Here is a 144179-nt window from a genome sequence, read left to right on the forward strand (position 1 = left end):
GAACAAGGTTTCTTACAAATAAGTACCCAACCCACTAATGAGAAAGGCAGGATACTCGATTGGGTAGCAGACCTGCACTGCACCATTACCCTAAAGGACTCCTCACCACTCGTGTGGACGGATCATTACCTTCTTTCCCTGGATATCAATGCCAACAACTCAGAGCCTAAGAAGCCCCCTATTGCACCACCTTGTCTGACTAGGAAAACCCAACATCACAACTGAGGCTATATTACCTTTGGTAGTCCCCATACTCAATGCACTACCTGCCACAACTGACCTGAAACTGTTGGTTAACACCTCCAATGACTCCATGACCAAAGCCATAGACACCATTGCCCCACTAAAACTGTGCGAAGGCAAACCCACAGCACATCTGAACTCCTAGTTCACCCCAGAACTTAAAATATTACGTGCAGAAAAGAGAAAACTTGAGACACTCTGGAAAATGGCCCCTCTATAGAAAATAAAGTTAACCTAACCAACATCACTGCTACATATAAAAGTGAGATCATTCACACCAAAAAAGAAACTTTCAAAATCAGAATAAATCAGGCAGGATCCAGCACTAGAGTATTATTTTACATCTTAAAGGAATTAGAAAACCCTAATCCACCTGTAGATATCTACACCAAGGACAAACCGTGGTGCACCAGCATTCAAAATGGTCTCTCCAACAAAATTACAGGGCTCCAAGCCAAAAATAGCTGACAAACAGCACCAACTTACCTCCAGCAATTTCGCCAGTCCAATCATGCCATCATCCGCACACCTTAACTCGGGTTTCAAATTCAACAATGTATCCATACCTGAGGTACAAAAAATCATAGCATCACTGAAACCATCTAACTGTAAAGGTGACAGTTGCCCATCTCAGATCATAAAAGATGCAGCCACAGATCTATCTCCTTTTATTACCAAACACTAGATCCGTCTATACCCACTAATTATAGATTGATCACCACTGTCTCTTTCTTACTGAAAATAAATCTTAGACAGAGTTGCATACCTGCAAATTCAAGACTATCTAGAGAAAAACTAACTATTATGAATCTGTCAATCTGGCTTTAGACCCCAACATGGAACGGACACTGCCCTTGTTGACCTTAAAAGTCAGATCGATGAACGAAAAGAGAAAGGTAGAGTTGCCATCCTAATTCTCTTAGACTTATCGGCAGCCTTTGATCTGGTTGACCATAAAATCCTATGTGACCACCTGTCATCGGCAGCACACTTCAACTCTGCTGTCACGTGGATCCAATCCTTCCTCACAAATAGAACCATGCATGTTTTCTCACCCACAGCCGCGGCCGACCCGATCCCCATCACCTGCGGTGTCCCACAAGGCTCCTTTGTATCGCCCACTTTGTACAATATCTTTGCAAAGCCCTTATTCGACAAACTGGACCGTCTGGGTGTCACCTACACCAACTATGCAGATGACACCCAGATACTCCTAACTATATCAGGTACGTACGACTCGATGTTTGCCGGATTAACAAAGTTTACACCATCATTCAGGCATGGATGGCCAAACATGGCCTCTGCCTGAATGATAAGACTGAGCTGCTCCTAGTCGGCTCACCCAACAACCTGCTGAAACTTAGTCCCAACTACAGTAGCATCCTCATTGATGGGAACAACATACCTATCGCCAAAAATGTAAAAAACACTTGGCTTCTACCTCGATGCCAATACCCACTTAACCAAACAAGTAAATATGACTGCCTCAGCCACTGCCTACACAGGCAAGCTGATCAGGGTGTGCAGACCCCTACGTCTTCCAATAGCTGCCTTATATTAGCCAGAGCACTTATACAGTCCAAACTGGACTACTGCAATGGTCTATACTTAGGCGCCAACCAATCCATAATTAGCAAACTGCAAGTTCTGCAAAATAATGCACTCAGAGCTGCATTAAACATACCTAGAAGAGAGCACATTTCTGCAATCAGAAAATTGTACAAATGGCTCTCCATACAAGGAAAAATTTACTTAAAAACCATCTGCCTTACCTACAAAGCTTTGAACCACCAAGCCCCACCATATCTCACGGATAAATGTACTCTAAAATCGTCAGCCAGAATTACTAGATCTACTAACACATCTTGCCTTGTGGTGCCCAGCTATAGCCTAAAAAGAGCTGGCGGATCTAGCTTCCCGGTCTTAGCCTCATAATTATGGAACACACTTCCACAGGACATCAAAACTATTCCTACCTTTCAAAAATTCAGAAGTCACTTCATCACATGGTTACTGAATAAAAACTAACACTGCTTATCTTATACCTGCACCCTGTACTCCCATTCCCTTGCCTGTATATATCATTATCCATGCCTTCCTCTTCTATTTGAATGTATTATTTGTATTCTGTCTGTATAAACTGTATAAACTGCATAAACTGTATAAACTGCATCTTGTAACCATTACCTTCACCTCAAAAGCGCCCAGATACCCCTGGGTCAGGCGCGTTATATAAATAAAATAAACAAACAAACTATAAGGCCTGAAGCCCTGTTTGCCCCTGTTCGCACCTATCTACATGCACCCGCTAAGACTTGTTCTGCCTCACCGATTGAGAACCACCCTTCAACTTCTTCAGCCGAACGCTTCACGAACGCCGCCAATTGAGCTGGGCTGCTACATATGTGAGTACTACTACCAGCTGCTCCATTGCTCTGCCTCTACTGCCTGCGTGATCCATGAGCTGACAAACTTTACCTAACATTAGCATACATCATTTCCCCTTTGAACGTGCCTATCGCGCTGTAGTGCACAGACTTGAATACCTATTTCTGAATGCATCCATGGGACCATCCTACCACGCTCTGCTGTTTTACGCCTACGGGACTAGCTTACTGCACCCTATTAAATGTGCCTTATTGAACTAGCCTACTGCACCCTATTGAATGTGCCTTATTGAACTAGCCTACTGCATCCTACTGAATGTGCCTTATTGAACTAGCCTACTGCACCCTATTGAATGTGCTTTATTGAACTAGCCTACTGCACCCTATTGAATGTGCCTTATTGAACTAGCCTACTGCACCCTATTGAATGTGCCTTATTGAACTAGCCTACTGCACCCTATTGAATGTGCCTTAGTGAACTAGTCTACTGCACCATATTGAATGCGTCTTATTGAACTAGCCTACTGCATCCTACTGAATGTGCCTTATTGAACTAGCCTACTGCACCCTATTGAATGTGCCTTATTGAACTAGCCTACTGCATCCTACTGAATGTGCCTTATTGAACTAGCCTACTGCACCATATTGAATGTGCCGTATTGAACTAGCCTACTGCACCCTATTAAATGTGCCTTATTGAACTAGCCTACTGCACCTTACTGGATTTGTTTTATGGGACTAGCCTACCTCACATTGTTGATGATGCTTTATGGGACTAGCCTACTGAAGGTGCTTGGATCCTATTGCACTCCTTAGCAACTGTGCCTGCCACTCTGTGTCCCTCAGCTCACACACAACCTTGATATTCAAGGGAACTGCGTCCAGCACTCACACCCCGCGTACATGGCAATCTTCTGCAGACCAACACTAACCCTAGCCACTATACTACTCTTAGTCAACTCTGACTCACTACTCTACCACATACCCAAAAGTATCCGACCCTCATCATCACTTCTATCCCGTACACTCACCATGACCTTGACCCAGGAAGACCCTATTCAGGCTTCTTTGCTTAACCAGCCACTCAGCCCTCTAGAATGGATCCGACGATTCGCTGCACCACCCACGCCATGGAACCAATGCCCTGTAAAGTACAGAAACCTAAGACTTGGCTCCCACCACTCAGAACACCCAACAAAAAACACCCCTACTATACCGATCCTAACTATCCACGTACCACCCCAAAGCATAACTCGGACTTGCCACCTATTGAAGAACCCCCTCTGATCAGAGGTGCCCTCATCAATGCACGGTCCCTAGTCGCCCACACGCTCGAAATTGCAGACCTTATATCCGCTAACAACCTCCACTTCCTGGCTATCACACAAACCTGGCTGTATCAAGCAGCAGGCCCAGCACTATATCTTGCAATCCCAGAGGGATATTCAATATTAAGGAAAGACAGGGACTCCGGTAAAGGAGGCGGAGTGGCCTTTATAGCCAAAACATCCCTAGACCTTAGAGCAACCCCAGCACCCAGTTTCTGGTCCGCAGAACTCCTCTCAGTTAAGTTCCAACTCACTGCAACACAAACTATCCTTATGCACCTCATTTATAGTCCTCCAGGCCACATAGCCTCATTTGAGGAAGAAATAGCTGACCTCCTCACGAACAATACTAAAACAGGATCTGAAATCATCCTACTTTGGGACTTAAACCTAGGCCTCAGTGATCCCAACAAAACTAATGTACTCTCTCTAGAAATTACCATCTCACAATTAGGGTTCAAGCACAGGGTTACGGCCCCAACACATAACAAAGCCAGAACTTTGGACTGGCTGGCATATCACAACTGCACCACCTCCATCCTTAAGATCGAACCAATTGCCTGGTCAGACCACCATGTCATTTCCTTCTCCATCCAAGGGAAGGTGCAGCCGAACACTGCACGTGCAAGCCTCCTGCAAACCCTCTCCATGAATAACTGCAACATCACGTTACACAGCCTTTGCCCTCTCATCCACAACATCTTGACCCCCGCAAACTACACAAACCTAGAGGTGGATCAACTTCCTGACCTCTATAACAAAACCTCTCGAGTCAGCAGTTGATACCATCGCCCCCATCAAACTTACCAAAGCCAAGCCAGCAGCCCACTTGAACAAATGGTTCACCCCGGAGCTTAAAATCCTCCGGAACTCCAAACGGGTGGCAGAATCCGCCTGGAGAAAAACACCTAACCTGGCCAACAAATCACTATTCATGACTGCAGCCACCACTTACAAATCAGCCATCCTCTAAGTCAAAAAAGAGACCCCTGACAATAGAATCAACAATGCTAAATCAAGAACAAAAGAGCTTGTCATTATCCTCAGGGAACTTGAGTCTCCCTCCACGCCTACCGAAACCTGCGTTAAAGACGCATATTGGTGTGAGAAAATCCAAAAAGCTTTGGCAGACAAAATCTCCATGCTACAATTTAGAATCTTCTTAATTATCAGATGCGTGGGCGGACCCACGCAGGCGCTTCCCCACCCTAAAGGATGATGTGCACTAGACCCACCAATCAGTACTTAGCTCACATAAACTCACAACTCCTCCCACCTCCCAGTCTGCCTCACAAAATCCAACATCAGACTGTTCCTTCTCCTGCCTCTCACCCAGTCGCCTCCCAGCAACGCCTTCCCACTCAGCTCAGCCACACCCAGCGCAGACAACCGAACCCTCATCAATTCTCTCTCCTCAACATGTCTCTCACACCTAGAATCAAACAAAAAAGTCCAGCCTAACTAAAAAAGTTAATTCTACACCACTAACCACTCCTAAAATTCCAACCTGCCCCCCTGCCCCCATTTTCTTTCACCCCTGTTTCAACAAAAGAACTGGAAAGCATCATCAAAGGCCTCAAACCTTCCAGATGTCGAGGGGACTCCTGCCCAGCCTCTATCAATCAGGAAGGCGCCAATGATCTTGCCCAGTTCATAACGCCCCTAATCAACTCGTCCTTCAAAACAAGCTCAGTCCCCAGAAACCTCAAGGAAGCTTGGGTCATGTCCCGCCTAAAAAAACCTAACCTTGACCCTAACAACCCCACTAATCATAGGCCAATCACCATGGTCCCTTACATCCTAAAGATCCTAGAAAGAGTGGCCTACTTGCAGATCCAGAAAAATCTGGAAGAGAACAACCTTTTGGGCTTTAGGCAATCTGGCTTTAGGCCAAGGCACGGAATCGAAACAGCCCTTCTGGAGCTAAAAATTCAGATGGACGAGGTGAAGGATAAGGGTAACCTAGCCATCCTCTTGCTGCTCGACCTCTCAGCAGCCTTCAACCTCGTTGACCACCAGATCCTGACAGAACATCTGGTGACCTCAGCTGCCTTCTCCATTCAGGTGACTGCCTGGGTCCAATCCTTCCTTGCCAACCGAACCACCCGGGTCTTCTCTCCGGGGGCTGCAACTCTCCATCCCCACTCTCTGCGGCGTCCCCCAAGGTTTGTGCGTTTCACCAACCTTCTACAATATCTTCACTGTTCTACCAACCAGACAACCTGGGTATCACTTACACAAACTATGCTGACAACACCCAGGTTCTCATCTCCCTCTCCGGCTGCTATGAAGAGGTCTCCACCCGGACTAACAACCTCTACCTGGAGATCCAAGCCTGGATGGCAGAACAGGGCCTATGCCTCAACAACGAGAAAACTGAGCTCCATCTCGTCGGATCCCAACCACGGCTTAACAAACTGGACCCCTGTTACGCTTCTATCAACATAGATGGTAACCTAATTACAGTAGACAAAGAAATCAAAACCTTAGGAGTCTACCTTGACTCCACACTCTCACTCAGAAAACAAGTAAACGCCACAGCCTCCTCCACAGCCTACACAAGCTCATCAATGCCTGCAAAGCCTTCCTCTCGCCATCTAGCTGCATTACCCTAGCCAAAGCGCTAATTCTCTCAAAAATCGACTACTGCAATACTCTCTTTCTTAGCACCTCAGAGCACAACCTGAACAAATTACAGGTGCTTCAGAATAATGCCCTCAGAGCGGCCCTGAGCATCCCACGACACTCTCACATCTCTAGCTTTAGACAAGATGCCCACTGGCTCCCAGTACGTGACCGAATCACATTCAGATCTCTTGCCATCGTCCACAAGTGCCTTTCTAAAGACGTCCCCAAATACCTAGCAGATAAATTCAGCAAACACGTTTCAGCCAGACCAACGAGAACGCTGTACTCCCATTGCCTATCCATCCCCAAAGTCGCCCTAAAAAAAGCAGACGGCTCCAGTTTCCCGGTCCTAGCAGCCAAACTATGGAACGCTATAACTGTGAAACTTAGAGAAGAACCCTCCTTTTGGACCTTCAGAGCCTTAACCAAGTCCTGGCTGGCCAACAAGTACTCTTCCATTGCCTGACTCACCCACTGCCTCATCACTGTATCATCTTATGTTTTCTCCTTCTGACCACCATGTAACCTGGTCACATGCACTTACTGTCATTATCTTGTATGTATATGTATAATTTGTTGTAAACTGCTCTAAGTCAATGGCGCCCAGTTACCTCAGGGTTAGGTGCGCGGTACAACTAAACTAAACTAAACCCTGCATGTTTGCATGGGACATGTACGAATATTTTGTATTCGTGCATTTCCCATGCAAACATTTCTGTCGTGGCAAAATCAGCCATGGAAAAAACACGTAGATCCGAAATGGGCTTACAATCCCTACAATCCTATTCTGCATGGAAAAGGATTTCACTATTCAGATCAATCATAAACCCACAGAAAAATTATCTTCTTGTCGACATCAGTGTTTTGTTGGATAATAATACCAACACATGTCTATGTGAACTGAAGCAGGAAGCCGTAGTCCAACTGCTGAAATGTTGCTCATCTGAAAAGGGACTGGTTGACAACCCACTGAAGGTAAAGAAACTCATCGGCCTGAATGATTGGATAGAAACAAGGGCTTCATTTGTTAACGGGTAATTCATGGAATAAATGTGTGCCGAAAACGGGCGTTTACGCGCGCAAGAGCCTGTTTACGTATTCATGGAACACATTGCGCGTGGCTTACCTGAGACCTGTGTTGAATCCGAGCGGGTTCAACACGTCACTGCGACACCACGAACGCCTTGCGCGATACGGCCAGAGAAGGCACACACGATCCAGCGCGCACACACCTAAAAAGGGGGCAGAAAACATGGAATGGGGAACACGCGAAAATGTGGGCGTTATGGGGCAAGTACCTGCAGTAAAATCCTTGCAACACGCGCTAACAACACGTATTCATGGAATCGACAGGGCTCAACGGCGCGCAGCAAAAGAAGCGCAAACCCGGAAACACGTACGCCACGTGAAAGTAGGCGTAAGCACCCCATGCACCAAAGCCAATACATAAAAGTGCGTGCAAACAAAAAACGTGCGTGTACAGATACGATGAATGTAACATTCCTCGCAGCAGTGATCGTGGGACACCGCAGGAGGATAGCTAGGCCCAGCATTTTTTTACCCAGGGCCAGCCTTTTTGGGATGCCTGATGACCAGGTCTATGGCAGGTATAGGTTTCCACCTCATATCATCCTAGCCTGGTGACTGAGTGGGAGGATGACCTCACAATCACCCACCCTGTGCTCCCAAGCACTGAGCCCCTTGGAAAAGTTGCTCAATGTACTGCATTCTTTGGCCACTGGGTCATTTCAGCGGACAACTGCCATAGTTGGGGGCGTCTCACAGCCCACGCAGTCACGCTGCCTACATCAGGTGTTGGCAATCATGACTGCACGCCCCTCAGTCCGCAGGCACATATAAATGCCCAGAACACCCACAGAAAGGCAGGCCGTGCTCCAGGACCTTTATGGGGTGGCACACTTCCCCAAAGTGCTTGGTGCCATTGATTGCACCCATGTGGCCCTACATCCATCTAGTGCCACTGAGCACATCTATCGCAATCACAAGCACTGGCATTCCATCAACGTGCATGTTGTATGCAATGCCAAGAAATCATCACCTCTGTATATGCAAACTATCCAGGGTCCACCCATGATAGTTTCATATTCAGAATGTCACCCCTAAACCGGGGCATGGCAACACATGGCTCATTGGTGAGTACAAATGCCTGTGCACATGCATGCATGTCACACGCAGGCAAATAGACAAAGCCAACTAATGACAACCATTCTCACCTCCCCAGGGGACAGTGCCTACCCTCTAAGCACCTACATGATGACGCCAATACAGAACCCCACCACACCACCCCAGGTAAGATACAACGCAGCCCATATTGCAACCAGGGCCATAGTGGAGCACACATTTGGAGTGCTCAAGTCATGCTTCCGCTCCCTTGACCACTCCGTTGGCCGGCTACTATATGCACCACCAGTAGTGTGCAGGATCATTGTGGCAGCATGTGTCCTGCACAATGTTGCAACACAGCGGAGCGTACCGGTGGACATGGTGGTGCCCCCACGTGCACGCCCGCTGAGCATGGGTGGGGCAAGGGCATGTGGTGAGGCTGCCCGTACCCAGCTTGTGGCATAATTATTCACCTAAAATCTCACCCCTGCGGAGTGCACAAAGGCCTGGCACATTCCAGGTGACAATCGATGATAACAAAGGGACAATCAACTGTCTCAACCTTACCATCCTGAGAATGTGTCCTTGGAAGTCCTATGTTGTGTGCATCCCTAGCTACTTAAACCAACTGTTACGCTCACCTTGTCTCCGCGGGGGCGTCGGGTGCTGCTGGATGGGCGGGTGTCTGCTTATCTGTTATGGGGTGGATCAGCTGTGGTATCTGCTGGCCATCCTGGGGGTCAGCTCCTACAATGAGGGAATAACGATAATTGAGGGTTGTGTAACGCTCACCTGATTCCCGTAGAGGCGCCGGTCTTGACTGGGCGTATACCGTATCTTCAAAGGTGATGTGTAACACACGGCTGGCTCTTTGGGCTGGACCTCTGTGCACTGTATGTCTGACTCGAAGGGTAAGATGTCTGCAGATAGAAAATATGGGATTAATGAACTGGGTTATTGAATGTCTCTCTCTTCTTCCCTTTCTCTTCTCCTGTAGAACCCCAAAGGTCAACGCTCTCACCTTAGGTAAGTGAACGCCGTGCTCTCCATCTGCCTCGGGGCAGGGTGCTGTAACCAGTTTCTTCACTGGATAAGGGGAGCAGGCCTCTTGACTTCAGAGGACTGCTGTCCGTCGTTTACTGCACGAACGGTAAGTTTCGAGTAATTCTAATGTCTTTAAAGTCTTTAGTAATGATGTCTCTTGTTTTGCATGGTTCCGGCGATGACGGATGACGGGCTGAAGTGAGTTGAAGATGGAGCCCGTGTGATGAATTAGAAGCGCCTGGAAGCACGTAAGTAAGCGCTTGTTGCCTGCTTCACGATGCGCTCTAACTGTCTTTTTATTTTGCAGGTACAAGTTCGGAGAGGCTGCAGGGTGCCGGAATACCCACTGGGTTAGATGTGGAAAGGAGTAATGGCACGTGAGTATTAAAGTTCCCCAATGTCTTTAAACGCACCTTGTTTTGTCTTTCAGATGCGGGATGCAGCGCCGAAGGCCTCCGGAGCGTGCGAAGAGTTGGTAAGCTTTTGTCTTTCAGATGCCGGAATGCAGTGCGAAGACCTCCGGAGCGCACGAAGAGTAGGTAAGCCTTTGTCTTTCAGATGCCGGAATGCAGCGCGAGGCGTTGATGACAGCCGATGGACCAGGTAAGTGAAGCGCTGTCACTGAAGACCGTAATGCTAACCTGTTCTTTCTTGTCTTTATAGGTGTTGCTGAAGACTGGATTCAGGATGGTAAGCCTTTTTCCTTAGGCCCAGGATCAGAAGACACGATGAGCGTTCTGCTGCAGAGGATGCAGAATAACGCAAAGCAAGATTCATCCATCGGGTGTGGTTTAAATAGCCTCCTGTAGTGCTTAGGTGTCTCCTTCCACAGCCACGCCTAGGTAAGAAAAGAGTTCCTGCTTTCCAGAAGAGTTCCAGTGTTCTGAACCTAGGGAGTGGCTCCTGCCCCACCCAACAGGAAAAGTAGTTCCAAACAGAAGAGGATCAGAGGCTCAACTGGCAGGCAAGTAAGCAGCATGGTCTGCTGCAGGTAAGTCCACCCAAGCATTATGAGCCCGGCGCTTCCAGCGCTGGGGCTGGGCATATTTATGAGCCTGGTGCCACTGGCGCCAGGACTGGGTCCAAAAGGTCCCAATTGGGACTGGTTGGCCCTCGGAACCTGGGTTATGGATCTGCTTCCAAGGGAGTTGGGAAAACCCTGACCTTTTGGAAGCAGAGATCATGACAGGTTGTCAGCGTCGCCTTTAGCAACCCCACCACTCTCTTATGCCATGTGGAATCTGGTTCCCTCCCCCGGCGACTCTCCTCATCTGATGGCTGTTGTGGGCAAGCTCTCCGTCCTGCTTTCCTCTCAGCCGGGGCGCAGTTTCAGTGTGAACCAAGTTGCTTAACTGGTCCATGTGGTCACCTAGTCCGAGCCCAGTCCTGCTGCGGCAACAAGTCTCTTGCTCCTGCTTGCCTTGTTCGAGTGAGTTGTCTTTCCTTTATCTTTATTCTTGCCTTTCTCCCTCTTGCCTGTCCTCTGTCGGTCTCTCTCTTTATTAATGTACTTTTCTGAGTTGTCCTTTATTCTTGCCTTTCTCCTTCTTGGCTATTGTGCTTTTCCATGTCTGTTAATGTCTTTTTGTGAATCTGTTCAGTGTTCACACGCTATGGGTTCTATCCCTTCCTTCTGCGTGTGGCATAACTTTATTTTCCCTGTTTTGCAGGTGTCGGAGTTGTCTGCAGATCAACCTGCACTGAGCCGGCTCTGTCGCATGTGGACCACACAGTTGGTTCAATGTTCTTTCCCTGTACTCAATGGGTGATAAAGGCGGAGCCCCGGACTTGTCTCTTGTGTAGTGATCCCACTCAAGATGCAGTATGCCACTAACCCCATGCAAAACAGCACATCCAAATACTGGTATGTCACCTAAACCCTCCCAAAACCCATGTTACCCGGCCAACACACCACACCATGCAATGTAAACATTCCTAAGTAAATACACAACACATGACACAACTGTCACAAAAGTGGACTTTGACAACTGGAAATATGTCCGAAACAATTCCCTCTGAAACATCAAAATTAAACCGTACACAGGAACATCCATTAACCAGCATTACATATCATAAACTCAGGACACAACAGTGAAAATGTCAGACAGTGACCAATCACAATAGCACAAGTGCCTCAATGTGACAACGCCACCACATGGACCCCTTCCATCTTGGGTCTGGGCAAGCTAAAGGGGGCAGGGTAACGCATACAGCGTGAAGGGTATCAATGATGGAGACAGACAAGGTAATACATGAAGATGTAACATTAAAAAATACACATTTACCAATATCCAAAGTAAAATGCATGCTAAACATGCACTGGTCAAACAATCATGGGTGTATACACAGGTTGGACTTCAGACTGGCCACAGAACTGATGGAAGCCCAATGCCTCTGTGTAAATTTCTGTCACACGCTGCCCTCCTTTCAAGCCCATGGAAAGGGGAAGCAGGAGTGGCTTATGTGTCTGGACCCCAAGTCACAAACACAAACACGACACAAGCCTGTATGGGCCCAGCCGGAACACACAGTGGATGCCTACGGGTGCCACACAAAGCAACACACTGTTACATGAATGCACAATAGACAAAACAATAATACATTTTAAAAAATTGCCATGGTGGACCCTGGGGGGATTACGGGGGGTTTGGGGGGAGGGGGACCGCCCAGGAGGGAGAAGGTGCAGGGTGCACCTCAAACCCACATGCGTGGATGTTGAGAATAAAATTAAAAAAAACCTCCATGGGTTCATGGCCTGCACGGCTAGCTTATAGTGGGAGAGCTCTTGCCGCTGTCGGCACCCTCTGGTGTAACATTAGAAGGTGAGCGTGGCAAAGGAGGCTGACTACGCATAGCCCTGGTATGCTCCTCAATTGCAGCAAGCATGCAGGTCTGAAAGGTCTGATTCTGCATGATTACGGTATGGAGGTCCCCATGCAGCACCTCACGTGTTGCATGGAGTTCCGCCTACAAGGCCTCAGTTGACGCACGGATCTCCTCCCGGGTGGCATGGAGTTCAGCAGAGATGTGTGTCAGCTGCTCCATCTGCTGTTCTGGCCGTCTACTGCGGCCCATCTCAAGTGCAGCCAGAGTAGTTCTGAGGGAGGAGTTGTCTTCCCACAGGGCATCCCAGTGGGCCTCTGCAGCCATGGCTGTGCGCAGAGCCCCCAGTTCAGCCTGTCGGTCCCTGTTGGTGGCTAACATGTCCAGCCTGTGCGAGCGGTATGTGGACCGCACTGCCTGCTGCTGGAGCTCCATCTGCCTTTCAGGGGGGAGAATTGAATTGGCCACCCTTTCCACGCCGTGAACCATCATCTCACATGATGCCCCCTGTTGCTGTGCAATGGCATACATGGAATTCTCACGTTTACAATTAAAAGACTGAGGGGAATTGTTTACCGGCCATGAGATTCATCCCCCCTAAACAACCAGCGGAGGCTACTTGACTTAGGAAACTCGTGGCCTCTATACTGAAACTTAGAGGACAAACGAAGAACACCGCTGGGATCAAACCCACTTAGACATTAACAAATAATGATAGTCTATTTCCACTTTTAGCTTCTGTATTACAAAAAATGTTTTCTTTATTAAGACCATATATATTAAAGACGTATTAAATCATTATCAATAAAAAGACATACAAGCAGGCTACTAATTGCCTGCAATTATCAATTCAGTAAAACATACAAAGTGCAAAAAGTGCTTTCTTACACACCACATGCCATTCATTCACTACCTGACTTATACTCCAATCACCATTCTTTGGGACAGATACACCTGTCGCATATAACAATACAAAGTGCCCTCAACAATCCGAGGTACTCTCTCACCACCCTAAGTGTCCTAGTTAAGCGAATCCTTGCTACTCAGGGTTCTTTTTAATTTAATAATCTACTCAACAAAGTTGCCTAAATCAATGACAACAGCTTTGCCCAACATGTTTCGTTCTACAATATACAATTACAGTAGTCTTAGAACTTCTTCAGGGGAGAAAACCCATTCGACATGTATAATTTCTTTCTCTTTCATTTGTCATGGTGATAATGTTCTTCTGTGGTCCTATAAGGAACAGCATAAAAAACAGCCAAGATTACTGCTGTTGCCAAAACTATCACTACTAAACTACAGAGCTGCAAGTCTCTTATGGTAGGCTTACCGTGGAAGCTATAATGAAAAATGCTGTCCACGGCATAGTAGGCGCGTCTTCCTGGTAAAACAGCCCTCTGTGAATGTAACCGTCACACGCAGTCGAAAACCCCACTGTCACAATTCTACAAAAAACAAGTAGATTAACGACGGTGGTACACCTCAGTGCACCACGTACGTCTAGTACAAACCTAACCCTAACTGGTTGTAGTATACTAGGCTCGTGACACGGTTTATGGTCATAATACCGAATTTACAAATCTCGAAAAAATAAATCTCGAAAAAAAAAGGCCGAAAAAAAAGGTCGAATTTTTTTTAATGACGTTTTTTATTCGAAATGGGGGGGTTCCCCCCAACCCCCCTTTTTATTTTTTTAACATTTTTTTTACCATTTTTTTTTTAATCCCGGACCCCAAAATAAATATATAATTTAAAAAAAAATGCGACTTTTTTTTCCGGTCTTTTTTTTTCGACCTTATTGTTATTCGAGATTATTTTTTCGAGATTTTGACTGACCACCTCGTGACACATAATCATGGCTCAACCAAGTGTAATATCATATCCCTATCTCAGTAAAGGCATACAGTACCTTGCCGCCCCTTGATTTTATAAGAAACAGACAAGCTACCTACGAGGGAAATTCTCGGACCAGCGGTTACACTGGCTACCTAGACTTTGTTAAAACATAGTTATTTCGAGGCAAGTAACCCGCACGGGGTGCTAGGGCAGGACACGCCTATTAGATTAAAAGGCTGCCTACACCACATGGCGGCTATTCGTGCATTCAGCAACCGAGCTTACCCAAAAAGACAACGTACTCGTGTGAAATACAGCAACCGCTCCTTAGCGTTCTGTTGGACTAAGCGTCTCCGTTGGTATGGCACTGTCCTTCGGTTCCTTGGCGTCTGCAATCAATGAGGCATCCTTCCAAGTGGCGGCCCGAACTGCTGCCTTTCAAATGCTACGGGATACAATGGACAGCCGTTTAGCAGCCCAATCGAGCTAGATGTCGCGACGGTAGCACACCTATTTTGAGTAAAAAACACCCACCATGTGTAATAGAAGAGAGACGGTTCAAACAATCCCCCTGTCCCCATTAGCTAAGACCGGTAAGAAAACGTGCGTGTGCCATAAACTAATGCGTCTCGTCCGACTTACTTTCCAGAGGCTCCGTTTCAGGTTACTCCATATCCGGCGTCCTGTCCGTAGCGTAGCCGTCACCTGATTTACGACCTATGTCACGGGCTGCTCTTAAATAGTTTGCCGGAATATCACAGCTGTTGCAATTTATCTACAACGAGAAAGCGGCCCGCCTTTCTTTTTCAACAAGCCTCCAGTGCCCAAGCTGCTCGAGGTAAGAGACCACATGTCTACGTGTATTTTAACGCTTGGCCGCAAATTAATGGCGCGCCTCTAAACAACTGTCGAGTCCTGATGCATTGCCTGTTGAAAACATGTAATGAAGCCAAAATATACTTCCTATTACCGCTCGTAATGGTAGGTATGTTCACAAAACCTAGTCGGGTCTAGTATACTCAAAAAAAGGCAGTCTGGATCAGAACAAGAGCGGTGGAGGTGGTGCCAGAGTATGCATTTTTTATTTTTATTCAGTAACCCCCTTAGCCTCACATGGCCTTTCAACCAATATTATTCCAGACCACTGCTTCGTTCAAACTGGTTACGGCTGTATGGCATAAAAAATTAAGCCATTGTTCTTTCAATTGTAACCTCTTAGTTGTTTCAAAACCATTTTGGCTCTGGATATGGAGTAACACGGACCATTTCAGGTCATTACATCCATGGTCCATCATTAAAAAATGACTGACGATTGGGGCTGTAGTGACCCTATTCTTAATGCAGCTCCTATGTTCCAAATCCGGACTTTGATCTGGCGTGTAGTCATCCCTATATAGATTTTCCCACAAGGGCACCATATAGCATAGATCACATTTTTGGCGTTACATTTGGTGAACGTTGTTTGAGACCAAGGTTTTGTGACACCTAGATTGTGTAGTACGGTTTGTCAACGGGCAGTTAACACACTGACCTCACAGAGCATGTCCTACCATTTTAGGTAGCCCCCAGGATTCCGTAACACTCCTTAGTATAGCAGTACTCTCGTGATATCATTTTTAGTAAGGAGGACCTTAAGATTGGGACCCCTTTTGAAAGCACACAACGGTGCGTCCAGGGGACAGTCACCACCCTTCAAAACAGACCAATTCTTCTTAATGATCTGATTCGTTTGCGGGGTAAAGGTGCTAACGAATACTATGCCTTCCTTTTCCTTAGCTCTGTCGTTATATTCTAGCAGCCCTTCCCGGTTGTTATTCTTTGATCTTTTCAGTGGCCGACGCACTATCTTAGCCGGGTATTTTCTTGCGACTAATTTCGAACTCAGGGTGTCTGCTTCTGACAGAAATATCTCCTTCATGGAGCTGTTGCGTTTGAGACGCAGGAACTGGCCAAAGGGGAGATTCTCCCTTGTATGGCGTGGATGGCAACTGTTGAACTCTAAAAGAGAGTTACGATCTGTCGGTTTGTGGTATGGTCTGACTTGAAGAATATTCAAACTAACGTCTACCCAAATGGTAATATCCAAGTCATTGATCTCTAAATTACTAGATTTAGACATGAATTTCAGTTAAGGATTTTGACAGTTAACCCATAACATGAATTCGTTGAACTGTTCAGCAGAACCATCCCACACAATCAAAATGTCCTCTATATAACGGCGCCACAATCCCAGTTTAGAAAAGTAGGGATTAGTGGAGCTGTAGATGACTTGACGTTCGAACCTCTCGACAAACAAGTTGGCTGCTGACGGGGCAACTGAAGACCCCATCGCTGTACCGTGGGATTGATGATAAAGTTGTCCGTTGAATCTACAGTATTCCCGGGAGGCACCCGGCCACCGCGTTGCCGGACACAACACAACACATGTGGGGCCCAAGGATACCTGGCCCTTGCTGCGCTGGCGCTGCCTGTGGCTGCAGGACTGCATTCTTCCCTTGCTGATCTTCCCCCAGGAACATGAGCAAGTAGTGTGGAGCGTGAGCTTGCATCCTTAACCACCACAGACGGACATACCAACACTGACTGGCCCCTTGAGGGTTCTGCCCCCACTGCAGGTGTGTCAGACAGAACAGCATCCACAGCAGAATCACTCACCTGCGACAGCAATGAGGGTTCAATTTCCGATTCCACACCAGAGGCATAGGGTTCCTCAGAGGTGTACTCAGACACCCCTGGCCAGGATGGTCTATAGCACCAATGGATGTTCATGGGCTACCACCCCACGGCCTCCACTGGTGCCTGGTTGGGGCTCTGAATACTCCACCCACTCCACCATCTCCTCCTCCTTCACTGCTTCCAGTGCCTCATCACCTGCACAAAATCAAAAGAAGACATGAGCACACATGTTATCAGCAGAGGCCACACACATCGGTTTTACACTGTTGACAGCCAACACATGAAGTAGCCATGTCACACAGGTCACAAACTCAGGGATGCACGCAGTGCCAATGTAATGGAACGGGACCCTGAAAGCAGACATGGATGTGTGTCAAATGTCAAGCCAGCACATGTACTGCATGGTGCATAGCACCTGCATCACACACAAGCTTGTGACTGGCATAGACGTTACACAAACATGACAGATGCCAACACACATGGCACGTAGCATAGCCATGGCAGAACTGTCAACCAGCCCCAGATGGAAGTTATATACTACTGTCCATGAGCCATGTACAATGCATGTCATTAGACAGTACATGGAAATCACTACGATAAAACACACGTGTCACAGGCTGCAACGACGGTAGGGTGTTGAAATACAGTGAAGGAAGGCACATGGATTCATCAATGGCAGGTCACTTTGACATCACGCAAGTGAATAGGCATGTGGAAGGGGAGAACAGGGCTCAGACGTGTGTGGGCGCAGTGCAGTACACGTGTACGGCCTCAACTATCATGGAGAACACAGGAAGTAATGGGAATGTCGTGGACTGATGGCAGTGTAATGTCAAGTGCAGTCATTCTGTGTAAAGTGCTGGTAGTGGGTTGTAGGGATACAGTAAACCCCACCCCCAAGGGCGGGGGATGGCTTGGAGGCAGTGCATGGCTCAAAATGGTTGCTCAGAGTACCGTGTTGTAGCAGACAGTGTGGGAAGGTGTCAATTGCATTCCTTCAGTCATCTGGGACTACAGCAGTGGAGAGGAGGACAGTAAGCAAAACCCATGAGGAAGCATCAGAAGTGCCCCCAGACCCGGAGAACCGGAGAACCAAAAACAGCTGTTGCATAGAGGCAGGGAGGCTGTAGCAGAGGGAGGCTTGTGCTCGACACAGACGAGAACCCCAAACTAATGGCCATGAGGAGCAACTGACCCTGAGTGAGCAGGAAAGGGATGATGAAATACCATCAGAAGGAAGCAAATACTGGAGATTGAGTTGAATGAATTGTTTGCCCAGGACCCATTTTTACTTGCTGGGAATACACAGCGTCCAGGAATGCACACTCATAGCCACTGCGAGCCTGTACCATCTGCACAGTCCGAGTGAGATACCCTGCAGCAAGGCCAAAGGATGTTCCACACAGTCCAGGTCTGGCAGAGTTGCAGAGGGAAGAGTGTATATTCACAGAAAATCGGGTACTCGCCATTGCAGTCGTCCGCCATCGGAATCACCAGTCCCATGGAGACAGTGAGCTGCTGGGGGATGGAGAGGTAAGGAAGAATGCCTCTGAGGAGGAACAGTTCACAGGGTGACCACACAGAGACGTCAGTCATGCGACGATGGAAGGTGAGTGTTGAGTGGAAGATCATCACAGGCTATCCGCGACCATAGGATGGAGCAAGAATAAAGCCAAGAGAGGCTGCACCGAGATTGTGATGGAAGGAGGGAGCAGGTGTGGTAATGAGGATTGCCTCTGTGTTCAGGACATGGCTTGTATGAAGCCTGCATGACAACAAGCATGTGTCAGTCCAACATCACATGGGTCACACATGGCAGTCATGTCAATGTTGCCTGAACTGGCAGACAATCATAACACATAACCCAACCAACATGCACATGGCCTGGACACACACGCATCACTACTCACCGGACATTGTCTCATAATTTGGCAGCCCTCCCATGCCTTGGACCTGCTCCACTGCGATTAAATCACCAGCAATCTCTTCACGTGGAGCGAGTCTGCTGTGAGCCTCTCATATCCCAAGGCGCTAATATCCTCTGCGATGCACTGCCAGTGGGCCCTATGCTGAGCAGGCATATGTTTGCTCCCTGCCGTCATCAGCATGACACGGCCATATTCAAACACGTAGTCCACAAGCGTGTCCAGTTCCTCATTACATAAACTCTGCTTTCGTGACGTGTTTGAGGGCTGAGCCGTGTCTGGGGTCCCACCCTGTTCTGCTGGAGCATGCTTCTTCCTCTTGGGAGGTGGTGCGGACCCTGACTGGCTTGTGCCACTCTGGTCAGTAGGGGCTGAAGCGCAGGTGGACTGTCCAGTGGAAGCAGGCAATGACATGAGGACCGAAGGTCGGACTGCAGGTATTGGCAGCTGGGTGATGTTGCCAGGACCCTGCACCGCACATGCCTCGGTGCCAAGGGCCGGGACCAACACAGTCCTGGCTGGGCGACTCAGAGCTGGGGTGGTGTCAGCTGCAGCTGCCCCTGCAGCTTCCCCACCCTGGCTGCTCGGGGCAGCAGAGGACACTGCTGCCCCAGATCCACGTGACCTGGTGACAGAAAGTTTCACCACACGTGCCTTGGCCTTCCCGACGTGAAAATCGGGCGGTGAGTCTTTCTGTGCCTGTTCCGTGACCAATCCAGTCTGGGCTGGCTGACCCTCGGTGGCGATAGCCGCAACTGCCCCTGCAGTTTCCACACCCTGCCTGCTCGTGACAGCAGATGGCACTGCTTGTCGGGTCTGACGGGTGCTGGGGATGACAGCAGCAGCTGCATCTCCCTGACCCGCTTGGGGGGGCATAGCTCTCCCTGCATGTGCCTGGACACCCTGCCCTCATGGACCACCGTGGCCAGGTCGCCCACCTTGTCCACCTTGGCCACGTCCCTCACCGTGGCCACCTCTGGGAGGTCGCCCAGCTTTGCCTCCCTTACCACTTGTTGCCCTCCCAGTCATGGCACTGATGTACTAGCACAATGGGAGGTGCAGACAACAATTGTCCTGGGCAATTGGGGTGAAGGGGGCAGGGTACGTGATGGAAAACATATCCCTGTGCTCCTGCAAGGCTGTATGTGACCCCTGGAGAAAAATAACAGGTCACGCAACGCTGAGGCACCACAAAAACAAAAGTGCACATGACCCCTCGGTAGCTCACATGCAACGAAACAATGTCCCGCAGTACGCTGTGGCACCCAGGAACACAAAAAGTGCATACGCTGGGAACACGTAGGCTACTATGACCTCAAAAATGGGGTACGCGACACACAGGGGCAACCACAGTGGGAAAAATGTGTGCGCGACTCACCGTCTGCCTGAAAAAATGAAGAAAAACATCCCCACGCCAAAACCAGAAGTATGCACCACCAGAGTAGTGATCGATTTGTGTGTGAACCCACAAAAATATGAATGTCACGCATTGATCTCCACGAAAAGCATGCACATGGCACTGTTGTCCTACGCGGCCCTTTAACCCACACTGAACGGCAACGCCCAAGGTCCAGCGCGCATCACGTAACTTATGCACTTAGGGCCTTTCCTCTGATTACATGCTCATGCGCTGTTTTCGCATGTGCAGAGTCCCTCAGCATCCGGCTGGCCACGCGAAAGCACACGGAAGACCCACGCTCCTGCCCACAAAGCCATTTACCTGCCTCCAACTGCCCCAACCTGCCTCCTAGAGCCATCTGCTGCTGCCAGCCCACTCTGTGTGCCTGCTGCCCACGTGCCCTGAATTTTGGTGCCTGCTCTGAAGCCATTGCCAGTGATCCTGTTGCTGTGACCACCTCTACTGATCCTGAAGATTTCCGACTGCCATTCCATCGCTCCACAGCCCAGCCCCAGGACCACCTGCCCACCCACACCTGCCTCGGCGATTGCCATGTCTGACCCATCTCCAGCTGAGGCAAGTGGCAACCCCCCGGCAGAGAGGCAGAGGGCTGTCAGCTTCTCCTCCACAGAAGTTGCCATCCAGGTGGAGCAAGTCCTCTTCCCTGGCCCATCCCATGTTGACAAGAAAGGACGGATTAAGATCTGGGTGGACATCGTGGTTGCCATCAACGCGGAGGGGGTGGCACTCCGCGACTACCGACATGTCTGTAAGCGCTGGGAAGACTTCAGGTCCAGGACCCTCAACAATGCCCGGCACCTCCTCAAGGCTGCCGATGATGGAGCGAGGCGCCGGTTGACCACCAATGAGATGCAGGTCCTGGAGCGCATCAACCCAGTGCTGCACGCCCAGGTCTTGGATTTGGTGCTCCGTCTGGAGTCGGCTGGTAAGTATTCATGTGTTCTTGTCCACCATAGTGCATGTGTATGTTGACGTGTGGCTGGAGTGTGCACCTTGGCCTCATGTCTGGCATGCCTCCTGTACAGGTGTCTGTGTACATGTCCCTGACACTGCTGCATGTGAGTCCATTCAAGCCTGACCCACTTCAATGGTGTCTGTGTTGCAATGCGTGATGCGCACCGGCATGTAACGAGGTGCACATGTTTGCATACCTGTGTCTGGACTGGGGCATGCGAGAGGTGTGACACATGGGTGCTTATGTCACCATCATGGACATGCATGGTGTACATGTGCGTGTGCCTGAGTAGTGAGTGTGTGACTGGCCAACCCCATGGATGCATGACATATGAGCATCTCAATGCGTGATTGACTCATGCAGCCCAGTTGTCCCCAAGTACACTGTGACGGGTGGTCTACATGGCCTGATGTACGACTGTCAGGTGATCTGTGTCTATGTGATGTGCATGTACCATGATGCATGTGAGGTTCAGCTCCTCCTCTGTTGTGTTTGCAGTGACTTTTAAATGGATGTGAATGTTTGTTGCACATGGCATGCATGATTGTGCATGTTTGTTGCTTGCACTGACCTGTGTGTTGGGGGGATGATGGTTGTGACGTTTGACAGTGCCACGCATGTGCATTTGCTTTGTTCCAAGCAAACATTTGTTCAGTACACTGATTCTTGTGTTCAATGTCTCCCTATCCACAGCGACGACAGAGGAAGAGGGTGGAGGTGGCACTGTGGAGCACTGCCGCAGGGATGCCTTCACCAGGCACCGACGCAAGGCCCAGTCGTCCTCGAGGTTATGTCATCTTCTGGGAGTCATCGGCCACAGCTGCTGAGGGGAGGCCCAAGAGGGTGAAGGTGACCGTGGGCTCCTCGGCAGCAGGAGGGGCAGGTGAGACCACACAGGGGCAATCCGATGTGGAAGACAGTGGGGAGTCATCCAGGTTGGTGGTGGTGGAGAAGGAGGCCACATCAGCCCAGCACATGGGGCCCGGTGGGGCTGATGAGGTAGGTGTTCCTGGTGCAGTCCAGGGCCAGGGGCCAGAGCCAGTGCAGGTCACCATGGAGTTCCTGTCCCTGGAACTGCGACGGCACCAGTGTGCAACTGCGGGCATGCCTCAGGCCAGACCTGTCCGCAGGTGGCAGATGTATCCACGGCAACAGATCTCCCGCTACCTGCGAATGAGGCAATTCATGACAGGGTTGAACCTGTGCTAGCCGGTATTGCGAGGCGTACAGGCAGCATTCGTGATGATGTGCAGGCTTCCAATCGGGGGCTTGCATATCCTCACAATGAGGTCTGTCGCCTCATCAACTGGCTAGCACAGTTCATGTTCATGAATGTGCTGGCCACTGCTGCAACCCCCTCCTCCTCTTCCACCACTGTGCGCCAGTCGTCCTCCCTGCCATCTTCCGGCACAGATACCACCAGGGCCCCCTGTGGACCTGTCCCAACTACGGCGGCCAGTCTGGTGGAGACCACATCCCTGCCACTGTCGGGAGTCGAAGGAGGATCATCAGAGGTGGTCACTGCAGCAATAGGACCAATGGCAATGGAGGAAGTGCAGGCACCAAGCAGCAGGGCACGTGCACGACAGCCCAGGGTTGTCATCCTCCCAGAGGCTGTCCCGGAGGTGCAGGCACCAGGCTTTTCGGTGGCGGCAGCAGGCTTGTCGTAGGAGGCAACAGGACACGGGGCCCTCAACATCACAGGGGCAGGTATCGGCCATCGGGCAGGAGGGAATCATGTACCTCAACACAAGGATGTCTTCCGTGTTGCAGCGAATGGACCAGCAAATTAGAGCAGAGCGGCAGCAGGCACAGGGGGCATGACTCACCATCGCCAGGGCGGAGAACACTGCGTCAGGTGGAGAGGCAGTCCGAGTTCCTTGAGGAGACTCGCAGGGAGTTTGAGAGGAGCACTTTGGAGTCCCTGCGGGCCCTCGAGAGGAGACAAGAGGTCTGCCTCAGGGTAAATAGACACAGAGTTTGATGATGCCCTGGCCGTGACTCTGGGGCTAATGGTGAGTCGTAGGACTAGACACCTGCCTTTGTAAATATTTCATTAGGGTTAGGTTTCCTTATATTATTTTTTATTTTGGAGTTCATGGACTTTGCTCTGCATCTTGTTTATAGTTCGTTTTTATAGTAGTTTTAGGATGTTCTTGTACTTTTTGGGGCTCATGGACCAGTGACCTTTGTATATAGTTTGGATCTTGTTTTTCTGGATTTTTTTTTTACCATGGAGCAATGGTTTTATTCTGATTTATATTTGCGTTTACATATGGTACAATGGACATGGACCATAATTTGGATTCTATCATTTTTCCATCACATTCTTTTTTTTTCTGGATTTCCATTTCATTTTGTATGATCATTAGTTCACTGGTTTAATTTGTATGTGTTTCATTTGGATTCTAATACGTTGGAGTACAAGTGATGTCTGCTCTCAATGTTTTGGTGCATCTTTCAATGTTCCTTGTCTGTATTACGTGTCCCTGATGTTGAGCAATGTTGTTCATGTGTGTGCAAACATGCATGCATGTGTTAGTTTGTGATTCACATGCCATGGGGCATGTAATGGGGAGCAGGACCAACGGATGAGTGTTGAGGTGCACAGTGTGGGTGCAGCGTGTGTTGGGATTTTGGTGGACATATGCAACATGATTGCATGGTGAGCAAATGTGGAGGGTCATGAGTCGGGGCCTGCCTGCACGTTGCCGTCACTGGTGGGGGGCGGATGGGGGACACGGGTCGGGGCCTGCCTGCACATTGCCATCACTGGTGGGGGGTCATGAGTCGGGGCCTGCCTGCACGTTGCTGTCACTGGTGGGGGGAACATGGGTCGGGGCCTGCCTGCAAGATGCCGTCACTGGTGGGGGGGTCATGAGTCGGGGCCTGCCTGCAGGTTGCTGTCACTGGTGGGGGGCCATGAGTCGGGGCCTGCCTGCAGGTTGCCGTCACTGGTGGGGGGACATGAGTCGGGCCTGCCTGCAGGTTGCAGTCACTGGTGGGGGGGGGTCATGAGTCGGGGCCTGCCTGCAGGTTGCGGTCACTGGTGGGGGGGTGGGGGTGTACATGCGTCAGGGCCTGCCTGCAGGGTATGGTCACAGGTGATGGAGGGGTCCCTTGTGGTGTGGGCTGCCTGTGGGGTATGGTCAAGGGTGATGGGGGTGTCCCTTGTGGTGTGGGCTGCCTGCAGGTATGGTCACAGGTGATGGGGGTCCCTTGTGGTGTGGGCTACCTGCGAGGTATGGTCACAGGTGATGGGGGCCCCTTGTGGTGTGGGCTGCCTGTGGGGTATGGTCACTGGTGGGCTGCCTGCGGGGTATGGCCACAGGCAATTGGGGTCCCTTGTGGTGTGGGCTGCCTGTGGGGTATGGTCAAGGGCGATGGGGGTGTCCCTTGTGGTGTGGGCTGCCTGCAGGTATGGTCACAGGTGATGGGGGTCCCTTGTGGTGTGGGCTACCTGCGAGGTATGGTCACAGGTGATGGGGGCCCCTTGTGGTGTGGGCTGCCTGTGGGGTATGGTCACTGGTGGGCTGCCTGCGGGGTATGGCCACAGGCAATTGGGGTCCCTGTGGTGTGGGCTGCCTGCAGGTATGGTCACGGGTGATGGGGGTCCCATGAGGTGTGGGCTGCCTGCGGGGTATGGTCACGGGTGATGGGGGTGTGCCTTGTGGTGTGGGTTGCCTGCGGGTATGGTCACAGGTGATGGGGGGGTCCCTTGTGGTGTGGGCTGCCTGCGGGGTATGCTCACAGGTGATGGGGTTCCCTTGTGGTGTGGGCTTCCTGTGGGGTATGGTCATGGGTGGGCTGCCTGTGGGGTATGGTCACAGGTGATGGGGGTCCCTTGTGGTGTTGGCTGCCTGCAGGTATGGTCACAGGTGATGGGGGGTCCCATGTGGCGTGGGCTGCCTGCGGGGTATGGTCACGGGTGATGGGGGTATCCCTTGTGGTGTGGGCTGCCTGCAGGTATGGTCACAGGTGATTGGGGGGTCCCTTGTGGTGTGCGCTGCCTGCAGGGTATGGTCAGGGGTGATGGGGGCCCTTGTGGTGTGGGCTGCCATCGGGGTATGGTCACAGGTGATGGGGTTGCCCCTTGTGGTGTGGGCTGCCTGCGGGTATGGTCAAAGGTGATGGGGGTCCCTTGTGGTGTGGGGTGCCTGCAGGGTATGGTCACGGGTGATCCCTGGTGGTGTGGGCTGCCTGCAGGTATGGTCACAGGTGATGGGGTTGCCTGCGGGTATGGTCACAGGTGATGGGGTCCCTTGTGGTGTGGGGTGCCTGCAGGGTATGGTCACGGGTGATCCCTTGTGGTGTGGGCTGCCTGCAGGTATGGTCACAGGTGATGGGGGTCCCGTGTGGTGTGGGCTGCCGGCAGGGTATGGTCACAGGTGATGGGTGGGGTCCCTTGTTGTGTGGGCTGCTTGTGGGGTATGGTCACAGGTGATGGGGAGGTCCCTTGTGGTGTGGGCTGCCTGCGGGGTATGGTCACGGGTGATGGGGGTTCCTTGTGGTGTATGCTGCCTGCGGGATGTGTTCTCGGCTGATGGCAGCTTGCGCGGCCCTTTCCACGAGATTTGGCTGGCGCAAGTGGAGTATGCAATTTCACGGGTGTACACGTGGCCCTTTCCATGCAATTTGGCTGGCGCGAGCGGGGTACGCAAGGGTCTTTTCGCACGATTTGGCTGGAGAGAACAGGGTACACGATTTCGCGGGGATACGCGAGGGCCTTTTCACGCGATTTGGCTGGCACAAGTGGGTTACGTGATTTCGCAAGTGTATGCGAGGGCCTTTCCACGCGATTTGGCTGGCACAAGCGGGGTACGTGATTTCGCGGGGGTACGAGAGGGCCTTTTCACGCAATTTGGCTGGCGTGAGCAGGGTATGCGATTTCACACCTGTACGCAAGGGCCTTTCCATGCATTTTGGCTGGCGCGAGCGAGGTACGCTCTGATTTTTCACACAATTACGATGGAGTGGGCTGTGTGCTGGGCCACGGATGGCGCGTGCCTTGCGCTTTATTGGGCATTTCAATGGTCTTTTGGCTGCACACAGGGGCGTGTTGGGGCGTAACTGACGCTGCTGGATGATCAATACGCCTCAGCTATTAATGGCTCAGGAAATCCATGAATACGCGTGGCGCACAATTGCTGCTTTGCGCCAAGACTGGGGCACGCATGGCGCACACTTATTCTCTGCGCACGGCGCTTGCGCTGCTTCTGCGCTGGATTGTATGAATTGAGCCCTAAATGTTTTAAGACTTTCCTAGTATCTGGCAAACCATTGTGTTATTTACCACCATACCTCAGAAGGTTTCCTAACCAACAATGGCGGAGACATTTCCCAAGATTCCATATGAATTTATATGTCACTCGGGACTTAATAAGAATAAGAAATAAGAGATCACTAATTGGTGGTGTGTGTGTGTGTAATTTATGTGACCTTAATGTCAAACAAAATGTGAAACATCTATTAATGGCATGTCCGGCCACGAGCCAGCGAAGGATCGATCATTTCTCCCGTTTTGTCCATAATATCGACTGGTTATTATCAGAGGAATTTTGGAATCGTTTGTCAGAGGGGACAGAGACATTTCTGACATTGGAAGTGCTAAGGTTCCTGAAGGAAATCGAATTACTTATAACTTCTTGAGGGTGGCCTATTTTTGTTTGGGTAACCCTGAATATGAATTGTTGATCTTAAACTTGCAGAGAAATGTAACATATGAGATTTGTCTTTATTCTTTTCTTTTTATCTCCTTTCTCTGTAATGAGGAATTCGTTTTTCTCTTTGATGTACTCATTATATATTTTCCTTTTACCATTTTGTTTTTCTTTTGCTATGTGCTCGTGTTGAAACTTTTGCATGAATTTTGTCTTTTTGTGAAGAGTCAAATATTGACTGGCCCACAAATTAATTTTCTTTTTTTTTTTTAAACAAGCCCCTTCTCATGGTAACAGCTCTGGTGTTAGCAGGGGACAAAATGGAAATAAGGCAAGTTACCTGCTGCAGCGGATGTACATCCAATCCTTTGGGCTGCAACGCAATTAAAATATGGCAATATCAAAAGTGAAATTTGTAAACTGTGCCTGGGCATAAATACCTCAGTAGAGTGAAGAGAGTTGAGAAGGATCTTGGAATCTTTGACTGTTCATTCTCACGGTGGAGTAATGGATAAGAGTGACCCTGAACATTCATGTGTGGGAAGCAACAACATTCCTCGAAGCTGAACAATGCAGGTACCTTTTAAAACAAATGAAGTGGTATATACTGTTTGCATCATTGCTGTTTGTGCAATTGATCAAAATACCCAACAATCCAAGAGTACAATTGAGCAATGGATCGGGCGTTGCAGCACAATAGTACCTTTGTGGGTGTGGTCTAGGCTATGGGTCTTGCCAGCTTGCAATTAAGGTCATGTAAAATGTTTGCTAACTCTGTACAGTTGGTTGGACTGTACAATATATAGGAACATTTTGAGATGTGTGGGTATAGATATAGATGTCCTGCTGTCATTTGAAGTACTGTGTCACTAAAAAGTCCTAACTTGTATTTAAAATATAATTAATGTAAAGGTTACTTAGAAGTATCACAATTATGCATTGTGTGACATACTTAGTAGTTGGCTCCCCTGGTAGTACTGAGCGTGCAGCAGAATGTCATCAAAGACAAATGATAAACCTAGCAGGGATACCATTTAGCTGCTTAGCACCGAGCAGCTTCTGTAAAGATGGCTGAAGGGATATCTTTACAGAACACCTTTATAGCTGTGAAATTGCATGTACATTTGGAATACAGTTTTTGTTTTAACCCTTCAATGGATTTGGGTGTCCTTTCACAGGTTTCTTGATGCAGGTGCACATTTAGATTTACTGTTCACCATTTTAAATTCTATATGATCCATTTCATGCTTGCACCTTTTGGGCGGTCACAGACCTCTGAAATGTGGGGCCAGGTAGGGAAATTAGCGCTTGTTTCTGAACATCATTTTAGTGCCACTTGTGTGAACTGTGTGCTTCACTTAAGAATAGGCATGCATTTAATTTTGTTATACGATGGATCTTTTTCAACCTTTCCTTTTCTGAAGAGAAAACCCTCATTTTTACAACCCTTTAAAAAATGCATGTCGTTTATTTTCTTTTATTGGGTATTTGTAAGGCACTTATACATCAAGCAATTTGTGTTTCAAAGCTCCCACGGGGCAAACGGGAACGGAACAAGGGAAACAGCAAGACAATTGAATATGCAAAATACAAAAAATGAAGGCATGCTAGGCCTTGTGAACATGTGGAACGTGCAAGTGCAGAGTGAAAGAGAGAGCGAAGGGGCCGAGGGGTAAGTGCTAGAGGATCCACAGAAGGGTGACGTTCCAGGGAGACGGTTGCAAGGCAACAGGTAAGTGCAAGAGCTGGTTGCAAAGGCAACAGGTTAGTGCCAGGCAGTGACCACAAGATGGAAGGGGGGGGTCACAGCCCATGCAATAAGTGCAGGATTGTGTGGCAGCACAGGCAAGGGGTGCGCAAAGGCAGGTGCAGGGGGGAGGAGCAGACGTTGTGGGCGATTGGATAGAAGGCCATGGCCCAGAAGGACACATAAGGGCCGAGGCCACCAATCACAGCTACTGTGGGGTTTAGCACCTTAGGGAGAGAGGGAAAGAGGAGGAGAAGAGGAATGTCTTGAGGTGTTTGCAGAACTTGAGATCCTGCTCAACATGGAGTGAAAGGGGGGAGCCAGCTGAGGAAAGGGAACGGCCGCCCGCTCTCTGCTTAGCAAATCGGTTAATAAGCAGAGAGTTGGAGCAGGAGGATCGGAGGGATCTGGAAGGAGAGTATTTGGTGATAGCAAGTTGCAGATAGCGTGGTCCCTGGCCCCAGACAGCCTTATGGATGATGCAGAGGGATTTAAATTTGATCCTTGCAGCAACTGGCAGCAGGAGGAGAGATTTTGGGGCTGGAGAGATACGGTCCCTGGGCTTAAGGCCAAGGATAAGTCTCACAACCCTATTCTGGATTAGCCTGAGGGGGCGTATAGAAGAATGTAGATTAGTTGCAGTAGTCCAGGCTGGAAAGTACCAGAGCTCTGGATACATTGAGCTTCTAGGGGAAAGTGAGGAAAGGGAGGATGCCCCTAAGGAGAAAGAGCTGGAAATGAGCTTTCTTGGCAAGGTCCAATATGTGAGTAATTAAAGAGAGAGAGAGCAGTCAAAGATAACTCATAGGTTTCTGGTTTCAGAGGAAGGAGAGGAGGGGGAACCCATTGAGGGTGGTCATAGTGAAGGGAGAAAAGAGGGAACAGGAGTCCCGATAGGGAGAATCTCAGTCTTGCTGGCATTGGGGCAGAGGTCATTGGAGGTACACCAAGACTGGATAGCACACAGGCAAACAAGAATGACAGATGTCAGAAGAGATGCAGAGGGTAGTCTAAAAAAAAAAAGAGTTGGGAGTCGTCTTCATAACACTGGAAGTGTGGTGATAAGGTGAGGAAGAGGAGCGAGAAAGATGTTAAAGAGCCAGGGCGAAAGGATAGAGGCCTGGGGAACACCACAGGTGGAGATAAAAGTTGTTGAGGAGAAAGAACCCAGAATAACCAAATTATATTTGAATATAAAAGTGTCTGCTTAGCACAGTGTATGTGTGTATTGATTAGAAAAAACTCCAAAGATACATAATGTGAAGTGGCACCAATAAAACCAATGAGGTTTTGGCAGTTTTGCATATTAAAGAGCATTTTGGGAAGATAGGACTGACCAAAGCACCTCCTTCTGTGAGAGTTGTATGACTGAATCACTGAATACCTGAAGCACGCTGGGTTTGTTCCGCGTTTCCTCTTTTTATTTATTTTTTAATTTAAAAAAGTCACGCTAACAATAAAGCTTTTGCAAATATCAAGCATATATACAAGTTTGGCCAAAAGAGACTTCAGCTGTCATAACTGCTAGTGGCTCAAAATTACTCACAGTGTTGTGGATCTGCCAGACTCGGAGAAAGAAAATTGGCTTTACATTTAAAAAATTACAACCAGTAAATTGAAAATAAACAGCAATAAAATGTCGCCCTAGGCCTGTGCCTAGTTAGCCTTGTTTATACTTCCCCTGTATTCTTCAATGGTATAGCAATGTTTCTTGGTCACAACAGTTCTTTGGCCCACAACAATCCTGCTAGGTACAAAGCTGCTCTAGCCTCGTAATTCCTACCTTTTAAAAAGGTCCTTCTTCGTCCAACAAAACACTGTCCTTTCTTTGGACTTCTTGCAGATTTGCAGTTGCCCGATATACTCCGCTGCCAGGACTTCTTACTTTCACACATATTTAACAGTTTCTCGTTACATCCACAATTACATCAGTAGCTCTATATGTTTCAATGTTAACTTTAAGTTTTCCCCAGATCTGCTTTCCATGCCCTCCAATATTCTTTGGGGTTGTGTTTATATTCTGTCTTTCTGATGCGCAAACAATCATCTTATTGTTTCTGTCTCTGCAGCTTTACAATGCTCAAACTGTGTTTTGCGTGGTCGCCGAAAACACCACAGGGTCCCCACTTTGCTTGGGCGGACACACCGGATCTATTTGTGGCATCTTCATTCCTGTTTGTGCTTATGCAGCGTGCATACCTTTGCCACCTGCTTTCCACTCTGGGCTGTTTTGACATCTCTCTGGCTTCTCTCGTAGCTCTGCTCCTGCACGCCTGCTTTCCTTCAGGTCTCAGTGTGGGGAACGCTGCTTCTTCTACCTGCCGAACACCCAAAAATCCTTCTGTGGTTCCGGACGTCTCCGCGGCATGTTCTGCTCATGCAACATTACTTTCCCTCTCTACTGGCGAGCCCCTTGGCACTGGCAAACCGACTCGTGCCTCCAGCTTCCACACGCCTCAGAGGGAGATGCGACTAATTTGCCTAAACAGCTCTTCTTAATAGTTTGGTTTCCATCTTTAAATGTCCCGTGCACAGATGCCTTCTAAAAACAACTAGTACACTCATTGAGGTTGAGGCTTCTGCTGCTCTGCATCATTTCCCCCATCCTCCTCATCCGAGTACTTGGGTGGTTGTGGGAATTGGAGTCCATTGATGTCAACTAATGCATTGTATTCGCAAAGTCTCTCTCAATGGTCCCATATGAAAGACCAGTTCTATATGAAGGGGAATTAGAACTGAAGAAGGTATTCTTGGAGCTTTTACTTTTTAGGCCAGGGATGGGAGTGAATTTGGCCTAACAGGTGTTGGGAATGGGTTTCTCTATTTTCCCTAAAGGGGGAAACAGATGCATGGCAATAAGCCATTGGGGTATTGGGTATCAGGGGGGGGGTCTTTCTCATGGGCAAATGGGGATACCATGTCTCATTCAATGAAGTCATGACATCTCTCCAGTAGTGTGATCCTCCCTCATATAGCTGGCACAGAGTCAAGGTCAAGTAGTCGCTGCCGTCCCCTGGCCACATCGGAGATCCAGGATGACTCCATTGAATTCATCACAATGTATAGCGGACAAATAAGGACCGTTGGCATTGCTGGTGGATCGATGAACACTTGAATAAGCAGTTAAGCAGAAAAACATCCAACGTCAAACGGGACTACGGCACAAGAAACCCCCTCTCATCTCTCTTCTGCTCTCTTATATCTGCAAGAATACATGGGTCTCAATGGAAAGGGGGAGTGGTCTCTGTTTGGCAAGGTTAAACCTTGTACTTTATTGCTGACAGGAGACAATCCCTCGTTATACAGTGTTTTGATGCCAGCTGCTTTTGGCAGTGCTTGTTAGTGTTATCTGCAAAGGGTGGCACAGGAGGGAACAAGACTTCAAAGTGACGGTACTCCTTAAAACATCTCACTTTAGCCTCAAGGCAGGCCAAAGGTCTTGTACAGGATGACATCCGCTGGCCAGTGCCGCTTTGAACAGAAAGGCGAGAGCGAGAAGCACACTTAACAGTGCCAAACAGGATATGCCTCAGAAGCGTAGATAGGTGAAAAAGGAGCATTCTTTAATACTGTGCAGGGTGCATCTTTAAAAGTCACATGCACAGTGGTGGTTACTACATTGCGTTGTGTGTCTGTGAACCATAATATAACATGGCAAGGGCAGGCTGAACACATGGTTATACAAGATGGAGGATTGCAGGGGTATTTAATACGTTTATACCATATTTAATTGTTTTCCTTCACAGTTCCCTCCTGTGAGACTGTCGCACCAGTCTCATTCATTTATTTATCTTATTGTTGGAGCAGATGTCACAATCAGGCATGTCATAGCAAATTGCATTTTCGGTAACATGGTAGTACATGACTTGTGCGATGGGAGTGATGTCAGCGCAGGAGTTGATTGCACGTAGACAGACAACCTTACATACCATTGACAGACATGATAATCCTACGAGAGGGACTACAACAATGAGCAATATCTGCCAAGTGGAGGTGCCCAATGGACCCAGCACTCCCATGATCCAAAGGACCAATCGGGTTCTGTGTCATTGTGCAAGCTAGCAACAGTATCGTGAATGTGGGTGATAATGTCAGTGATATTACTGGCCTAATATGGTACGAATATGCAGCATTCGCTTTCTACGACTACGCAGGTGCCAGCCTGGGCGGCTAGTATAATGTCTAGGGTCATGCGATTTTGGAGGATCATGTTATGGATGGCCAACTGCTCATGGACCAGTAAGGACAGGGAGAAGTGGTTGTGTTTGGAATTTCTTCCACCAGGTTTGATAGGTTGGACAGGTAGTCTCCGTTGATCTGAACCTCTAGGCCTGGAAATTTGTATCACTCTATGGCAAACAATGACCCCCCCCCCACCCTTGGAGCGGGTCAAGTGGTTGTATGACTCACTGCAGGAACAACATATCCTAGGTAACTACTCCCTCCCCAGTTGTTAGGCAAACAGGAGTAAGCTTAATCTCCACAGATAAAGTACGTCCAAGAATTGGCTCTATATCCAGACTGGGTGGGGGTAAATACGAAATCAAAAGCAATGGGGACATTGTGGATCACTATGCTAGCTCAGGTGGATATGTAGTACTGACATTTACTCCCCCCCCCCACACCCCCCATGTACTGGCCCCCTTGGTTAAACTAGCATAGGAGATCTGTAGCCATGGATGCAAGGCGGAGAGTGACCAGCTGACGCATAACCGGCACAGAGGAGGCAGGCTTCAGGGGTCCTTTGAGCTCATTTTGGGACAGAGCATTTCTACAGGGACCTTGGTTAGTGGTTTGGCCAATTGACTTGGTACTGAGGCAGAAATCTCCCCACTAAAAGGGTATGGGAGGGATGCGAAACTGGGGTACATATTGGCAAGTGTGAGCATACCCAGCAGTCGGTCAGGTTGAAAATGCAGGTCTACTGCCATGAGAGGTGCAAGCAGGTATTCTCTCTCTCTCGACCCAGGGATGTGCTGTGGGGTCCTAGTTATGGCAGGAGGTGCGGAAACAGACAGTCATATTCAAATTGAAAATCAGCATGAGGTGTACAATTACTACAATGACAGACATAAATCCTGACATTTTGTTCTGGCGAGGCTCCCAGAGGGAACTGGTTTTCACATCAGCCCAGGCCCAGTGATTGATGGGTGCAAGGTGGAATAGGTTTGGGTGGATAGTCCGATGGCGAAGCACAATTCGGACTATTAAATTGTCTTCGAGGGTCAATGCTTTTAATAGACCGTTCCAGTGAAAGAGGGGCATTTAAAGGACTACAAAAGTCAGAGCGAAAGGCGAGGGTTCCAACAGGCTGCTACTTCCGTAACAATAGTTCAAAATCAAAAGGTTCCAGCAGAAGAGTTAAAGGGAAAACAGCATATCGTGGGGCAAGTGGCCATCAGGCACATGGTGGCACTGAGGTTTCTTCTTTGCTCAGGAGCCGCCTCGACTGGCGGACTCATGGTGACCGATAAGCCGAATTGCGTGCTAAGTAGCTTGCCCAGGAGCTACCATGTTCAGTGTTTAGGTATCTCTGGTACTCCGTCTCGGGATCACACAAAGTATCTGCAGCAGGCCGGGTTGACCGGTCCACGGGTGTCAGGCTCCTGAGGTGGTGGACCAACAGTGGAACTTGCATTGAAGTTGTCCCCTCTGTAGCGGAGGCCGCCTGCCGAGGAGCTTCATCAATAGCACTAGCACGGCTCTCACAATGGTGAAAGACTCTAGCTGTGGGTTCCGCTGCAGTACGTGCATGTACTGGCTGATGGCACGTTGGGATCTGGCATGCCTGTACAGGTTGGTCTGCTCCAGGAATGCCGGGCGGTTCCGTAACGGTTCCACCGGTTAACACAAACCGTGTGGTCAGGAGACTGGGCAGCGGTGGTGCATGGCCCAGGAATATCAGCCGTTTCGGTGGGGAGGCCATCAGGTGGCAGTGGCACCCTGCGGCAGTGGGAAGCGTGAATCCAGACCAGGATTCAGTCACATTTCACAGCCGAGTTGGTGATCAGGAGGATATAGAATGGGACATGCCACCTCAGCTGTAGGGCAGTTTTTCCACAATTAATCTTCACCTGACCCCATTGTCTGGTCGCAGGGGATCGCTAGTTCAGGCAGGGCCTCACAAACCTGGGTGTGGAGAGATGCGACAGTGCTGGATTAATTTTTAATCCTTGAAGGTCAAATTCAGGGCTCAAGGAACCATAGCAGAGTAGTTCCCATTCTCATCAGGTGCCCTGTGAGGATTTCATGGGCAGCAAACGTATGTTTTCGCTGGGGCTTACTCCACATTGCTAGCAACTTTGCTGGGAGGACATGGGGCCACTTTAGGCCAGTCTCCATGCAGACTTTTCATAGCCTCAACTTAAGGTCTTCGTTGTGGCGTTTTACGTGTGTGCGGGAGCGCGGGTGGTAGCTAACCATCCCAAGGAACCCCCTCATCTATTTCTTGGTTAGAAGACATTTTGAATCCTGGAAATCCGATGGAACAGGTGTATTTTGCCTGTAGACATTTCATTGCCCAGGTATCGCACTTGGGGGAGACACTGTAATTTGTCTTTCGATGCCTTGTGACACTTTTTGAAAACCGCTTTCAACAAGATCCGGGTGTCTTCCTTGCAGGCTTCCAAAGAGGGGGAGCCTATGAGCAGACCATCTACGTATTGCACCAGTGTCGACACTCCTGCTAACTGCACTGAATCTAAGTCTTTCTTCAGGATTTGGTAGAACATAGTGGGGCTTTCTACATACCCCATTGGGAGACGAGTGAACGTATATCGGGTTCGTTTTTGCATAAATGAAAATAAATATTAACTGTCAGGGTGTATGGGTATGAAGTAAAAGGCAGAACATAGATTGACACCAGTGAAACACTTGGCAGTGTAGGTAAGGATCTGCATGATATTTCCGTCACGGAAAAATCTGCGACGGAAATGTCTGCATGGGAAATGTACGCACTACAAATGTTCGTACATTTCCCATGCGAGCATCCAATAGAAAACCATACATACACCCCCACCCACAACACAACACACCACACCACCCCCACACTCCCCACCTACCCCCCACGTACCCTCACCACCCTACTTACCTTTCCTAGCTTTGCGCTGTGTTCCTGCAGTGCCGGTTCCCTTTCACTTCCGTGATCCGTGAAACCATAGGGAATACATGATAAAATGGTGGCAGGATTTGGCACAATGCGAAAAGATGGTAATACCGTGGCATTTACCACTCGTAAATCCTGAACGAAACAGTAGTTTCCTGTTTTTTTGTAGGAAATATGGGTGTTGCAAGGGCTTCAGGTCTGGACAATTATATCTTGTTGGAGTAGGGACTTTTATCACGGGGAAGATACCTTCCTCCACCTTCCGGGAGATGGGGTACTGGAATACATAGGGCAAGGGTTTGGCGGGATTAAGTGTGATCTTCACAAAATCAGCACTTCGCATGTACGCAGCATCATTAGCATGAGTCGACCACAAACAGATGGGGACCGGATCCAACAGCAGCTTCCGCGGAGAGGGGGCGTCAAACCGGTTGTTTGGTTTCAAACTGCTCAGGTATTGTAGTACAGTTAGCACCTCATGCTCTCTATGAGAGGGGATATCAAGATTCACACCATCAGGGGAGCAGCGAATGGTGCAACTCAATTTACACAACAAATATAGCCCAAACAGATACAACAGAGAACACAGGCTCAACAAAAACGCATGTTGTTCAGATATATGACCAATCGTAACCATCATGGGAGTTGACACAGAGTGTGGAATTGGGGTCCCTCCTATTCCGATGGCATCAATGATTTCGTCTGAGTGCAGGGTTTGTGAAAGCTCGCTGACTCTCAGCGTGGAGAGCAAGGCTCTGGCATCTACCAAGCCTGAAACCTTCTGATCAGCCACATTACAGTCAACATATGAGGCTGCCGGGTCAATGGATATGAGCGGTGCAACAAACTCGGGAGCCCCTTGGCAATCCCATACATCGGTCATGAATGGTGACTGTGAAGGTGGACTTTGAGCCGCCCCATCTGGGTTAGCCGACTTCCCGCCCCATCCGTCATACTGAGGGCGGTTTGGGCATTTGGCTTCCCAGTGTCCAGTCAGCTCACGATAATTGCACTGGTCATAGTTTGTGTTAGGGCAATATCCTTCAGTAACCTTCCCCGTTGGCCCTGCCTGGGCGGTTCCCTGTCCCCTTCCTCAGCCCTGCCCTCTTGCCCGGAACCCTACACTTCCCCTGCGAGGGTTGTAAACTTTGTATCTACAGTGCCATAAGCTTGGCGTCAATTTCTGACACTCCACCTTTTCATGGAAATGCTGTGCAGCTTACAAAACCTGGACCATGTGCCACTACCGCTTACGGTACGGTGTTTGTGGCATCCACAATCCAAGAGTGTTGTTCGAAGTATCACTTTAGGCAATCAGAAATTCTGCAGGGTGTTCCTCCCTTAGCCTATTTGCATGAGTTAACCTTGGCCCAATCAGTCTTTCAGGGTCAGCTCTCGAGAAAGTGTGCACCAGTCTATGAGTGAAAGCTTTCAAAACTTTGAATGTGCCGAGGCGAGGGAAATTAATTCTGAAATGTGTGCTCTTCCTTCAGAGGTAAATGAGTGTTCAATAACAGGTAGATTAGTGATAGGTAGTCAGCTGGGAGGAATCGGGGCGGTCGATTTCCTGTTGGGGTAGTTTATTTAGTATGGCCGAATTCTATGTGTCCAATATATCTTCAGGGCTTTCTTTCAGTGGGGGTTCTCCTTGGAGGATGGGGTTAAATTGTTTGTAGTCAGTTTTGTGGGTTTCAGAAATGTGAAGCGGACAACTTTGCGAAGGTTTTTCATAAAATGCCATTTTATTCAATTAAAAGGGTTTGATAAACGCTTCACTTTCCCTACCCTAAAGATTTCCCTGCCTATCAGAATAAACTAAAGGAAACACTAACAACAGGAATCTGTGCCTCACACTTATACATACAACAAGCAAATGAAGGAAATATATGGCAATTCAAAATCACAGTTATGTCCAATGTAAATTTAATAACTATTGCTCCTTGTAAACAGGTTAATGTTCCCTTTTCCAGATTTAAAGCAGGAATTTATGTTAACAGTTCAAAATAGGAAAGTTCAATTTTACAACAATGTTCTGGTGATAAGATTCTTCTTACTCCAAAATGTCTTTCACTTGGACTTTCGAACAGTTCAAAAGAAATAACTCCTGGTCTTTCCACTTGCAGCAAAGTTCACCACCACTTCTTCTGAGGAAACCAAAAACACTTCCACAGTTCATCAAGAGCAACAGCAATGTTTTGTCAGGATGATTTCATAGTGATTCACAAGATACGGCAGTGGTCTGGCCACTTCTTCGTCACAGTCATTAACCACAACACAGTAGAGTAACTTCTTCCTGGTCCACTCACCTGCCAGGACTACTACTACAAAGTCCTGTGTCCTGGTATACTCACCTGTGTAAGGAAGGCATGGTATCAAACAGTAAGACCGATACAAGTGATCACAGTTCAAGGGTGTATACTGAACTTCAATAGGGTTTGAAAAACGCCTATCTAATCCTAAATCTAAAGATAGGAGCAAGCTACGGCCATCATAATAATAACACAGTCCTAGTTGAGTCTGTCAAAATAAAAGCATCTATACTGATAAACCTATTGCCAATCCTTACTTATGAATACAAATAGTGTGGGAAACAATGTTATGCAAAAGAAATTTGTTCAAGAAATATGTCAGGATATTCTAGCCATCAGCTTTCATTCCACACGTTTTCAGCATGGGACAAGGCAGCACACTCGAGCTTAGCAAACTCTCTGGCTTCTCTAGCACGAGGACGCATTTCAAAACCTCAACCTCAGGGCCTTCTGTGCCAAAGTCTCTTTACCATTCAAAGTCTCTTATTTCAGAGGGCCAGATGCAACACAGCCAACATTAAAGTTCCGTTCTTCTTAGGATTTGTACAAATTCTCGGGTGATTTACTGTTGACCCCAGGTCCCCTTCAGCTGGCCTCAGACCCACTTTACAAAACCTTCAATTGGTCTGCCTCCGCTGGGCTTGGACCAAATATATCTACTTTTCCAAACATTTCTTATTCATCAAAGTCGAAGACTTTCAACTGTGCGCTGGATTTTGCTTGACCTGTCGCAGGACCACTTTGATTCACAATTACTCACTCTCTTCTTTTTTTTTAACAACACTTTATTAGTTTTCTCATAAACAACAATAAGAGAAACGTTGTTTCACAGACAGTATAAGCATGAAATGTACAAATTGACAAGAGTATCTTAAATAGTTCATTTCAAGCAGAAAACCAACCATAGTGAAACATAACCATCAAAAAGAACCACAACCACACAAGACAAGACAGGGTTGCCCAGAGCATTGCCAGTGGTTAAGATTAATTCTAAACCTTCCAGCCATCACCTCTTTGTTTTTGCTATGTCACCCCGAGTTGGACGGGTATGCCCAGACGTGGGTCCCGTGCCTGCTGGGCCTAGAGACCCAAGCTACTCCTCACTGATGAGCCCCAACAAGGGCGAAACATGTTTGGGGATGCTTGTGGTCTCGTGCAGAAGGGATGTGGCCTAGCAGTTCGGGCTGGACTGCCCCTTTTGGGATGGGGCCAAGCCTGATTTGCATATGGTCTTTCCCTTCTGTAATGGCTTGGCAGGCGAAGAACGGTGGTCTGGAGGGTTGCCCAGAGCATTGCCAGTGGTTAAGATTAACTCTAAACCTTCCAGGCATCACCTCTTTGTTTTTGCTATGTCACCCCGAATGGGACGGGTATGCCCAGACGTGGGTCCCGTGCCTGCTGGGCCTAGAGACCCAAGCTATCCTCACTGATGAGCCCCAACAAGGGCGAAACATGTTTGGGGATGCTCGTGGTCTCGTGCAGAAGGGATGTGGCCTAGCAGTTCGGGCTGGACTGCCCCTTTTGGGGTGGGGCCAAGCCTGATTTGCATATGGTCTTTCCCTTCTGTAATGGCTTGGCAGGCGAAGAACGGTGGTCTGGAGGGTTGCCCAGAGCATTGCCAGTGGTTAAGATTAATTCTAAACCTTCCAGCCATCACCTCTTTGTTTTTGCTATGTCACCCCGAGTGGGACGGGTATGCCCAGACGTGGGTCCCGTGCCTGCTGGGCCTAGAGACCCAAGCTACTCCTCACTGATGAGCCCCAACAAGGGCGAAACATGTTTGGGGATGCTTGTGGTCTCGTGCAGAAGGGATGTGGCCTAGCAGTTCGGGCTGGACTGCCCCTTTTGGGGTGGGGCCAAGCCTGATTTGCATATGGTCTTTCCCTTCTGTAATGGCTTGGCAGGCGAAGAACAGTGGTCTGGAGGGTTGCCCAGAGCATTGCCAGTGGTTAAGATTAATTCTAAACCTTCCAGCCATCACCTCTTTGTTTTTGCTATGTCACCCCACTCTCTACACCTCGAATACCATTACCGCCAAAACAATGCCATCTCCCCATCAGTCATACAAGGCCATAAAAGGACCCCACAATCTCAAATAATCTTCATCCTTGCCTTTATTATGAAATGAACCCTTGTCATACTGTGCCAACACATGTAATTCCGTCAGCCACTCATCAACATTAGGTTTCTTCCTTGATTTCCAAACCCTGAGTATTAACTTAATAGCCACCATAATGGCCCTATCAATCCAACAAGAATATCTCGCAATTCGACCACTCCTATCTTTACGGGAAAGTAAGATGACATTCACCGCCGACCTCCGCAAAACCACATTAAAAATCAAATCAATTCTATCAATCACTGCTGTCCACTCACTCTCTTCTTGATATAACCTTTTTCTCACTTTTACTTTTGCCACTTTTCAGCTGGATACCTTAGAGACCTTCGATTGAGCGCCCACGCGGTGCCGTAACACTCTGTCAAAGGTATTGTATCTTGCTTGGAAAGTTCAATCACTCACCAGCAGTTCAACTTCACTCATCACATGTGTTTTAACAACGTTCGTTCCAGTGCTCGCCATACAATGTTACTGCTTGCAACATAGGCTTCATCACTGACCAGTCTTGTATCAGTCTGACCACTCACCGGCTGTGTCATTTTTATTGACACAGCTTTAATCCTGGAGCCAAGGACAGTACCACGCCGGCTGGTGCTTCCCCCCGCCTGGATTACTGATGCGGGAGGGCCCTGTGTATCTCTGACATACAAAGCAGGATTCTTCAGCCTGCTTTCCTAGTCTTACACTTTCTATTCTTTGAGGTTTCTGGAAAGGAATGATTCCTTTTCGAAAAGGTCAAGGGAACTTCCCTTCTTGCGATCCTGTCCGGTTTTGCCGTCTTTCTTCTCTCGTTGAACTGTCGTCTTGGAACTGCCGTTTCCTTGTGTGCTTTGCCTCGCTCAGAGTATGCTCTTGTGCTCTACCTTTTATCCATGTGGCAAACTTGAAGTCAGGTGTGTGTGATGGTCAGTAATTGCTCGACCATTGTATTGGGACAAGTCAGGTATATTGCTCGGGTATTAGTCTGTTCTCCCATAGCGGGCTGTCTACGTGAAAGTGTTCGTATTGTAAAAGGGTGGGGTGGTGGGGGTAGAGTTCCTAAATATCCTACCTTGAAGGATGGGGTAAAGGTGTTATGGAAGGTGATACCGCATCTCAACATCCAGTGTTTCACTCCCACTCCCAAAGACCGCTCACCCAGTTGATCCTCCCACACTGGTCCACCCCCAGGAACTGGATCTAAAAGCGATAGCAGTGTCCTGGCCACCTGGATGACAGATCCCTGGTTACTAGTGGGTAAGACACCTTCTGGTTTCTCACACCTACCAGGAGTAAAAACCTTCTAATACTACTACAAGTACTTTTGTGGTAACTTTCACTTCTACAACTTAGCCAAGTCTTTCAGTTTTCTACAACATCATTATCAACAACTTTAGCATGGGCTACTTCTTCTGGGAAAACATGAAAAACATTGATATTGTTTGTTCCACCCTTGTAATTGACACTTAAAAGCAGATTATTCTCCTCTTCTCCTGCTTTCTATCAGGAGGGCAGCTCTTCTGCCACTCGTTTTCCCACTCTTACATCAACAATACACGGATAATGGCCTTTTATGACACTTGCTCTACTCTAGCTTAGACAGTGCGTGTGTGGTTCTTCATCAACTATTGTCTCTTCTGCTCTCTGGCAATTGAGGGTTACAATTGGTTTGTTTCTCAATTGCCCTCTCTTGGCCTTGGCAATATTGGATCTCATTAAGTTGCTTCAGATTTGCCCTCTCTTAGCTTTGGCAATAGTTGTGTTTATTACCTTCTATTGGCGTGGGCATTTACTTGGGTCTTTATAACTGTAGCCTTCTTTGTTTCGTATCAGTTCGGTATGCAAAATTCTTAGTCTGCCCCTTTTGCTTCTTTACATCAGTTCGGTATTCAATATTTATAATAGTAAGCTTCTTCCTTCGGATTCCCGTGACCCGCGCCGCTCAGGAGAGGAAAGTTACTCGTTCTACAAGTGCTCCGATGGTCACCTGCAACAGTTTTCCGAATTCCGTCCAACCCCACCATGGGTAAAGCTTGCGAGGACATCCCTTCCCAATACGCAGCCTCTGCATACAGGGTCACCAATGTTACAGACCCACACTAAACAGGCATCCGTGCCAAATTAGCAGCTGCCCCGCTTCCCTTCAACTTCTGCTGCCACTGCAACGTGGAGTCACGACCATTTCTCCACCTTCTGCTTCTCCTTATGCCCTGCACCCGAGGGGGGCCCTCTGTACTCACCAGTCCCTCTCAGGTGTGGGTCATTCGAATCAGTAGACTGCACCTCAGTGCCTCCAAATCGCTCTTCCTCGTCCCAGTACTTTGGGAACTTCAAGTCCCACAATGCCCTATGTTCAAATTAACTTTTACTTGTACAATTTGTTTGTTTATTATTTGTATAGCGCTCCAAACCCAGAGGTAGAAGGGCGCTTAAAGAAGACAATTACAGAGCGAGATATATACAAAATCAAAATACAATTTCAGAAAGGCAATTACAAGTAGATTTCAAAATAGGCAATTTCTAATATATACAAATATATAATATAATACAGCATTTTACAGATTTTGCAAGGATGGTTAACCGGACGGAGGTGTACGCATATGTTTGGGGGGGGTATGTGTTACTCTTTGTTCAGGAGTCAGTCGATAACCTGTTTTCTGAACGTCTGGAAGGACTCAATCGTTTTAATGTTGAGTGGTAAGATGTTCCAAAGTTGGGAGGCAAGTACTGTGAAACTGGCACATCCAGCTCTTTTTAAGGAGAATTTGGGCACTGTCAAGCATAAAGTGTTGGAGAATCTGGTGGTTCTGATGGCGGGTTACATGGTGAATTTATTGGTGAGGTAAGGTGGGGCTAGGTGGTTTAATGGCTTGTAAGTGAGGCAGATGGTTTTTAGATCGATTTTCTGTAGTATGGAAAGCCATTTGCATGATTTCCTAATCGTGGATATTTGCTCTCGCTTTGGGATGTTGAGTGCAACTCGTAGTGCGCTGTTTTGAAGTACCTGCAATTTGCTGATTATAGATTGGTTAGCACCTAGGTACAGACTATTGCACTAGTCCAATTTAGACTGTATGAGGGCTCTAGCAAGAGTGAGGCAGTTATTAGATGATAGGAAGGGTCTACTGGCCTTAATTAGTTTTCCTGTGTAGGCGGAGGCTGAGGCGATCATGTTAGTTTGTTTGGTGAGGTTAGAGTTGGCATCAAGGTAGAAACCTAGAGTTTTTACGCTTTTGGCGATAGGGATGGTGTGACCATCGATAGTGATGATGTTGTAGTTAGGATTACGTTTAGAGAGGTTACTAGGAGAGCCGACAAGGAGGAGCTCCGTCTTCGCATCATTCAGGCAGAGGCCATCCGAGGCCATCCATGCCTGAATGATGGATTCATGAAATCTTCTCCGAGTGACGTCCGTATGGTAATTGCCTGTGATGGTGAGGAGTATCTGGGTGTCATCTGCATAATTTGTGTAGGTGACACCCAGACAGTCCAGTTGGTCAAATAGAGGCTTTGTAAATATGTTATACAAAGTAGGGGAGACACAGGATCCTTGTGGGACCCCGCACGTGATAGGGATGGGGTCTGCTGCAGCTGTTGTAGAGAAAACCCGCATTGGTTCTGTTCGCCAAAAAGGATTGTATCCAAGTGACGGCAGAGGGGGAGAAGTGAGCTGCGGTGGCTAGGTGGCTGCAGAGGATTTTGTGATCGACCAGGCTGATGGCCGCTGAAAGGTCTAAGAGGAGTAGGATAGCTGTATTACCTTTGTCTTTGATTTCATCAATTTGACTTTTGAGGTCCACAAGGGCAGTTTCTGTTCCATGTTGAGGTCTGAAGCCAGATTGACGAATTTCTAGCAATTGGTTGGATTCCAGATATTCCTGAATTTGGATGTAGGCAACTCTGTCCAGGATTTTTAATAGGAAAGGGACTGTGGTGATAGGTCTGTAATTGGTGGGTATGGCTGGGTCTAGTGATTGTTTTTTTAAGAGTGGGAGAACCCATGACTGTTTGAGGTTGCTGGGGACTGAGTTGTTGATAAATGATAGGTTGATAAGTTTAGTGATGAAGGGGGATAGATCTCTAGCTGTGTCTTTTATGATCTGGACGGGACAGCTGTCCCCTTTGCAGTTCGAGGGTTTTAAGGAGGTGATGATTTTTTGAACTTCTATTGTGGTTACTTTCTTGAACGTGAAGACTGATTTGGTATCGATGGGTGTAGGTGAGCTAGGGTTGGTAGTCATGTTGTTGGAGAGTTGTTGAAGTTTGTTCTCAATTTTAGTTTGGAGTCCAATGATTTTGTTATTAAGGGCGTTTTGGATGCTGGTGCACCACGGTTTGTCTTTCAAACAAGTATCTACAGGTGGGTTGGGATTTTCTAGTTCTTTTAGAATTTTAAATAATTCTTTGGTGCAGGACCCTGCCTGATTGATCCTGACGTTGTATGCATCTTTTTTGGTGCGGATTATCTCACTTTTATATAGAGTGGATATATCCATAAGATTTGATTTGTTATCTGCAGAGGTGTTGGTTTTCCATAAAAGTTGTGCCTTAGCTTTCTTTTTTCTGAGTAGTTTAAGTTCGGGGGTGTACCACAAGTTCAGATGTGCTCTTGGTTTGTCTTTGCGCAGTTTCAGAGGGGCAATGGAATCCATTGCACTGCTCATGGAGTCATTGAAGGTGTCAATCATTAGGTTTAGATCAGCGTTGGCTGGAAGTGTGTTGAGGGTTGGTAGGACCAAGGGTAGTAGGGCCTCGGCAGTAATGTTGCATTTGTTTCTGGTAGGGCAGGCTGGTGCCATGGGGGACTTTTTGGGTGCTACATGATTAATGTTGATTTCAAGAGGGATGATGTAGTGATCCGTCCATACAAGAGGTTGGGATCCTTACAGATTGTGTTGCAATTGTAAGTCGCTACCCAGTCGATAGTTCTACCTTTCTGGTGGGTGGGAAGGGCATTAAGTTGTGCAAAGCCATGTGCTGTTAGGGCATTGGCTAAGGATGCAGCAGGGGCGTCGTCAGGGTCGTGGTACCAAGGTTAAAGTCTCTGAGGATAATGATTTGTGCTGATGGCTTGGAATTTTCAGCAATGAGAGAGGTGATGTCTTCTTCAAAGACCCCAGGGGGGACTGGGGGTCTATATACGAGGTGAAAGGTGATCGTATTATTAGGGGAAGTTTGCAGCTTGACTGTGAGTAGCTCACAGGATTTGAGTGACACCGAGGATACTGATCTAAAATCTAAGGAAGATTTGGATATGATCGCTACGCCTCCTCCTCTGGCGTTGGGCCTATCAGCTCTGAGGATAGAGTATTTGTCAGGGATGGCTAGCGATAGGTATGGTCCGGACGCTTCATGAAGCCAAGTTTCAGTTAAGGCTAGGAAGTCAAGATCATAAGTTAGAATAATGTCGGCAATTTCTGTGGGATGGGCAGCAAGGCATCTGACATTGAGTAAGGCTCCTTTTAGTGAGAGAGGTTTGGGCTTATTGGGTGACAGGTGCTTGTTGTTGGTTTTGGTGTTGGATTTGGTAGTGGGCCTGCAGATTGTAGTCAGGAGTCTGGTGCCTAGTCTATTGTTACAGGGTGTAAGGTTAGGCATGATAGTGGGGGTGGGTCCTGGAAGCTTGGGTGGGGCGGGGGGGCTTGGTGTTAGGTTTGGTGAAGTTAGACTTAGTTGTGGGTGAGGTGCTGTCTAGAATACTGGGTCTAGGGTAGTTGTGGGTATTGTCAGCGTTAGTTGGGAGGACGGTGTTTATGGGGGGACGGTGTTTATGGGGGGGTGGAATGTAAGTGGTAGGCGTGTGGGAAGGGGGGCAGGGATGGTAGAAAGGGCGTGGGGCAGGGGATAGGGTAGTGCCTTGGACATCCAAGTTTGGCGAGGCCGTCCTTGAAGGCTATATAGTTGTTACCGCTGCAAGGTATGTTGTCCAGTATGACACAGAAGGGGAACATGATGAGACAACCAGGTGATCATGGTCTGGCTACAGGTTCGGCAGTACTGGTGGCCTGGACGGTGGAGCACGTTGGGTGTGCGACACAGGCTGGGGCAAGCAGGTAGCTAGATTCAGAATAGTACATTGGCTAAAATGTAGTTGGGCCGCACCTAGATTCATAATAGTACAATGGCTAAAATGCAGTCTAAGTATAGTATGCAGTATTATAGGGTAGTGTTGGTTTCCGTGAATAGGGCTATTTCAAACTGTGCGTGCCATAAGGACAAGCTAAGTCAATGCAGCCATGTGTTTGGGCAGTTGCCGTAGTAACTAACAAGTTATGCTGATTCGGAGGGCAAACAAGGGATCCTGTTGCAGTGCAGGTAGCTGTATGCAGATGTGCATCAATGCAGACTCGGCTGCGTAGGACATATTAGGTATTTCACAATACATTACAGTGGACATAGGGGATGACTGGTTTGCTGAATTCAATGTGCAGAGTGGCGCCAAAAAAGTTTTTTGCAATATACGCTTAAGGTGCGCAACCGTGCTTATTATATTGCAAAGTCAGGGAATGCAATGGCTCATCGAGTAGTCTCCATAGATTTGTATAGAGATTAGGGCAGTTACTTCAGAGCGATGGCGCGATTTGGTAAGGTGTTCAACTTTACAATATGCCATTAAGATTGTAGGGTCTGGGGGAAAGTTATTAAATGGGGGATCCCATTCCTCCTGGACTGATCCTCCAGCAGTGCACCACCCACAGGGTCCGATCAGGCAGTGTCTTTCTTTCCCGGGCCACATGGGAAGGGTCCCAGGCCAGGTTTTCTGGCTGCAAATCTGCTCCGATTCATCACAGTTGGGACATTTATGTTTGTGCCCTCATTCTTCAAAGATTTATCTTGCTCCTGGAGTTTCGTTTGAGAGTCTTTTAGTGCCCAGGTCTTAGAGTGAGTTATTCACTTAGTGGCTTCAGTGTACAAATCAAGGTAGTATCCCACTGGCGATGCACATGTGGCCCTTTTTTCTCTAGTGCCGATCTTAGGTTGGACACCCTGTCCAGGTCAAACATGCCTTCCTGCAGGAAATGTCTACGTAACTCATTCTTCCTATATTTGTATCATTGTTCCAGGCACTTGCATGTTTTTGGCGTGTAGTGAGTAAATATGAAGTGTACTGACTTCCTGTAAGAGGCAGTAGCACTTGTCTAGAATGCCCTGATCCCATTCTCACAGGTGAATATAACAAAGTTACTCACCGTAGTGACTACCTTACTCCTAGTCCATAGTCCCCTTTCCTCCATACTGGTGGGACATTCCATCCTTTGAGACATGACCGGAGCACGTTTTTAAAAATAAATAAAGTGTTTTGTCTTGCTTTTATTTTTACGCAGGGCCACCGCACGTGCCCGTAACCCTGCCCTCCTGAGCTCCACCCCATGCATCACCCTTCAGTCCTTTTCTATCGCCAGGCCTAAGACCATTTAAGCAATACTAGAGGATACTTTTGAGAGGGGACGGCAGGCGGGACTATGGAGGAAATGGGACTATGGACCAGGAGTAAGAGAATCCCTACGGTGAGTAACTTTGTTATACTCCTACGTCCCGTTCCCCTTTCCTCCATACTTGTGGGAGATTCCAAGCACACACCAGAGGTAGTACGGGTGGATGGAAAAAAAAGAAACACTTTACTGGAGTAAGTTCTTAAGAACAGCCTGACCAAATTGGGCATTAGCCCTGGAGCTCAGGTCTAAGCAGTAATGCTTACAAAAAGCTGATGGGGAAGCCCATGTAGCCACCTTGGCGATGGACTCGCAAGGGACATACTTTTGGAAGGAAACAGCAGCCGCTTTGCTACGTAGAAGATGAGCATGGATGCCTTTCGGAGGTTGAAGGCCTTGAATGCTATAGGCTTCTGAAATACATGAGGCAATCCATCAGGCAATAGTTGCTTTGGAAGCCGGTTTCCCTTTCGGGTCTCTGAATGTGACAAAGAGTTGTGAGGAGCTTCTGAGTTCACTCGTTTCTATCAAGGTAAAACTTCAGGGCTCGCCTGATGTCCAAGTTGTGTAAAACTCTCTCGGCATCCGATGCCGGATTAGGAAAAAAAGACAGGCAAGGAGATTGATTTGTTAAAATGAAAATCGGTAACCACCTTAGTCAGGAATGAAGGATGAGTGCGAAGCACAACCTTATCCTTGTGGAAAGTGAGGAACGGATGTACCACAGAAAGAGCTTAGCGCTCACTTAATCGCCTCGCTGATGTTACTGCGATCAGAAAGGCATCCTTCCAAGAAAGGTATTTAAGATCGGTAGTGGCAATGGGTTCAAAGGGCTTATGGCATAACGCAATGAGGACCACATTCAAATCCCATTTGGGATGAATGCAGCGCACCAACAGGTAGAGATTAAGAAGATCTGCAAAATGTCTTTTAATGACTGGATTAGTCAATGAAAACGAACAGCTGTCCATGGACAGGTAGGCCACAATAGCAGATCATGAAGTCCTGCATGACAGGACATGACTGCCAGAAGCTGCCAGATGAGACACAAGAGAGAACGGTGTCAACCGAAGCATGCCTGGGATCCAGCTGTTTAGCTAAACACCAATGGCAAAAACAGAGCCATTTGCTCCTGTACTGAGCCCTCATGGAAGGCTTGCTGGCCGCTTGGATAATGCACATATTGTCTTCGGACAGATTCAACTGTGCTAAAGATCTGAACTCAGGCACCAGGCTGCCAAGCTGAACAATTGTGGGCAGGGGTGCCACACCCGATTGGTCTGGTGAAGAAGGTTGGGAATCTGGGGTAATCTGATCGAGGGAGGGGCGGGGGGGGGGTGAGTACCGACAGATGCTGTAGTTCCGAAAACCAGAACCTGGCTGCCCACCAAAGGGCCATGAACAGGAGCGTGCAGTTTGATGTACTCCTGAGCTTGCAGAGCGACCAGTGAATCAGAGGCAATGGAGGGAAAGCATAAACTCTCATGTTGCCTCACGAAATCTTGAGAGCGTCCCCCAGGGAGGATGCTCCAAGCCCGCCCCTCGACGCATAAAGAGGTAGATTCTGGTTTGAAGCAGCTGCAAAGAGATCCACCTGGTGGCCCATTGATGGAAAATGTTGTCGAGGACTTCGCTGTTCACTTCCCACTCATAACTGGCTGCCAACTGGCGACTGAGTGAATCTGCGGCCACATTGATGTGACCCGGGATGTGCACCACCTGGAGCCAAACATTGTGCTGGGTGGCCCAGTCCCAAATCTGTACAGTCAGATCCACGAAGGGAAGAGACTTGGTCCCGCCCTGCTTGTCGATGTAAAACATTGCAACAGAATTGTCTGTGCAAACACAAACTACACTGTTGCTGATAGTCGGTTGAAAAGCCTTGAGTGCCAAGAACACGGCCAGGAGTTCCAGGTAATTGATATGGAACTGCCTTTCTTGAGGCGTCCACAAATCGAACACCTCGAGGTGATGTAGCGTCGCTCCCCACCACAGAAGGGAGGAGTCTGTAGTGACTGTTACTTGTGGGCAGGGCGCCCGAAAGGAGGCTACCACTGAAAGGTTGTTGGCGGAAGACCACCATTGTAGATCCGCCATCATGTAGGATGGAACTGGAATCATCTTGGAATCCAGATCCGAAGCCTGGGACCAGCAGCTCCGAAGAGCTAGCTGAGTGTGCCTCATCTTCAGGTGTGCAAAAGGTAGAGCCAACAGTCAAGAAGTCATAAGGCCCAGATGTCGCTGGAACCACCAAGCCGGTATGTGAGAAGACTGGAGGAAGATTTGGCACGTGGTCGACAGGTCTGCTACTCTGTCCATCGTTGGGTACACTCTGGTACTGACCGTATCCCAATGGAAACCCAGAAAGATCAGGTCTTGAGAGACCATCATGGATGTTTTCCGCCAGTTGACCGACAGCCCAAGATGGAACAGGAGCTGAAGGAGTGACTGGAGATTGGCTGTAGCCATCTGTCGGCAAGGACTGCACAGGAGCCAATCATCAAAGTATGGATATAGATGAACCCTTTGCAGTCTGGAGGAATGCTGTGATAACCGACATCTTCGTGAAGATACGCAGGGCCGAGCGGTGACCAAAAGGGAGTACTCGAATGTGGAAGTGTTCCGCTCCCTCGGAGAACCGCAGATATTTTCGATGCAGTCTGCAAATCAGAATGTGCATGTATGCATCCTGGAGGTCTACCACGCTGAGCCAATTGGCCTTCCGAAGAGAGGACTTTATTTGGCAGGGCGTGATCATCTTGGATTTCTCTTGGGGAAGAAATAGATTGAACCGGATAAGATCGAGGGTAGTGTGCAGGCCAGCCTGGTTGGGAACTGTGAACAGACGGGAGTAGTAGCCCTCCACTTGCTCCCTGAACGGAACAGGCTCCACTGCTCTGAGGTCTAGAAGTTTCTGTACCTCGGGGCGACCTTCTGAGGGAGGGCGACCCGGTCTGCTGGAAGGGAGGGCTGAAGGGTTGGGTTGGGGGGGGCAAGCGGAAGCCCGCCCGATTGATAGACAAAACCCATCGGTCTTCGGTGATGGTCTGCCACGCCTCCAGATGAGACGAAATCCATTCTCCCACCGGAGTCTCGTGCAACTGACAAAAAATATAATTTAGATGATTTGTCAGCAGGGAGATTACCAGTCCCTGGAGAGGAGTCTGATGGCCGAGATAAAAACCAGCCACCTTGCAGTTGTTGCTTACGGCGTGGCCCGCCAACCAGAGCTTCAGATCGGCACGCACAGCGATCCTGAAACCCCCTGTACCCAGAGAAGGACTGAGTTTAGGACCTTGACCTCTGTGTTTAAGGGGCCTTAGCTGGAGCTTTCGCCAGGACCGATAAAGACTTGGCGGTTTGAGTACTCGCCTTAGTCTTCGTGAGTTCCACATTTGTGGAGGAATGAACAACTCCTTACCATCAAAAGGAAGGTCCAGCACTTTGTCCTGAACTTCCTTTGAGAACTTTGTTGCGTGGAGCGACGCTTGGCAGGAGATGTCAACCCTGACCATAAGGCCTCGAGCCAAGGTATCTAAGTGGTGTGCCGCAGCCCCCAGTAGATCCTATGTCAACACTCTGGCGTCTAACAAACCGGTTTTGAAATCTTGTAGCCTAGCCACGGGAAGACATTCCTGGAAATCGGTTATCTCCCTCCACAGCTTAACATTGGCCGCTGCCAGAATGAGCTTGGTGTTAGCCTGACGAAGTTGGAGTGCCGAATTGGAAAAGATTTCTTGCCAAGGACGTCAAGAAGTTTGTCCTCTTTGGAGAGGATTTGGGCTGAGGTAATAGAAAGCACCTGCTGTGGAGCGGGGGCCTCGGGTACTGGAATGTCAAGCAAAGTCATCATGTCCAGCACACGGTCATGAAATGCTCTAATAGAGCGGGCGGTTCATCGCTGTCCTGGTCCGCTTGACCCACACCCTGTGAAGTGGGAACAGAGGGCTGATCCGCTGCACGTGGCGACATCGGTTTTAAAATGGGAATGAGAAGGAAGTGGTGGAGGAGGTGGCACCCCCGGGATCTGCGTAGGATCAGCTGGGGCAGGAGGCGGTACAGGAGGTCCAGGATACATTTCGCTAAAAAGACCCTTAAAGTACACCCTCATGGGATCAGAATGCATGAGCGTCTGAAATTTCCCAAAAAACGCATTCTCAGACGGAGGTCTGGGTGCTGTAGTGGGCAGAGGCCGCTCGGAAGGGACATACCCACCTGTACACTATGAGGATGGTTACCAGGAAGGACCACCACCGGCTGGGTCCACATAGATCAGGGGTGCGGTACCAGGAGGGAGCGAGACTGTAGGAGGCAGCGGGCCCCGAGCATGCCAATCAACTGAAGGGCGGAACAGGTTTTCATTATCCACATGGCATGGAAATAACTGCTCAGCCCCAAAAGGAATGCCACCAGCACCAGCCGTAGTAAACGTTGGTGTAAGAGAGGTAGTCAAAATGGCCGCTGTGGACCTTGGAGGTTAACCCGCCATTTTGTCGACACCTGATGTGAACTGCGTCACAGGAGAAAGTGAGGCAACGGTCTCCTCCGGGGAGTCAGGGGTCTTATGTGACATTTTAGCATTGAAACAAGGACCCTTGGCCGAGCCGGTACTGGCAGATCTAGGGTGTTTACTGCACACCTTAGGGACTGCTCCAGATTTAGGCTCCAGTGGAGGAATCTCAGCAGAACCGGTATTCGAAGGCCTGTGGTACGTGACCGCCTTCTTTGCCCACTCGATAGAACCGGTACCACCACGACCCTGAGCGTGGGAAGGTTGAGGAATGTACCTCGCTGACAGGATTCTCAAAGAGGATACCTCAATTCTGCCGGTACTGGATTTAACCCCAAGTAGGGGAACCTCGGGATGGAACCCGGGACGTTTAGCTCCCCCAAGAGGGGGCCTCAAATGGCAACTCGGTGTGGAAAGCTCCAGAAAAGGAGACCTCAGGGCAAACCCCGTTCTCGGTATGGAAAGCTCCAGAAATGGAGAACTCAGGGTGAACCCCGGTAGAGCCACAGAGGAACTGGGCTGAACTTTAACCCCCAAACAGGGAACCTCGGAATAATGTCTGGTTTTGTCAGGCCCGCTGTGGGGACCCTCGGAGGAAGCTCCGGTGCGCCTATAAGGCCCCTTCCGGGTCACCTCAGGGATGCCCTTGGTAGAAGAGCTACTTGTGCCGCTCCTGGTCCTGGAAGACCTCGGGAAGGAGTCCCCTGGCCCTAAAAAGTAAAGAACTTACCAAGCGTTTCTTTTTCTCGTTGATGAAGAGCTGCAAATGTGGTGGAGAAACGCTTTGAAACACCTCCTTCCACCGAAGAAGACGCTGGAGTGCCCGGACGGAGAGGGAGTCGCAATAAACACATGAGTCCCAACAATGTTCCGGGCATAGACACTCCAGGCAAAGAGAGTGGGGATCCGCCCTCACGAAACGGCGTTCGCAGTAACAACAGGACACGAATCCCAGACGATGCGGCATAGACGGAGGACTAGATGACCGTGGAACCGGAGCAGGAAGGAAAGACAGGAAAAAAAAAAAGAAAAAATCCCTGGTGATGCTAGTGCATCCAGCCCCGACCACGCGGAGAAAAGGACTGAAGGGCGATGCGCGGGGCAGAGTTCAGGAGAGTTCGGTTACAGCCATGTGCGGTGGCCCAGTTTAAAAATAAAAATCAGGACAAAAACAAAATGCTTTTTTTCTTTTACAAAAATGCCCTAGTTCCGTCCCTCAGGACCGAATGTCCCACAAGTATGGAGGAAAGGGGACGGGACGTAGGAGTACAAGGTATGACTTAGTACGGTTTCATGTCCGTTCCTAACCCCCACGTCGAGTCCTGTGGTTGGCGGCGTGGGTACATCTCATTGAACTTTAACTGCTATGCCTAGTCGGGGGTACAGGTGTTGCCTGTACCCTCCGTCCCTCCCCCAGTACAAAAATTACAGAGGCACCCTCAGGTGTTGGTCAGTTTTAGACAACTGCTGTTCTACAGTTCATCTTCCCCCTTTATTGTACCCACTATGCAGAGCAGTACTCCGTTCTTCCATGACATGGGTAGGTGAGGGTCGAAGGCCAGACAGATAATCAGTAGAACTACAGCCTGTTACAGCTCCCATTCTAGGAAAGTGTGAGAAACAAAGTGGGGTCGCAACTTGCGTTGTACATGAGGCTGGGTTTTCAGCAACAGGGTGGGATCAAGACAAGTCGCAGGATTCTTTCATCCGATCGTTTCCTCTGCACATATGCAACACGCATTCATCCTTGCCCCTACCTGTCCCTGCACTACTCTTGACCAGCTTGGGAGCACTGATGCGCTGCTTGTGGACTACAGTGGCCAACCACTTCAACTCTTTCAACTTCAAATAGTTTAGTTTTAGGCAAGGTACCTTCCCTTTTATTGTTCCCAACAGATTCTATATTTTGCATGCAAATACAGATGCTTTGACCAGTTTCAGACAATCCAATATATGACATAACAGCACATTGAGGCAGTTAACTTTGTTCTATCGACCCACGAATTTCCAATCGGTTCTTTCTTCCCTTAGCTGCTCTGTCTGCCGGCCGGCCTGCCTGCCTGCCTGCCCAGAGTCTCTGGGTGCTCCAGCTGGCTCCCCTTCCGAGAAAATCGTCCTTTTTGGGCCCAGGGGATCACCGGGAAGTGCGCCCAGTGACCCAAGTCCAGCTGTGGAGCTACAGGATCCGGCGTCTAAATGGCAGCAGATTGTAGTGAATAAAATAAGTAGCACTGACGTTGCTGGTGGACTCATTCAAACTTTATTAGTTAAAGCAGTTAAGCAGCCAAACATTCAAAGTCAGACTGGGGCGCAATAACACCCTCCTCTCTCTCTCCTGCTCTCTTATACCAGAAAGAATACATGGGTTACAATGGAAAGGGGGGCGGTCTCCGTTTGGCAAGGTTAACCTTGCATTGTATTGCTGACGGAAGACAATCCCTCTTTGTACAGTGTTTTGATGCCAGCTGCATTCGGCAGTGCGTGTTCGTTTTATGTGCAAAGGGCGGCACAGGGGAGAGTAAGTCTTCAAGGCGACGTACTCCCTAAAACATCCAGCTCTTGCTTCAAGGCAGGTGAAAGCCCTTGTACAGGATGGCATCTGCTGGACAGCGAGCATTCTTTAATACTGTGCAGCGGGCATCTTTGAAAGTGACATGCATAGTGGAGGATTGGAGGGGCATTTCATACGTTTAGACTGTATTTAATGTTTAGCCTTCACACTTTTTTCAGCATTGAAAAACTATTTACTAAGTATATTGGTTTTAAGAACTCACGACAAATTACAGCACATTCAGAGTTTGTGACATCTCAAAAAGTCCTGCAGTTTGGAAAAGAGCATTTAAAAGTGGCCATATCCTAAGTAAATACCTTTGAATCCTTAAATGTGTGCCAGTTAGGGTTTGCACACAGTTACATTAAGCAGAGACCTAGTCTCCTCCGTACACTGTATTGAATAAAAGTTTTTTTTACCATGGCTCCTTAACAAAACAGTGTTAAAATCAAAACACTTACGCACCAACCTCACCCCCAGGAAACTTACTTACCTCTACATACATATACTGGGCATGCAGCAGCTCCTACATCATCTCCCCAGCTGGTACACTACCTCCTTGGAAGTGGGACTAATCTTCACATAAGATTCAATGACAGCTGTGATTTTACCACTGAATGCAATGGCTACGAGGTTGCCACAGTTGCAGGATGACAAGAGGGTATTGTATGGTTTTTCTTGTGTGTTTTAGGACGATAGCTTAGGGGCAACGTGCTCGCCTTTTAAGCAAGAGGACATGGAGCAACATAGGTTCGATCATCCCCGGGTCCATGCTTAGAAACTCTGGGTATTATTATAAATAACATATCATATCATATCATAATATCCAAGCACCACGTGAAAGGATCAAATGGTTTTTTGGGCATTATGTATCTCAAACACAAAGAGGCTCTGGCGTGTAAGCTTGAGAAGGCGTCCATCTGATATCCAGCACTTTGCAATTCACCTTTGGATGTAGCAGCATCGTGTGCCAAGACATGAGAAGGTGTCCTCTATTGAAAGTATAGCAGAATCCAATCTTCCAATTGGACACAACATAAATACATAGACAGCCGAGACCTACAACAGCCATTATGGATATCTGCTCCCTGCCAGATCACTAGATCCTTATCAATGCTCTAAAACGATGGATGGCGTCATGTTTCAGACAGTCCCCTGCAGCCCTGGGAGCAAGAAACTAGGGCCAGAGGAAAAAGGATGAGAGAGGAGTACACAGGACAGCTCACTTTCTACTAGGTCTCTTCCCCAACGGTGGATACCGGACTCCTGAGTGGGAGGGAGTACCAGGAACTAATAGAAGAAAGGTGGCTGAATGTTCATCAACAACACTTCGGGTTTAAAGTCCCTGCACCATCAGAGTGGTACCTCCTTCGAGGTTGCGGCAGGGCTCCATGGGATGGCCTGTGGTAGACAGCTAATGAGAGGAGCAACCTGGCAATCCTGAGCCCCAAGAAAGTGCTGTTGTCAAAAACATTCCATCAACTCTTCTTCAAGCAATCCACTGGTGAATACTATGCCTTAGAATAAAGCCCATACATAGGGGCCAACATGGAGCACTTCTGTTTTCCAAATGAATATGTTGCTGCACAAAATGTACCTGCATCAGCTGTTCCACACAATGCACAGTTAATCATCCCAGAGAAAACGCAAACAAAAACACTGAAGCATGTGAAAATTAATATACATTTTATTTACAAGGAAACGCTCAATGCCCAGATTATAAAACGCTACATAAAAAAATAATTGTTGTGCAGTAGAAACGATTCTAAACAAACTATCCACGGAGAGAATTGAATTAAAGGAAAAGAAAGTACTCCTTTCAACGTGTTCTGTATCGACATGGTTGTCTATGGAGTGCAACTCTTGTCATCAGCAGGTCTGAACTGCCACTTGTAATGAAAAATGCTATAAAAGGATTGGTGCCATCCATTTTCCTCTTTATAATACGCCTTGAAAAATAATCAGTTTTAGAACCTACCAATTCCGATGCATTTGCAGAACCAACCATGCTACTTTAAATCGGTGTCCTGTGTGGGCAGAACTTTTAAGCAGTCTAAAGGAGCACTACATCCGGTGCCCATAGATGCACGAAATCTGAATTTAAGGCAAGTATTTTGCAAGCAGCTCCTTGTTGCTGCTGCTGCTGCTGCTCTATGAGAAGCATTTATGCCCACGTCCCAGTAAGATATCGATGCGAGCTTAATTCTCTGCTTGTAATTCATTGAAGTCAGTTAGCCTCTGTGTCCGTAATCCTTATGGTGTGCAGGTTGCAGGCTCTGCATCCAGTCAACGTCATGGTCCCCATAACAATCTCTTGATGGTCTGTGTACAAAGTGCCTTATAGTAGAGCGTACTCTAGTGTAGTACCCTGCATGTCACCTGCTCCTTACAGCAAAGCCATCCAAGAAGATGTTGGCATTGCCCAACTGCGTAAATATGCCGTCCCACCTCATGGATGTAGCCCCCTTGTCGGCCTAACACCCTGCTTTAATGAGTTTGTAAGTGCCTGCCAGAATATTAAAAGGCTGCAGGCATGCTTGTCAAGTGCACCAGACAGTTTTTTGACAACTTGAAGATCATAGCTACCTTCACCATCCTTAGTTCTCCATCACTTTGAGAATTCTACTAATGCCAGGATGACGTGAATTATTAGACAGATATTGGGGCTCAGAATAAAAATTAAAAACATCTAACCACAGTGATTAAGGGCTCGGGGTGGATGGGTGCACTACGGCTCAATTACCCTGGCAAAGCATCTCAAGGAACACAGCTACACAGTGGAGTTCAAGAAGCTTGAATAGCACTTGGAGAATGCATGCAGCACTGGGCTCCGGCATAGCAGCATAGACACCGCGGAGGTGTAAGGCAACAGCCGTGAGCGCTATTTGAACTCCATTTTGAGGGCCAGAGTCTAGGATTCTGATGCAAGAGCAAAACGCACACTAATGCAGTTTTTCATTTGCCTCTGTTCTTTGCTCATCCCCTGTAAGTTATTCAAAACAGGATGCGTAGGAATACCTCTTGGGGATTCACCTTGCAACCCTGTAAAAATACATTAAATGGGGGCGCCTTAACTAGCCCGCACAAGCCGACTGGTATATCGGGATCTACGTGAAAATATCAAATTACCAAAATATCAAATTTGTTATGGCGAGGTCGTAAATCTTGCATGTAAAGCAACGACTTTTAGGTATTTGTAATGTGGGGCAGACCACCCCCACTTTATTAAATGCCCCTACCCAAATACCCCCTCCCTCGGTCCGCTAACTGATATTTGGGGGAAATTCTTTGTTTTCCATGCATAGTGATGGGAGTTGGTATTTTGTAGTTAAACACAATCTGGGTGAAGCACAATCAAACTAAAAAGGCGCCCAACCCTTTTGGCAGGGAACAAGAGGCAAGGCAGGGAGAAAAGAATAACACCATCTAATGTGGCAGCTAATCAACAGCCAGGGCTGGTAACTGAAAATGGAACACAAAGGCAACCTGTACAAACAGGGGCTCCTGCTCTATGACCTCAGTAACATACGAGGTATGCCTGGAAGCATTAAGCAGTGGAACAGTAAAACCCAGTCACAATTGTAGGAAATCTACAATGGATATTCAGAAGAAAAATGTATACATGATTTTGGTGGACAGTTGCAATTTTTCGTTCATTCCAAAAACCCAAATGGATTACAGCATTTGGTGGATCCACGAGGAAACACTTGTATTCACCTTGATTGCTGGACAATTTACCATGAAAGAAGTTTTGCCAGATTTTGAATTCCAAAATGCACTCTTTCTAAATGTCCATTTCCAAATCAAAAAGAACTTTGCGGACAATAATGCAATGGATTTCAAAACTTGGAGGAAAGAAAGAAATAAAGGAAACCAAACTCGGCTATCACGTTGAAAGCAGGCAGACTTCAATCACGGCTGCATATTGAAGTCCAGGCAACTCGTGCGTTGACCGACAAGCCTGCTGAAGGCGTCTCGCTTTTTAGCACCGGCAGTCAGCATAACCGAGAAGAGTGATCTTCAAACTGTGGGGCTGGCTCCTAGTGTGGGCCCAGAGGATTTGCAGGTGATGCGCAAAGCCCTCTCAAAATGGAGGAGGGTGCTTTTAATAGAACATATTAAAAAAATAAAAAATACATTTAAAAAAAAAAAAAAGAGTCCTAACACCTAGGGGGGCCCTCCAACAATACTTTTACTAAAGGGTAATTCACCATGAACATTTTTGGAAACCTGCCGACCTAGAGGACGCTGGAGGCAGGCATAAAGCCAGCAGAGTAAGTCTTTCCACACAGGGCACCTCTGGACAAGCTGGGATCCGACTACAAAATAAAGCTTTAGCAGCCCTAGTCATTACGAGCAGAACTAGACAAATCTGCCAACACTTTCTGCATTACTTTTGAACCTTCAAGTCAAATGACATTGGGTTTCAGTGTCAATGACTTATGCATATTCTCCTAAAAACTGCCATCCCCGGATGACTTATCCAAGATCAAGGCACAAGGAGTACAAGAAAATACTTTACAAAGTTCATCATGTAGTGTGACCTACGACTGTCATTCCAAAAATCAAGTCGGCCCTGTGTTCAAACTTTCAGACTCATCACTACCTTCTCTTGGGTGTCCCACTCGGCCAATCATGTGCAGTCGCTGCTTCACAATGGCAGAGTTCAAGTCCCACAAAAATTCAAGCAGTGCCCCTGTTAGGAGATGCTCCATTGGCACACACTCCAGCACCTGCTCTGGCGAGTCAAGCACTGAGCTCACAGTGCTGCTCACCATCTGCATGTGGCTGAGCGCAGATGCCGAGAGGCCCTCATAGGTACTACAAAGCAACAGAGCACAGATTCCTGGTTCCTGGGTAGATGTGGGGCAGACAAAGCTCATGAGCCGGAAGCAGTGGTGGAGGACAAACAGAAGGCCAGCTGTAAAGCGTGTGAGGCAGGAAAGGATGGGGAGGACCAGGGACGAGCCTGGACGCAACTTTTGCAATGAGACCAGAATGCACTCCAGGAGGTGCTGCTGATATCTGGGATCTCCATCGTGCAACAACAAACTTTCACAAGTGTAGGGGGAAGGTGGTTCCAGGAGGACCACCTCAATGTTACTTTGGATTTTGTAATGGCTCAACAAGGGAACCCCTACCACAAAGCATGTGAATTGGTCTTTGTTTTCATTTGCCTGGACTTTATCATGTCCCACAGAAAGCACAGACAGTTCAGCGAGTATGAACTCCTCAGTTAGAACACAGCAGGAGGAGCATGGCTGCAAGGAAGGATCTGTGACTGTACCACTCGAGGATAACCCTGCTATAGCTTCGTTGAGGCTCTTCAGCAACTCCCCATTGCAAAAGGGTGAACACTTCACTTTTGGTAGCCTCTGCCCCATCACCATATACCAATCGTCACAGTCTAGAGGACACGATGGTTTTTCTAGGACAATTCCTGCTCCCCGATTGCTAATAGCATGCTCTTCCACCCAAGGCAAGAAAAATCCTTTCAGCACCTTGTGTTCCCATGGCAACGACTCTAGCTCCTTCCGCTCATTGAAGGTGTCGCTGCGGCGGTTCCTGCTTCCCAGCCACCGGTAACCGAGGCTGCAGCCCACATTGGGCTTCTTCATAATCCACTCCTTCTTGGTAATGTACCTTATGCCAAACTTCTCAAAGAAGTGCTCAACAGCACAATCTCTTAAGGCATTCAACCGTACAAGGTCTTCCTTTGTCTTATGCTCAAACAACCGGAGGTTTTCATGTATGGTCTCAGTCTGGAGCTTGTGAAAGAACATACAGCAAGCAAGGTGGGTTTGAATAAAGGAGTCAGGAACAGCATGTTGAGGAAAGAGCGCCTTGTTGAGAATTCCTGTCCCAAAGTTGCTAACGATCTTGTCTAACAATGGCTTAACGGCTGGCCTTCCCACATAGTCCAGGCAAATCACATAAACTTCAGAGTTCCCAGATTTGCTGGTGCCTGGCTTAAAGACGCTGACTTTTTTGAAGCAGCAGTTCAGCAGGTACAGCAGGTTGATAGAAGCCTGTTCAAAGAAGGTGAATGATTTCAAGACTAAGGAACCGCCACAACCCAGGATCATTAATGCAGTAATAGCTTCACAGTAATGCAATGCAGCCACCAGCCCTTCTTGCTCACCTGGGTTCCCTTGGCAATCAAAGCTCCCATCTGCTGTGACCAAGTGGACGCAAGACATGTGGCCGATAAAGTGCTGCAGTCCAGTGAGATGGTTTAATGTCATTACGTCACCAGTGTTATCAGGACCAAAGTACCAATAGGTCAAAGTGCCAGCAATAAATCTGTCATCTGCAATCATTTGCAGGGTGTCATTCGCTTCGTAGTATGGATTCAAGGTATTACCCACCCAGTTCCAGTCGCAGTGTAGCTCCTGAGACTTCAAATAATGGTTTAGGCTGGTGATGAAAGCTCCTGGCGCTTCACAGAGGTGAACAGAATTTAGCTCCCTATTCCAGAGGGCTTCCTGGGGAAGGAGAGGGAAGCTGCTCACAATCTCATAGAATTTGCACCAGGCTTGGGTGCACAGCTCTGCATTTACTATTGTCCTAACCCGCGGAATGACGCGCCCTGCCTTGTTGGTGGAGGATGTGTGTAGATGCCATTCATCTAGCTTCTTGTCACTGAGTAGGTTTTTCACCTCATTTAGGGATTCCTTCAATGCAAGGAACAGTTTGTATTCCTGGGGATCACTGTTACAGATGTCTTCAAGCTCTGGCAGATGCCACTCTTCTTTATCCGTCGGTCTTTGGTAGGAGAACCTCTTGTCAAAGAGGCTTTCAATTTCAGCACGGACATCTCGTCTGTACATACCAGCATGATCAATACGCTGCTTTTTACACCGATTCATTCTCCTCGTGGATTCTAAAAATAAAGAATATGGAAAGTATTCAAGTAAGCAAAACAGAGGAGATGGGGGGGGTGGGGGGTCAGTTTATTTTCAGCCGGTATGCACTCAGATGATAGAAGGCAGACAAGTCACCAGTTCAGCAAATAGATACGAGAAATGAGAGTCAGTGAATATTGAGAGAGATCAGAAAAGCACTCCTACATTAAACTCAAAACAGTTTAAAAATAAAGACTTCGGGAGTATCAGGTATCGAAATGAAATCAAACAATTTAAAGAACCTAGGAAACAATCAGTCATGTCAAAGACATCGGAAAAGAAGGTTAGCGAAAAAACAATTACAGGGTTAACCAATAACAGACATCCCTTTACCTGCTAAAATTGTAATCTTTTGCAAAATTATGAAAATGCTTATGTTTTTTCCTGATCAGAATATATATATATATATATAAGAAAGTGAAAAAAAAATTAAGTTTGGGGGTTTGAATGTTCCTCATACAATTACACACCGTTCCACCAACCTGCGCCAAATTTGGCATAGTAACCGTTTAGGACCCTCCGGACATTAATGTCTGCATGACATTTGAACACCGCACCCTTTCCCTGGATTTCAGCCCCTTCACACGAGACGGTTGCCTAAATTCGGTGAAACATCTATGTAGTCGTAGAAGGACCAGTTTCGACACGAGAAACAATACTCAAGGTCCCAGCAATTAACTGCAACATGCCAGGGTGTGGCGACAGAGCTCAGAAGGTCCCAGTATGCAACAGCACACCAACTCTCGCCTCCACCCCAACATCTGCTCTGGAGTAGGTCAGCCAGCCACACACGCACCCATTCCCGGTGCAAAGCGCATCAAGCGATACAGCACAGAGACCTATAGGAACAACTGATGAGTGTCATCATGTCCGTTTACAGACCCCTTTTGGAGAACGGGTACCTTTCTGCTAGTTCTAAATATTGCAAAAATAATAAACCATTCATCCCAATAGTCACAATTTTGCTGGTGTTCTATCTGGAAATCTCTGCTCACGCAGCCGGCGCTGGTGATTGGGCCGGCTCCCGACGGATCCGAGATCCGGCACCAGATGTGTAGCCGGATCTCAGGATCCGGCCAGAGTCAGCCCTGGGGGTAAACACAAAATTGTAAGTTCCACTGGTTACCCTGTGCAAGAGGAAGTTACAGTCCACAGCCACGACCTGGTTTATTTATTTATGCAATGTTTGTCGGATACATGGACCCAGATTATTTATTTATGCAATGTTTGTCGGATACCCGTATCTGACAAACATTGCATAAATAAATATACAGGTATCCGACAAACATTGCGTGAATAACTAAATACCCCTATTAACATTGAAACTATTGCACAGATGCAGCCACCCAACTGCTTTCCGAGGTGAGCTCCAGAGCTGTGCCGGGTGTGGTTCAAGTAAAAGAAAACGTTGCTTATGGCGAACAGAAATCACCCTGTTTGAATAGTACCCAAAGGGGATTTTATTTAATAATATGGATTGCAAATTGTGCATTTCAAAGAATATTTACTCTGCAACACTGGTCAAAACTATTATCCGCATAATGACGAAGCTCATCACCAGTGCCATGGAAGTGGAATTGATATATAGTTTGGAAATGAAGCAGCAAGAAATAAATAGTACTGTTTTAAACTATTATTTAGGACATTTCCTTTGATCAGAGGTCAAGTGCTAGCTCCGCCCCCCTAAACCCTGCCTCCTCGGGCACCCCCCTCTGCACCCAGAATCTTGTGGGATCCCCCACCCATTTCTTTCCATTTCCACCACTGCACGCAGCTCAATAAAACAAGAATGGAAGGCTTCATGGTCCAGTTGTCTATGCACCCTACTCAGAAGAGCTGCTACCAAATGATCATTACCGGCAAAAGCGCTGTGAAATAGGAGAGGATATGGTGTTCAGTACTCGCTGTGCGGTGATATGCACAGCATATGGTTGAACATGATGTAGGGGGAAAGGAGAACATTGGAGAGAGGGAGAGAGAGAAAAAGAGAGAAAAAGAGAAAGAAGAGAGAGAGAGAGAGAGAGAGAGAGAGAGAGAGAGAGAGAGAGAGAGAGAGAGAGAGAGAGAGAGAGAGAGAGAGAGAGAGAGAGAGAGAGAGAGAGAGAGAGAGAGATATATGGGGGTACAGGCTTGGCGGTTAAGGGGCGAGACAAACGGACCAGTTTTGCATTGTGAAAATACGGCCTGTGAAAATCCTGATGGTTGGTCCACAATTACGGTAAGCCCGTGGGCTACTGTTGCATCCGGCCTCCGCGGCTCTGCACGCGGGGAGACCAGACCTCATAAAGCAGGGCCGCGCGGCCCTGTGTGTCGCAGCTCCGGCGGGAGCAAAAAGAATACGCAGCACGCAGGTCTTAGGTTGGCCCAGAACTGCCTCCCGTGCTCGGGGGCAGAGCTTTTATTAGAGCGCCCTGCGTCACCGGGTAGCGGGACGAAGGGCGGATGTAACAGCTACCTTAATCATTTATCAGCAAGAGCGGATTTTTGCAGGAAAATAGGTTTTTATACACCTACTTTCCCTTTCTCGCATCCACATCTTAATATCTGTATCCAGCACAGCAAATCGTGCTGTTTTCACTTCCTTTTGCCCACATTCTGCACGAATGGAGTTGGTAAAACCATGAGGGCCTCCACTCCAAAATGGCCGCACTGCCATGGTAAGGTGCCCCTCACCTGTGTCTTGAGCCAGCCCCTGCAAGGCCACTCCAGATTGGACAAGACCTCCTATTTCACTGCCTGCCGATTCACCGGCTGGCGAGGAGCTGGCCCGCCTACTAAGGCATGACTAACAAGGCTCCGCCTGCCCTGAGCCTGCCCAGAACTGGCAGATGCCTACGCCAGTAACTCTGCTGGTCTTGCGTCGCATCTGCTGCATCAGCACTGCATGATAATACCTGCCATTAAAAAGGTGTCTATAGCCTTTGGCGGTCATTTAGCAATACTGCTTCACAGCAGAACGAATACTGCTGGAGGTAAACTCCATCCGATTACCGAACTAGATACCTTCAATCCCTGCTAGTTGCCACACCCATGGTGCTCCGACCCATCATGCCTGAAATGGCCCCTGCATACGAAAGTATGTCAATGTTAATGGACATTTGTACCGCGCACTATCACCACCGGAGTGGTCCCCTGGCGCTCTGAAAAGGGAGAGGGGCTTGGGGGTGAGTTAGCGGCAATAAGCAGCTGAAAAAGTGCAAGAGAGCAGTGATGTGCTGATGGCAGCCTCAGCCCGGTGGGTCCGCTGGCTGGGCTTGGGGAGTTATACGGCCGGTAGTCGTCGTGTGCTGTTGTGAAAGTCTATGTGTGGTTTGTTTTGTTGTTGCAGTGTAGTGAAGTTTGTGAGGATTGCTGCGTTTGAGGTTGTGTTTGGTTAGAGTTTGAGAGGTGTATGCAGAGGGATGAAATTGTTAGTGGATTGGTTGGTTGGCGTTGCTGTCCTGGCACATGCTAACCTTCACTTTTCTATCTAGACCCGACGCAGACCATGTTAGGAATTCCATCCAAGTGTGTCATATGCTAACACTCACATTTCCATCTAGATCCGACGCAGGCTAGGTTAAGGATTCCATCTAAGTGTGGCACATGCTAACATTCATGAGGCATAGGGAGTAAGGAACAGGTATATGAATGTTCCTTACTGCCTATGCCTCATTAATGCATTACTGAAATGTTACCTACCGCTTTCTATGCATGCCACCCTCAACAGTATAATTAGTCTGCTTTAGCACCGCACTTCGTAGTTCAAACCAGATGCATTTGCCGACTGTACTAACTTGATTTGCACTGCGCTTTGCAGGCCATTCTAAATTGCACGTGCCCAAATCCATACACCTGTATCCCACCTCACAGGCCATTCCAGTTTCTACCTACTTACTGACCTATATTGAATAGCATAACAATTTCAAACTCGCCGCCATTGAAAACCACCCAACCTGACGCCTGGCGTGTTGCGTTGTTGATTGGTCACTGTGGATGACCACTTAAAACATTACCCAAGTTGTGCTCCCGGAACGCGCCGCAACCAAAGCCCTATACACCTGAACTACTCGCCGAGTACCGACCTGCGCATGCCTTGTTGCTATGCACTGCTATTACTATTACTGCTATAACAGTGCCCATTAATCTGCATGAAAGCTTGTCTGCAGAACTTAGATGCCATTGTGAACTTTTCTAGCATTAGCAACTGCTCTCATTTCGTCCACTCTACTTGTCTTGATCTGTTTTGCCTCGCCTCCTGGTGAATGTGGCTTATCACTCTACTACCCGTTTGCCCTACTAACCTGATGCAGGCACACCGCAGCACTGCGCACTCAGCTACTCCGATTGGCCCCGGTGCTACCTCGTACCTTAGATCTAACCTAGTATCTTTTCCTACATACTTGCTCTATTGCTGAGTTTAACTGACACTTGTTTCATGTTGAGCTAATTCGTTATAATATAACTGCCTTGCTTGACAACACTCTGTTGAGTCAGTACTGAACTGTGTCTGTTTGCTGATATTTTGGAGCAAAAGAACTCTTGTCTACTACTTGTCCTGAAGGGAGTTACTAAACTGTTGGGTTGACACTGTTCTGAAGCGCTAGATTTGAATGACCCCGATTGTTGTTGTCCTGAAGTGCCCTTACTTGAACTGCCTACCCGACACTACTCTGTTGTGCCAATGTGTAACTGCCTGTATCTTTGGATGTTTTGAACAGATAGAACTGAACAAATACCTGCCTTGCTCTACTGAGGTGCTTCTGTCTGCACTTGCTAACGAAGCCCAATCCACCTGCTCTCGCCTCATTACTGAACCCACACAGCCCATCTTTCCTCCGACTTATACCGACATCTATAATGTATATTCCAGGTATCTACTCAGCCCTATTGAGTGTAATTCTCCATCTCATCTACTCGACTAGTCAGTTTGGCCCAAACCTCACCTCTGCCTCTGCAGATTCCCCACCGCCTAACACTATGGCCTATACCCAGCCGCCCACACCTCTCACACATACACATCTTCACGACCTACCTACGAACGGCCTAACATGTCCACCCCCTGCAGTCCACCCACCAGAAACCTCAGACTATGCGCCAGGTTACCCAAAATCTTTGTACCCCTTGCCAGAGACTCCCCCCATACTAAACCTAGCAACGGGACCACACCTGAGCACATAAGCACTCCCATACTGCCCACACATAACCCGATCAACACCTATGCCAAGTTTAATCCTGACAATCTGGCCACTGTGCTAACCTCTACTAAGACCACCATCCCCCTCATCAGAGGTGCCCTAATAAACACACGCTCTATGGTAGCCCATGCTACAGACATAGCAGACCTTAATACTATTTCAAAAATGTGAGACTTCTTAGCCATCACTGAGTCCTGGCTCCATGCAGGCCCAGCCCTCGCGTTAGCCATCCCGGAAGATTACATCATCCTCAGAGCCGACATAACTGAATCTAGAGGCGTAGGCCTTGCCATTATTGCCAAGACTCACCTTAACATGATACTCGCCCCCTCAGATAATTCCAACTCCTGTGAATCAATAACAGCTAAACTGCCCACTGTCAACTCTCAAACCCTGACCATCGAACTCCTTTACAGACCTTCCGACCCCTAGGTTCTTTTGGGGAGGACCTAACAACTATCCTCACCAACAACCTAAAAAATACATACAACTCACAGCTTACTTCTAGGTGATTTTAACCTAGGCTATACAGATCCTAAAGACCCACAAGCTACACTTATTGATAACACCTTATCTGAACTAGGATTTGTCCAAAGAGTAACCGTTCCCAAAGGGAGGACCCTTGACTGGGTGGCGGACTATAATTGGCTTGCCTCCATTACAGCCATCTCCCCCCAGCCTTTGTCTGACCACCATCTCCTTTCCTTCTCCATCGAAGACCTCAATCCCGACCATCAACAACTCACTAGCCCCAGCGAATCAGAGTGATTTGCCCGCGGCTGAAAGTACCGCAGCAAATCATTCACATGGGAAAGGTGCGAACTACCAAAGGTTTGCAACTTTCTCATGCGAACACACATACATTCTCATACACACACACACAGCACACCCACAACACACACCCCACCCACACCCTCAGCACAACCCCACCCACAACATAAACAAACCCACTTACCTTCATCTTCACGCTGGTTCCCTGCAGCGCCAGTTCCCTTTCACTTCCGTGATTGGGAACCGGCGCTACGGGGTCCTTTTCTTTTTTTTTTTGTAACGGAAGGCTGCGGGGGTGACCCCCGCCGCCCCCGCTCACTATTCCATAAAGTATAGTGAGCGGGGCGATGCGGGGGACATCCCCGCAGCCCCTGTTTTTCTTTTTCAATGCTACCACCAAAGGTTCGAACTTTTGGTGTTCGAACCTTTGGTGGTAGCATTTTTAGATCTTTTGGTTCATGCGAACCTTTAGATGTGGGAAAAACGTCCTAAACCGCCCCAGCCATCCCCACCAGAAATAACAAAAACATTACAGCTGAAAAACTCATCCCCCTTATTATCCCGACACTGAATTCCTTTACTGAAACCTCCAATCCCTACACCCTTGTAGATGAATACAACAAAATCATGACATCAGCCCTGGACTCCATCGCTCTGCTGAAACTTAGAAAAAGCAAGTCTAAAAGACATCTGAACACATGGTTTCTCCCCCTACCTGAAATCTCTTGGGACTCGAAAAACGCAAAAGGGAACAGGCATGGAGACAATCTCCCTCGGACAACAACAAAACAAACCTCAACAAAATAACCACCCTCTACAAAAAATAAATCATACTGGCCAAGCAAGAGACCTATAACCTAAGAATATCACAAGCTAACTCCAGTATAAAAGAACTCTTTACCATCCTCAAAGAGCTGGAAACACCCATCCCAGTACCAGACACCTGCGTGAAAGATAAACAATGGTGCACCAGCATCCAAAATGCCCCGTCTAATAAAGTGACAGGTCTACAAGTCAAAATCAATAATGAGAAATAATCCCTACTCTGTAATGCCCGTGTAGCCAACAGCCCCCCTCCCTCTCAAAAACTCACACCCAAACCCCCCACTCCGCTTGAGCTTCTCCAAAGTATCAACGCTAGAGGTGGAAAAAATCATCCTCACCCTTAAACCTTTTAACCGCCAGGGTGACCCCTGTCCTGCACAAATCATCAAAGACGCTGGCAGAGACCTCTCACCCTTCATCACCAAGCTCATCAACTCATCCTTCTCCTCAGGCACTATCCCCAGAAACCTCAAAGGGTCCTGGGTTCTCCCCCTACTTAAAAAACCTTCCCTAGACCCCTCAAAACCCACGAACTACAGGCCTATCACCACCGTCCCCTTCCTGCTTAAAATACTAGATAAGATAGCCTATCTACAAATACAACAATACCTAGAAAAAAAAAGACATCTGGGAATCCGGCAGTCAGGCTTCAGACCACAACACGGGACTGAGACAGCCCTCATTGAACTAAAGGCACAAATTGATACCCTTAGAGACAACAGGAAGATGGCCCCACTACTTCTACTTGACCTTTCAGCTGCATTTGATTTAGTAGACCACAAAAATACTCTGTAACCACCTAGACTCGGCAGCCCACTTCTCGCAAGAGGCCATCGACTGGATTCAATCCTTCCTCAACATTCCGTCCATGCGTGTCTTTTCTACCATAGCTTATGCTGACCCTATACCCATTACTTGTGGGGTCCCCCATGGATCATACGTCTCCTCTACTCTGTACAATGTGTTCACAAAGCCCCTGTTCGATGATCTCTATGGTCTTGGTATCACCTACACCAATTATACTGATGATACCCAGATCCTCATCCCGCTGACGGGAGATTACAACAAGGATTTGGCCTTGGTAAACAAAGTGTACCTCATCATCCAGGCATGGATGGCCTCTCATAGTCCATGCCTGAATGATGACAAGACAGAGCTCATTATCTTGGGCACCACCCTCAACCTAAACAAACTTGACCATAAATACTCAAGCTTTATCATAGACGGTAACACGATTAATGTAGCCAAGGAAGTTAAAACGCTAGGATTTTATCTTGACGCCACCCTTTCCTTCCACAAACAGGTCAGTTCCATGGCCTCATCCACAGCCTACACCTGAAAATTAATTAGAACAGCTAAACCCTTCCTCTCGACCCATAGTTGCATCACTCTAGCCAGAGCCCTAATCTTATCCAAACTGGATTATTGTAATGCCTTATATGTAGGAGCCAACAAATAAATTACTAACAAAATCCAAATCCTGCAAAATAATGCTCTCAGAGCAGCTCTGGGCATCTCCAAAAAAGAACATAGCTCCAACACCAGGAGAGCCAACAACTGGCTCACCACTACTGACAAAATCAAGCTGAAGGTAGCTTCACTTACGCACAAATGCCTCAATAATGCAGTCCCACATTATCTTGTAGACATATTTAAGAGGTGCACCCAAAACCGATCGACCAGACTGGCAAACACCAACCTCCTCACTGTGACCAGATTTAAACGATCCAAAACTGGGGGGGAAAGCTTCCAGGTGAAAGCGGCCCAACATTGGAACTCCCTGCCACCCACCTAAAGGACAGCCAAAACCTACCCTCACTTCAGGCGCCATTATATCCACTGGATAAAGGAAAATGACGGTAACCAACCAATCCACGCCTCCTTATGTACATTCTGTAATTTGTTGTTAATGCACCCGCCTTGTACTCGTACCTGTAATACCTTTGTATATATCTGTACATTTTGTACAGCAATGTAACCAAGCTGAGAATATTCTTATTGCTTATGCGCCCTGATACCCTTGGGTCTGCCGCGTAATACAAATGAATAAAACAAACAAAACGGGCCAAATATGGAAAACGTAACTGTTCAACTATTCTAATTTGAGTTTAAACGCAATGCGGTGCAAAGCAAAGTGGTAAAGTGAAGCCACAGCAAAGGCAGCAAGCAATTCGTGTTTTTCTGCACACGTGCAATAACGACATGCCAACCGCAAATGTGTCCGTGCACATTAGGTAACTTATTCGCTTAATCCAGATTGACTCGTGCATTTATCCTACTCATGGTTGCGTTTCAAGTCATGCTTTGGACAGGGCGAAGCACTAGTTTCTTGGCTTCGGACATAAAGCATGCATTTCTCTTCCTTGAGCATGCATTTGATGTTGCGCTTTGCTTCAGGCAAATCACAGAAATAACGGCGGCTCAGAATTGTCCACGTTGGTGCTGTGCACACATTCCATTCGGGAAAGCCATTGTTACAAAAAATATAAGGGCAGCAGATTTAGAGCAAGCATATTTGTTCCCATAGCCACGAGTTGCCAGGCAATGGACGAAAGGCATTCATATTTCCAAAGCCTCACTTAGTACTGGCTGGGGCATTTTCCCTGCACTCCCCTGCATTGTAGTTGTTGCACCCTGTATTGTTTTCTGAGGACCAAGAAGTCCACCATGTAAAGACCGGAGTGGGGGTCTGTACTTCCGCTCTCTATATGGTAGAGGAGAGGCACAGAGGACCCCTGCCAATATTCTCTATTATTGGTACGTGGTCGAGCAATCAAGACATAGCTTCTCAAGAGGTGATGCGAGCTGGTTCTGAAGTACAGTGTAGTACCCAAGCACCCACAAAGGAATGTCCACACACTATCGGTTAAAACAGTCTTTATATAATTAATATTCAAGGTCACGAACACTATCACGATGACTCACTTTGTACTCCGAAAATCAACAATGGTAAATATATACAGTTCTAAAGTGGTACCACTAATGTTATCAGATCTCATTAAAGTGCATATGGTCAGAATGACACACAGATCAAAGAGGAAAACCAGCAGTAGAGGGAGGAAGGAAAGCAAGATGGTTGAACAACTGGCAGAATACTGGCCCCGATAGCTAGACACAGTTCTGTGTGGAGATCCCCCCCACCTGGGCAACCTGTAGAAGAAAGATGCAGGCCCAGTCCTTATATTGTTCACACTAGACTTTCCAATAGATCTGCAACCCCAAAGTACCTTGGCGTTGTAGCATTCCTTGTCTGGGAATCAACAGCCCTTCTTGAGTGTCCTCCCTTTCAGGCAGGAGTCACAGGTTGTCGAACGTCCGACGGAGAACAGGTCGAGCTACGACGGTGAAGTGGCCACGTCGTTCTGAGCAGCGCTTTTTGATGGGGAAGCGTAAATGTCCTGCAAGGAAGAGGCGTGCGGGGCACCTCAGTGTCGATAGTTCTGGACCGCAAAGAGTTGGAAGAACTGTGGCCCAACAAGGGCGTCGAGTCATCGGCGGCTGTGGTCTTTGGGTGGCGGGAAACCCACCGTTGGAGGCTCCTCGGCGCGTCGACGGTCAGGCCTTCTCCAGCAGGATACAGCGGCGACGATGCGGACGAGAGCGTCCTTGGATCAAAGTTCTTAGGCAAAATGGCAGCACAGCGGGTACGGTCCGCGACGGCGGTCATCGACAGTGCCGGACAACAGTCCGGGCGCTTCTCCTTGGAGTTCCGCAGCAGTCCCCGTATTGGGTTGGCAGCCTGTCAAAGGTCTGTCTACCAGGGAGCTTAGGCAAAGATCAGCTGTGCACGATGGTCCCTCGTAGCTCGGGAAGAGGGCGCCTTACCAGGTCCTCTCTGGGTCAGTCCTTGAGGCACAGCAGCTTTCAGATTGTGAAGGAAAGCAACGGCAATTCTTCTCTTCCAGCAGGGCTTCAAGATCAAGCTTCAGTTACTCGTCGTAGTGGACTTCAGCTTCTGAACACGATTCCTAGCAGGGAGAGGTCCCCAGATATACTGTTGATCTCCCATGCATTCCGCTGGGTGATACTCAAGTATCCAATCACGACTAAGGGCATTCATGCAGTCAGGCAGCCAATCAGGCACACAGTACATTCAGGCCATTCACTTTTCTCCAGACACTCACAACAAGTTATGTGTATTGGGACAAGTACCCAGCCATTCAACACTCCACACTGCATTCATACCAGTTTTGGGCAGGGCTGTCTCAGTCATTGTGTCAAACACCAGATACTAGACACCCACAACATAGAATGCGTATTCGTCACACACTCCATTCACCCAGGTCCCACCCACAGGCGTACCCACAACATACGGTCGTTGAGAAGGCTCCAGCCAGTCTGGTCGGCACTTCCCCACACTACCATAGATGGAACTTCCACCCAACAGCCAGTCAGGGGGAAGGGACAGAGTCAGGGCTTCCCGGGACTTCAGGAAGATCAAGGTAACAGGTGATGGAAGGCAAGAGGCCATGGGGGCCATTTTGTCTCCACCCGGAATCTACCGATTCCAATGACAGGGCCTGGGCATCCCAAAATGGAGGACGCTCAGGGCACCAGTCATTTCAGCACAGAGCTGCCACCAGCCTGCACTCGGCTCTGTGGGTCACACAGTGGTGACCAAAAACATACACTAGGGGCACAGGGTTGTACCCCTACCCATGGGTGCCATAAGGGTATCCCATGGGTCTGTTCACCAAAACAAAAGAGAGCTGCACTGCCAGGAGTCCCACATGAACTCCTGCACGGAAAACATGACAGAACACACAATAATAAGCACAAGGATACGGAGGCCCTGTCCCTCCGATGCATTTCCAGCATCACACACCAGTGCAGATTCTCCTTTGCCTTGGCGCCTTCCCCACTTGTGGCGAGTTTTTCATGTGGGCGATCTGGCGCAATGTATGCAAAGATCCTCCTGGCTTTATCGACAGCAAAGGTAGACTCATACTGCAGACTCTGAGATGTGTGCTGCATTCTGTTTGGGGCATGTGGTTGGTGCAAATGGAGGTGGAATCAGGCTTGCAGGTTTGGTTGGGGTACGTTCCCGGCAGATATACCATAAACTCCAATTCCATTAGGTGTTGTGTAACTGGTGTGCTGCAAAGGATGTCAGACTGATTCAAGGACTGCCTTTTCCTCAATCCAGAATCGTCCAGTAACAGTTACGAGCACTACTCCTCCCGAGTCAGACATGATGCATGCGCAGAGTTCCATTGATGTCTTTTTTTTTTTTCAACCTCTTATTCTACTTTTGTTTGCCCTGGCAAACACCACCACTCACTAGACCCGCAAGCATAGCCTGTGATGGCCCACATAAATCCACAGTACACCCCTGCAGTTGATTATGTCTGCAAAAGCAAGTGCGACGGGCATACAGTGCCCGGTGCTGGCCATGGTATTTGCTTGTGCAATGTGGAAAAGCAACACACAAAGAATAGCTTTAAAACCAGAGAGCCTTAAGCCTCAACAATAATGTGAAACAATACTTCAGCCGTCTACTGCCTTGTACACTGTCAAACCATAGGGCCTTAACGAGGTGTGAGGAGCAAACACAGACAATGCATGTGCAAACATGACATACAACAACAGAAGATGGGCGCATTGCCAATTTACACACAGGTCAATGCATTTTCCAGGAAAGACCAGCGTAAGAACCCACGTCTTTCAGTTCTGCTTTCATGGTTCATCTAAGGACAGATGGAATCATTCGTTCTTGTTGGTACGCCTGTGCCGCGTTTCATCTACAAAGCCCAGAAGCACAATCCCAGACCAAAGGGGAGCCACGTCCATTACAAGCACAATGGTCAAGGTCACAAAAGAAATATGCTGGAGTGTTTTCAATAACCTGAAACTAAGTGAACTGAAGTAAACCCTGGGAGTCTGTCAGCCATAGGCGCATGGAAATCAGTGAACCTGGACTGGGACACTGTCCTTTTAGAATGTAGAACCCAGCAAACAATTTTGTTAATTCTCCAATGTTATCCACATGTCCTCCGCCTTCTGTTTTGAGTGCCTCCACCACATACCCTCAAGGAATCCTTCCTCCAGAAAAAAATATAAAGGTGTGGAATTTATTTCCGGTGTCTAAAGTCTTCTATTGTGCCCACAACGTGACAATGGACATATTAGATAAGAGGGAGACCTGTAGTCGGGTCTGTGGTTTAGTGGACTAATGCATCCACTACAGGACTCTGCGTTTGACCTCATGGTCACAGGTTTAAATACCGGCAGAACCACTCAGCCCTTCACCCTTCCGAGGTGGATAAAAGGAGTACCATTAATTTGGGTAACATCCAGTGGTGGAAATGGAAAAAATGTGGTGGGGGATCCCACAAGTGCCGGGGTGGGGGAGGATTTGGGGAGGACAAAGGGGGCGTGGTCTAGAGGGGGCGGGGTTGGTAGTGGCCATCCGGTCAGATAAATACTTCAAAAAAGAAAGAAAAAAAAAGCGCCCACAAAGACAACATTGCCTTTTACCGCCGGCCAGGGCTTTAAGTGGGAGTGGGCCTGCCGGGGCTCAGCCCCAGCAGGCTCCGAAATTTCGATTTGAGGCGGGGCACTGTCGGGCCCACTAATCTCCCCCGCCAGCCCCAGCCACTACACGAAAATTATTTTTTTCTGAAGCCTGAAGCACTCCCTCTGTGCGAAAGCTTCAGGCTCCAGAAAAAAATGCCTTTCAGCCATAATGGTGGCGTCGCACCTGCGAGGCATCCCTTTAATCAAGTGATGCACGTGGGCCGGCGCCACCATTATGGAGAAACGGTGAGGCCACTGGAAGCAGAGACTTTGCTTTCTAAATACTGAAGCTCCCGGGGATTCGCGGGAGTTTCAGTCTTAAGGAACAAGGCCTCCGCTTCCAGGGGCTTCACCTTTTCAGCCTTAATGGTGACGCTGCCCCTACCCAGCTGGCAAGGGGCAGCACCACATTAAGGCTGAATAGGCGAGGCCCTGTCCCCTGCCAGGCAAGCCTATAGAAAATAAATGCAGAGATCAACACCCTCTCCCCAAGAGGGAGAGGGTGTTGATCAATACAAAAGGCTGACTGGCAGGGGTGCCAGTGGCCCATTGAGCCGGGGTTCCTCGGGGGAGCGTGGCCTAACGGGCCAGCAGGACGCCTGCAGTTAGGCCAGGCCCCCTTGATGAGCCCTGGCTCATTTTGTTGTGCCAAAAAAAGAAAACGAAAAAAAAAAAAAACGCCCACGAGGGCAGCATTGCTTTTTATGCAGCTCTGGCACTGGTGTGTAAAGCGCAATGCTCGCTACATGTACAACCGACTCCTTTCAGTTGTACATGTAGTGAGCATTGTGAATTACACATCAGTGCCAAAGCCGCGGTAAACGGCAATGCTGCCGTCGCGGACGCTTGCTTTTTTTTCCAGCGTGGTTCATGGGCTTGGGTGGCTTACTCTGGCCGGATCCAGAGATCCGGCTCCACATCTGGTGCTGGATCTCGGATCCGCCGAGAGCCGGCCCAATGACCAGCACTGGTAACATCGGTTATCTATCAATAGCGCCAAGATGGCGCTTCAAGGCTGAATGTGCTCTCTACAAATACACCTGTTATGTAGTGCAATGGAGTGGACTGGTGGTTAACGTATGTTACAGAATTCCGAATACATAGACGTCCTTGCCGCAAGTGAACGCTTGTTCCCAAGGAGATTTTGAAAGCCAAGAAGTAACCTAAAAACTACGCGTGAAGCCCTGATCATCGGTTTGTTCAAACCTTGTCCGTTATATTGCCCACTATCGATTCTCAATAAACACGAGCATTCTGTGAAAGATCTTGGCACTGAGAATTCAAACATTTCTTCCCGCACTGATCCATGCACACGAAGCAGGATTTATCTTGGGACGTAGTATTACATTGAACCTGTGCAGGTTGGTGCATGTCATACAGGAACCTGAAAACCCCCAGGTTAACCTTGCCATAGCCTCCTTACATGCTGAAAAAGGATCCAATTCGATAGTATGGACTTAGGTCTCAGGTCTTGAATGTACTGAATTTTGGATCTGTGTTATGTAGCATGATTTCACTATTATATACATGAGTTATGACTGGTGACATATCTGAGTAGGGAGTTGAGTGAGGCACCAGACAAGGTTGCCTGCCAGCTCCTTTGTTTTGCCTTGGTGCGAGAAACCCTGGCCAATCAACTGTATAGTGAACTGAGTGAGGGGTGGGGAAAGGATTGCAGTCATAGGTAGAGAACATGTTGTAGCACTATATTCAGCTTATGTTTACTTGGTACGCACTGCTGCATGCTCCCAATGTCTTCTACTCCACCCAGTATTCCCATTGAAGTGTGCCTCAGGACACATCCTCACCTGTACCTTACCCAAAGAGCAACAATACAGAGACTGCTCCATGGCCACACTAGATGAATGCTTTGTGTCGCCTACCAGGTCCTTCCCTGCACCAACATTCTGAAACTACACTCAAACAGACAATACGCATACCAAAAAAGCAACTTGCACACAGCAATTAAATATGTTTTATTTGTTTATAACCAATTAAAGGTGCCACCAGTGACTCAGTGTCACTTCAAGGTGCTAGAACTCTCCCATCAGACATCAAACAACAAAATGCTACATCTCTACAATCAATCTATGCAGCACAATGCATTCAGCACAAGGGCACACAAGGATCCGTTCGGTACACAAAAGCCTCTGTGCTCGCAACTCAGAAGACTTAGAAACAGACCTGCAAGTAGAGCTCAGGGTAATTCCAGTCTGTATGCATCAACTCCACAGCAAAGCTGTATTGCATTTCCCCCCTCTTTCCCCACCAACCTAACTCACTCCCACGTCTTTCAGATCCGTCAGAGGACCTGGAGATCATGCAAGGGGCAGAGATGAGTGGTATGAATTCCAATAACATAGGACTTCTCGATGTGGGCTCCCGACAGGCTAGCTTTTATGATAACTGGCCAGATTTTCTGGCTACACCATCAGAATCACATTTACTAGTGTCAATGCTAAAAAAGAACTAACGTTAAGGCCAGTATCCGCACTATATAGAGCCATCATTGCAGATTTCCATCCTCCCAGCGCCTCAACATAGAGGATAGTTGGGAACAGTGCTTGGCGGGGTGTGAACTGACAAACAGAAAGGTCCAAGCCTTTTTGCACCCCCAAAAGTAGCACGTAACGAGATTTCAAGTCATCAAATAGAATATATGTTACATGGAACGTATAGCACACCCACAGGCTATTAAAAAAATCGACCCATCTAAGCCAGACATGCCACCAGGGGCCTGCCACATTAATGCAAATGAGTTGGGCTTTCCTTCAATTACAGAAATATTTACTGGATGCGGTGGGAGATGGAGAATTGAAGAGAGTGACAGGGAAGTCTGGTAAACCCCAGGTTATGTCTATTACGGTTAACACCTAGGTACAAGAAGGAGAAACATTCTCATAAGTATCGATTTCAGCTTTCTGCTTGTGAAGAAAGAGGACTGTGTGAAAGTCTTGTAAACCAAGATCCGTATCAGAGCATTAGTGAGAGATGGATACTTTGGCCACAATTGAACAAGAGGTTGCTGCAACTCTCATGGGTGCGGGAGGCTGAAGAATCCAACTCGCTCGAATAGGGGCAACCTTTATCAGAACAACTGATCACTCAGGATACAGATCCGTGGCAGACCGCTTAAGGTGCGCTGAGGTGGCCAACCTACTCGCTGTTATGTGTTACAATTGTCGTGTCACTTGATGCATTTCCTCTTTGAATCTTATTATATATTAGCATTATTGTAATCTGTGCTGCCAATTTCTACATTCATTTAGGGGTCGAAATTGGAATATATTGAGCAGGAGCTGGGACGCTCCCCAGTGCCAACGATTTCCTCTTAACCAGGACTTACTCTACATGACCCAGGAGTTATTCAGGTCTCATGAACGAGGTCAGGACTGCGTATGTTTAATGGAAAACTTAAAAATGAGCATGCAAGTAGGTTAAACATATATTCTTTTCTTTAGCAAGTTAAAATTGAGAGGCGCACAAGTCAGAATAGCCACTGTAGAGGGCCTGAAAGATGGTGGAACTTGCTCCCTGCCCCCTTAACTTTGGTCTGCAGTCATAAATGCACATACTACATGCTCCCCTTTCTACTGTAGTCTTTCGCTTTATTCCCGTTTGTTGGTTCCACTCGATCGTCTTTTCCCCATGCTGCTTTATAGTTCTTCACTGTCATTTCCTCGTTAGACTGCCCTTTCTTTCCTGTCAGTTTTATCAGTTTCACTTAGGCATTACCTAGCTTTGCTGCTACAACCATACCTCTGCCACTATATGTATTTCTGCCACTACATCAGTCAGTCCTACCGATAAGGGGTGCATCAGCCACTTTTACTCACAGAGAGTAGGCAAACACTCCCCAAAAAATAATAGGGAGTCAAAATACACCCACCAAAAATAGGAAATTGACATCAGAGCTTGTGTCCCTGCTCTCCCACACAATTCCATGTATATGTTGGACCAGGAGTGCATGTCATACCACGGGAAGAAACTATTATCATTACTGCCCAAGCCAAAGAGGTAACATTGGATCTTTTAATCTGCACGAATAACTAGGTACAAAGAAAGATTACAAAACATTTTGTTTTACAGTGAAAAACATTTTTACTCGCTTATCAAATGCTGCCTTTAGAAACGAGGCTTACCTTTTTATTCCCATAAAAATAATTATACTCCCAACTTTCTAAAGTAGGGTGTAAAATACCCCCACTTTAATATCTTATCTGGAACACTGACCTTAGTCACTGTTGCGGTCCCTTTACCACCTAATTTTAACCTCTGCCACCTCCTTTTCGTGATGGCACCTCACCACTTTCTCTCTGCTGCAGAATGAGGAGCGATTATAAAGTATGTCCCAAATCCAACTATATCTGTGGGCACAGTACATACGAGACATTGTGCATAAAATAGATTTGAGATGTCCTTACCCAATGCACCTTCATACCAAGTTCCTAAGTACATGGGTATATTTGTGTAGCACCAGTTGGATTGGGGGAGCCAAACCTAGCTTGTTGTATTGCTATAGCAATTGGTGTCAAGCTAACCAGGCTCTTATAGGCTATACCTACGAGCGAAATAGCTCCTGGCTCCCCTCAATTTCAAACCCTGCTCCTGCGAGGTCGATACAAGGTCTTAGTTCCTACATTGTGGTGCGTTCTCCGTATCCTGAACCATTTGACAAAACAGGTTACGTTTATTGTGCATTGCTATACTAAGCACTTTGCGGGTTGTACTACTCTTTTTTTCATATCCTGCATATTAAAAATGTTTTTTTTTAAATTATGTTTAACGGAAAAGGGGCACGTAGTGAATGTACTCGTCGTACAGAAGAGACATGTGGTGAACATAATTTGTTGCAGGAGAGGCAACAACAAATTACAATGAAGAACATTTCTTATGCGCCACTATATGTCAGGATGGGCATGAGCGAGCACAAGACGGGAGCATTGTTGTACAAAGAGAGCACTAGTGAATGACCAGCGCATAGTGTGGACTCTATGCAGTCACCTGGTGCAATGGGATGCACATTTAGTTGTGCAGTGAGGTGCAATAAAGTCCAAACTTGGTATAGTCGGAAGTTTAAATTGGCACACAATGTTTAGTGAGAGGCACATTTGGTGCAGGTCGGTGATTTTACCAAAAATCCTCGGGGATAGTGGTTGGAAAACATGGCCCCACATAAGGTCCAGGTAGAACCTGGGTAAAATCAGGGTGCCGATTTAGGGTCAGAGTAAGGAACAGATGTTTTCCCAAAAGGGCCCTTTGGGGGCAATGTGATATTACAGGGTTTCTCCCCCCCCCTCCCCGGACCCACTGCAGTGCAGAATGGCTGCCTACGTAAGGCGTTTTGTATTTTCACAGATGGCACAGAAGATTCCATCATCCTGCCAGGATTCTCCTGGGCCTACAAAAATGGTGGTGCAAGCCAGCCCAGCGGAAAGCAGACGTTGACCCTTCATTAGATGTTTATAGCCCACATTGTTCTCATGATTAGTCCTCATGCAATGTCATTTTGCATTACTTACCGTGGCAAAAGTAAACATATCACAAACAGCTTGAAACCTCTGTATGAAGACTTCTCGGGGATTCCACCAGGCACCATTTTATAGCCCTAGACAATCTTATGCCTCACTACTAGTTGCAGTTGCCAGTGGACAAAGAAGCTACTAGCATCCGGGGCAGCAGCCACATTTCTTCTCTTCGTTTTGTCCTCTATTAACCCCTTTTTTTCATACCCCTACACATTTTATTTCACCCTATCTTTTAAAGGTTTCCTGAACTGCCCCAATTCCACCCTTCTCACCATCTCCCACTTTTATCAGTCCACCCTTCAACGTTCTCCTGACCCCCCCCCGTTCATCCATTTTTACTTGTTTGTTTCCAGTTGTGAGCCAGACTGCTCCCCATCTTCAGTGAGCAGTGACAGAAGACCACCACCTAGGGAGAGGGAGAAAGAGTAGATGCCAGCCCCCACTCCGCCCTACAATCTGGGATTGTCCCCACTGCAGATTAGCCCTGGACGACAGTCTCTTCCAAATGCTGGTGCACCTCCAACCCACGGACTCAGAATCCAAAGAAGCGTCAATCGCAGAGAAATATCAAGAGTCTCAAAAAGTCGCCCTGTCCAGAGAGGAGGCAAAAGGACCCCCAAGACCCTTGCAGATTTGCTAGCAACCAGCATGACAACCAGCAATTGGTGCAGACACGGCATTGAGAAAGGGGTGCTGGCCACTCCACCAGCATACAAGTAGACCAGAGCACAAGCAGTGTTAGTGCACCTCAGCACCAGATGGAAGAAGTGATGATGGCAGGTCAAGCAGCAGTGTTGTGGCCCCACCAGAACTTAAAACGTTAAGCATTCCTTCTGCTCTTATCTTGGATACAATCCCTGAACTCCAATACCCCAATGAACTGGTGAACTGGTGAAAAAGTGCCAAAAAAGCAAAAGAAATGGGTCCTTACTGTGAGGGATCAAGAGTAAAAGGCAGACACAGTGGCATCGTATTTGTTGCTATAAACTTATTTATAATGACATACGAGGAGATCCAATCTTGCCCATACTCGATTTCCCTGCCTCAACAAAACTAACTAGTGTCTTCGTCAGGATGTTCTAAATAAGAAGTCCTCAGTCATGTGCCCATAATCGTAACCCGACCCTCACATGCTAAACTTGAAGGTCTTCCAGCTGGCCACCTGCGGGTGTATTCCACCGATTCAACTTAAAGTTCCAAAAGTGAAAATAAATAACGTTCCAGCTGTATCAAAGGGGGTTGGGGGAAGCCATTCCCCTAAACCTCCACGATTTCAATACAGTTCACCCTCAAGGGTATGAACCTTCCCTTCCCTTGACTTTCTTCAAATCACGATTATCTTAGAACAACAGTACATATCTTTCAGGGGGCTTCCCTTCCCCTGAATTCTTTTAATCCCAAAAGGGGTATGGGTCTTGCCTTGATTTTGCACACACTCCAGGTTTTGCTTCCACTCTTCACCTGGTATACTCTACCGACAGGACTCCTTAATTCTCATATATTCTTGGTTTCTATAGCACTGAAAGTGACCGCCAAACTCCTTTCCCGTAGTCCGGAGCACTCCCCTATTAGCCCTCCACTGACTGGCCTCAGATCCCAGCCTCAAAACACTTCGTGCCCTGTGTACTCTCCTGCTAGGACTTTGACTACAAAAGCATTTATCCACAATCACTCTGGTTTCAGGCTTTGTTTCTCTTTCTGTAAGATCATGGGTCCAAGACCCTCATTCACTTCCTTTGCTCTTGTTAAATTTCCCAGGGGCCCGATGTCCCTGTACGGGCATCTCCAGTTCATATAATTCACCTCTGTCGGTCGGCAGTAAACCCATCGAAGCGCCCCAGCGTCCCACTCTCTTTCTCTGGGCTCAGCAGCTGCTTTGACGTCCCTTGCAATCTCAGACTCCTGCTGTCGCTCATCATCAGGTCTAGCCGACACATGCTCCACTCTCCGGTTCCCGCAATGTCCCATGCTTCTTCCGGAGGCGTCCTTTGCTTCGGCAACTGCACAGTGAACCTCCACCCTCAGAGTTTCCCGGGACGGCGCCTGTGCCCACTTCCCAGCTCGGCTTTGAAGATTGGTTCTCTTGGCTGTCCCAACCAGCGCCAGCAATAGTCTGACTCCATCTTTCCTGTTCTTCAGTGCTTTTGAATCTCCCAGCACCAGTCACATGCTCACAACATCTACAGTGCATGGTGCGCGTCTTGGTTTCCGCAATCTTCATTACTCGCGCCCTCTTCCTTGTCCCAGTACTCCTATGGGGATATCTATATGTGTAGCTATCACTCATGCTTGAATGTTCTCTCTGCACCACAGTATGCCATTCAGAGTTGGGAAGGTAAAGAACTATTATGATCGTTCTCTAAGGGAAGGGGAGGCTATCATGTTCCACCTAGTGAGTCTACTCCACCCCCATGAGGGTTGTCTCCCCTCATGTGGTCCTCCCTCAGCCATCCCCAGGGTCAGGATCAGGTAGACTGCCTTCCCCTGGCCACATGAGGAGAGACTTTCTCTGGGAAAGTAACAACGACATCGCTAGATCCGACACATTACCCACTCAGCGCTGCCTGTGGTAATTAATGCTAACTGACATTTGACAAACTCAATGTTGCATATTCTTCTATTAATAAACTGAACATGCAAACTTTTTTATGCCGTTTATTTTGGATCGTTAAATAAAATGCTCACATATGCTATATGGGACATTTGTGCTCACAGCAAACCCTCATTGATAACAGATACATGAACTCTAAGGTGAACAGTGTGCAGTGCAAAATCCTGGGGTATTGAAATAGCTAGGGGTTCTGGTGCTGCTGCCTGCTAAGCAATGCAGGGCCTAGCGGCAGTGTGGGGTGGGTCACCAGGCTTACTCCGCCATGGCTCAGTCATTTGTCAGAGGCATGTCACAAGGAGTGAAACAATGGCCCTATGTATTGAAGTTGAGCTCTTAGTATGGATAGATACTTTAAAATACAAACAATTCCGTGGTCCAAACTATGAACCTATGATGAATTAGCAGAGACCCCAGCCCCAGACAAGGTTTTCATTAAAAAGCTATGACATGTGATGTGGGAATGTCAGGCTTGCTGAGGAACATGGGGGTGGGGAGCTTGCGGAGACCCGCTGTTGAAGGGAGAGTGATCCGGAGGGACAGGGACCAAGGGAGCACAGGACCAGTGACGGAAATACTGAATCGCAAACTCAAATAATGTCTGCAAACTGCTGCACCCTGAGAGGCATACCGTTTTTCAAGCCACGGCCAAAAAATGCGAGGTGGAACCGCAGAGAACAGCGTCCCACTGCAATGATATTCTAAGCTTGCGGCCAGTTAATATGGATGCTTGTGGCGTGGTTATGCGCAGGGGCAGGGCTACCAAAATGGAAGGAAATCCGCAATGTAGCAAAACCCAACCCATTTCACTACCAAGTACATTATCACAATCACCTGCATACGTGGCAGACCGGTGGTAGAAACACAGAGGCAAGGAGTGATGGAGAGATATACAGAGGAGAAAGAGATGGAAGGAAGAAGGGTGAGGAAGAGAGGAGAGACTGCCAGGAGAATTCAGATGCAAGGAGAGGAGAAGCAGGCACACTACACGACTAACATAAGGGTATGAGTATGTAACAGAGCATCGAGGAGGTATTAGAAAAGTGTTCCAAGAGTGCCGGTGAAAGAAGAGTAGGAAAGGTCCCCACAGGGACAAGACTGTACCAACTCTTCAAAGAGGCAGGACAGGATGGGGTGTTGAGAAGTCAAGCTCTGAGCCTTCCAGGCCTGCACATGCAAGTGCACTCGAGATCTGAAGTCCCCAGTAGAGTGATCTCCCAGTATTCCAAGAACTCAAGACAAGAAGCAGATGACCCAAACTGATGGAACCAGAAGACGAGATGGGCAGACACATTCAAATCCACAGAGTGACTGAAAAGGGGCAACTTCAGGGAAGGAACACCAGATAGACGTCTGTTCAACCCAGAGCCCTCCAGAGACTTCACTGTTAGAACAAAGCGAGAATCCACCAGTTGTGTTGAATTATCAACCGTTTACTCAAGGCACGTACCAATCCCTAATAAACCTGCATCTCTTACAAATCCGACTCTTCCGTGTCCTTCTCTCACAGATTCTGCTTGGCTTTGTGGAGTTTGCACTGGTCAGTACCTGGTGAAGCCTGCTGTATGGGAAAAAGGCCAGTCAGAGTCCCAAAAGTGTGCGAACAGAAAGTCAGTTCAAAGAAGTGGTCACTGCTCTTGAAAGACTGGATGCATTAATTGCCCTGCAAGCAGAGGAGCATGTTGACCCTGAGGATCCCAAGTTCCCCCACACACATTGCCCTGCATGTTTGAGGCTCTTCTCTAGCAGCCAAGTAAGTGGCAGTATTTCACAAAACACCACTTCTTAGCAGCACACAACAGTTGCCTCCTCAAATGGCCTTTGCACCGTACCCATAAGGCAAAGCTATTGCCACTGGCTTGCTGATAAAGGGCTGGCTAATGCCACAGCATGGTGGGGTGCCAATGCTTTATCTTTTATGTCTAGGCATTGTTCAAGGGGGTGGGTCCAGCATACACAGGATGGAGTTCTCATGGGTTATGACAGCAGGCTTAATTTGATGGCGAGGCAGCTGGCATATATCCCGAAAAGGGACAATGCATTGCAAGCATTCTAGGAGTGGATTGCTGATGTGTTGATATAAAAGTGGCATGTCATTAAGGCAAGGGCCTTTCAAAGATTATGTCACAAGCAGGCTAATAAAATGGCCAAACCATGTGGGTTTTGCCAGCCTGATTCAAGGCCACCACGATATTGATGCCATTGTCTGACATGGTACACTCTACTGTGACTGGGAACAAGCCACGCACTAATCACAGATTCACGTTTCTTGTGGATATCTCACACCATGTCCATCATATGGTCAACGCTCTACAAACAGGGCTTTGTTTCATACTGTGGTGCGGTTATTTGTCAATTGTTTGTGCCAGAAAACGACTCAGTGTGCCGTTATTTTCATAGACTGCACTTTTCACACTTATCTAAATGTCCATGGTGAGATATACTTGCTCACCAACTAATTCCCCAAATATACTGTCAACTTCCACCTCAGTGCCACATATGCCATCGGTCCCTAGAAAATCTTCTACAGAACATAAGGGCAGCAGGTCCACATCCAGCATCCTTGCAGCGATACCCTGGAGTTGTTGAGTGACAGGGTGTTTGCAGTCATAAGCACCTCTTGATTGCAAGGCTTTGACCAGGGTCGTTGCTGCATGCTCTCTCTGGTTGAGGTTCTGCAGATCAAAGAGGCACATGCTCTGCCTTGGCACTGGTGCCCATTCCTACCAACAATTCCCCCTGAGCTTTTTGCCAAGGGGACATACCACAATATTCCTACTGTTTTGTGCACAGTGTAGTAGCCCTAGACTGCAGTTGCAGCATGGCATACTTTCTTCTACACTGCAACCATTGTGTGGGCCTGTGGCTAAGGGGCAATGGGGTGCACGCAGCATGCGCCCAGCAAAGACACCATCAACTGTGGCTGCAGTGGTACAAAGGTTGCCGGCTGAATGGCAACCAGTGCTAATGTGATCTTGCATTGGACGGTCCTGTCACATCCAAGTCATCCCAATGTTTCCAAATCCTCGCCTTGCAGGCCAATCCAGAACTGAGGCACTATGCTTGCTGAAGTCCTGTTTGAGAGAAGGCCATAAGGGAGGCATCTATGAGCATCTTGGACATTTTCTTAGCAGACTTTTCTCTGGGCAATGCTCGGTTTATCACAAGGACCCCCATTTTCCTGGCATGGTGCTTCACACCCATGTTTGATTAGGATGGTAAAATCAAGGGGAGCAGACAAACAGCACCCAGAGGCCATGGTGCTTGCTGACACTGTATGAAATGCAAGGGGCAAAAGGAAAAAGTCACAGAGGCATAAAGATGGTCTCCACGAATATAAATTAAAGGTATAACGGTGGAGGAAAAAAGTAGAACGTTTTATCTCCCTATTTGACTAAATGTCCATGTGGTGTCTCTCCAAGAACCTCTTTTTAAGAATAAGAATGAATTTAGAAATCAGCTCAATTAGATCCAAGAATAAGGAAATCTTGATATATTACGTCTTGTCACGTTTGCCAAAGAAATGGCATTGAGACTCGGTTTCATTTGTTTATGGAATGTTCAGCAGTGTAAATATTAAGAACCTATTAGTTCATGAAATTCGGTTATGATGAGATGGAATTGGAAGGCCTTTTGACTTTGTATATTGGCAGGCAGGCAGGCAAATTTCTTGGATACTGGTCTCAATTTTGATACGATATATTTTATTTATATTTTATTTATAGCGCGCCCATAGCAAGTGTTGCAGAGCGCGACGAGGTAAGGGAGGGGCCCAAAAGGGGGGCACAAGACTAAGTGGCACAGGAGTAGAGCGCTCGCTTTGACATTGGTGCAGAGTCTGCTAACCCAGGTTCGAATCCCGGCGGGGCCAAATTCAGCCTTTCATCCTTCCGAGGTCGATAAATGAGCACCACCCACTGTGGGTAATAATAAGCAGCGCTCAGATACCTGAGGGTTCATAGCGCTATATAAAATGCCAAATTATTATTATTATAAATGCCAAATTATTAAGACAACGATCTTACTAGGCCCAGTGACACTGAGATCGTACAAGTGCAGGGGATGGGGGGGTAGAGGAAAAGGGGCAAGTGCCAAGGAAAGGGGAGGAGGGGAAGTGCAGGACATGGGATTTAAACATCAAGAAACAAGTGCGGTCAGCAGGTGGCAGTGCAAGGTTAAGTGCAGAACGCAAGTGCCAGATAGTGCAGGTAGGGAGACTGTAGGGTTACAGATAAAGCCTCGGGTGCAGGGTTGCCAGAAGGCAGTGCAGGTGTGTAACTGGTGTGCAATTTTTGAAGAACAATTTTCCTGGGTATAAAATGATAAATATAGAGGTTTTAAGTTTATCCCCCAAGCTGCTCCTACGTTTATTAAAACTGCACTTGGCACTTCATTTAAAATATCAGGATCCTAAGCGGTAAGGACCTACTTGACTATCAAAACTGTATTTTACACTATTTGCTTAAAATGTGGAGGACTTCAGCTGTAACTATCCCTCGAGGTGTCCGTTTGGGTTGGTCAAAACTGCACTTGGCACTTTAAAATGTCCAGTATACTAGGTCCAGATGTTGTATAGTTACCTATTCTGAAGTACTTTATTCTTTATTTTTTAATGGGCATGTGTGTAATGTCTGTATCTTGTTGTAAATTAATTGTAAACGTTATTTTATATGTTATGTTGATTTATACCGCGCACCGATACCACCTAAGGGCAGTCTCCAGGCGCTCACGTGGCTCTACAAGAAAGGGGACGGGGTTGGCTAGTGAGGGAAGAATGATAGGATAGGATAGGTCCAGAACCAGGAGAAACTGGCGTTGTGTGTTGGCTTGCAGAAGGTAGGTTCTGTGCGCTGGCTTGTTGTATCCGTACGTGCAAAGTGGAATGCCTGGGATCTTTGTTATGTTGGGGTGTGTATATGTGTAGATTGGCAGGTGTTAAAAGGTTGTGCGCACTGGCTTGTTGTGTCCGTACGGGTATGGTCCAGTGTCCGGGTTTGTTTGTTGCTTGTGTTGGGTGTGCGTTTGGGTATAGGTTGGCTAGCCCAATGGGCGTGTATAGTGTTTGGGTGGCGTGTTTGAAGTAGAAGCGGGGTGTTAGTACTTTGGATTCTCGCTGTGGCTAATCTACACTGTCCTGTTGTGACAAATGACTAATCTCCATAATTAAAAATGTGATGCATGGCTAAACCTCACAAGTCTATCTATCTATCTATCTATCTATCTAAGTATGGAATGTTTTGTGAAAGGTTTTAATTATAAACGGTGTCACAATAAAAAAAATATACATTTAGTATTTGCACTACTATTTCATTGCCCTTGAGGAAAAGTCGTCCAACAATATCCAAGTGCACAAAAGTTCATTTAGGTACTTTTACCACCGCCCCCAAAACAGTGCAATTCGTAATGTGATCTCACCAGAGGTGTTGGATGTGGGAAGCTGTGACGTGGACGTCTTGGTCTCTGCAATCTGCAACCGGGATCCCAGAAAAATAAAATAAAATTTGGAAAGGCACAGAGTAAGCAAAATAATAACTTAACAAATGAATATCAAATGCAAAACTGTAAGTAAACAACACTATGGAAGCACACAATTATAAGAATAAAGCCCATAAGACAATTTCCAACGAGAGGAGGCGGTGGAGGGTGATTGCTGCTCTGGTAGTCATTGTGTCATGCTTTTCCTCCTACATGCAGACCCCATCAGCCAGCAGTACACACTTGTCTACTTACACAACATCACAGCCAACGAGCACACCTAGATTGAGAATAAGGGGAACAACTATAGTCGGGATTGGCAAATCCACATGTCTGTGAATGGGCACAAGTATCATTAAAGAGTTCAGAAGTCGGAGCGTAGTATACGCAAAGGTGTTTTTTCCAGAAGCGGAGATGAAAACTATTGGGGTCTGCCATAGCAGTTAAAGCACATACAATCCAGACTTTACAGCAGAAGCAAAATGAGACAAATTTCCTGCCGCCAGAAAGTCACACACCCCCAAGAATGTACAGGGCAGATGACAGAGTAAGCCGCATAAGAAGAATTTATGAACAGGATGAGTGGTTTGAATCCCACCTGCCCATCCCCTGCCTCACCCCCAACCCCCTTCTTGTCCTGCTGTTCATGCCCCACTGTGTGTCCACGCTCTACTTCCTACCTTTTTCTCTTACTTACTGGCATTCTTCCTTTTGTCCAAAGGAGATATTGGGAAGAGCAGTCTGCTCTTCCTGGGTCCCCCCCCCCCCACGGCCTGCATAATCTGGCGATTCCCGATCCCCACCTCCAGATCACCTCTCCCCTTCCCTATGAATCGCAACTTTACCATTTTCATACAGCCCATTGGATGGGCCCCAGGGTCCCCGAAACAAAGTCATGCAGTTTCCACACCCAGTCGTTTCACCTTCCTCCCCAGCCAAACGATCTCCTGCTTTCTACAATTAATTGTATTTGGGTTCCCTGAAACGCCACACAGCTCTGGCAGATCCACAGCGTCACACCCACTGCTGACTACCATGCCACTGGCAATGGCGAATTATTCCATTTGGCACATAGGCAGCAAGAAAGAGAAGTAAACCCTCAAAAGGCCAGAGCAAGATCCATTTTAGCAGATAAGGGTCGTATCGACTATTTTGCCTCCCTAAAAATAGGCAACTACCCACAGAAAATAAAAACAGGGAGTAAACACACTTCCAACAAAAATAGAAAACATCCAAATGGGCACCTATCCTGGCTTTCACCCACGCACCTCCATATAATATTTGGACCAGTAGTGCATGTAGAGGCAAAGGAGGAAACTACAATCTGATCTGAAGAGGTAAAAGTTGAGATTTTAATGTGCATGAATACATTGGTGCAAAAAGATATTTATCAAAAAACATTTCTGTCGCACAATAAAAAAAAATATCTGTAGGCGCTTATTAAATACTCCCAAGTGGGAATAATATTCACTTTTTTACTCTAGAAAAACATTTTACTCCCAACTTAAAAAAAATAGGGAGTAAAATACCCCCACTTCTAAATCTTATCTGGAGAACTGCAAGCACCTGTCAGGATCAAGAAATCATAGCTAGCCTGCATAATCTCAATGTTTTCTATTAGAAGGACAATCATAGTAACTTCAATTTAAGCTTCTCCTCCTTGCACATATCTTACTGAGATAACACCAAAGTGACATGATACTGCATGAGCAGGAGGGTGCAGAAGCCTAGGCTTTTGTTAAAGAAAGAACATGATATTGGTAATTTCATCTCAGGAAGGGAAATCTGGTAATCGGATTGCCCTTTAGATTCCCCTTTAAGCTTCATGGCAAAAACATAGTGTACACTTGTGCCCTGCTGGATCAATATCCTGATATGGAGAACCTGCTCTCCAGTGGGTTCAGAGGTCACAGGTGCCCATCTGTCAGCTACAGCCAAGTAAGTCTCTGCAGCACAGGGGCTGCATTCAAGATATGCAATTCTGTCCCAAAAACCGTGCAACTATGAGAATACTATCCCGGTGACAGTTAAACTGTAAATATAAGCCATGCCGGCGAAGTTTAAGATATGTTGGCTATCAGCTCTCATAATTATCCAAGCCACATCAATTTGATATCACACGTCAGTCCAGCCAGCCCAGATCAGCTGTGTAAAGGTTATGTGTTTATCCACCCAACACCCTGAAGGCAGATTCGCTGCTGCTCCCAGCAAGCATGTAGCACTGGGCGTTGCCTCTCTGTTACTTCGTGAGATGAGCGAACACCCTCACCAGTGATAACCACTCCACAGGAAGCGGTCCTGGGAACAGGAAAGGGCACACCCATTTACAAAATAAAGCAGCCTGACACCAGGGTGCGGCATACAAAAAGGGCCTTCAATTCTATTGAAAAGTGAAGGGGCAAGATTAGTGTAGACGGAGTGAGCTCTTTTCAGCTGGAGGTTTCCGCCATCCTGTTTCTCTATGCTTCTGTCTTTCCTTCCAGTCTTCTCCACTTCCCATTGCACAAAGTACTTTGGATGTGATGTCAGAAGGCAAGGTCCACTTTTTGCAAGGACATGGACTGGACCCTTAAACCAGGTTTGCTTTTGTCCAATCACCTGCAGACTTTAGCCTTTAAAAGGAGTGGTTCTTTATCCAGTGGTTACAAAGGGACTAACCAGCCCAACAGAGTTGCTACCTCGTCAAACGGGACCTCGGTTCACAGTCTCGAACCATCACCGCACCTCATCTTAACCCACTGGAGTGTCACATGCAGACCCCAACTAGCAGATACCACAACTCCAAACAGACCCGATCTTTCAAACCTACCCTGGTGAGCAATCTGGGTTGCATCGCTCAAACGCCACACTTGAACTGCTAAGAGCTACAGTTTTGAACCAGTTTGACACCAGTTCCCAGCTTGGGGCTACACGCTCTGCCACACCCAAACTTGGTAAAATCGACTGGCACAGCACCAAGAAGCCTGGTTGGATGCCGTTGAACTGCAGAAAGGCATCATTGACTAAAAACCGACCCCTTGGTTCAGGTTTGGGCCCTAAAGACTGGTTAGGTCACTTAAATCCCCTTATGCACGAGAGCATATCCATTACAAACATTGTGGTTATTATTGCCTTTCACCCCAGATTCATTACCCAGAGTGCTGCATCTTGCTATCTGCGCATATTATGTGTTCCTTCTTCAGGGGTGGGTTTGGTGTAGTGTTTTTCAAGTTATTTTTTCAGATGGTGTGTTTAAAGTACATATATTTTGATAGAACCTTGATTGGACATTCCCTTTACTTTAGAGGGTTATGCTTTGCTGTTTGGGTTGCTAGTGAATCACATTCATGCCCCTCTTGAATGTATAGCCTTTCCTTGTCACACTTTACCACAAAAGGTGAAGGAAGTATATTGTTTAACTGTGCCGGTTTTACCAGTATGATTGGGATCACTCTTGTTCTGTTGCAGTTTGACGTCAGAGTAGGCGCTTTAGCCACTAAGCACCCTAGTACTCATGCGGGGCAAAAGTCATTTTGGAGCACAAAAATGCTGATATGGTTATTCAGTGCAATGGGTCAATCAGCAGTGGTGAGTGAAGGGAGATCAGGCCCTCCATGTGGGCAGTTGCCAAGGTGCATTTAGTGTAGGGTGCTGTCAATGCAAAGAAGGCTGGACAGAGGTGCAGTTTAAAGGGCACAACCAGTGAAAAGCAATTCATGCAGGGGAACTAGAGTGTGCAGCAATTTCAAGGAGGACATGGGGAAGAAAATGTGATGGGCACTAGACATACGTGGTGTGAAAAGAGTGCATGGGAATACTGGATTAGTGGGTGCCGATAGTGTAGGGCCACTAAAGAGATGGGGAGGAGTTTTCTGGAGGATGGGGTGCAGACTGTGTATGGGGACGGCCAGTGGACCAGGTAGGCATAGACCATGCAGTGATGGTGTGGTTAAGCAATGAGTCACGGGGGACTGATAGTGCAGGGGAAAGAGGTGACAAACTACATTGCTACTTCACAACACTCCCTATGCATTGATGCAAGCTCACTAATATTAAAGCCAGTGTTGTGCAGAAGTGTGGTGCAAGTTAAGGCTTAATTTGCAGTGTGATATACCGCATTAAGGAAATACTTCATTTGTACTTTAATGATGGCGTGCTCACGTTTGCAGACTTCACCTTTTTAAGTAGTAGCATTTATATTGAGCATACTGTCCTTTCTGATGTACAGTCTGATGGTACTGTGTATAGTTCAGACCCAATGGTCTGTGCTCAAATTAAATTCGGGTAATGTGTTCAATTGTAGATGTGAACACATTTGGAGCATATGGTATCAGTGGGAGTGTGCACATTTTGTGTGACGTGTGGAGAGGGGAGAACTGTAGATGTGTCAATGGCTATTCATTATGGCTGTATTCTTGGAGTATGCATTTTACAAGTAGTTTGCCCATGCTTACATTATTGCATATGCCTACTGCAAACTTTACCAATATGCACATTAATAGCATATTTTCTGGGTTATCCGTGATCTTACCATTTTAAAAATATCGAGTTGCTTAAATAGTGTTTCAAATATAAAGAGTACCATTATAATGGTCTCAAATTAATAGAATGCCAAATGTGAAAATCTCGAACTTAAAAGTTCTACCGTTCTCATTACCTCCACGTCCCTCTTCCTCGTCCCAGTACTTACCCCAGAGGCCCTGCCTCCATGCCAGGAACCCAATTTCAATAGCTTTTTTTGGAGGTATAATACAGCCCACTTACCCAGCATCCCCAGTTAAAATGTTCCTGTCCACCGGCCAGGTTCCTCCTGTCGGGTGTGCAGCACTAGAGCACCGCCTGCTGGCTCCCTAGAAGGTCCCTAGGCAGGGCGACGGTTCCTGTCCTGCAGGACTCGCTCCCGATTTTCCTGCAGGGATGGGCGTTTCCAGTTGATTGAAGGCGCTTCCTGCTAGGGTCCCCTGTGGGGTGGGGGGCCTGTTGGGTGTGCCTGTGCTGTGCCCTGGGTCCTCTGCCCAGGGGCTTCCAGGTGAGTGTCGGCACAGCGATGGCGGGCGGCTGACTGTGGTGGCTTGGTGCCGCCCCCTCCGGAGGTCGGCACTGGTGGGCAGCTTTGCACCGGTCGAGACTGCCTCTGTGTCCTTGCCTTCCTGCTGCTCTGTTGCCGGGCAACTGCCCAATGTTCTGTTGGTGCTGCCCCCATCGTGGGGTACGGCACTGGTGGGTGGGATTAATCACACTGGTGGCTTTGGTGCCCTTACATCTCTGCCAGCTCTCCGTCGCCCTGTCTCTGCACCCCCGGGGGTGGGAATGGGCTTTTTGCGCAGGGTGGCCTCCTGGTGGGTCTGCCCTCTGCTGTTGCGCTCCGACTTCTTGTCAGTGGTCTTATCGCCGTTTGTGTTCCTTGGTGCTGCCCCCTCCCGGGGGTGGGGCCGGTGAGCTGGGCTGGGACCCTGGTTGCCTTTTTTCTTCCTGCTGCGTTGTTGCCGGTGGCCAAGCGGCTGTCTGGTGGTGTTGGTGGTGCCCCCTCCATGGGTATGGTGCTGGCGGGCGAGGCTGGCTCCAGCCGGCAGCAGCTTTGATGCCCTTGGCGCCGTTCTGCTCCTGCACCTCTTTGCTGGCTGCCTGATGGGGGGTGGCTGGTGTGACCTTGCTTGGGCCATCTTCTTGGGTGCGACTGGCCAGGCCTCCTGTGTAATATGCCTTCCCCAGCGGGTCTCCTCACCTGGGTTGCCTGGTACTATTGGATTGCGGGCCAGCGGTTTCTCCCTTTCCCAGACGATTATTCTGGTGCTGTTGGTGCAGGCACTTTGTGGGCATGTTGGTGCGCCTCTTCCTTCTGACTCTTATTTGGATCGCCCTTTGTCGGATGCAGCTGGGGGGTCATGCCTTGCCGGGGTGTCTCGGCTTCCTTGGTCCAGGGCAGTTGTGCAGTGCCTTCCTTCACACGCTGCCGCTGTTTCCCCCGTGATGGGGCTGCCCCTGGCCTGGCTTCTCTGCTCCTTGGGTTGTTCCCTGTACCTTCTCTGTCCCTTACTGGAGGCTGTGTCTTTCCGCTTCTTTGGCAGTGGGCATTTTCCTTGCCTGCCTGGTCGGTCAGCCTTCTCGGTCGGATGGTGATAGCGGCTGTTCTGGGTTCTGTGGTTCGCATGCATCCCTCTGGATTACGGCTGGCTTGCTGGTGCTCCCCTGGCCTTCCATGGCAGTCTTTACAAGTCATGCACGGTGGGCTCTGTCCTGGGTGGCTTTGCTGTCCTCCGTTTGAGTTTCTCGGCTGTTTTGGCCTTCGAGGTGCCGGTCCTGCCCAGCGTACTTCAGTAGCCCTCCTCTGCTCTTCGGTGTTCCTCTTCTTCCATGTCTCATCTTTCCTTCTGAGGCTGGGTCCGGGTCCCAGTGCCCTGCTGTTTCCGGGCCAGTGGGTGTTCATTTCCAACCTCCCTTTCTGGTTGGGCCCAGCGTCCATTTGGTGCCTAGGCATTTGGTGTGGTCCGGGACGGTTCTTAAGATGGTCTTTCTTTCTCTGGGTGCCGTTCTGGTCTAGTCTTCGGCTCTGTGCTGGGTCCTCAGGCCCCTGTGCTCTTCCTGTAGCTCTGTGCGCAAGCTGGAGGCTCTGTGGACACTTCTCCCCATGCTTCCGGTGGTGGGCTGGTTGGTGCCTCTGGGTCACGTGTTGTCATGCTGTCATGGGCCGCTCCTCCCTTGCTCGGAGTGGGTTTCGGCTTTTGGTTCCTGATCCTTCCCAGGGTTAACCTTGGGCCCATTGGTTTGACGCATTCATGGCTCCCCTGGTGGGGCACCTTGTTTTGCAGCCCCCCCCCCTGTCTGGACGGCTGGCTGGTCAGGATGAATCTACGGGCGCCAGCTTTTCGTTGGGTCTGCCGGATGCTTCCTGTGGAGGTCCCTCTTGGTGCCCTTCCGGGGCCTGGTGTTCCTTGGGGCCCAATTTGCAGTCCGGTCGGGCTGGTCCTCATGCTGCTGTTTTGCTGATCCGTGGGGTCTGTATCCTTCTGCATCCCTGGGCCTCCCTTCTCCTGGTTCCCTGGCTCCCTGCTTCTTGGGTGTTGTGTACCCTGTTTTCGGCGAATGCCTGGACGTCTGGGCCATGGGGTATGGCGTGTCGTCTCTTCTGCTTGGCCTCTGTGCTCCATCTGAGGCTCGGTCCCTCTCGGTTCGACCTCACTGTTGGCTGAGGGGTGGGTGTCTGCTCTCCCTGGATGCTGCTCTTCTCAGAGGGTTGGCCGCCATCCGGGGGAGTTCTCCTCTGCGGGTGGTCCCCTCCCCTCGAGTTCTGGTGCTGTCGGTTTGGGTCTTGGGAGGTTTGTTGGGAGTTTCTGGTGCGTGCTTCGGGTTCTCTTTGTCTCCCCCGCTTCAGCGACAGGCTTGATTCTCTGGTCCTTCGGCTGGGTTTTGTGCACCTTCTCGCCTTCCCCTTTCTCCCCCTGTTGGACCAGGGGTGGGGGGGCTTCGGTCCTTCTGGTTGCCCCTTTGGCCTGGGTGGTAGTTTTCTCCTGCACGTCTGGTGTCGGGGCCTCTGGTTGCTTCCTGGGTGGCCCTTCCCTTTACCTGCCAGCCTCGGGTGCTCCGTTTGGCTGCTTCCTTCAGCTGTCTGGTTGCGCGGTTTCGGTCTCCTTGCACTTGGGTTTTTGGTCCGGTGGTTGTTTCCTGTGGGGCTGGTGGTTTCTGTCAGTGGTGGTCTGGGTGTTCCCGGCTTGGTCTGGGTTTTTCCAGAAGTCTTCTCGTTTCCTTTGGCCCGGCAGGTTCTGGTGGTGGTCCCCCTTGGTGTCTTGGTTCGGGCCTGTATTCTCCATGGTTCTTGTGTCGACTGTCCCGGTTTAGTCTGAGTGGCTCTGCTGGTGGTTTGGCAATTTCCTTGGCCACCGCTCTGGGGGTGCCTCTGCCTGGGATGCTGTTATGCGTGTTCTCAGTTTCTGCAGGCTTGCCGTGCCTTCCCATGGGTTGGGTCCTTTGGAGTTTGCCTATGGGCATGCAATGCTTGTTCGGGGGTTGATGTGCTCCTGTTGTAGCACGTCTGTCTCTCATTGGGACCATTGGGACCTCTACCCGTTGTTGATGCTTTGGTATGCCTTACAGCCCTAGTCTAAAAGGGTGACTACCATCCTGGGGTCATCTGATGATCATCGAACTACACAAGCAGTCATTCCCACAGCATCAGACGTCATCACGCTGTTAAAGTAATCAGCAAATATCTCAGAATGGTGGCGATGATTTGGGAATGAGCTTAGGATGACAATGAATTTGCTAACATCATCCCCATTTTAGAAAATGAATTGTTCCTGATGCTTTTAGGATGACTTGCTGATCAGTTCAAGAGATTGCACGTTTGTCCCTGATGGTTTGGGGACGATTCTGGGATGACCTGCCAATTACTTCAAGAGCATTGCCACGAAACATGTTTCTTCTTGATGATGACTTATTGATTACTTCAGAACAGCAGAGTTTATAGGATGATATGCGGACCAATACAGGATTGTCATTCTGCTTTTGCATAGTTGTACTTATGCTGAATGACACCCACTGTGGCTAGGGTAAAGTTTGAGACTATGTTGGGCTAAAGTGGAAGCCAGAGGCCTAAACATGGCATACATCCCCTGGTTGAGAATCCTTTGCCATCTCAGTCAAAAGCAGGCACTGAGCACCCTCACAATCCCCAATGTGGCATGGGTGAAGCTTGAGACTATGTTGGGCCAAAGTGGAAGCCAGAGGCCTAAACATAGCATGCACCCCCTTGGTGAGAATCCTTTGCCATCCCAGTCAATAGCAGGAACCCATCACCCTCACAATCAATACATTATCATGCCCACTGTGTGAGACAACACTTATGTGCTTGGTATTAGGTAACCCACCTTTTGGGATAGGTCTGTACTACACAGGTTGGTAGTGTAACTGAGCAGCCAAGCCTATCTTAAGAGGGATAAACGTGAGCTGTAGAACTGTACAAATGAAATCTGTAAATACAAGTAGCCAAGTAACACTTACACTCAAGGTTTCAGTTATAAATAACTATTTATTTAACATCCATTTTTAAATAAGAGTTCTTTAGAAAGGCAATTCATGTAACAATGTAAATATACTTTAACATTACTTTTCAGAATCAGAGCAAGTTAGTGGATAATCTTTGGATATGCTTCTTACACAATTCCTACACCCTTGGGCGACTTTAATCAGATCTGAGGTTGCAGAAAGGAAAGGTTTAAGGAAGGAAAGTCGTATATGTGAGGACAACTAAATATTCCAATGAAATCTAGACAAGCCTTTCCCAGTAGTAACAATCTAAAACATGTTACCGCCTATGAGAGACAAACAATATCAAAGTCAATGGACTAGAAGAGTCTGCAGGGAGCCAGGACAGCCAAAGTCAAAAGTCTATGGAGCTGAGGCACTTCTTAGAATCAAACGTCTTGCTCAAAGTTAGAGAGTTTGTTAGAAAATCACTTGTAGGGTCCCAAGCTGTTAAGTCTGTGAAAACAGAGTTGGAATCAACTCTAAAAGTAAGCCACTGCAATTCCCAACTGAGAAAAGTATGGCTACAAGACAGTGAGGTAAGTACCCCAAGTCTAACCAGTACCTCTGGTGTGAAGAAGAGTGGTTCAGATGGCTTATGTCCTGCTATAGCGATGCAGACCCAGTGTTCCTGAGCCACAGGCCGGATTTCAGACAGTTCACTCGACTACGGATTACTCGACCCCTGGCACTCGGTTCTTGCAGCAATGAAGAAGTACAGCCAGACGGGGAAGATGGTCCAGTGTCGTTAGTCTCTGGGTTAGTTGGTCCCACTAACCCAAGGGGAGAAGTCGTCCATTCTGAAGCTGCTCTGTTGAATTGAAAAAAAATAAAATAAAAAAATTAAACTAAGAGTTTCAGCACAGCAGCAGGGCTTCACCTGGCAATTCAAAGGTCCAGGAGGATGCAGCAAGCTTCGTTCACGGTTTCTTCGTCAGTTGTTTCTCCCAGTGGTCGACTCTGCCTCTAGTCCCAAAACACTTGCCTTTTAAGAAGGTTTTTCCCATCCATGAACAGCCTAGGTTGTCAATCACACAACAGGGTGGATCAGGGCTGGTTGCATTCAGGCATTCCTAGAGACAAAGGACAGGGGAGGTTCGGGACCCTCACTCCCATCCTGTCCTTTCAGACACACTGCAGCCAGAGGCGGGCTTCGGGGCAGAAGCCCGCTAAAGACGAGACAAACAAAAGGCTCCAATCTGTTTCAACGCACAGTAAAACCCAAGAAAGACCTCACAAACAGAACATGTCAGCAAAAAGACGACAGGGGCCATTTTGATAAAATGGTCACCCATGGGTGCTATACTGCAGCTAAGGGTTCAGCCTGCGGTAGAAAAGCACAATGGTAGGAAAAAGTAAACCCCTGCCACCAACCATTTAAAGTAGGGAGAGTAACATAAGAATGTTACATGAGAATGTAGGATAAGGGGCTACTAGGTAGTCCCCCCAGCACTCCACACAAGATGGTGTGTGCTGGACCCACAAAGAGAAAATTTAAGTAAAGTCAATTTCTTTTTACTATTCTTGGGAACAGTAGTTCACACAAGAAAAGGTATTTTAAACCTTATGAGAAATCTAAAGGATTTCGCAGCCACACTGCACCAAAGGTGTTGTGTGTCACCTTACAAAATATAGATATCTATGAAGTTTATCAGACTCCCAAAACAGTGAAAATGCATAATCCAATTCAGGTCAAAACACATGAGGGACTGGGAAAAAGGTTTCACTCACTCAGGGTTAAAATTAAAAAGTCTGGAGACCAGCAGGGGGCACAGAGGACAATGGCTGCCTGAAGCATAGCTCCACTGTCTATGGGGACCAAAGAGATGAATACACGCTTTTCTTGTACTTTAATTAAACTAAAATAAGGAGAAACATAAATCGGAATCGTGTGGCAGGAAGTAGAACTCCTTTGGCGCAGGAACGGAGCCCCGAGAGACTGAAAACCAAAGGGAACCTCCTCCCCCAATCGTGACACGAAAAATGGCGGGCGGCCGTAGTGGACACTAACTCAGGAGCAGAGTGGTATTAGTCCGCCAGGGACACCAAGAGAAAGGGAACTGAAGGCGACAAGAGGCAGAGCCGCTCCGATTGTAGTGTAGCTCTGAGGCCGGTGTCATAGGCGGTGACACAGAAGTGAACGTTCACTGGGAAGAAGTGCAGGCTTAGGGGAGAGGCAACGCGGCTGGAATCCAGAAGCAGGTAGGCTGCGGGTGTCAAACGAGAGCCCGAAACAAGGCGTGAGGATCGGGGCTCGGATCCGGAGAAGGACGAAGGAGAGGCGACAGCCCGCAGAGCGAGGATGTGAATGGGGAAGAGCGGCGACACCCCGCAGAGGAGCAGCTTGAGAGAGGAAAAGCTGCTGAGGGGACGCCGCCGATGCCATCAAACGCAAACCCCTGAGAGAGGTGAGACTGCGCTGCAGGTCGGACAAGCACGATTTGACTGGGCGGATAAACGCAGCATGAAAAATTCAGAAAGGAATGAACGCTGCTCTCCCTTTTTTCATTGTGGACTAATGCGAAGGGCACTGGCCACGAGAAATTTGCAAAAGGGAGGAGAAGCACATAGAACACCAGATCTTCAGCAGAGCGGACCTTAGGAAGAGGCGAGCATGGCGAGACCGCTATCTTTATAAAAAAAGTCGAAGAACAAGAGGGAAGCCGGCGAAAGGAGGCAAGAGATCCCTAACCCAGGTAGAAATAGAGACTGGGGGAGAAGGAGAGACGCCAAGGACTAGCTGCATGGTAGTGAAAATAACAAGGAGGGGGAACACTATTGGTTCAGGCGGGAACCAATGGAGTGCATAGACATTTGACGAACTCTATGCTATATAACCTCAAGTCCTCAATTGTGAAAAGAGAGGTGACTTTCACCGGCGAAAAACCAAGACACAGAGAGACGCCACAGGGGGAGCCAAGGCGGAGAGGGACATACAGACTACTGGGCAACCAACGTATGGCCAGAGAGAAAAAAGGGAGACATAGGCTGGACTCATTGACGACAATATAATATCCGGCTGGCACCCTCGTACCATACTGTAGGGCAGAGATGGGAGCGCGCTGATCACCGAATTTGCAAGCAAGAGTGGTCGGAAAGGCACAACAGGCCCACGTAAAGTGGGATAAAACTGGCTCAGGAGAGAAAGAAGAATAGAGACAGGGGTGCAGAAACTGAAAGGGCATCGTACCCGATGGGAACATGCGGCCCAGAGAAGAGATACATATATGCGGAATCAGCACCCAGAAGTTGCAGCAATACAAGAGAGAGGGCCCAGTGGTCCAAGAAACTCCACAGAGAAACACAGTTGTTCAGACCATGGCTACCACGAAAGAAGATCCTAGCGGGGTTCCTGGTGGAGATAAAAGCGCTGAGGTCGGATATTCAGACGTCCATATGCAAAATAAGGGGAAAAGTGGAGCGCATTAAAGGCAAGGTGGACAATCTGGAGAACAATCAGACCAATGTGGATCCAATAGAAATGAAGCTTAACTCTAGAATGACTGATATTGAACTGCAGGAGGGAAAAAAATAAATAAACATTTAAAAAAAAAAAAAAAAAAAAAAAAAAATTCACACTAAAATGCATGACATGGATAACGGAGCAGAGGTCGAACCTGCGGTTCCTGGGACTGGCAGAAAAGGAAGTGGAAACCCCCCAACAGGTGGAACAAAAAGTCCAGGATATTATCAATCACTCGTTTCAGGAGGAAGGAGGAAAGCTGGTAACAATTGAAAGAGCTCACAGAGGCGGTAGGGCTTTCGGAGGACGACCTAGCTCAATAGTGGTTACATTCCTCAGCTACAAGGAAAAGACGGAGGTTCTCGCCAAAGACCAAACAGAAAATCGACTTCCAGGGCTCAAAGCTCAGGATATTTCAGGACCTCTCGAGTCTGACTCTGGCCAGAAGAAAGGCATGTAGACCACTCGCCATTAGGGGTATAACGGTATACCGTTAAAGATACCGTGAACCACTTAATTGAACAATAATAACCGTCACATTGTTTATACCGGTATACCGTTCATACCGTTAAGTGTGCTTTTCAATCTGATTTGGAAAGGCTGCAGTAAGCAAGTGCTGCACAGTCTTGGTCTTGCACTGTTGGATGTGCCGTCTGCCAAGTAGTTTCAGTTGGAGCAGTTTTTAATGCCATTCCATAAACCACACGTGCCTGTCACAAAATCAATATATTAGCATTAGGAAGAATAAATGCAGTGCCAAAAAGGAAAGGGGTTTACCTTGGGTTGGCGGCTTTGGGGTTTATATATTTATAATGGATGTTTTCTAAACATATGACAATGGGGGATTTCCCTGGTTCTATCATTGAATTTACATATAATAAGTCACACTGCGAAATTTACTCATCTCTGTGGGTATTCCCTGCTGCCATACCAAAGGGTAAGGGTCCGTGATTACTGAACACCTTTTGGCCCGCAAGTAAACTAAAGGCTGTAACGTAAAGAGAGAGTGCGTGTGCGCGTGTGTGTGTGTGTGTGTGTATGCGCACAAGCGTATACTACCATCAGTCTCCATTGATCTATGGCATGCTGGTTATCAAGATGGCAACATGTTCATCTTCACCAGTGGCCAGTGGGGGAGCTAACAGCCTAAATGACCACTTAAGAAAAACTATTCAGCTTGCTTTGCCAGTCGCAGCAGGGCTCACCCCCCCCCTCCTCCTCTCCACACGTGTGTTTGGTGGAAGCAAGGGGTGGCATTTCAGTGGAAAGTATGTTGAAAAGCCCAATTCTGGCCCTGGGTGCCTGGTTTTGTTTGTGATGATAAATCTGACAATTTATGACCTTTTAGAAAATATTTGTTAGGATTAGTTAACTTCACCTGCTATATTGCGATGACCATGATATACTGTCATTTGGCAAGAAGGTTATTGTACCGTCATAAAACTAATACGGTGACACCCCTACTCACCATATGCCTCACAGAACAAAAGATCAGATACAGATGGGGCTATCCATTTGACCTCACCTTCGAGTTTCAGGGAGAGGACAATAGGATCACCACACCAGAAAAAGCAAATCAGGTCCTAAAGAGGTTAAGAGAACAAAGGGATGTGTGATTGACGGTGGGCCCACAGGATGTCTCTCACTCCTAGATGGGAGAACAAAGAAAAACCCCACTCACGCAGAGGAGGGGAAAAAAAACGGGGAAAAAATACTTCAAGCCAAACCCTGTTTTGCGAACGAAGTCACTTTTAAGGGGAAAAATGGAGGAAAAAAAAGAAAAAAAAAATTATGGCAAGGGGCTTTCAAGGAACATGGCTATAGGAACACCAGGATATACACACGAACATAGAAATAGATCTTTGGGAGGAAAGAAATGAAGGCAAGAAAAGTTAAAGAGAACCCCATGGAGGGGGGTGGTCAAACCCAGGTGGCCCTCAGTTTTGGGAGGGCGTCTCATACCATGGGGCCAGTGCAGCTTCCATCGGCTGGGGTTCAGTTTTTATGGTTCATTCAGTTTATTGTTAATGGGGTGGGGGCATGATCAGAGCAACTAACAGGAGAGGAACTTGTTGGCAATCACAGGCTACAAGTGCAACACATGCTGGGAGGCAATGGGAACTAACATAGGAATGGCAAACCAGACAGGCCGGGGTGAGGGGAACCAGTATTAAAAGTGGGCACTTTGAATGGTAAAGGACTTAATTCACCAACTAAAAGATCCCTGCTGATTAGGGAATTCATTAGGCCAGAGCTGGACGTCCTCTTCATACAAGAAACGAGACTCAAAGCTGGGGATGAAAGGACATTGAGGGGAAAAGGGGTGAGACAAACGTTCTGGGCATCGGGGAGTCAAAACAATTTTTTTTTTAAAAAAATTTTAAAAAAAAGGGAGGAGTGGGAATACTTCTAAGCAAACAGATAAGACTAGAAAACCTGGTGGTGGAACGGTCAGTAGAGGGCAGCCGGATAATACTCCGGGGAGAATTGGAGGCGGCACGAATTACGTTAGTAGGGATAAAAATGCCCAATCAAGGACAGGACCCCTTTAATGACGCATTGCTAGCATCCCTGGGAGGGACGGAAGAGAACATAGTGGTGGTCTGAGGGGGGGGGGAATTTTAATATGTGGGCAGACTGGCAAATGGATAGACAGCAAACAAAGATCCAAGCCGCAAGAGTCCCACAGGGGGAAATCATTTGATTTGGGGCCACCTTGCAGGAGGAGGGATTGGTGGATCTCTGGCGAAAATGCAACCCGGGGAAAAGGGGGTATATGTTTAAATCGGAGGTCCATAATACCTTCACATGTGCTGACTACCTCTTGGTTAATAAAGAGCATAGATCCAGGGTGCAAAATGCAGTAATTCAACCAGTAGCGTGGATGGACCATGTTATGGTTATAGCTAACAGAGATGGATGGGATTCCCCAAAGAAGCACTATGTGGAGATGCAACGACTCTTTGTGGCTGGACAAGCTGTATGCCCAGGAGATGAGGTACGCGATAGTAATAATAATGGGGAAGTCGACATGACCACTGTGTGGGCAGCGGGCAAGGCAGTGTGGAGAGATCACCTCATAAGAGAAGGGGCCAGACGAAAGAGGGAACACAAATTAATAGATGATAAACTGAGAAGGGAAAATACCGACTTGGAGAAAAAGCTACATTCACAGGGGTCATATTGCAGAGAGCACCTGGCAACCCTTAAAGAAAAGCGGGAGGACCTAAAGATGTTGGGGAATGGGGAAGTGATGAGAAAGCTGAAGTTCTTAAGGCAAAAACATTATGAAAAGGGGGATAAAGCCGACAAGATGTTAGCTAACAGGCTCTGGATGCAGACGGAGGAAAGATGGGTTGAGAAGCTCCAATTGGAGGGGGGGAGGGTTATCTAGAGCGGCAAAGGAAGTAGCAGACCAATTTGCTACGTATTTACACTACGGGGGACATGGTTGGAGAGGGAAATGAAGGAGTACATAGAAGAGGCTGGCCTGACCAAATTAACAGAGGCTGAACACACCCCTATGGAGTCGGATATAACCTCAGAAGAGGTGCAAGCGGCCATAAAGAGACTTCCACCAGGGGGTCGCCAGGGGAAGATGGATATGGTATGAGATTTTACAAACAATTTGGAGACATCTTATCCCCGCACCTGGCAAATATGTTTAATTGCATTAGGGAAAAGGGCATAGCAACGTCATCGTTTTCTATGGCACACATAGCAGTGATCCCTAAGGCAGAAAAGGACCACACAAATTGCAAGTCATATAGACCCATATCTCTCCTGAATACAGACGTTAAAATATACACAAGAGTGCTTGCCTCACGCATGGCGGGTACTATGCCCCGCCAGGTCCACCCAGATCAGGTGGGCTTCATAAAGGATAGGCAGGGAGCGGGCGCAATGCGAAAGGCCTTGAATATAATGAAGCACACTGAAGAAAGCGAGGGAAACCATGCTCTCCCCAGCATGGACTCAGAAAAGGCGTTTGATAGGGTAGAATTGAACTTTTTGTGGGCTGTGCTGAGGAACATGGGATTTGGTGAAACATTCATAAGAGGTATTCGGGCTCTGTATAGATGCCCAAGAGGGAGGGTGATGGTATAACGAAATATCCAAAGAGATAATCATGCCCAGAGGGACAAGGCAGGGGTGTCCTTTATCGCCACTGTTATACGCGCACTCCATGGAGCTGTTGGGGAACAACATTAAGGAAAAATAAAGATACCAGAGGGATCAAGGTAGATGCAATGGAATATAAACTGGCAATGTTTGCGGACGATATTTTACTATATTTGTCAAACCCCCACGAAGATGTTCCGAAAGTCCTCCAACTAATACAAGAATTTGGGAAATGGGCAGGACATAAAGTGAACATTGATAAGTCAACACTCTTCCTATATAAAAACTCTGAAAGGGAGAACCAAGCTGAGTCAATAGTAGGGGGAATTCCCACTAACCATAGAGGGCTCAAATATTTGGGCATCAACATCACAGAAACCACGGGAGAACTGTATAAGGCAAATGTACCTCTTCTCTTGAAGGAAGTAACAAAAACCTGAAGAGATGGGCCAAATTAACTATATCATGGTTGGGCAGAATGAATGCCATAAAGATGGTGGTTCTCCCCAAATTGCTGGCTTTATATCAAATGTTTCCGATTCCTATCCCAAACCACCACTTCACTGAAATAAAAGGGATGACCCGCAAATTTTTATGGCAGGGGAAAAAACAAAGGATAGCGTATGAAATATTGATCCAGCCAAAAGGAAAAACGAGGGGTGGCTTTGCCGGACATGCAAGGGTATTATCGAGCCTCCCAATTCAGGGCTCTGGTGTCCCACCTACGAGGAGATAAGCGAAAGCAATGGGTGGCAATTAAGAACTATCGAATGAGACCAGTCTCACTAGGAGAATGGTTGTGGGCCCCGAAAAAAGCCTTTCCAAAGAGTGTCCTTAACCATTTTACCACGGGCTCCCTCCTAAAGTTGTGGTGGAACAAAGGGGAAATTAACAGACTTACGACTTGGCCCTCTCCTATGAGCTGTATATGGTCGCCTCAAATACGCGATGATAAAGCGACCCGATACAGTTCCAGAATTGGTATGAGGCGGGGTTAGAGAGAGTGGGCCAGATGATAAAACCGGCGGGGTGGATAACATTGCAGGAATTCGAAACTGGTCTGCAAATAGGACCATTGGAGGTGTTCAAATTCCTTCAGCTCAAGGGGGTCCTGTTGGCGGGGAAATGGAAGGAAAAACTGAGGAGGGACCTTACCCCAATGGAAAAGATTGTAAGTGAGTCGTCATCGACAAAAGGCCTCATATCTAAGTTGTACATAGGTCTGCTTGAGGCTAAAGGCAATAAAGGGAGAGGGCATTAGAAGAAGATGGGAAAAAGGCTTGGGCCCAATGATGTCGGATGCTTTGTGTTCACGAATCTGCGCAGCTGCCCACAAGACATCTATTTCCGTTCAATACAAGCTGCACGGGCTGAAGTTGCTTCATTGATGGCAATTCGATCCCAAGAGACTGTCCAAGATGTACACCCAAACGAGCCCCATGTGTGCTGGAGAGGTTGCAATAGGGTGGCACACTACTGCCACATGTGGTGGTCATGCCCTAAATCACAAGCGTACTGGAAGGAGGTCTTGGGCTGGATCAGGAAGGTGGAAGGGATTCCAAGCGACATTGATCCTAGATTGGTCTTCTTTAGCTTAGAACTAAATGACAAGCGATGGGAAAAGGTGCCACATATGACTGACTTTTTACTCTTGGCCGCAAGGGTTTGTATAACTATTGGTTGAAAATCTGAATCTCTCCCAAGGGAACAAATGTGGGTTAAAAAAGCTAAGGACCTATAAGAAATGAAGAACCTAACGGCGCAACTGCATGATACAACAATGAGCAGAGAGCTGGAATGGGCGCCCTTCATTGCGGCCTATAAATAACAGAATGAGTAGTTTGATTTTTGCCATTAGTAGAGCGGTGATCCTGCGTAGTCACGTACGTGCCTCTTCATGCCCTGTTTTGACTTTGGGGTGAAAGGGGAGGGTGACAGGGAATAAAAGGTTATGTGTCATGTTTGTGCTTTTTAAGAAGATGTAAATTTAATTTTGAACATGACAGTAAAATCAAAGAAAAAAAATATTAAAAAGTCCTACAGTCCAGCAAAAGAGCTGGGGGTCTGTAAGGTTGAAGGGGATTAGCACAGACATGAGAATTCTCTATAACATGACTGCACCAATATATGCCAGTATTCACATGTACTCCTTCACACAGTGTTCATGTTTGCTTTGCGCAAAATCCAATAATCAACAACCATAACCAAAAGTACCTCCACGATAAAAAAAATATATTTATAAAAGAAGCAATAAACAAACAGAACCACGCAAAGTCCCATCAACCGAGGGCTCAACTACCCACAACCTATCAAAGACAAACAACAAAACACAAACAGCCAAGACTACACCCAAAAGACCAGGAAAAACACCAATTGAAAGAGGATCCCACTAAGGAACACAACCCACACATCATCCCTCGCCACAAGAAAGACAAAGAAGCCAGAAAAAAGAACAGAAATATTAAGAAATCCCAAACCACTCCGGAAGCACCGAACAGCATGATCCCACAACACCAAGACAAACATCCGAGATGGCCCAAAGAGACATACAAATAATAGAGCAAAGCTACAATGCTTGCTACCTGTCCACATACCACAACGTGGTAAACAAAACAGCACAGCAACAACGAACCAACAGCCAACAAGCGTCATGAATACAGACCCAACCAGGACACCAAACGGAACACAACAACTAATAAACCATCCCAGCCGGTCTCCACCATGAATACCCCAACCAGAACAAGGAACAAACTGGAATCCATCACACTCTACACCCCCTGTATCACCAAGACTAGAACAGAGAGGTAGCTAACCTATTTACCATCCAGAATTAACCAATCCCGCCATAAACCTCATCAGTCTACTGAACAAAGAGACTGACCAACAAAGAACCACCCCACCCAAAAGACTCAACTGGGAAAACCCACCTGGACCGGAAACCCAACCAACACCACACTGGTCAGAACAAACAATACTAACAACAACACGAAAGGCAAATCAAGCAAAACTACACTGCAGCCTCCTCAACGTTAGATCAATGGCAAACCACTGAATTACCTCCTAAGCGAAGGAGGCACAGACATGCTCTTCCTTACAAAAACCTGGCTATCGGACAACTATAAAAAGGCATCGCGAATGAAGCAATACCCGACAATTATAAATTAATACACGCCAACAGAGAACACCAAAGAGGAGGCAGAATCGCAACTATCAAAAAACACGCATAAGCATCTCCAATCATCACAACCAGCGGGGAAGACTATGAATCCCTCCTAATCAAGATAGAACTCAACAACCAATCCAACATAGTATTCCTCCTGATCTACAGACCATCTTCTTACAACCGCAACAAAACTAGCGGGCAAGGCCGCCATGTTATCAACCCACCACAACAACCTAATCGAAAGAGATCCCACCGATACAAACATAGATACAACAGAAAACAAACTCATTGGATCACCAAGGCCCTTGACCAATTAGCGCCAGCTAAAACATCCCAAAAACTGCCAGCAAAATGGTTCACAGAGAAGAACTGAAAAAACAACTACAAAATGTAGAGAACAACACACCAAACAAGACCAAATAAAATACCAAAGACAACTCCAACTGTACAAAGTAACAGTCCTCAATGCAGAAAAAAAAGAAAAGAAAAATGAAACTCTACTACGCCACAAGAATAGAATTGTCAAACAATTCATAGAAAGAACTCTTCAAAATCATCAGAGATAAAAAAAAACTCTTCCTGCTAAAATTCCATCACCCCTACACAAACACTTAGACAAAATCACCAACCACCTGAGAGCAAAAATAGACACAATACAGGAGACCATCAACCTAGCCGGGGCAAAGACAACCACCGGATCACAGACACCAGAAGAAACAAAACTCATCTGCCTAGAACCAAAGGCAGAGGAAACTTTCACCACACCGATCAAGGACACCAACCTTGCAGGATCTCCAATGGACCCCCGCACCGACCCCCCCGGACGTCTTCAAAGGAATCCTCAACCACAGAACCCCAGCAACAAGCTTCCGGAACCTAATGAATTTACCACACAAAGAGGAATAGTAAGTCGTCCTTCAAAGCAGCAAACTTCAAACCACTGATAAAAAAGGTCAGAAAGCACAGAAGACCCAAGCAACTACAGACGATAGCCAACCTGCCCTACCCAGCGAAGATCCTGGAGAACCACATCCACAAAATCCATCTTAAAAACGTCAAAACAAACAGAATACTCAACCAATCACAAGTTGGCTTCAGAGCGATGAGAGGAACAGAATCAGCACTTCTATCGATATGGGACGACCTGAAAATAAACGCAGACGACACCCAATCGGCCCTGCTTCTATTGGACATTTCAGCAGCTTTGGACACAATCAGCCACGCAACACTAATAAAAAGAATGATGGAATGTGGCATGCAGGAATCCGCACTGAAGTGGATTACCTTATTCCTAACAAACTGAACCGAAAGAACCTACTTACCACCGTTCAGCTCAAACACCAAAAATGTATCCTGCGGAGTGCCAAAGGGTTCCAGCCTCTCCCCTCTACTTTTCAACATCTACATGGGCCCACTGATGAAAAGCATTCGATCCTACGTACTTACCGCCTACAACTACGCAGACGACACAACTGATTGTGAAAACAAACAGAACACAGGAACAAAATAACAACCCTCAGCAACTGCCTCACAGACATGGATGACAAAGAACAACCTCAAACTGAAGCCCGCAAAAACGGAAATAATATTCTCACCCGCAGGGTTCGATGGAGGGAACCCACAATTGGACTGGCCAATCGGCATGGGAACGCAACCAGAGACACCAATGTAGTAAACAACCTAGGAATACTCATGGACAAAGGACTATCACAGGAACCGCAAGTCAACGCAATCACCAAAAAAATGCTTCTTCCTCCTACTACTACTACTCAGATCCCCGATACTCATAAGAATTACCTACGCAAACAGACTCTACCTAGGAATGCCAGAAAGACTCACCAAGAAACCCCAAAAGGGTGTAAAATACAGCAGCCAGGATCCTACTAAGTTTAAACAGACGAGACCACATCACTCCAGCACTGAAAACACTATACTGGTTACCAGTAAAAAAAAGTGCATCAAATTCAAAGCACTCTGTATCGCCCACAAAGCATTGCACAGACAAGGAGCGGAATTCCTCCAAGACAAGATTAGCCGGCATCGCCCAGGAAAGAAACTAAATCCAGCAACGACCTACAAATAGAGGCAAAACACCACGAAAAAGGAAATTCGTCGGAACAGCGTTCTCACGTCTAATTGCCATCACCTGGAACAACATGCCCAAAGTAATTAGAACCACAGAAGACCACATCACCTTCTTGAAACTGCTCAAAACCTGGCTATTCAGCAGATAATGACAACCTAGAAGGGACACCAGCAACAACAAAACCGCTCACAGACAACTAGAGAAGAGATGAGGGACCAAAGAACTGCAAACAAGAACCTGCCTAAATACCATCAAGCGGCATCCAAAGGGCCGCCCTAGAGAGACCACAACGAACTGACAGACTTTACTAACCCTCTTCCCTTCCTGCTCCTCCTACAGCCTCTACACCAGATCTTGGACTAGTCACATTCAAACATACAGAGGACCATTACTATGCCGACATTCAGAGTGAACCACCCACGTAGCTCAATACCATCAAAAATGCAACAACACACCAAGATGCCGGACTACTGTACAGCTATGACCACCTGTGGCTAAATCCATTATGGACACTATCTAACCAGTGCACACAGCCAACCCATCATAACCACACAACACTAACACCAACGCAAAGCACTACCACACACCCGAGGCATGGAATCTTACCCATACGGTTACAATACGTGTGGCCGCTCACAAGTGACCACATGCAAAACACTCACAGACGCCAGATTCTCCTGGTTCTGAACCTATCCTCTCACCCTTTCCCCTACTAAACCCCCACCCCACTTTTTTGCAGATCAACACGAGCGCCTGGAGGCTGCCCCTGGGTGGCAGTGGTGCAGTAAAAATCAACTGCATATAACATAATGCCAGTAAAAATTTTAAAAAAGAAATTCATGCCACAGCAGAGAATGGCTAGACTGGGTGCCCCAAAAGACCACATAAAAGCACAGATCATCCTTTCTAAAAAGAAAAAAAGAAAACATGTTGTACTGGCATCTATGATGGATACCCATTAAAAAGTGCATCGTGATTGGGATACCAAGATGGCCACTGAGGGGAGAGCAGCGTGATCATGGAGCTCTCACCCCATCCCCCCCACCCCCGACCCCCAGGCCAAAGACAATAAAGATAGATTAAAAGAGCCTTCCCCAGGCGAGGATTTATCAATGTAGGCTGCAGTGGTGGAGTGCAACAGCCCGGATCGCTGGGGGACTTCGGCAGAGGCAGGTGTGCGGCCTCCGTCTCCACAGTGTCAGAGCCACGGGGGCACTGCGCCCGTGGCCAGTGCAGGCCAAGCTGAGAGATACGCTCGCAGACCACGAGCAAGAAGAACCACTCAGGGAGAACCAGGATGGTCGAAGATCCAGTGCGGCTGCAAGGCTGGATGGTGGAAAGCAGCTGCTGTGGGACGGCGGAGGAGCCCAACAGGAAGGAGCTGGCTGCAATATTGGAGTGTTATAAGATTGGGTACTCCCAGTTTTTTATTTTGAGGGGGGTCGGGGGGGTGGCACCATCAATGGGAGACTGATACGGTGGGAGCAAGGGGTGATATTGGAGGCCCACAGGGGCTGGATTCGTGGAGCAAGGTCTCCCCTGCGGGCGAGCAACAGTGGAGAGAGCGAGTCGGGACTGAACCGACCCCGCGCCGGCAAAGCAGCGTCTCATCAGAGAAATCAGGAGGAGCCAAACCCGTAGCCCACTGCTGAGAGCTGCGGAGCGGCGAAGAGCACATGGAGTGGCTAAGAGGCCCGGGAGGAGCCACACAGCGAAGAGGCAGGAAGGCGGTGACCCTGAGGGGCTCGACTCTCCCTTGCCCCGTATCGGGCAGAGAACCATCACAGGTCAGCTTGCGCCCTGGCCCAAGGAAAGGGTACAAGCAGGCAGAGGCTGGCAAGTGCAGGCAGCGATCACCAGCTTTGAGCAGAGTGACAATGAGGTGTGGGGGAGCGTGGCAGGAGGGCTACTGACCAAGTTTTGAAGCCAGCACTGCAGAGAAAACCAGGGGAGGCCCTGTGGTGTTATAGCCGGGGTGGCTGGAGGCCCATTTAAGGTACATTTTCGATTTTGGAACTGCATATAGTGCCTCAGCCAGCACACCCCATCCATAAACACAGCAAGGGAGACAAGGGAGCAAGAGGCGCACCACGCATAGAAGACAGTGACCGATGGGGCCCGGGCCAATCATGAGGCCGAATAGAGGGCTAAAGAGTCCATCTACATCCGCGGTGGGCAAGGAAGAATAAGCGAGAGGCCATTTGGTTGGGCTCAGGGCAGAGTGATCCTGGCACCAAGGCCAGGAGGAGGGTCATTTGAAACCCGAGGAGGACAAAAAGTGGCTCAACCACGCACAGTTAGAGGGGTGTTCCAACCCCTGCACAGTCAAGGGCGGATCCACAAAGCAGCGGAGGAAGGAGGTTCCTACACCCTGAAAAAAAAATGTCCAAAAGAGGTCCAATGGATGCAAAAACAATATCAGAGAGAAGAGGCGGGGCAGGGCTCTCCCCCATCTGACCTGCCTACAAACTATATCCAAAATGAAAAAAGGGGAAGGACATGCAAGCTGCCCTTAAGTCTGTGAAGAAACCACAGGAGAGCACTCTGCAGAGACTCTGGCGCAGAGAAAGTGTGGTACCGGCACTGTAAAAGATTAAGTGGTCACCCAGGAGGTCCTTCGCCAATGCTGTCAGGATTTTGGGGACAAGATAGCGAACACCATTCAGTCGCAGTTGAGCATTATGCGAGCTGGACTTTCCCAATAGGTGAAGGGGGAAATAATGAAACTAAAGGAGCTGGAGACAGTACACTTCTGCAATCATTAGCCTGTGCAGGTATTATTATCACATCAGTTTCTAGTCCATTTGATGCCAAGGCAAAACACTAGAAAGCGCCCCCGCCCACGCGCCACTCCCAAACTACACTGTTAAGTAACTCCTACCCAAGGTCAATAAATCACTGCTTAACAAATGAAATCGGTTTTATTACATCATGATTCAAGAACTTTGCAGTAATTCCTCGGACAAAGCAGTGTACACAAACAGTATATAGTACTTTTAAAGTTTTGTGTCAATTTATTGTCTATGTTAAGGGCACTCTCCTTGACTTGATGCTGCGAAAGCATTTATTGCTGTTGCATAATCCGTTTTTTCAACAAGTTCACTCTCAATTGAAAGTATTGCAAGGGCTGATGGCCTTTCCTCCGCCACTGTGGAGCACAAGTATGTCTTTTATCAGTTTCAATTTACTAAAGCTCCTCCCACCACTTGCCACTGTAATTGGAATTGTTAGTAAGAGCCTCATGGCAACCTACGCATTTGGAAACAACCAATGTGTTTTTGTGTGATGAATATGCTACAAAACTTGAAGGGGCATAATAGAACTCTTCTGAAGAGATGGCTGGATATGTCTCAGTTCCTCGGCCAACTGGGAACCATCTATATCAGATTCTGGTGCACTATCACAACCCTTTGCTAACAATTGCTCCAGTGCTTGGACAGTTGTATCAGTTCTTCTTTACCAGGCAAGGGCTATATGTTGTACATGAAACCCCAGCTTCAATTGTGCGCAGACAACTGGGAAAAGCGCCTTTCAAGCGAAGTAGTTATGGCATCAATCAGGGTATAAAATACAGTTACTTTAAAAAGTTAATCTTCATTCTCAGGGGTCTCGTCTTGAGTCTCATAGGCAAACAATTTCTTTTTTTTTCTAATCCGTTCAGTTGCCTTAAATGTAGGGTGCCTTGAATGTAAGGCTCTCTCTTTTGCTGTTGTTACAGCAGACTCAAAACCAACACTCCTATAACTTTTGACAAAGGTAATTTGTTTGGACTGCATGGATTTGCTTACAATCTTCACCTGAAATAGGTCATACCTCACAACTTATGTACAAATAAAACTTAAATCTTACAAGTGTAAAGCAAGGGATAGCCTCCGAGGACATCGTTGAATCATTGACTTTCTCCTTCAATACTCACGAGTACTGTGTGCATCTCAACAAATTGATACTGCACTGCTCTCAAGCTTTCAATTCTACATTCCCATCATGTTTCACAGACCTTTTTCAAGGAAAGATTTTTTTCATACTCACTGAGAATGTTCCAGTATTTGGTTGAAGCTGCAAACAAATTATAAAGTCTCTGAAGTACACCATAAAGATAAACAGATTTCACAGAGAATCTCCAAGCATCGCCAACCACCAAATTTAAACGGTGGAAGCCACGTGGGTTAAAAAATGCACAGGGGTATTGCTCGAGAACTTGCGCTTGGACTCCTTTATTTACCCCAATCATGTTTTCACCATTACCATACCCCAGACCACAGTCCTTCACCAGATGTCTAGTCTGCTGGGCGATACCCTATAAAATATTCTTTCACAGAAATGTGTTTGCCTGTAATATCCACAATTCCTACAGTGCAAGACAGTTGCTTGGTGTGGTGATTTATGTGGTATAATCCAAAATAACAGAAATATTTTGCAGCCTTCACCCTTTGTAAAATTGCATTCTTTACTTGAGACCCCATTAAACTAATTAGTACATTCTGAATGACATTTCTGCAATAGTGACTGTGGATCTTTTGTGAGGTCAGTCGATGCAAATGATCCATCATGATTGGAATACATTTCCCTAGTAGTGTAACAAGGCCCAAGAAATGTCCATTGTTTGGAGTCAATAATGTGTTTGAAGAGCCACGAATGCCAAATTATTTTTGGACAGAAAGACAACTGGCATAATTCTTTCAAGCACAGCCCGCCAACTCTTGGTCTCTGCCTGCATTTGATCTTGCAGGAGAGAATCAATACAAACATCTCCTGTGCGGCACCTTTAAGCATCCACCCACTTGCTACTGGATTTAGCATGTTCAGGAGACCCTTTGTGCATTTTAAAATAGTTACCAATATGCTTCCAGTTATTAATGCCATCACTACCAAGTTGCGATTTTGGAATAGGGTCAAAAAGCCTACAGCAAAAACAGTAGACTATCAGTCAAAATAGAATATTGCAGCCATGGCCTGCAGACCATTTCTTTGTTAGGTAATACCATGAGCCCATATGAAGAAGAAAAGTGCCTATTTTTGTCATCCCCTAGGTATGGATAACTAGGAGGTGGCATAGCCTATGGCCCTCCCATTACAATTTGATCATGCACATGTCCAGGCATTGATTTAAGCCATAAAGAAATGTCTTCAAACCAACAAGTTTTAGTGCCTTGTTCTTGTTGGTCATCATTGCCCTCTAGTGCTTGGGTTCTTGAGGCCTCATCTCTTGAAACTTGTGGAATGACCACAGGCAGTACCTTTTCTTCAGGAATTCCCATTGCCTGGCCTTGGGGAGGGCGCTTATTTCCGTCTTTTAAAAATGCATTTGTTGCACAATCCCCCTACCCACCTGCCAAAATCAGCTCTCCTTCTGAGGCGCTGTGGAGCCCAGGGGTGGTATTTATTTTTACTAGTTATCTTTCATAGGCGTGCAATAAAAAAGACCATGCTTTCCCTCTTGCCCCCCCCCAGCACCAATTGCAAACTGTCGGGCTTTATACCCATTTAATTTTTATGTAGGCTCTAAAATGCTCCATTTTAACCCATTACCCATTATTTAAAAAAAATTCATGGGAGGAAACTCCCCCCCGACCCCTCCTTGATTGGTTCGAGCTCCCTCACTGCGCTCGGTGTGGCATTTTTCTGCAAAATGTTTATGCCCCTACACTTAAAAAAAATTACCAGCTCCCGCTGGCAGTCAGACTTTTTTAGGAACAGGGTGGGGGTGCCCAGGGACTGTGGTGGGAGCAGGATTTGCGGGAGCACTGGGATAGTGGTGGGGAGAGCCCAGGGACTGGGTAGGAGTGGGATGAGGGAGCACAGTGTCTGTGATGGGAGCAGGTGGGGGAGCCCACAGACTATACTGGGAGTAGAGTGCGATGACGGCGCGCAATAGTTCATAGCCATTTGTACAACTGTCCATTTGACATTTCTGGGGGGTCCGGCATGTCCAAATTTTGCTCAGGGGGGCCCAGACCAAAAAAGTTTGAAGACCACTGGTTTAAAGGAATATTTTCTAAAATGTCAACAGAAGCATCGGGTTGTACCTACCTTCTTTCTGAGTAGTTCTGCACACAAGCAAGTGGGGGAGGCAATGCAGTCTTCTTTCTTTGTGCACGGGTCTGGGTAGAAAGCAATTGGAATGTAGGGGCGGGAACCCATAGCTCTCAACCATTTGTATCGCAAAGGCGGGTGAAAACACCCGATTTTATTTTTGGCGGGTGAGAGGCCCATTGAAATGAATGGGCGTGCTGGAGGCTTGGCGGGTGAATCAGCTGTTTACAAGGCGGGTGACACAACCGCCAAAAGCGTGTGAGTTGAGAGCTATGTGAACCCAGGAATGCTTAAAGGCAGCCGTCTCTTTTCCTCCATGGTGTGTTGTTCCAACTTGATTACAAAGGCGTCCTTTTATGCCCCCACCCCAAGCGGCACGAAAGTTCAGAGAGCCTCTGACTTCCGTAACATTACGCAAGTACTATGTGAATGGCAGTCAGCAGCTGCCGCTGCTGTGCTGCGGCTTCTCTCCCCACGGCAATTGCGCCCCACACCCAAGGAAATTTTGCCCTCAAGGGACCGGGCAATTTCACCCACTGGGGCAATTGCGCCCCAGGCAGTCGCCCAGGTCAAGCAACAGGCCTGATTAGATCAGGGTCTGTATCATACCTGCCTACATTTGAAAATCAAAATTCCTGAGATTTATGCCCCGCCCACAGCCACACAAGACTCCGCCCATTTGCACATGGCTCCGCCCACACGTCCAACAGGTAAACTCGGTTGTTGTAGGCTTCAGTTTGCTTACTATAGCATTGAAAATAATTCATTCAATGCTATAGTTAGCAAAATGAAGGCAGTGCTGCCGCCTTCACAATAGTGCTTTCAATCCATGTCATTGGATAGAAAGCACCATTTTTGCGGTGGCGGCGGCTTCTGTTTGTTTACTATAGCACTGAAAATAATTCATTCAATGCTATAGTAAGCAAACTGAAGTCGCCGCCGCCGCAATAATGCTGCTTTCAATCCATGTCACTGGATTGAAAGCAGCATTATTCCTGCTGCAGCGCCGCCTTCATTTTGCTTACTATAGCATTGAAAGAATGATTTTGGTAAGCAAAATGAACGTGGCACCGCCGCCGTAATAATACTGCTTTCAATCCAATTATATGGATTGCAAGCACATTATTACAGGGGTCGGGGTCGCATTGAGGGACGTTTCCGGGTCCCGCCCAATTCTCCACCCGATTGGCTACCGGCGGCAGCCAATCAGGTGGAGAATATGACGGGACCCGGAAAGAATCTCAAAATTCCTGAGATTCACGGGACTTTTCCGGAGACCCGGAGAAATGCTTAAAATTCCGGAGTCTCCGAAAAAATTCCGGAGGTTAGGCAGGTATGGTCTGTATAGTAGCTGCACAGCAGTTACTGCATCTGCGAGCATTCCACAGCCTGAACCCAGTGCTGGTCATTGGGCCGGCTCTCGGCGGATCCGAGATCTGGCACCAGATATGGAGCCAGATCACAGGATCCGGCTAGAATCAGCCACCCAAGCCCATGAACCACACTGGAGAAAAAATTAATACATTTTTTAAAAAAATGTAAACAAAAAAAAAGGCACCTGCATTGCCTTTTACTGCAGCTTTGGCACTGGTGTGCAATGCACAATGCTCGCTACATGTAGCGAGTATTGTGCATTACATACTAGTGCCAAAGACGGCGGTAAACAGCAATGCTGCCGTCGCAGGAGCTTGTGTTCTATTTTTTAAGTATTCCAGCATGGCTGGATGTCCACTACGAACCCTGGCCCCTCTAGACCACGCCCCCCTCGGGCACCGCCACCTCCAGCTCCTCCCCCACACTGGCCCTTGTGTTGTAGGATTCCCCCGCCACATTTTTCCATTGCCACCACTGCCTGAACCATACCATAGATGAGCTTCGGAGCAGCTACTAAGTCTACAATACCAACAACAACAGGCTGCCCTGTGTAATTTCAAAACCAGATGTTTAGAAATCCACGTACTTACAATGTTTAATTTCAACACGTGACAAGTACAATACAACGAAGTACAGCTTCAACGTGCATTTCCGGAAGTTGCAAAAGGACTCCTCTTAACAATATAACAAAGGGGTGACAACGGCTAAATTGATGGATGCTAAAAGAAATGCATATAAAATTCACTACAAGAGCGGGATCGCATGCACTCACCTGATTCTGCCTGCAATCGGGATTTGACTTTTCGTATAGTTTCTAGTTCCCATTTGAGAAACGGACCATAGGAAGGCTCCGCCCCACGTCATCACGTGTTCCGCATCACGCGCTCTGCAACGTTCACGTCTTTTTCTTATTGCACGAGCCGGGGAGGCAAGGCGACTAGGCGTGGTGGCACGAGCGGGACGGAGAGGCAAGGCGTTGCAGGACTCAGCGGGAGAGATTTCTCCGTTACAAAGCACATTTCGTATAGTTGCTTAAAGTTTTCCCATGTTGATTGTTACTTTAATGTAGAGCGGGGAAGGGAGTATTTCTGTGTATTTTGCAGATTTGTAATGTGCATCAGGGGTGAGATTTACTTAAAGGTGATTTGGCCGTGGGAAATGTGTTTTATGGAGTGGGCCTGCGTGTTCCTCCCTTCCCAAAGAGAGGGGAGGGTTGGAGGATTTGTTATGTCCAGCAGGTGGGGATATGTCTTTTATGCAGACAGATGCAGACGGACCGTGAGAACATGGTCGGATTCTGGCCTGGGGGCACCCATGCCAGTGGGCAGTGGCTTCGCCAGGGGGGCCAGTGCCACCTCTGAAATCCTGTGCCCCCCACCTAAGGCGAGCCGTGACCGTGTTCTCTGTTCGTGGTGTTATTTGTGACACTCACTGAGGCAAATGTCTGCATATCACAGGGCAATACTCCTTTTGTCTCCAAGCTAGTAGTGATGGAGCAGTTTACAGCCCCTCCCATCAGAATGTATCCTCCGCTCTGATGGGAGGGGAAGTGCAGTGGGGTGTTGGAAGTTGGTGTGCACAAAAGCCTCTCTTCAGGAGTGGTTGTGATGTCACACATTACCTTTCATAGGCAGCCCCCCTTCTGTCTGTGCCCCCCCCTACTTTTGTCTTTGGCCCCCTCTGTGCCCCTCCTAAATTTGATTCCTGGCGACGCCACTGCCAGTGGGGCAGGATTGTCCAGCAAGGGCGCCAGGACACACGCGCAGAGTTGCCTAGCAGGGGTTCTGCTCATACCTGCCTACATTTCCAGAAGCAAAACCCAGGGAATGACGTCACCAATGCCCTGCCCCCTTCCCCAAGACCCCGCCCACCAGGCTCAACCACTTAACAAAAAAAAACGCTGAGAGACAAACAAACAAAAGAAAAAGAGCAGTCTTTTTTGTTTTTGGAGTGTGCGCGGGTGTCACTCTCTTCACATCAGGAGATGCTGCTAACGGCGCCGGCCTTCAGATCTGTCGCAGATCTTTAGTTTCCGCCCATGCCTCAATGTTATTGGCCACAAACTGTGAGTGTGTGTAGTCAATCACATCGACGTGTGGGTGGATTTCTTTAGATTGCGGGAAACCCCAGAGACTCCACGCTCTTCCCCGGAGACCCAGAGAAGAGCGTAAAAACCTGGAGTCTCTGGGGTAAACCCGGAGACTAAGCAGGTATGGCTCTGCTGATGATGAACAGACAGGAACAGTGTTGTCCATCAGGGGCACCGTCATGGTGAAGGGCTCTGCAGGCAGGTCTTCTGCCTGCTACGCAGCGCCAGTATCGCACTGCCGAAGAACCACACAGCAGGCAGGAGTCAGTTGGTATCGACTGACGAGGCTTGTCCCTTTTATTGCATGAGTTACATTGTCACAGCATGTGACATTAGCACAAGCCCTGGGAGTAACCATTATCCCACAAGGGGTGGCATACCACACTCCTCTTTTTCCAGAGCCAATAACAACGGCCCTCACAATAAACCAAAATTCACAAACAGTCATGCTGGCTCCATTTGGAAGTCATTGGTTCGAACAACGAATCATACACTTAGACTCAGGGAGTTACAAACACAAAACATACACTGATGGACTGCTGGTTTCACGTTGGTAGTTCTGCCACCTATTAAGAGACACTTTATTAATCTGGGGTGAGTGGAACTTCAGCCACTGAATGACACCTTTGTCAGCTACTGGCACCATATACAGCAGGCTGACAAAATGCAGGAGCACAGCTTCACATGCACATTTTATCAGGGCCCTTGAGCATATACATGACAAGCAGGAGCACAGCATCAAACTGTATGTTACTGAGTCCACTTTAAGCACTCGCAGGGCTGCAGGAAACCAGTTCATAGTTGCTCAAGCATCAGTTCAGGACATTCAACACAACAGCTCAGGGGCTGGCAAAACTCTACCCAGGGGCACCAGAAGCCAAATCGGCAAGGTGTCTGGCCCACGTTCCTTATGCAGCTCACCTGGGTAGGTGTACCACATGCATGGAAGCACGCACCAGCACTCATGAGAGCTGCAATCCTCCTCTACTACTCCCCATCTCCTTTCCATTTTTTCCTTTTGACAGTCACTGCCAATGGCCCCAGGATTGCCAAGAGGCCATGTACTTTTCCCCCATTGTTGTGATATGGAGGTTGTAGATACCACCCTCAATGGGCCAGGGATCTTCAGAGAGCCATTCACTGTTAAATGGCACTTCACTGACATGGAGTGCTTCTTTTCTTAAATGGCTCTTGGCGGACACAGAGTGCTTCCTTTCTATTCATTCTTTTACCTCCAAATTTTAAACTCACCGCTGTTGGGTCTGAAATCCTTTGAGGAGCCCATCAAGTTCCTGCTGCCGCCATGTGGGCTGCTCTTTTCCTAATCAGCGCATATATATTTGTATTTATGTTTGAGCTCTGACACAGAGCACTCACCGCTGGTTGGGCCAGGAACACTGTTGGACATGCGCGACAGCCGCGCACCTTCATTTCCTCTTTTTTCTCAAAAGAAAACGCCTATGTCAGGAGTACAGGACAGGGCACACACTGCCAGTTTGCTGGGGAAAGCTCTGGGGACCCTGGCAGCACGGCAAGTCATCCGCTGACGGTGCCACTTGCAGGGGGCGGGCACTCACCTTCTCTAATACTGGGAAACAGAGTGCGGGAGACCGCGCCAACATTACTTCCTCTACCACGGAGCACCTCCCTTTGCAGCAGGACTTTCTATATTTATTGCGGCATCCCAAGCTTCGTCGCTTCACCTCTCACTCTTTCCCATAAGCGAAACTCCAACACTAACCCCTTTGCAGGGCCCAGCCGACAGCCGGGCAGCCACAGCAGTCACGCAGGCTCCTTCTCTTCCCCAACGAGCGGTCGACAACACGTCGCTGCAGGGGAAGTTTCTTCCATGTTACACAGCAAATGGGCCCGAAACTCCCTCATCGCCAATGTTGTGTCCTGGACCCAGGGCACAGGGTCCAGGAACACCTTTGCTGGGGGCACATAGCTGACACACGTGGATGCAAGGATCACCCTGCAGGACCGTGAGCACACAGTCGGATCGTGGCCTGGGTGCACCCAGGTTAGTGGGGCAGGAGTTGCCGAGCAAGGGCTCCAGGACGCACGCAGAGTTGCCCAGCAGGGGCTCTACTGATGATGAACAGGCAGGGACAGTGTTGCCCATCTGGGGCACGGTCATGGTGGAGGGCCCTGCAGGAAGGCCCTCTGCCTGCTATGCAGTGCCAGTATCATGCTGCAGAAGAACCACACAGCTGGCAGGAGGCAGTTGGTATCGACTGATGAGCTGGAAACGGCTTGTCCCTTTTATTGCGTGAGTCACATGATCACAGCATGTGACATTAGCACGAGCCCTGGGAGGGACCATTATCCCACAAAAGGTGGCACACCACATACAGCACAAGTCAGAATTACTGACACCTTTTGGGGTTTTAAAAAGCTAAGCCCGAGCGCATCATGTGCCAGTTTGAGCTAAGGTCTTGGGGTGTATTGGAAATCTTGAAAATTCAAAGTAGACCTCTTTGGAGATCTGTCACGAAAAATAGTGCCTTTTTGTCTATGGAAAATACAATGCAATAAAAATTTCTTTTATCTGAAAAAGCCGATGAAATGACCATGCGTGTTTCGACTGTCGGGCCACTTTTTTTGCCAAATGTGGTGGAGTTGGTGCTATATGGGCTAGATCAAAAGAGAATGAGGTTATTTTCCTATGTAAAGTATCATGTAATGATAATGATGTGTTATTTATATAGCGCCTTAATCCAAAGCGCTTTACAGAGCACATATTTACATACAATATCACCCAACTGAAATTGGTACTCATTTATCGACCTCGGAAGGATGAAAGGCGGAGTTGGCCTTGCCGAGATTCGAACCTGCGACCTGCAGATCACACTCAGATCGCAGCAGCGAGCGCTCAACCCGCTGAACTATTTTACCGGCATGTAAACTTAACTAAATTGTTATAACCACAGCAGTAATAGAATATACATCTACACAGATCATTTTAAAAAAAACTGTCAACATACAGGGTACAAATTAGAACATGTATAACTCACAACTGCAAATTTAGCACTTATTTGAATGCAAGGTTAATAGTAATAAAATATATTTTAATAGGAATGGTTCCCTCCAAATGTAAACAGGCCTGTGTAAAACCTCGAGTCCGGGTGGGCGGTATCGATGGGCTGCTGCCGAGATGGCTCCAACATTGCGCCAATGACCAGAAGGACGTTCAAGAGCCTGCTGAACCCTCCAGAGATGTGAGTGAGGTTGTGGCCGGTCTCAGCAGAGCAACGCATGGGAGGTCGGAGGAGCGCTGGCAGCAGAAGCCAGCCACTACACCTACCCTCAGGTGATGCAGAGGAAACGCCACAGGGCCCTGCTAGACACTTGACCCAGCTTGGTGGGGACCGTATGAGACCATAACACTAAGGGTATTGCTAATTCGACCTACAAGAGGTCTGTATTTTCATTTCTACCGAGAAATTAGATACATTGTAACACACTATCACGATCTGTAGAAGGATTATTCTGTTCAACATACTCAATATGTAGTCTGATAGAATCTATCTCATAAGGTAGCAAAACATTATTCTCATATTTGTTTTATTTCTCTTATGTTTCTGTGTGTTGATCCCAATTGTGGACCATCCACCTCTGGATAATAGTCAAAAAGGAATCTAATACAAGTAACCTTCTGTCTATTAATACAGTTGTAAGTTATACAATTAAAAATCCATCGCCAATGTTTGAGAAGAACTAGGCATTTTACATTAGATAATGCCTACTATTTGGAGTTTTTTTAGGGCTATATTTGCACGACATTGTGTGAAAAAACATTTTATTGTCCAATGTGGTGCCAGCCGCTAGAAAAGTCTGTCAATTTGAACTAATAACACACAATACATCAAAAGAACCTCTGCTACAAGGTTCTTTTCCAACGTCTAAAAACTGTACACATAAGAATTTCTTGAGAGACCCGGTATACATCACAGGTCAAATCAAATTAAATAAGTCTGTGACCAGTTGTTCTGTACACAAATCATAAAAACACATGAGACCCGCTCATGCTGTATCAAGGTCGACCAGTTTCATAACCCTGTTTTCTTCAGGTCATCTTCTTCAGGACTTTGTTTCTAACCAAGGTGTATCTACTCCCTATGTGGGTAAGCTACTTGCTCCCGTTCATGTGTGTTCTTGCTCCTAGTAGACAAATGACAAGAGAAAGGGCGAAATGAAGGGCTAGGGTTCCAATTAGCACCTTGCTTCTCCCATGCTTGTGTTTGCTGCCATGCAAGGAAACTTTTGGGGTGTGTATCTAGGTGATATCACCAGGCTATATGTGGGAAACCATTTGTTTATTTTTCAATTTCCGCCTGTAAGTACATAAAACAAAGGGAAAGGCGGCGAGAACCGTGCTCAGGGGTGCTCCAATTTGTCTGACCTTGTCCGGAACATGTGTGCTAGGGCATAAACCTTATACCCCATGTGTAAGTGATCCGAGTGCCCCTCGGAAAACTAGCTTACCGCAATATTTGTAAGTGTGGCACGATTGCACTGTGCCGCGGAAGAAGAGAAAAAGGAAGCCGTGGATTCCTACTGTAGGATTGACAAAACAGAGAATGGGAGGGTGAAAGCCTCTGTTATACCCAGTTGTCATAGGAAACAGTGTTTATACATGTGGACGCCTATGAGACCTATGGACTATGCAGATGCTGGACCAACTTACCAGCTCCAAAAAGAGAGGAAGAGGGAGAGACCATCGGCACTTCTTGCTAGTGCTCTTATCGTGTGGCAATTGCCTTTCCTGTGGCTGATATGGTGCTATTGAGGTGGGACCTGCAAGCAAGCAGAAGGATGGAACTAAATGAAAAGAATGCGTGCCCTTCAAATGTTGACTTTTGTGTAATTTTAAGAGTCTCTAAGATCAACCAAAGCGGCGATTAGAGAAAAACACCCGGCCGTTTGCGCGGGGAAATGGTTAATAACATGCCCCAAGGAAACTGGAAACTAGCATCAAAGGGAACACAAGGGAGGAAAACAAAGGGGACCAGAAGCTTACCCGAAATGAATGCGGGTGAAGCGCGTCTGCCGAGCGGCTTGTTTGTTACACGCTGTCCAAGCTGCTGCTTTGCTTGACAAAACGGCGCTGCTATAGAGGTAAACTTGCAGCCAGTCTAATATGGGCTCTGTGGTTCCAGCGCCATCTTGGCGCTGGTCCTGTGCGCGGCCATGTTTAGAACAGGCAGCGATGTAGTTCGTTTGACTAATACGGGAAAACGAAAGAACGAAACAACGTGGCCACGTGCATTAAGGCTTAATGTGGGCCCAAAAGGAGGCCTACAATGCACCATATGCCGGGCAAGTGCATGATGCATCCTAAAAAAGAGCGGGAGGATCGCACATTGAGATCCGGAGCTAGTAAATGACCTGCTCAGGAGCGTAGATGTTCCTAGAGGATGTTTGTTAAACCTATTATTGTGACCCCATCTTGCTTAAAGGGGTAATAAAAGTCCCCAATCTTGAATTAATGTTGCTGGATAACCTGTGTGTATGTAAATATGGGTAAAGTACCACTAGTCTTTCCATTGTATACATTAATGTGGATGTTATGTTCACACATTTTAATAAAACCATGCCCACTGTATAGCCTACTGAGAACACATTTGTTGTCCTCTGGTATATGTAGCAGACAAAGCCCTTTTCATGACCAATGACACAGTCAGAAAATGATGATTGCATAAGAAGGTGACTTGTATATGTGGGCGTCTCTTGTGTTTATATCAACCTGCTCGCTTGTGGCCACGGAGCAGTCAAAGGTATTACGTGATCTATGGACTAAATCCCACATTTACAATTTTGTGAGTGGTAGGTGCGTACACATCTTGATCTCTAAACAGAGTGTTTTATTTGGCAAAAACTGCCCTCTCACCCATGTTGTTAGCCTGAAAACATGTTTCAACATTTTTAAACATTTTTAAATGTTCCTTAACATTTGACATCAAAACTGCTTGGCAGGCAAAAGGCACGAGTGTACCTAGAGGCATATATGTGCCTAGTCTTACTGAGTGCACGGTCAGGAGGGAAATGTACTCTACCCCGTATGTTGTAATTCCTGTGATCCAGATGGACTGGGGGACTTGTACATACTTGCCAAAATCATTAAATAAAATAAAATGGATTTAGGATGGGAGGACCGCTAGTTCATTCCATTGGATCAATTCATTCAGGCCAGTCCTATGTGTGTTAAGCCTGAATATCCAATTCTGTTCCCTTCTAAATAGCATATTGTAATAGTTCCCACCTCTTTTCGGGATTTGGATTTTCTCAATCACTGTCCATTTGATATCTTCCGGGCTATGTCCTTTGGCTATAAAATGATTCACCATCGGGGCTGTCAGCTTTTTGGTCCTAAGGCAGGACCGATGTTCAATCATCCGTTTCTTGATTGGTCTCATCGTCATGCCCACATATTTCAAATTGCAAGGACATCTTATCAGATAGATAACTCCTGCAGTGTTGCAGTTGGTAAGATGACGTATCCAAGGGGTTCGTAGGCCTAGGTCAATTTCTCTTGGGCGCTCCGTTTGGGGGCACATAGCCACAAACCACATGGTGAATGGCCCGAAGGGGTAGTGCTGTTCCAAATTGTTGGAGGGTGTGTTACTCTGTCTTCACGGAGTGTTTTCACTAGTTTGTCCCGGATGTTGGTCCTCCTTTTGATAGCACATTTCGGTACGGACAAGTTATGCTGTCCTGTATTGAGGATCGGCCATAACTGTTTGATTTCTTTTTTGAGCTTATTCAACATAGGTGAATAGCTCAACACTGCCATGATGTTTTCCTGGGGAGGCGGTTTAGGTTATTGTGCCAGAGTCGTGCTTCTCGGTCGTAGCCATGTTGTTTTGTTCTTTCGTTTTCCCGTATTAGTCAAACAAACTACATCGCTGCCTGTTCTAAACATGGCCGCGCACAGGACCAGCGCCAAGATGGTGCTGGAACCACAGAGCCCATATTAAACTGGCTGCAAGTTTGCCTCTATAGCAGCGCCGTTTTGTCAAGCACAGCAGCTGCTTGGACAGCGTGTAACAAACAAGCTGCTCGGCAGACGCGATTCACCCGCATTCATTTTGGGTAAGCTTCTGTTCCCCTTTGTTTTCCTCCCTTGTGTTCCCTTTGATGCTAGTTTCCAGTTTCCTTGGGGCATGTTATTAACCATTTCCCCGCGCAAACGGCCGGGTGTTTTTCTCTAATCGCCGCTTTGGTTGATCTTAGAGACTCTTAAAATTACACAAAAGTCAACATTTGAAGGGCACGCATTCTTTTCATTTAGTTCCATCCTTCTGCTTGCTTGCAGGTCCCGCCTCAATAGCACCATATCAGCCACAGGAAAGGCAATTGCCACACGATAAGATCACTAGAAAGAAGTGCCGATGGTCTCTCCCTCTTCCTCTCTTTTTGGAGCTGGTAAATTGGTCCAGCATCTGCATAGTGCATAGGTCTCATAGGCGTGCACATGTATAAACACTGTTTCCTATGACAACTGGGTATAACAGAGGCTTTCACCCTCCCATTCTCTGTTTTGTCAATCCTACAGTAGGAACCCACGGCTTCCTTTTTCTCTTCTTCCGCGGCACAGTGCAATCGTGCCACTCTTACAAATATTGCGGTAAGCTAGTTTTCCGAGGGGCACTCGGATCACTTACACATGGGGTATAAGGTTTATGCCCTAGCACACATGTTCCGGACAAGGTCAGACAAATTGGAGCACCCCTGAGCACGGTTCTCACCCCCTTTCCCTTTGTTTTATGTACTTACAGGCGGAAACTGAAAAATAAACAAATGGTTTCCCACATATAGCCTGGTGATATCACCTAGATACACACCCCAAAAGTTTCCTTGCATAGCAGCAAACACAAGCATGGGAGAAGCAAGGTGCTAATTGGAACCCTAGCCCTTCATTTCACCCTTTCTCTTGTCATTTGTCTACTAGGAGCAAGAACACACATGAACGGGAGCAAGTAGCTTACCCACATAGGGAGTAGATACCCCTTGGTTAGAAACAAAGTCCTGAAGAAGATGACCTGAAGAAAACAGGGTTATGAAACCGGTCGACCTCGATACAGCATGAGCGGGTCTCATGCGTTTTTATGATTTGTGTACAGAACAACTGGTCACAGACTTATTTAATTCGATTTTACCTGTGATGTATACCGGATCTCTCAAGAAATTCTTATCTGTACAGTGTTTAGACGTTGGAAAAGAACCTTGTAGCAGAGGTTCTTTTGATGTATTGTGTGTTATTAGTTCAAATTGACAGACTTTTCTAGCGGCTGGCACCGCATTGGACAATAAAAGGTTTTTTCACACAATGTCGTGCAAATATAGCCCTAAAAAACTCTAAATAGTAGGCATTATCTAATGTAAAATGCCTAGTTCTTCTCAAACATTGGCGATGGATTTTTAATTGTATAACTTACAATTGTATTAATAGACAGAAGGTTACTTGTATTAAATTCCTTTTTGACTATTATCCAGAGATGGATGGTCCACAATTGGGATCAACACACTGAAACATAAGAGAAATAAAACAAATATGAGAATAATGTTTTGCTACCTTATGAGATAGATTCTATCAGACTACATATTGAGTATGTTGAACAGAATAATCCTTCTACAGACTGTGATAGTGTGTTACAATGTATCTAATTTCTCTGTAGAAATGAAAATACAGACCTCTTGTAGGTCGAATTAGCAATACCCTTGGTGTTACAGTCTTTTTCGTACAATGCCAGGGTTGTTGGGTTTGATTAATTCAGACATAGGACCCCGGTTCCTTTGACTGGGGGTCCTCAGTTTTTCAGGAGCACAGAAAATAATAGCTCCAGTGTATTGTTTGTTCGCACAGGATTTAGCCTCCAATTGCCCCTGGCCTGTCCCCTTCAGTTATACCAACTAATATCTAACAATTACTAGATCCTTACAGCTCGGATAGAACAGAATGGCCGAAAACAATTACCTTGCATTCGCTGAAGAGCTGGTTGAGGGCATTTTAGCCAATCCATCAATGCTAAGTGCCGACTTGGCAGTTCACATTACCCCTAATACAGATGAATGGAATGAAATGGAAGTCATTAGGAAGAAAATAATACGTACTGAATTACATGGGGCCCTAATGACAGAATACTTACGAGCCCATGCTGCGCCTAATGGCCTAATTATACACATAGAACCACAGATCTTTTTGGATAATCTAGAATTTAGGAAGGATTGGTCATATATAGCCAACAAGTGTACCCGAGACTGGTTGATTCTCATAATCAACACGGCCAAAAAGGTTACCGAACAACTGATGAAAGAACTCAATGACAAAAGCGACGCCATGAAACTAAAGATCGTGCTGGAACTATACAATGTAAAACTTCTGGCCCTCGAAACATCTTTAAAAGAATTCAAGGACTTTAATCTGAACAAGAAGTTGACTAAACTGAAAAAAGACCTGGCAGCATTTTCCCATGAAAAAGTTTACCCGTATGTGGGAGTAGACTACTTCACGGATGAAGCCAAACAGGCAAGGCAAGATGCCTCACAGCTGAGATTTCAAAACATGCAGAGAGGAAATAGCAGAACTAGATCAGGCTCTTCATCCGGGTCATCTAATAGCTTGGGTAATCCCAGAGTACGGTTCAATACGAACCAGGCCCCACCAGCATCTGCAAATGCCCCTTTTTTTAGGACCACGAGGAGGCAAATGGGGCAACAAGGGCAACCAGCGATGGCAAGGACAATCCCCACGGGTTACTCGCAGCAGAGGACGAGGCCTTCAACAGCCAGTATTCCTCTAGTGGTGAATTTGTCCACATATACACTCACTGAACCAGAAGAAGAAGTCTTACAAAAGGGTCTCTCATTTTTTCCGACTGCATACTATGACCCATTCCAAACCAGAATAGAGGTCAATCAACTTATGAGGAAAATTAGATTTTTTTCAGAAAACTCATCAGGCAAACAAGATGCTACAGGCTTGAAACCACCGTCCCAATTCTATCCTCCGCATGGCACCAATACAGTAGAGTCTACAACCTTTGAACAAGCCCTCCTCAAAAGCATCAGCGAAATGGAAGAAAATATTCCGTTTAGACATTCCAACTGCAGCAAACAACAGCTGGCAGCATTAAAAACCCTTGCTGACAATGAAGCTATTGTCATAAAACCAGCAGATAAGGGTGGCGCCACGGTAGTGATGAATAAATCAGACTATGAGAATATGGTGCAGGTATTGTTACAAGATCCCACGAGCTATCGGATTCTCCCAGGTAATCCCACTAACCAATTGAAAAACCAGATTCATACCATCATTGAGGAAGCAGAAGCAGAGGAATATATAAGCGCTAAGGAAGCAGCCTTCTTGACGCCAACACACCCACGGATACCAGCGTTTTACGCTATTCCTAAGATACACAAGGGCATCATTCCGCCCCCTGGTAGACCCATAGTATCAGGGATCCAATCTATTCTTGAACCACTGTCACAATTTGTGGATCACTTCATCAAAGACGAAGTACCTAAAATGCGTGCGTACATCAAGGACTCTACAGCCATGTTAAACCTTCTAGATACCCTCACTTTCAATCAAGAAACAGAATGGCTTGTTACCATGGACATAGAGTCCCTGTACACAAAGATACCTCAGCAAGCCACCCTCTCCATGGTCCAACGCCTACTGGAATCAGGCATTGAACTTTACAACACACCATCCACATTGATAATTCAATTAGCAGAGATAGCTCTGACAAGGAATTTCTTTATATGTAACGACATCTTCTACCAACAGATATCCGGGACAGCCATGGGGGCTACATTTGCCCCTAGTTTGGCAAACTTGTTTGTCAATGCTTTTGAATGCGATGCCATCTATCCAGTCACAAATCCTTTTCTAGACAAAATAAAAGTCTGGAAGAGGTATATAGATGACATTTTCATGATCTTCACAGGGACTCAAGCAGAGTTACAGGAGTTTCACACATGGCTCAATGCACAAAATGCTTTTTTGAAATTTACCCTGGAATTCAGCAAAAAAAACTGTTCATTTCCTGGATCTAAACATCATGGTAATCGCAGAGAAACTGTGCTAAAAAATATACAAGAAGGCAACCGACAGGAATTCCCTGCTGGCATATTCCAGCTATCATCCGCAAGCCTTAAAAGATAATCTTCCTTTCGGCCAGTTCCTACGATACAGAAGAATATGTACACAAGCAACAGACTATGAAGAACAAGGTAGAGCTTTGAAGAAACAACTGGCCAACAGAGGATATCCAAAAAGGATAATCGATGCCACGTATAGAAGAGCCCGTAACATTCCGAGAAGCACGACTCTGGCACAATATCCTAAACCGCCTCCCCAGGAAAACATCATAGCAGTGTTGAGCTATTCACCTATGTTGAATAAGCTCAAAAAAGAAATCAAACAGTTATGGCCGATCCTCAATACAGGACAGCATAACTTGTCCGTACCGAAATTTGCTACCAAAAGGAGGACCAACATCCGGGACAAACTAGTGAAAACACTCTGTGAAGACATAGTAACACACTCTCCAACAATTATCCAGAGGTGGATGGTCCACAATTGGGATCAACACACTGAAACATAAGAGAAATAAAACAAATATGAGAATAATGTTTTGCGACCGTATGAGACCCCCATTAGAATGGCGGGCCGGCAGAGAGGCGTATTTGAAGAAGAGAACCCCCCATTAGAGCAGCGGGCCAGCAGTGAGGCGACCTAGCAGAGGAAGTGCCCTGGGAGATCTGGGTCAGAAAGAGAATGATCTGACCCAGGGGACACAGCGGACGCGGCCCTGCAGGGGCAGGGAGTACCCAGAAGACAGCGCACGACAGCAGCCTGATATCACCCACCAACGCAGCAACCAGTTGGATATGTCAAAATCTTCACAGAAGTCGAAGAACTCAGGGATTCAGGCCTTTCTTGCGACCCCAGCCATAAGACCCACCATGCCTGAGGAAGAGGACGGGAGAGAGATGGCCGGGCATGAAGAGGTGACGGGGACCCCGCCGCTTACTGCTGACTTCCTGGTTCGATCCTTGGAGGTGCTTAAGCAAGATCTACAGGTGTCGCTTCACTCGGAGATGTCAGACCTGCGGAGAGAGCTCCTGGTGTTGATTGGAGAGAATAAGAAGGCTATTGCTTCCTTGGGAGATCGGCTGGACAATAATGAGAAAACCCTGGCCGAGCTGGAAGCTAAAATGGAGGAATCTAAAGGTGCTGTGTGTGAGAAACCTGAAGGTGTCTCACGCGCTAGTCCCTGGGGAGCTGTCATCCAGGTGGCCAGGACACAGCCATCGTTATTGGATCCAGTTCCTGGCCGTGGACCAGTGCGGGACGAGCACCTGGATGAGGGATCCTCGATGGGTGGAAGTTGTACGCCGATGGGTGAGACGCCCGTAGGATATTCAGAAGTTCTACCCTCCCCCTTTTTCAACACAAACACTTTCCTACACCGTGACAGACAACAGACTAACACCCAAGCCGTTTACTTGACATGTCCCAACACAAGTCCCCCTCAAATGCCATTCTACAACTACCCCAATGGGGACAACCAGGCAGGAGACACAGGGGAAACAGAAGACGCCAGTTTTAATCCCGGTCTACAACCTCTCAGCGATACTACTCTCCACAGACGAAACCTCCCTCCTGGCTAAAGGCTTATCCTATGTACCCACGCACACCACTGACCGGTTCAAATTGGATGGAGAACTTTCTACTTTTCTTCACACTATCAGAAGAAAAATCTTCTTCAAGGACAAAGATTGCCCATTGGAAGCAGAGGACACAGGACTCAGACCCAAGAGTGACATCAACCCTAAAGATAGTGACATCCCCTCCTCATTTCTTGCTTTTGAAAAATGTCTCAGACAAGAAATCAAAAAACTCAAATCTACTAAAAATCATCAGAGAGGCAACTTAACTACTGGGGAACAAAAAGCCCTCAAAACCCTGTCCAACAACACGGACATTGTCATCAAAATGGCAGACAAAGGGGGCGGCATTGTTATACAAAGCACAGAACAATACACATCGATGGTCATGACCCTATTGAACGAAGATAACAACTATAAAAAAACTCAAAAAAGACCCCACCAACATACTGAAATCCAAAATACAAGAAATAACGCAATTTGCAGCAGAAAGAAACTGGATCACGGATAAAGAAGAAGCATTCCTAAGTACCTCCGAGGGTAGGATCCCAGCGTTTTACGCCCTGCCCAAAATCCACAAGAATACAACCGTACCTCCAGGCAGACCAATTGTTTCAGGATGCGGCTCTATATTAGAACCTCTTTGCAAATGTATTGATTTTTTTCCTTAAACCATTGTGCCAAAAGACACCCACTTACCTCAAGGATACTATGACAACCATCACCATTTTTGAAAACCAGCCTTTTGACCCAACCAATGAAGAAATAGTCACGATGGATATCAAGAGCCTGTACACCAGTATCCCCCAGGAGCAAGCAGTGGAATGCATTAGACAACACCTAGCCCTGCACATGACCCAGAGAAGAGTACCGGCTAATTTCATAACAAAACTCCTGGACTTCGCTCTTACCAACAATGACTTTTCATTTAATGACATTTTTTACCAACAGACCTGCGGCACCGCTATGGGTGCGGCATTCGCACCAGCCCAGCCATAATTTTCATGGCAGATACGAGAAGACCTTCATACTAAGTGATGCCAACCCATTTTACAACAACATCCGTCTTTGGTATCGCTATATCGATGATGTCATTTTCATCTGGCATGGAAATAAACAAGAACTGGACAACTTCCTAAACTGGACCAACAACCAAACTCAAGAAATTCAATTCACAATGAGCCATAATAATGAGAAAATGAACTTCCTAGATCTCAACATATTGGTCTCGGATGGCAAAATGACATGCTCTATCTATAAAAAGGACACAGACCGCAACACTACACTGCACTACAGGAGCAACCACCCTAAAAGCCTCTGGGACAACCTGCCCTACGGGCAATTCTTAAGAATCAGACGTAATTGCACGGATACCAAGGATTTCAAAACTCATGCAACAGAACTACAACTCAAACTTGAAGACAGAAGATACCCTAGAAAACTACTCAGAGACACTAAGAAAAGGGCCCTCTATACCCCGAGAGAAGCACTAATGGTTCCCAAAACCCGTAACCGTGATACGGAAGACTCCATGGCATGTGTCTCTACCTTTAATGCCAATACATCACAACTAAGAGGGATCATTAAAAAACTCTGGCCCATCGTCCAGCTAAGCTTGCCAGAAGAACCCCTATCCAAAATGGCCCTGAAAAGATCCAAAAATCTCAAAGATCTCTTGACCCATGCCTGAAACAAACGCAAGGACTCGAGATCGACTTTGTGGAATGGGCGGGAAATCCATGGCCACCATCCCTGTGGAAGCTGTGCAGTGTGCAGTCAAACTAGAAAACTACGTTCCTTTCCCATAGATGACAAGGAATGGGAAATTCGCCATTTTTCTAACTGTAAGACACCTAATGTCATTTATCTTATTGAATGCCCTTGTCATCTGAGATATATAGGTCAAACATCTAGGCCAGTCAACAAAAGGATAGGGGAACACAAGTCAAGAATCAGATGTAAAACACACAATGCACCCCTGGTTTCACATTTCCTTGAGTTCCAACACAACTGTGACTCTCTTAAATGGTGGGTAGTCGACAAGGTTACAAACTGTTCGAATACCTCCAATGCCTTGAATTTCAAAGAAGCGTGGTGGATATTCAAATTACAGACCACCACGAAGTGTTTAAATGAACTTACCCCCTTTGAATACCTGTAAGATCCAGGCATTCTTTCAACCTCCTCCAACCCTTCTTTCCGTGGCACTCTCAAGGTCTCTCTTGCCACCCAGGGAACTGCTAGCCCCCTTCGAAATTGTGAGGCCCCTCTCCACTCCTACAGCTACTCCTTTGCTGAACTTTGTGTAACAGTGCCCAACACCTAGGGGTCATTGTTCATCGTTCCCCCTGACTTGGCACCCAGCCAACAGGCACTTCACACACCACCTGAGCAGCAATGCCCTCTACTCGGGGCACAGGGCTCCACGTGCCCCCCTACTGGTCACACAGCTCTCAGGCAAATTACCACAGCCTTTACATATACGGCCTCCCCCTGCCGAGTCAGGCCAGCACCACCCCTTTAGCAACTTGGGCGGCTCTCATAGGCCCATGCACGTCCTTCACCGAAATCGCCAACCTGCACATGTTGCAAATCAAGGCACCTCCTCACGGCGGATGCCGAAATGCCTCACGGTATTAAATTCAGACACCGTAGCTGCATGCGTACTTGCACCAGGCAGACAGCTCTTCGGCTAACTTCACTCAACCAATGTTTATTTTTAATTTTTTAGCCCTAGTTACCTTAACGCTATGCACATGACGCTGCTCCTATGTTGGGATGGCTCACGCGTCCCCGTTACCCTGGTTACCCGAACCTCGTCGCACCAGCGCATGCGTGAGACCAAGACACTTTCCCGGCGTGCAGGCGCAGTGCACATATCCAACACAGCTCCCAGCAGCGTGCGCGAACGCCAGCACGGACTGTTTTCAGCCAGCGCGGCCCGCACGGAGTTGCTAGGTGAGTCCCCTGGATTAGGCAGCACTTACCGCACACTGTTCTCTCCCCCTCTCTACTTCACGGCACCCAGAGCCACTGTGGATTTTTGTCTCCCGCTCCCCAGACTTCGAGCTCCCGGACCTTCAGGCAGGAACTAATCTCCTGTCACTGTGACTGAATCCTTGCCACGGAAGCGTTGCAGCATTCCGCCCAGCTTCCCCACAGATACAAGGTACCCTCAGTTCTAATTCTTCAGAACTCATGTCAGACATCTTTGCCACACATGACTAAAACCACTGTTGGTGTCCTGTCTTTACAGCTCACCTAACAGTATATCCCACACCTTGGTGAAACCAGGACAACGTCCACCACAACCTCGCTGGTTCTACTAAACCAGCTTGTGAACCGCATCACCTATGTGCAAGGTTAGTGCTTGGGACTGAAGGGCCACCCCTCAGTTTAGCCTCTCACAGGCTTTTTAAGACACTCTGTGATGATCCACTTTCTGGAACATTCAACAATATACCTCTATATTGTTTTTACTCGTAGGGAGACCTGCTTCACCTGGCCCCAGAAGAAGGCTGCCACCTCCTTACAGCCAAAACGTCTTATGTCATCGTGTCTGGATTCCAAAACCTCTCTGAACGATGACCTGAATCATTATTACCACCTTTATGTTGACGTCGCCTTTTAGCAGACCCTATTTTTAGGTTTCTTGAAGCTATAAGCATTGTGCTGTGCAAATATTGATTGTTACTGTGATAACACACTGTCCAACTGGCAAATATGATGCAATACTTTGCAACACTGGGCACAGGCAACACAACACAGCATTAGTACAGTAGTGTGCAGTCAACACACTGTACCAATTTTGTTGAATCTTGTGTATTTTCAAAAAGTCACTTTAGAACTCTGGACTGTACGGACAAAAACAGTCCAAATCTAGTGACCACCTGTCACCACTGAACATGTAATGTTATTTAAATATGCACTAAATATTTGCAATACATGCTGTTCTGTTTACACCACTCACTGAGCTGGTGACAAGGTTTATTTTCAATTTATCTTCTATGTGTAATTTTTATTTTTCTACACTGAATTACCAATGTGCATACATGTGGCCTAACTAACAAAGGACACCACAATTGTTTTTCCAGTACTTGGATTTGAACTTTCCTCGAATGATGCATACTGTTGTAGATGTATTAACACTAATTTGGAGAAGTGTCAGAATTGTGACTACAACAATCAAGTGTAGTGCAAATGTTTGAGGACAGGACCACCCCTCTGTACAAGATCCAACACAAGGGGTCAGGCAGAGTCAGGCAATTGACAAAAACTATGCACACCTGACGCCCCTTTCCCTTCCCGACAGGGATAAAAGCAGAGCACGAAAGCACACTTTGAGCAAGGCCGAACGCACAAGGAAGCAGCTATTCCGAACTGGCAGTTGAAACGGAGGAGAAAGGCGGAGAGACCTGGAGGTACGACGAGGAGGGAATCATCCATGCCCGTTTCACATCGTACCCACAAAGCCCCCGAAAGGGAAATCATAAGACCGGAAAGTCCAGCTGGCGGATGGTGTGACAGGTGTCAACGGCACATGGGGCCCTCCCGCGCTGATAGTCAAAGCGGGGAAAAGCGCTTGCCACCGTGGTGCCATCCTTGACTCCCGAGACAAAAAACTCCAATAGTTCAGCACAGCCGGTGAGTCGGAGAAGACAATAGTGAAACCAAACTGTGCTGGGCCCAAGGTTGCAGGAGGCAACCTTGTTGAACAAAGAACGTGTGTAATTGAACTTTAAAGAAACCCTAGTAAAAGGTCCAGAAGCAGAGGGGTCAGGCGTCGCGTGGGGCGCTCATTGGAAGGACTCTAGCTTTTTTTTCCCCACACCACCCAGGAATGGTTGCTGTAGGGGGGTGAGAGAAAATAAGCAAAAAGGGCGAAAAGTTTGGGTTTTTTCAAAAATGCCAATAAAATGATGTCCAAAGAAGCTGTGGTTATTTCCTTGTAAGAGCTAGGAACAAATGGTTTGCTGTGCTGAGTTCCCCAATTTCCTGGCTTTCAAGAACAGGTTGAGTGGAAACAAAAAAAAAATATTTTGATATTGTTATCAACCATTTTGTGAGAGATAGGCGATTTTGGCCATTTTTGCCAATTGGACATGCATGGATGGAATGGAAGAAAAGGGTAGGAAAGCCGAACTGGAGGACAGAAAAGCATATATTTCTGAAAAAAGTAGACAAAATTCCAAGTTTAGGAAGGGGTGATTTGCATAGGTCAGGCAACAACTAGGTAGGGGAAACTGCCATAGATTGGGGGAAAAGCAGGAAAATGACCGAAAAAGGTATGTGTTGGACATGGTTGGCTTGGTACAGCAATGGCTTCTATGAATTTTGAGAAAACAATGCTCCGCTACATTCCCCCGACTCTTGCAGTTAGGAGAGCACACATTTTTTGTAGTGTTTTACAAAACAAGCAATACTACAAGCCAAACAATGAGCCATGGTACACAGGAGTTTTACGCTCACGGCCTGAACAGACGCATTTAGCATGTGTAAATCGGGGAAACCAATGTGGTGAGGAACGGCAAGCATACATTTTTTGAAAGAGCACAGGCAGACCTTTTCAAGGGTAGGTAACTTGTGCAGGTTACAAAAGTGTATGGTGGCTAAAGCAGCGAATAAATGTAGGTCACGTTTGGGAAATGAAAGGGTTGTGTGACAAAGGGCACCAGCAAATGGGTCAAAACATTATGAAAACAACACAAACACAACAAATGTTATACCTTCCCGCGTTCCCACAGGTGTCCCAATGAAAACGGTACCTCACATGTGTGGGTGCACCTACCTGGGCGCCAAGGGGAAAGCCTAAAACACAAGTAACCCCAAGTCTGTTTTCAGACCAGAATTTCAGACTCTCTGCAGACCGGCACACCATACAGATATGGGCCTCGGTTGTCCAAGTCACCAAGGAAAACAGGGAACCGCATGCATTTCCGAAAAGAGGACACCCGTGGGAATCTGCAGAGGTATGATTTGCGCAAATCGGCCCAGAATGTATTACCCAGACACCCCGCAAAGTCCGAAATGTGGGGAAAAAATGCATTTTCCGCACATTTCGCTCGGCTCACCCATCGGAACACGCCCCCAACAACACATGGCCTACTGTCCCGCGTTCGTACAGGTGTCCTGATGAAAACGGTACCTCACATGTGTGGGTGCACCTACCTTGGCGCCAAGGGGAAAGCCTAAAACACAAGTAACCCCAAGTCTGTTTTCAGACCAGAATTACAGACTCTCTGCCGACCGGCACACCATACAGATATGGGCCTCGGGTGTCCAAGCCACCAAGGACAACAGGGAACCCAATGCATTTCCGAAAGGAGGACACCTGTGGGAATCCGCAGAGGTATGATTTGCGCAAATTGGCGCAGAATTTATTACTCAGAAACCTCCGCAAAGTCCGAAATGTGGGGAAAGAAACACATTTTCCGCACATTTTGCTCGGCTCACCCATCGAAACACGCCCCCAACAACACATGGCCTACCGTCCCGCCTTCCCACAGGTGTCCCAATGAAAACGGTACCTCACATGTGTGGGTGCACCTACCTTGGCCCCAAGGGGAAAGCCTAAAACACAAGTAACCCCAAGTCTGTTTTCAGACCAGAATTTCAGACTCTCTGCCGACCGGCACACCATACAGATATAGGCCACGGGTGTCCAAGCCACCAATGAAAACAGGGAACCCCATGCATTTCCGAAAAGAGGACACCCGTGGGATCCCGCAGAGGTATGATTTGCGCAAATCGGCCCAGAATCTATTACCCAGACACCCCCGCAAAGTCCGAAATGTGGGGAAAAAACGCATTTTCCGCACATTTCGCTCGGCTCACCGATCGAAGCACGCCCCCAACAACACATGGCCTACTGTCCCGCATTCCCACAGGTGTCCCGATGAAAACGGTACCTCACATGTGTGGGTGCACCTACCTGGGCACCAAGGGGAAAGCCTAAAACACAAGTAACCCCAAGTCTGTTTTCAGACCAGAATTTCAGACTCTCTGCCGACCGGCACACCATACAGATATGGGCCTCGGGTGTCCAAGCCACCAAGGAAAGCAGGGAACACCATGCATCTCCGAAAAGGGGACACCCGTGGGAATCCGCAGAGGTATGATTTGCGCAAATCGGCCCAGAATTTATTACCGAGACACCCCCGCAAAGTCGGAAATGTGGGGAAAAAACGCATTTTCCGCACATTTCGCTCGGCTCACCCATCGAAACACACCCCCAACAACACATGGCCTACCGTCCCGCGTTCCCACAGGTGTCCCGATTAAAACGGTACCTCACATGTGTGGGTGCACCTACCTGGGCACCAAGGGGAAAGCCTAAAACACAAGTAACCCCAAGTCTGTTTTCAGACCAGAATTTCAGACTCTCTGCTGACCGGCACACCATACAGATATAGGCCAGGAGTGTCCAAGCCACCAAGGAAAACAGGGAACCCCATGCATTTTGGAAAAGAGGACACCCGTGGGATCCCGCAGAGGTATGATTTGCGCAAATCGGCCCAGAATCTATTACCCAGACACCCCCACAAAGTCCGAAATGTGGGGAAAAAACGCATTTTACGCACATTTCGCTCGGCTCACCCATCGAAACACACCCCCAACAACACATGTCCTACCGTCCCGTGTTCCCACAGGTGTCCCGATGAAAACGGTACCTCACATGTGTGGGTGCACCTACCTGGGCGCCAAGCGGAAAGCCTAAAACACAAGTAACTCCAAGTCTGTTTTCAGACCAGAATTTCAGACTCTCTGCCGACCGGCACACCATACAGATATGGGCCTCGGGTGTCCAAGTCACCAAGGAAAACAGGGAACCCCATGCATTTTGGAAAAGAGGACACCCGTGGGATCCCGCAGAGGTATGATTTGCGCAAATCGGCCCAGAATCTATTACCCAGACACCCCCGCAAAGTCCGAAATGTGGAGAAAAAATGCATTTTCCGCACATTTCGCTCGGCTCACCCATCGAAACACACCCCCAACAACACATGTCCAACCGTCCCACGTTCCCACCGGTGTCCCGATGAAAACAGTACCTCACATGTGTGGGTGCACCTACCTGGGCGCCAAGCGGAAAGCCTAAAACACAAGTAACTCCAAGTCTGTTTTCAGACCAGAATTTCAGACTCTCTGCCGACCGGCACACCATACAGATATGGGCCTCGGGTGTCCAAGTCACCAAGGAAAACAGGGAACCCAATGCATTTCCGAAAGGAGGACACCCGTGGGAATCCGCAGAGGTATGATTTGCGCAAATCGGCCCAGAATTTATTACCCAGACACCCCGCAAAGTCCGAAATGTGGGGAAAAAATGCATTTTCCGCACATTTCGCTCGGCTCACCCATCGAAACACACCCCCAACAACACATGTCCAACCGTCCCGCGTTCCCACCGGTGACCCGATGAAAACAGTACCTCACATGTGTGGGTGCACCTACCTGGGCGCCAAGGGGAAAGCCTAAAACACAAATAACTCCAAGTCTGTTTTCAGACCAGAATTTCAGACTCTCTGCCGACCGGCACACCATACAGATATGGGCCTCGGGTGTCCAAGTCACCAAGGAAAACAGGGAACCCCATGCATTTCTGAAAAGAGGACACCCGTGGGAATCTGCAGAGGTAGGATTTGCGCAAATCGGCCCAGAATTTATTACCCAGACACACCGCAAAGTCCGAAATGTGGGAAAAAAAATGCATTTTCCGCACATTTCGCTCGGCTCACCCATCGTAACACGCCCCAACAACACATGGCCTACCGTCCTGCGTTCCCACAGGTGTCCCGATGAAAACTGTACCTCACATGTGTGGGTTCACCTACCTGGGCGCCAAGTGGAAAGCCTAAAACACAAGTAACCCCAAGTCTGTTTTCAGACCAGAATTACAGACTCTCTGCCGACCGGAACACCATACAGATATGGGCCTCGGGTGTCCAAGCCACCAAGGACAACAGGGAACCCAATGCATTTCCGAAAGGAGGACACCCGTGGGAATCCGCAGAGGTATGATTTGCGCAAATCGGCCCAGAATTTATTACTCAGACACCGCCGCAAAGTCTGAAATGTGGGGAAAGAAACACATTTTCCGCACATTTCGCTCGGCTCACCCATCGAAACACGCCCCCAGCAACACATGGCCTACCGTCCCGCGTTCCCACAGGTGTCCCGATGAAAACGGTACCTCACATGTGTGGGTGCACCTACCTGGGCACCAAGGGGAAAGCCTAAAACACAAGTAACCCCAAGTCTGTTTTCAGACCAGAATTTCAGACTCTCTGCCGACCGGCACACCATACAGATATGGGCCTCGGGTGTCCAAGCCACCAAGGAAAACAGGGAACCCCATAGATTTCTGAAAAGAGGACACCCGTGGGAATCCGTAGAGGTATGATTTGCGCAAATCGGCCCAGAATTTATTACCCAGACACCCCCGCAAAGTCCGAAATGTGGGGGAAAAAACACATTTTCCGCACATTTCGCTCGGCTCACCCATCGAAACACGCCCCCAACAACACATGGCCTACCGTCCCGCGTTCCCACAGGTGTCCCGATGAAAACGGTACCTCACATGTGGGTGCACCTACCTGGGCGCCAAGGGGAAATCCTAAAACACAAGTAACCCCAAGTCTGTTTTCAGACCAGAAATTCAGACTCTCTGCCGACCGGCACACCATACAAATATGGGCCTCGGGTGTCCAAGCCACCAAGGAAAGCAGGGAACCCCATGCATCTCCGAAAAGAGGACACCCGTGGGAATCCGCAGAGGTATGATTTGCGCAAATCGGCCCAGAATGTATTACCCAGACAACCCTGCAAAGTCCGAAATGTGGGGAAAAAACGCATTTTCCACACATTTTGCTCGGCTCACCCATCGAAACACGCCCCCAACAACACATGGCCTACCGTCCCGCCTTCCCACAGGTGTCCCGATGAAAACGGTACCTCACATGTGTGGGTGCACCTACCTTGGCGCCAAGGGGAAAGCCTAAAACACAAGTAACCCCAAGTCTGTTTTCAGACCAGAATTTCAGACTCTCTGCCGACCGGCACACCATACAGATATAGGCCAAGGGTGTCCAAGCCACCAATGAAAACAGGGAACCCCATGCATTTCCGAAAAGAGGACACCCGTGGGATCCCGCAGAGGTATGATTTGCGCAAATCGGCCCAGAAGCTATTACCCAGACACCCCCGCAAAGTCCAAATGTGGGGAAAAAACGAATTTTCCGCACATTTCGCTCGGCTCACCCATCGAAACACACCCCCAACAACACATGTCCTACCGTCCCGCGTTCCCACCGGTGTCCCGATGAAAACAGTACCTCACATGTGTGGGTGCACCTACCTGGGCGCCAAGGGGAAAGCCTAAAACACAAATAACTCCAAGTCTGTTTTCAGACCAGAATTTCAGGCTCTCTGCCGACCGGCACACCATACAGATATGGGCCTCGGGTGTCCAAGCCACCAAGGACAACAGGGAACCCAATGCATTTCCGAAAGGAGGACACCCGTGGGAATCCGCAGAGGTATGATTTGCGCAAATCGGCCCAGAATTTATTACTCAGACACCTCCGCAAAGTCCGAAATGTGGGGAAAGAAACACATTTTCCGCATATTTCGCTCGGCTCACCCATTGAAACACGCCCCCAACAACACATGGCCTACCATCCCGCGTTCCCACAGGTGTCCCGATGAAAACGGTACCTCACATGTGTGGGTGCACCTACCTGGGCGCCAAGGGGAAAGCCTAAAACACAAGTAACCCCAAGTCTGTTTTCAGACCAGAATTTCAGACTCTCTGCCGACCGGCACACCATGCAGATATGGGCCTCGGGTGTCCAAGCTACCAAATAAAACAGGGAACCCCATAGATTTCTGAAAAGAGGACACCCGTGGGAATCCGCAGAGGTATGATTTGCGCAAATCGGCCCAGAATTTATTACCCAGACACCCCCGCAAAGTCCGAAATGTGGGGGAAAAAACACATTTTCCGCACATTTCGCTCGGCTCACCCATCGAAACACGCCCCCAACAACACATGGTCTACCGTCCCGCGTTCCCACAGGTGTCCCGATGAAAATGGTACCTCACATGTGTGGGTGCACCTACCTGGGCGCCAAGGGGAAAGCCTAAAACACAAGTAACCCCAAGTATGTTTTCAGACCAGAATTTCAGACTCTCTGCCGACCGGCACACCATACAGATATGGGCCTCGGGTGTCCAAGCCACCAAGGAAAGCAGGGACCCCCATGCATCTCCGAAAAGAGGACACCCGTGGGAATCCGCAGAGGTATGATTTGCGCAAATCGGCCCAGAATTTATTACCCAGACACCGCTGCAAAGTCCGAAATGTGGGGAAAAAAACGCATTTTCCGCACATTTTGCTCGGCTCACCCATCGAAACACGCCCCCAACAACACATGGCCTACCGTCCCGCGTTCCCAAAGGTGTCCCGATTAAAACGGTACCTCACATGTGTGGGTGCACCTACCTGGGCGCCAAGGGGAAAGCCTAAAACACAAGTAACCCCAAGTCTGTTTTCAGAC

At 47.7% G+C, this 144179-nt stretch overlaps 1 protein-coding gene across 2 annotated transcripts; it reads right to left on the reverse strand.

Annotated features, from left to right (window-relative positions):
• Positions 1-56474: 56474 nt before the first annotated feature.
• CMTR2 (cap methyltransferase 2) lies at positions 56475-118725 on the reverse strand. 2 transcript variants are annotated; one of them, XM_069654717.1, is made up of 3 exons: positions 118624-118725; positions 88551-88602; positions 56475-61688 (listed from the first exon to the last, which is right to left on the reverse strand). In XM_069654717.1, the coding sequence occupies exon 3, from the start codon at positions 61672-61674 to the stop codon at positions 59371-59373; it is 2304 nt and encodes a 767-aa protein (XP_069510818.1). In that variant the 5' UTR covers positions 61675-61688; positions 88551-88602; positions 118624-118725; the 3' UTR covers positions 56475-59370. The 2 variants fall into 2 exon arrangements, with proteins under 2 accessions (XP_069510818.1, XP_069510828.1); XM_069654727.1 differs by lacking the exon at positions 118624-118725 and adding an exon at positions 114474-114495.
• Positions 118726-144179: the final 25454 nt, after the last annotated feature.

This window comes from Ambystoma mexicanum, chromosome 1p (genome assembly GCF_040938575.1).
Source record: "Ambystoma mexicanum isolate Mex_15411 chromosome 1p, UKY_AmexF1_1, whole genome shotgun sequence".
Taxonomy (NCBI): Eukaryota; Metazoa; Chordata; class Amphibia; order Caudata; family Ambystomatidae; genus Ambystoma; species Ambystoma mexicanum.

Bases quoted from the DNA above. Each gene is read 5' to 3' on its own strand.
- CMTR2 (XM_069654717.1), bottom strand. From the start codon at position 61,674: ATGAATCGGTGTAAAAAGCAGCGTATTGATCATGCTGGTATGTACAGA.